Genomic DNA, 142678 nt, shown 5'->3' with positions numbered 1-142678 from the left:
TGAAAAGTCCCCACTGCCTATGGGGAAATCTAGAACTGAGATTTTAGCCTAGATGGGAATACCAGACCACCTGACCTGCCTCTTGAGAAATCTGTATGCAGGTCAGAAAGCAACAGTTAGAACTGGACATGGAACAACAGACTGGTTCCAAATAGGAAAAGGAGTACATCAAGGCTGTATATTGTCACCTTGCTTATTTAACTTCTATGCAGAGTACATCATGAGAAACGCTGGACTGGAAGAAACACAAGCTGGAATCAAGATTGCCGGGAGAAATATCAATAACCTCAGATATGCAGATGACACTACCCTTATGGCAGAAAGTGAAGAGGAACTAAAAAGCCTCTTGATGAAAGTGAAAGAGGAGAGTGAAAAAGTTAGCTTAAAGCTCAACATTCAAAAAACGAAGATCATGGCATCCAGTCCCATCACTTCATGGGAAATAGATGGGGAAACAGGGGAAACAGTGTCAGATTTTATTTTTTTGGGCTCCAAAATCACTGCAGAGGGTGAGTGAAGCCATGAAATTAAAAGACGCTTACTCCTTGAAAGAAAAGTTATGACCAACCTAGAGAGCATATTCAAAAGCAGAGACATTACTTTGCCGACTAAGGTCCGTCTAGTCAAGGCTATGGTTTTTCCAGTAGTCATACATGGATATGAGAGTTGGACTGTGAAGAAGGCTGAGCGCCGAAGAATTGATGCTTTTGAAGTGTGATGTTGGAGAAGACTCTTGAGAGTCCCTTGGACTGCAAGGAGATCCAACCAATCCATTCTGAAGGAGATCAGCCCTGGGATTTCTTTGGAAGGAATGATGCTAAAGCTGAAGCTCCAGTACTTTGGCCACCTCATGTGAAGAGTTGACTCATTGGAAAAGACTCTGATGCTGGGAGGGATTGGGGGCAGGAGGAGAAGGGGACGACAGAGGATGAGATGGCTGGATGGCATCACGGACTCGATGGACGTGAGTCTGGGTGAACTCCGGGAGCTGGTGATGGACAGGGAGGCCTGGCATGCTGCAATTCATGGGGTCGCAAAGAGTCGGACACGACTGAGCGACTGAACTGAACTGAACTGAATACATTCATCATGATGCAAAAATCAAAACTATAAAAAGATATACAGTGACTAAACTTCCTGATCCTTTCCCCACCTGCCTAACCCTCTGATTTATATTCACAGGTACCACTTTTTTCTTTTTTGAGTTTTTTTGATATCATCTCAGATTTTTTTCCCACACTAATATAAGAAAATTCTTGTAAAATTTTTTATTTTCTCTCTTTCTCACACAAAAGAAAACATGTTATACGTCTTGCTTTGCAGTTTGATTTTGTTATTAAATAATATTCTTTGAAGATATTTACATATCAGCATATAGAGAGTTTCCTCATCCTTTTAGTTTTTAAACACTTGCATAGTATTTTACTATGTAGATGAACCATAATTTGGCCAGCCTCCTGTTGATGGACATTTGAGTTGCTTATAGTCTTTACATGCACACATGTGTATACATATGCATATATATATTAAGCATATATATATATACACACACACACACAGGCTGCAGTCCATGGGGTCTCAAAGACTGAATGACTGGATAACAACAATATATACACATACACATGTATATATATTTATATATACCCTCCATAGGTTTGACATCAATTTTTGTTCTTACAGCAATGCATGTGTAGGCCTGTTTTCCTTAGTCTTATCTGTAGAATATGTGGTCAAACTTCCCGATTTTTGTTCAGTTCATTTTTACTTTCTTTTTTCTTTTTCGGCCATGTCACATGGCATGTGGGATCTTAGTTCCATGACCAGGGATTGAACCTGTTTCCCCTGCAATAGAAGTATGGAGTCTTAACAACTGGCCTGCCAGGTCCCTCATTTTTCACTTTCAGTGATTTATTTTTTACTTATAAACACTCGGTTTTATTCTGTTCCAGCTTTTGTGATAATGTTTTCCATTCCTTTAAAAAATTTTAAAAACATTCACACATACTCATTTAAAATTTTATGTCAAGTCATGCCAATACCTATCACCCTTGGTGCGTCAGCCTCTCTCTGTTGTTATGTCAGCTGAATCTCCCCTCTTAGTGGCTTGTATCTTTGAGTCTTTTGTTTGTAAATTGAGATTGTGTGATGCTTGACTGTCTTCACCTGGGTTGAAAAATTCCTCCAATTCGATTTGCATTTGGTTTTGTGAGGCACTTCCCAGTTTGACCAACCCAACTATCTGTATTTATTTTTTGGCTTGGCATATTCTGGTCCATACATGTGGCATAAATGTGAACCTCAAATGACGGGAGAGTAGATCTGTGGTTATGATGTTTTAGGAGAGATTGTGTTTTTCCACTCAGATTTGAGAGTGAAACAAACAAGTGTCTTTCTTGGCTCCCTTTCCCAGTAAATAAATTTCTTTTTCGAGTCTACCCTTTGATTTGCATTATTAGCTCTTTGAGCATATATTTAGGTCTTCTGTGAGATGATTTCAGCTTCTCTGCCTCCACACCCCTCCCCAAGACATGGCTGCCTTTTTCAGCTCTGGTCATTGTAACTTAAGCTCTGGTTTTCCTGGATAGACACATACCCTCAGGGCATCCACCGCTGGTCTCCCTGCCGCTGCTCCTGCTAAGTCGCTTCAGTCGTGTCCAACTCTGTGCGACCCCATGGACGGCAGCCCACCAGGCTCCACCGTCCCTGGGATTCTCCAGGCAAGAGCACTGTAGTTTTTTTCCTAATCATTACTTCTTTGGTTTTTGGCATCTTGGGATTTCTCTTACTTATTTTCAATTTCATCTGTGTTTTCTGATACATGTTACTATATTTACTCTGGCCTTTCTGGTGTTTTGCAGCAAGGGAAATTTTAAGGATAATTATTCTATAGTATTTGATCTCACAAATACTCATTTAATAAGTATTTATTCAAATGTTCGTATTTAAATAAAATAGCACCTACCATGTGCGAGGCTATTCTATTTTTTCTATTTTATTCCAAAAGATTAAAAAGATTATGCTTATTGGTATAGCAACCACCAGCTAATTCACACACTATTAAATTAATGGGAAATTCTTTCCTATTTTAACAAAGAGATCTAAGTATGGTGGATGCTGACATTTTCATGTGAAGTCAACTCAACTTGGATAGCACTAAGAGGGCATTTATAACACTCTTGTTTGAGGTTCATCCCACCACACTAATCTCTACTGATAAATCTGTATTAATAAAACAATGTTAATAAAACATTCTAGGAATCTGGAATGCTAACGTGTATATCACACAAATGAGTAGTAAAAAGTAGAATCTCCTTTAAAAATTCTTTTGTAATTTATTTTTTAATTTTTTGGCTCTACCATGTGGCATGTGGGGTCTTAGTTCCCTAACCAGAGATTTAGCCCCCCACCCCCTGCATTGGAAGTGCAGTCTTAAACACTGGACTGCTAGGGAAGTCCCTTAAAAAAAAATCACTGGAGATAATGAAGGTTGCTCTAAGGATATGTTTCTGCGGCAGTCTCTCAGAATGTTGAAACTATGAAGACGTCAGGCTCTTCCTCTCTCCTGTCCTTTCTGTATTTCTCTTTCAGACTCTGCACCTCTTTCATGCCCTCTTGTTTCTCTGCACCACTCTGCATGTTCATTAGGCGCCTCTTTGGCTCACTCAGCTGCTTCGGTGGTTCCATCGTGGCTATTTAAACATGGCGGCCGTGGGAGGCCTGGTGGGTCAGCCAGCAAACATGGCAGCCCAGCCTTCCCAGTTGGCTCCCAGGGCTCACCCTTTTGATCGTATAGCATGGATTTTATGTTTACAAAGACTGTCACATGCATTATTGAATCAATATCTAACAGTGTTGTGACATAAGCAGAATCTTGTTCTTCCTAATTATTTTATTAAATGAAAATTTGAAACCCAACGAGTAGTACTGGCCCCCCATTACACAGCCAACAATTGGCAGAGCAGGGACCAAACCCAGGTTTTCTGGCTCAAGACCGAGTCTTTCTCAGGAGCCCAGCTCACATACAGCTGCCTGGTAAGTCCACATCCAAATGAAATTCCAATGTCTGGAAAAATTGAATTTCTAACTCATCAGTGCGCTCCCAATTTTCTGAGATTTCTATTAAAGAACAGAAGGTCTGAGATTTCTTTGTGAGAATGGTGGCCTCAGATTATAGAGTTTAGAAAACCATTGTGGGTTTCTTGAATGTCTTGAGGGCTATGCTTGACCATATCGGGAGTTTTGCAGTGGGTTACTAGTGGCCAAGGGCTTGTGAAACTATACACGTCTCACTGAGCTTAAACCTGAATGGAAAAAAAAAAAAAAGAATTTCTGAGTAAGAGTCTGACTAATGGCTCTATGGAAGAAATTGAGCAGTGTCTGAGACTTTTCCATGTGCCTTTCAGCTAGAAAATTTTCATCTTAAAACTCTGTCCTGTGCACAGTCATCTATTGTAACTCAACGGTGAAGTCTTTACTGAACACCTACTATAAATTAGGTGCTGGCAGTAATAGAACCATAAGATAAGACTCTATCTTTAATGGAGACTATAGTCCAGAGAAGTTTTAGCACCCTAGTTGACTTTATAGTCTTGTGAACTGCCTGGTCAAAACCACTGCTCGATCCCAATTGACAATCAGCCTTGGATAAGTAATCTCTTTCAGCCTCAGTGTCCTCATATGTAAAATAAGGCCAGTGATTATTCCTACTCAGCTGTGCCTATAACTCAGAGGATTGCTGTGGAGATTAAAAGGTAACGTATGTAAAGGGCTTGGCACAGAGTGAAAGATCTAAACAAAAGGTAGGTTGTTGGCATAAAATCTTAAAGAGGGTTTTGGATGTATGGCTTAGAAAGGAGGAGCTAGAGTAGTCCAGAGTGGTGGCTTTAGATTCAGTTGTCCCACTGATGTCACCAGACTAAGATGCTCTTGAAGGATTGGCAGGTGGCAATGGTGCAGAGGTTTTCAGGGAGTGGAATAGCAGGAGCAATGGCAGAAAAGAGACTCACATCAAGGAAATAGCTTGTGTTTATGAGTAGGCCTAGTATGTAGGGGAAAGATAGGTAGGTATTAGTGATTATAAATATTATAAATATCACACATTTAATACTCACTGTCTGCCAGGCACCTTGAGAAGTGCTTTAAAGTTATGATGTAAATTAATCTTCCCAATACCACATGAACTATCCCCATGAAATGCTGAAACTTGCCAGCCAAATACCTCTTTTAGGAGAAAGCCTTACACTGAAGAGAAATGGTTAGGAGTGGAATCTGAACCAAATGGGACAGTGAAGAGTCAAGTGCTTTGGCCACCTGATGCGAAGAGCCAGCCCTGGAAAAGACCCTGATGCTGGGAAAGCTTGAAGGCAGAAGGAGAAGCGGGTGACAGAGGATGAGATGGCTGGATGGCATCACGGACTCGATGGACGTGAGTCTGAGTGAACTCCGGGAGTTGGTGATGGACAGGGAGGCCTGGCGTGCTGCGATTCATGGGGTCGCAAAGAGTCGGACAGACTGAAGGACTGAACAACAGGAAGCAATTCTTAAATTCCTGTCATGTTTTAAAGACATGTGTATACCAGACTTTTGGACTCAGAGGGAGAGGGAGAGGGTGGGATGATTTGGGAGAATGGGAATTCTAACATGTATACTGTCATGTAAGAATTGAATCGCCAGTCCATGTCTGACGTAGGGTGCAGCTTGCTTGGGGCTGGTGCATGGGGATGACCCAGAGAGATGTTGTGGGGAGGGAGGTGGGAGGGGGGTTCATGTTTGGGAACGCATGTAAGAATTAAAGATTTTAAAATTTAAAAAAAATAAAAAATTAAAATGAGTTAATCTGAAAAAAAAATATTAATGAATTACACACAAAAAGACCTGAATAAATAGAATTAAATGGTTCCAGGGGAAAAAAAAAAAAAAGACATTTTCCAGTACAACAGAAGGGGGAGCCCTAGAGTCACGAATCTTGGCCAAGAAATCTGCCGGTTCTTCCCATTCAGAACAGGGAAATCTACCCCACTCAAACGTGGGCAACAGGAAAGAGCTGAAGGGAGAAACTCAGGGTTCTTATAAGAAAGGGAACTGATGAGCATAATAACAGGCCAGCAGACAATTAGCTTCTCTAGAAAAGCATGCCTATAAAACAAATGAAAATTTTAATTTAATATTTCAAAATAAGTTAAAATTTTTTTTAAAATGACTAAAGGTATGAAATGAAAGCATAACACAGGATAATAAAAATTCATAAATGAGATGATGGAACAAAAAAAGACTTAAAAAGAGTTCGTGTAGAATTCAGTAAGGAAAAAGTGTTTTTCTCCTTTAAAAAGAAAAACCATCTCAGAAATGAAAGCATGTGAATACAGGAGGCAGTAAATAGCACAAATAATATCATAAGAGAAACAGAAGATAAAAAGGAGGAAAATTAAAAAGAAATGAAAATAAACTGGAGAATGGGGGAAAAAAGGATATGAGAGAAAATGATTGATATGGAAGAGAAGATCCAACCTGTGTATAAAAGAACCTGAGGAAAATTCAAGCAAAGAAATAGAAAAAGGAACAGAGTAAATACACAATCTCAGTGAAAGGCTTTAATTTACTTCTCTCTGTAACTAATTAAACAAATAGACAACAATAAAATCAGTAAAGATATAAAAGATTTGAAAAGCACAACTGGCAAGCTTGCTCCAATTAATATACATAGAATACTGCACTCATATACCGAAGAAATACATCTTTAAGTGTAAACTGAACATTGCTCTAAATCATCTCTCTGTTGGGCCATAAAATAAGTCTCAGAAATGGAATCAATTTCAATGGATTGAAATTTACAGATATTATTGTTATCTAATGGTTTTAGCTAGGAATCAATAATAAGAACAACAACAAAAAAGAAAATCCCAAGATGTTTGGAAATCAGCAAATAGACCCTAAGACAAAGAATAAATTAGACAATACTTTAAACTGAATGATAATAAAAATATAACATGCTAAAATATGTGGGATATGATGAAAATCATGCTTAGAGGGAAATTTGCGGTCATAAATGCATGTATCAGATAAGGAGAAAGATTTATTATCAGTAATTAAGGTATCTATTTCAAGATATATAAAAGGGTAGAAGATTAAATCCAGTGTAGAAAGGAAATAATAAAGAGAGGAAATTAATGAACTAGAAAGCAAATATACTATAAAGAAAAAGCAATAACTATAGTTGTTTTTTTTTAATGGCAAAAATCATTAACCTTTAGCAAGATATATAGAAAAAGAGAGAAAGAGAAGGCACAAATTGACAAGATCAGGATTGAAAACGATGATATCATTACAGGGCCTGTGAACATAAAAAGATCATAAGGTGATATTAGGAACAATTTCATGCCCGTAAATTTGACAATTTAGATAATTAATACTTTTCTTAAAACTGTAGCTTACTAAAGCTAACATGGAGAGAAATAAAAAACTGGAATAAGCTCATACCTAGAAAATAAATGTTTTTCCTTTTTATGATTAAGATGTGTGTTCCGCAAAATCACCCATTTAAAGTATAAAATTTAGTGGCATTAAGTACATGTGCAGTGTGGTATAACCATTACTGTGGTCAGTTCCAGAACACTTCCATTACCCTTGAAAAGAAACGCATATCCATTAGCAGTCACTCTCCAATTTCTCCTCCCCTCCCAGTGCCAGTCCCTGGCAACAACTGATCTACTTTCTCTCTCTATGGATTTGCCTATTCTAGGAATTCCTTATAAATATAATCATATGATGCATATATGTGGTCTTGTGTGTCTGGATGCTTTCACTTAGCATGAGCCTTCAAATTTTATCCATGTTGTAACATTTACCAGTGTTCTACATTTTTTATGTCTGAATATTATTCCATTGTATAGTTATAGGTACCACATTTTGGTTATCTAACTATCACGTGATAGATTGTTTCCACTTTTTCACTGTTATGAACAATGGGGCTATGAGCATTCACATACAAATTTTTGTGTGGACGTACTTTTTCATTTCTTTGGGACATATACCTAGGAGTGGAACTGCTGGGTCGTATTGTAACTCTAGGTTTAACTTTTCGAGAAATCACCAAACTATTTTTCCAAAGCAGCTGCACCATTTTACATCCCCACCAACAGTGTATGAGGGTTCCAGTTTCTCTACAGCTACTCAACACTTGTTGTTATCTGTTGTTTTGATTATAGCCATCCTAGTGCATGTGAAGTGGTGTTGAGTTGTTTGTCTTACCATTTAGTTGTAAATTTCTTTGGTGTATTCTGGATACTAGACTCTCTTCAGATGTATGATTTGCAAAACTCCACTCCCACTCTGTGGGTTGTCCTTTTCACTTTCTTGATAGTATTCTTTGAAGCACAAATGTTTTTAACTTTGATAAAGTTCAATTTATTTTTTTCTTTTGTTGCTTATGTTTTTGGTGTCAAGTTTAAGAAACAGTTGCCCAATACAAGGCAGGATTGCCTAATCCATGAGGACTTACAGTTGTATTTTATTCTACAAATTTTGTGATATCAGATTTTGCCTTTAGGTCTTTGATCCACTTTTTTTCAGGTGATAAATTAGTTTTGCTAAATATCCTAAGAAAATCTCCACTATTAGAAAAACATGATTACTATCAATGATAAACATTACCATGAAAAAGACAGTATGGATATGAAAAATCTAATCCTAAAGTATACAGTCTGGATGATGTAATGGTGGAATAAAGAGAATTCCTGCTTACTATCATTTTTCCCTTTCAATTTTGTTGAGATCCTGTGTAAGTTTAAGGTGTACGTACAGCATAATGACTTGACTTGCCTATGTTGTGAAATGATTACATTTCAAACAAACGAAGTTAACATCCTTTGATCCATTTTGAGTTAGCTTTATAAATGATGTGAGGTAAAGGTTCAGCTTCATTTTCCCCGCATATGTATAGCTAGTTGAGGCTTCCTTGTTGGCTCAATGGTAAAGAATCCACCTGCAAGGTAGGAGCTGCAGGAGACGTGCATTCGATCCCTGGGTGGGGAAGATCCCCTGGAGGACAAATGGCAACCTAATTCCAGTATTCTCACCTGGAGAGTTCCCATGGACAGTGGAGCCTGGTAGGGAACAGTCCACAGGGTCGCAGAAAGTCAGACGTGACAACACAAACACACACACACATAGCTAGTTGTTCCAGACCGTTTGTTGAAAAGACTAATTTTCCCCCATTGATTGATCTGGGCACACTTGTTGAAAATCAGTTGACTATAAAAGCATGTATTTAGAGATTTTCCTGGTGGTCTACTGGTTAAGACTCTGCACTTTCACTGCCAAGGGTGCAGGTTTGATCCCTGGTTGGGGAACTAAGATCCCACAAGTCGCACAGTATGGACCCCCCCAAAAAAAGAATGCATACATCAAACAGCAAGACCTCCAGTTACTAGGAGTGTTTTAATTCCATCATCAAGCTTCTCTTCTGACTGCGCGCACTGGCAGTGGAGTCAGCTTACCCTCTCCTGTGGCTTCTGTTGCTATCAGAGGCTGATGAGCCTCGCATTTCTCCACAGCCCAGGAAGCTGGGATGGGTTCCCTTGACTGAGTTCCAGAAGCCTCAAACCTTTGTCTCAGCCGACTCTTCCCTTTCACTTCTGAACTTCTCTTCCTCATTTCAGGGGATGACTCCCACCGGCTTCCAATCCCCAAGGCAAGAACCAATGGGATCATCTTCATTCGCTCCTCCTTTCGCCCCTCCAATCCATCGACAACAATGTATAGTCACTTACTTCTTCTGAGGTTTGCGTCCCTTTTGCTAGACCTAAAGACAATAAGATCAGGCCTCCAAATCTTGCCTGCGGCTTATTGCACAGCCCCTCATGTGCTCAGATCCACTCCTGGTGAATAGATTGCTCCCCTATCCAACCACCTTCCATGCCCCCTACCGCCTAAGGGATAAACATCCAACTTGGGAGGGGCACCTAATAGGAGCTAGGCATCTGGAGGCAAATCAGATGGAATCATGGAGGTAGAGGAGCTGGCAGTGAGGGAGGGTGCATACTGTGGATAGTGGAGGATTAAAGATCGAGTTAAAAAATATTGTTTTGAGCATCTATTGGGGCAGACTCTGTGTTAAGCCCTTAATGCGCATTATCTCATTTAATCTGTACATAAGGTCACATAGGAAGCAGCAGAGCTGGGTCTGAACCCAGACTGGGTGGGCTCAGTCCTGAACTGCACTTGACCACCAGAATGCTTCTGTGCAGGGTTGTGGGCAGCCAGTCCTGCACCACAGCAGTTGGGGTGAAATACCAGGGAGGAGAGTGATCCTTGCCTGCACAGTCGCTCATCCTCTTACCCCACGTTTTCTTGTCCTGCTTTTCGTTTTGCAGATGAGGAAAATAAGACTCAGAGGTCCCTCAGCCAGCAGAAAGTGGAGCTGGACTGACACTGACATCCGACCTCAGAGCTTCCTGGGAGGGGATCCAACGTGAGGACGGAAGCCCTGATTGAGGAGCAGGGAGGCCCAGCTTCCAGGCTGGTGCACTGATGTATGCATAACCTGGAGGTGATGGGAAAGTGTCACCTCTTCATCTATTCTCATGCCAGCCCTGTCTACTGCCAGGGCTATTGTGAGGCCCAAGGAGCTAGAGCTGGTCTAGTGCTCCAGGGAGCAGAAACACACTGTGTGTGAACACAGGCCGGTGAGCAAACATCAGAGGTCTTTACTGCTGTCCAGTGATGCTGAGGGAAGGGGGTGTCTGGGTGCCTGGAGAAAAGATGAGACCATTAGGGAGCAGGGCAGTCTTGAGGTTAAGGTGAGAAACGACTGTCTTAACAAGTCAGAATCATCCTGTTATGAAATGAGCATCCTTCAGAGGTAGTGAGTTCCCAACTCTGGGGAGAGGCAAGCAGCTGATGGAGAGTGTGCCCTGGGGGAGACAAGACATGAGTCATCTCAGTTCCAAGACCAGTTCATATTGAGATTCTAGCTTTCTGAGAGGCTGTGCTTCTCAACGCAAAAAGAGTTCTAGGGGTAGACCCTGCTACGTTTGAAAGCTTATTGTCAAGGAGTGAGGAAAATGCTATTTTAGGTTTACCAGCAGATTCTTTTAACTGAGGAATAGTTGATTTACAATGTTTCAGGTACACAGCAAAGTGATTTATTTATACATACTTCAGTTCAGTTCAGTTCAGTCGCTCAGTCGTGTCCGATTCTTTGCGACCCCATGAATCGCAGCACGCCAGGCCTCCCTGTCCATCACCAACTCCCGGAGTTCACCCAGACTCACGTCCATCGAGTCAGTGATGCCATCCAGCCATCTCATCCTCTGTCGTCCCCTTCTCCTCCTGCTCCCAATCCCTCCCAGCATCAGAGTCTTTTCCAATGACTCAACTCTTTGCATGAGGTGGCCAAAGTACTGGAGTTTCAGCTTTAACATCATTCCTTCCAAAGAAATCCCATGGCTGATCTCCTTCAGAATGGACTGGTTGGATCTCCTTGCAGTCCAAGGGACTCTCAAGAGTCTTCTCCAACACCACAGTTCAAAAGCATCAATTCTGTGCTCAGCTTTCTTCACAGTCCAACTCTCACATCCATACATGACCACAGGAAAAACATACTTACATGTATATATATTTCAGATTCCTTTACATTATGAGATATTGAACTTAGTTCCCTGTACAATAGAGGAGGTCCTTGTTCTTTATCTATTTTATAAATAGCAGTGTGTATATGTTAATCCCAGACTCCTAATTTATCTCCCCACTGCCCCTCTCCCCTTTGGTAACCATAAGTTTGTTTTCTGTGTCTGTGAGTTTTCTGTTTTGTAAATAAGTTCACTTGTATCATTTTTTTTAGAGTCCACATATAAGTGGTATCATGTTTTCCTTTCTCTTAGTTGGATCATCCATAGGTGTATCCATGTTGCTGTAAATGGCATTATTAGATTCTTTTTTACAAGTGAGTAATATTCCATTGTCTATTTAATATTTACCACATTTCTTTATTCACTCCTCTGCTGACGGACATTTAGGTTGCTTCCATATCTTGGCTATTATAAAATAGTGCTGCAATGAGATATATGCCCAGGAGTGGGACTGCAGGATCATATGCTAACTCTAGTTTTAGTTTTTAAGGGAACCTCCATGCTGTTTTCCATAGTGAATGTGCCAATTTATGTTCCCACCAACAGCGTAGGAGGGTTCCTTTTTCTCCACACCCTCTCCAGTACTTACTATTTCTAGACTTTTTGACGATGGCCATTCTGACTGGCAGATCTTTTACTGTTTTTGTTCTTCATTTGGTTTGGGAAAGAACTAAAAGACTGAATTTATCTTTGGCTTAAAGATGGAGCTTTGGTTAAAAAGAGAATCCACTTTAAAATGAGCCTTTGGAAAAGAGGAAGAGAATGGATCAGATTCTGAGGGGCCTTGGGATCAGGCCTCCAGGTCTGAGGTGTGCAGTGAGGGATGGAGTTGTCTTCCCTCTGCCTGAGACCCGCAGGAGGCTTCAGAGCCTGGCCCCTGGGGGTGGGGTGGGAAGTGTGATTGTCTCCAGTCCCACCCAGGGTGGGCAACACATGGCATGGCAGCAAGCAGAGGACATCTGAGGGACAGGAAGTCTGGAGCCTCCACAGAGGTGTCCAGCAGAATTCACAGGCTTCAGACCCAGGGTTGGTTTGAAAGTGGTCTTTGCTGCAGCATAAGGCCCTCTGAAGAGTTATAAAATGCTTTTGTTGAGCATCAGCAGCCCAGTGACTGGTACATCTCTTTCTTCTCCTTGAAAAGAATTTCCATCAAAAGAAATACACTCATGACAGGCATGTTTGTTGTTCCTTGGAATCTCAGAGCAACTTCTACTGATTTCAGAGGTATCTGAAACTTTCCCATGAATTGACCACCTGGGGCAGGTGATTAGCACTGAGTAGGGTGAGTAGGAGGCTAGGACAGCCCTGTTTGGTTCCCATTCCAGGATGAGGAGGATGGAAACAAGGCCCCTAAGTGGTCTGAGGAGATTTGGGACTAGAGCAAAGTCAAGTTCATTCTAGCCCCTTCACTCCCTGTGCAGCAAGGGGCTCTGAGCAGGACAGGTAGGGCCCGAGAGCCACCCAGAGCCCACATTACAGGGTCCATGTACTTAACAGCAGGTTGTCCTCATTCTCAGAGCCCAGCAGCATGGATCTCAGCGCCTGGTAGAGCATTGGAGGGGCCAGCTAAGGGTTGTATAATGATACATGAATTCATTGCACAGCCAGGGCACCTTCACAGAGCATCTGGTAAAATAAAAAGCAAGGGAGGTCATAACCCCTTCCCACCCCCTCCCGGTAGCTCTTGATCTGCCCCGTCAGCCACCTCTTAGCCTTCTCTTTCCTGGACAGAGGACCTCAGTGGAGCTTCCTGGGAACCAGGCATCGCTGGTTGCTCCTGGGGAAGGCATCAGGCCCAGCCTTTGGGTTGCATGGGATGAACCCTCCCCATAAACCCCACCACGATTCCTGGAAGCTCCCCCTAGACTTCCTGAGGGCTGGAGTGCAGGCACCCACTACTCTCAGGGGTGGGGCACCAGGAACCTCATGTACTAACTCCAGAGACCCTTCACTGAGGGAACAGGAGTCTTTGACCTCTGACTTCTGGGCAGTAAGTTTGAGGTCACAAGAGCCAAGGCAGGCATTGTCCCGGCCAGAGTCCTGCACCCTCGGTTCCCTCCACCCCGTGGCCAGGAGCACGTCCTCAAAGTCTAGCCGTGTTGTCCACCTGGGGTTGTTATTGTTTCACACTGTGATGGTTCTCTGCTCCTGGCGGCTGAAGAAGACCTTCAGATGGGCATCCGTGGCACTGAACCAGTCTCCCTGCAGACCTGTTGTCAGGAAGTTCATGACCTCCAACCACTCCAGCCCCTCTGCTGGGGACAGCAGTCCTGGTTGGTGGTCACCAAGCCATGGCACACACACTGGCAGAGGTCACTGGGGTTCTTCCACTGTCCCTCCAGGAGCCAGAAAAAACTTTGTGCAAGAGGCACTGGGTATGGATGAGCTCATAGCTTTGATTTTGTTTGATGTTTCCCTCTGACTATAAAAGCAATACTTACTCATGTTAAAAGTTTAGAAAGCATAGAAAAATTATTCAAACCACCATAGTCAATGCTCTCTCAGCAGAATTCTCCGCCTCTATCTCCAACCACATCACTGACTGCCCTCTTAGTAAGCTAGCACTGCGGGGTCAATCCTATCCCAGGAAGGCTCCTTTGAAACCTCCCAAGTGGCCTCTGCTCATCCCCCTCTCTGTCTCTATGCTTCTAGTTGCAGACGGAACATGGCTCTACTCCTTCCTTCCCAGCATTACATTCTCCTTGCCCGTTCCCCGGCCCAGCAGGCCTCACCTCTGCAAGAAGCGGCACTCCACCGAGTGTGTGCAGACGCTGTACTGGTCCTGGAACATCAGACAAACCCCGGGTCACTTTCTTGGGAGAGTGGGAGAGCTGGTTTTGGCCCTGGCCAGGTAATGCTGGGAGCTGGAGCCCGAGGTGGACCAGTGGGTGAGGGCCTGACACAGGTGTTGCAGGGTAGCCTGCTGCAGGACATCAGACCAGAGGGTGCAAGTGTCACTGGGCCACAAGAAGTGCTACATGTCCTCCAGGAAGGAGCCCACGTGTCAGAGGCTGGTCACATCCATGTGCTCCCCCACCAGCCACAAGCTGGGCCCAAGGGTCACAGCGGGAGGTGGGTGCCTGAAAGAGCTGTGGAGTCAGGGGCACTGGCTCACAGGGAGCTGAGCCCGAGAAGGAAATATAAGAGCAGGTCTCTGCACCTTCTCACCTCCCTCCCTCCTCAGCCTCTCCACGCACCACTGACTCAGTCACACCTACCCTCTTTCTAGCACCTCCACCTCCAGCACGGGTAGGTCTCCTTGGCAACAGCAGAGCAGAGTGTCAGGTGTGAAGCAGGAGCTGAGAGTGGCTCTGCTGAGTGTTCTCAGGGGCCCTCTGGAAGGAAACAGGCCCCATTCTGAAGCCAGTGAGTCTTGATCACTGTTGCTGAACTGAACTTGAGTCTGCTCGTCCGACAAGCAGTGAAGCCAGTCGCTGACATTAGGTTGCGGTGAAGGAAAATACAGCCTGAGTTGCAGGGTGCCAAGCAAGGAGAAGGGGCAGCTCACGCACAAAACAGCCAAATTGCCTGATGGCTTTCAGGCCAGGGTTTCCACAGGCACACTAAGGGTGAGGGTCGCGGGCTATGTTGATCAGCTCATGGACGTTCTTCTGATTGATTGATGGAGAGCTGACATGGTGTTGTTTCGGGAATCTCAATCATGGATTTTCTAGTTCCAACCAGTCTTGGGTCTGCGTTCTGACTGTCATCGTGCAGTTAACTTCCTCTGCCTGGCAAGAGGGTGGGGGTGAGTCTTAGGTTCTGCAAAACAACTCAAGGATATGTGTTAGGATGATATCTATAGCCCTTTAGGAGGAACGAAGTGTCCTTGACTTTGTTTTATGGCTAAGCTATTATTATCTTGCTTTGTTTGACTGCTTTCCTTTGTGCGCCTCTAATTATTAACTCATTACATTTGTTCTCTGGAACTTGGGGAATGCCTTTCTATAAGCAAGATGCAGGGGACAGGGGAGGTTTGTCCTGGGAAGGCACCACTGGTCTTGCTCAATTTCATGACCAACCATCCCAGTTTGCCCAACAGGATCTTTGATTCTGTGTCTGGGAAAGTCCTGGGCAAACCAGGAGGAGTTGTTTACCCTTGTCACCCACTGAGCCAACACTTGATCTGTGAGAAATAGGGCAAAGGCCCTCTAGACCCATGTGGCTCTGGCCCCACTGTGGTCACTACATCTTTGAGACCTTGGATGCTGTGCTGAATGGGTTCCAGTTCTGGCTCTGTGACTGTGGGCCAGAGCCTCTGTGATTTGCCCAGCAAATCACACTGGATCATTGTGGATGTGGAAGGACCTCGTGGGGACCTCTGATGAGTGGCTGCTGGCATTCTGGTTATCTTCACCCCTGTTCTCATTTCAGTGGGGAGAGCTTAGAAGACTCAGCCCAGCCTGCAGTCACCATGTCCGTACCCTGCTGCAGCTCTGTTCACTTGCTCTGCTTCCAGGCCTTTCTTATGGAAGCACGTTTGTGGGCCATTTAATCATTGCCTCTCTCACCTGTACAGCTTAGTACAATTTAAAGGGGCTTTCACATCCATGCTCAATTTTATTTGGTAATTTCTCAATTTTTCATTTATAGAGCACAGACTATACCAAAGCCCCCAGACCCACATATCTTGAGTATTTTGTCATCCTCATTTAGAGCAAGAATACTAAATGCAGTCAGAATAACTGCAGACACTTATCAAGTCCTTATGATGTGCCAGGCACTCTGCTAAGTACTTTGCATACAGTGACGGTCCAACAAATCAGCTCTGTGATTTTCCCACTTTAGATGAAAAAGCTGAAACATGCTAGGGTGATTGTTCAGGAAATATCCCCCAAGTCACAGAGCTGGTAAGTGGCAAGCCAGCATTGTTTATTTTCCTTAAGCCCTTCTGGATCCTGCATCTGACAGGGACAAACCAGTAACAGTCCATAGAATCCCCCCTGCCGCAGCATCTACTCCCTGAGTTGGGAGTACCAGGCTGCTGAGGTTGGAGAGAAGATGGAAAGAAGGAGGTGGAGGTGGTTGATAAGGTGCCTCCAGTTGGTGCAGGTGCCCTGGGCAGGATATGGGGGGAACCCAGGTTGGAATATTAGACTCATGTTCTCCTGAGGTATGACTTTGGTCAGTTCACCTCCACGTTCTGCCTTCAGGTTTCCCACCACAGAAACTGTTGGCATACTAGTAGTCATCGTTTGCAGCACTGTTACTTTGTGACAGCTTAGCATTTCCTGTGGGTTATCGGATTAATCTTTATACGATCCCTCATGAGTAAGTACCTTTTTACTTTTCATTTTACAGATAGGGGAAGTGAGACACTTCAGAGGTGAAGTGACCTGTGCTAGGTCACTTGGGTGATTGGTTAGTGGTGTCCTGAGCTTAAACCTGGGCCTGTTTGATTCCAGAGCCCAAAGCTTTAACCTCTGGGCTCAATGTGTGGAGGCCTCAGGTTCCTCCCAGTTGGATGAGATCTGGGTTCCTTTGGGGCTTTCTCTCTTGCTAGGGTCAGGGAAGTAATGTGAATCAAGCAGGAAAGAAGTCCCAGTGTAGGAGTCCTCTGTTGGCAGTCATATCTAAGTCAGGGGCTGCACTCCAGGGGGAGTTAGCAGCTTGATGTGGTCCAAGAAGTGCCCACTCCGTCCCTAGGCTCCTTCCCTCTCCTAGACTGCAGTCACCTGGCTCTACCACCGGCTGTCACCTGGAGTGTCTTGGATTCTGCTTCCAGATGCTCTCGTCCAAGGCAGAGCTCAGCCGAGGGAAGAAGAGGATGTGGCTCATGGCTTGCCCTTGTACTTATGAGGCAGGTAGGTGCTCTCGCTTAGCTTATAGTCTTATATAGCCCCCACAGTATCTTTAGGGAGATGCCTGTGGGTCTCTGTATGTGTGTGTGTGTGTGTGTGCAAAGTCACTTCGATTGTGTCCGACTCTTTGTGACGCTATGGACTGTAGCCCGCCAGGCTCCTCTGTCCATGGGATTCTCCAGGCAAGGATACTGGAGTGGGTTCCATGTCCTCTTCCAGGGGATCTTCCCGACTCAGGGATCAAACCCATGTCTCTCAAGTTCCCTGCATTGACAGGTGGATTCTTTACCACTTGCGCCACGTGGGAAGCCCTGAGTATCTGTATACTACTATCTTTGAGGATTTTTGTATAACAAGGCGAAGATATTATCTCTTCCCAGGGCAGAGGGCATGTTTGTCCGCTGTGCTGCTCTGCCCCCAGAGCAATGATGAGGCAAACTTTTTAGCAGCCCCTTATTGTAAGATTGGAATTTCCTAAACTCAGGGTTCCTCATTTGTGAACAATCCTCTGTGGGCCCAGTGTCCACCTAGGCCTGCCTCCAGCCTGGTGGGGCTTGGGGACGAGGCGACATGAAGCCCATGCTGCTAAGAATGCCATGAGCAATCAGGTTCGTGGTCTTCAATCCAGGAGTTTAGGGGCTTCCCAGGTGGTGCTAGTGGTAAAGAAGCCACCTGCCAATGCAGGAGGCATAAGAGATGTGGGTTTGAACCCTTGGTCTGGAAGATCCCCTGGAGGAGGGTGTGGAACCCAGGCCAGTATTCTTGCCTGGAGAATCCATGGACAGAGGAGCCTGGCGGGCTATGGTCCATGGGGTCACAAAGAGTTGGACATGACTGAAGTGACTTAGCATGCCACGAAACTGGGGACTAGCCTCCAAGAAGGGTGACATCTCAGACCCTTCATAGCTCTTCACAGGTTTGGTGATGAGGATGAGTAAAGATGGAGACGTGTCTTTCTCAAAGAGGAAACGCTAAGCACCTGATGGAGGCAGAGATGGGGATGTACCCCATGGATGTGGTAGCAGAGGCTCTCCAAGTGTTGGCAGCTGGTTGGGGAGTGAAGGTCCTTCACTGTCCTCCCTGTTGATGAGGCCATAGGGCTTGAGGGAGGAGGGAAGTGTGCTCTCTGCCTGTCACTTTGGCTGTTGTTCACACTCCTGCAGCCAGGAGGAAATGAGGCCCGAAGTCCCAGAGGCTGGCAGACAGTGCTGGCTGGATCCTATCTGAGCTCAGGCTGCTGCAGCGCTGCTGCAAACCCAGAGTGTGGGATGGACCGCAACTGTGGGCATCTCTTCCGGTGATGGCTCAATCCACCTGCTTCCCGGGCCATTTGCCGTATGACTGCAGTGCACCTTCCAAAAGCCACTCCCTTGGGACAGAGGGAGGGCTCTCCCCTCTGTGAGGCAGTTAGGGTGTGGCTGCCTCCAGAGAGGGCTCATTTCTCAGCTGTTCTCTGGACCATGGGGCTACAAGGATGTGTGGATGTATTCTGACCACTCGGTGGAGGTCAGTCACTTCCGAGTGGGAGAAGCCTCCTCTGGGCCAGCTGGAGCAGACTCAAGGAAGCACATGGCTCGGGAGCCCGGCTTTTGCAGTTTGGCCTGTACAATCTAGGGTCCACTTTCAGCCTATTCTGGATCTGGGTTTTCCCTCCGTACCTCAGTTCTTCCTGTGCTTTGCTCTCTCCACGACCTTGTCTCTGTGTCTCTACCCCTCCGCCCCAGGCACAGCTCCACTGACCCTAAGTAACCATGTGGTGACTGAGTCAGGGGCCCTGGGAGGGATTTCTGACCCGGTTCCCACCCCTACTAGCCTCCCACTTTCCCAGGCTGACTTGGCTAATTGATCTGGAGGCCTTGCCAAAAAACATATCCTGGAGGCTTGCAGAGTGGAAATGTGCATGGCTGGCTGCGGGGCTCACTGGCCTCAGCTGCTAGGAGTTATAAAAAGAACAGAAGTGCCGGTGGCGTTGGGGTGACTAATGGTGACCACTGGGGCTGTGGCCGTCAGCTGTGAGATGATGTGTATTCCGCCTCACTCAGTTCCCAAGGCCTCAGTGTCCCTGGAGGCTGATAGCCTTTCTCAACTTCTAGATGGGGTTGCTTAAGCCACTGAGAGCTTAATCAACACACAGAACTCAACCAGGCATAGAACTTAATCAGTGACCTGCAGAGCCACGGCCACTGAGAGCTGGCGTGGGTCCAGCCCTGCTCTAGGCGCCGTAGGAAGGCATGCACGAGGACGAGCCGCTGTGACCCTCACGATCTGGTGAGAAATGGTGGGCCTGCAGACTCCCCAGGAGCTTGGAGAGGGTGGACTGTGGAGTCTGAAGAGCTGACTCCAGGTCCCAAGACTGTTGCTTACTTCGGCTGGTTATTAACTTCTCTGGACCTCAACTTAAGTCTCATCTGGAAGTGGGACAGTCCCTGCCCAACGGGGATTACATGAATCAGGATAGTAAAATAAATTTTAACCTGACATTGGGTCCTATGGGAAGGAGATGTTATCCCTGGCTGGGTCACACTTAGAATATGCAGCCACCACCCCACCCCCAACCACAACGTCCCCCTGCCTGAAGGCCGAGTTGACCTAGCCCTGCCCTTAACAGCAGCCTGCGGTACCCGCAATTTGGGCCACCAATGTATCATTATCATTATTGTTTAGTAACCGGAGATAGGAGAGGCTCTCTCACTGGGGACTTTTTACTTAAGCCCAGGTCCATAAACCGTGGTGGTCATGGTCCTTTTGGGCACGCTGTAGAAGCTGGTTCATTTTCCTCTGCAGTTATCCACCCTGCCAACGGGAGCGTGGCCTGCAGCTGCCCACACTGGTGCCAGTGTGGATCTTTTCTATCCTAGTCTAATACGAATCCACATGCTCTTCATGGCAATGAGTTCATACGCTTAGAGAAATCACTGAGCCCTGTGGAGAGTGGAGCTCACCCAGTGTGGCGGGCCGAGGGGAGGGGACCTTGATGCTGGTCCATGAAACACACATCCATTGAGCATCTACTGGGTGCCAAGCCCTGCTGAGACAACACCTGAGCCAAGAATGGCTCCATCCTTAAGAACTTGATAAGAAATGATTCAATAAGAAATATGCGTCTCTTTCCAGACCACGACAGGAATCTCCTAACACCACACCAGACTTCAGAAAGCACTAATGACTAATTGATGCATTCATTCATTGATTCATCAGACATTTGCAAAGTATTTACCGTGTTTCAGACTATGTGCTAGGTAGTAAGTAAAGGTGGGATGAGACCTTTAGTTCATAGTTATTAAACTGATAAGTGCTTTCAGCATAGGGACTTTCCAAGATAAAATGTGGAGCAGAAGAGGGAGTGATTGGATGTTTTGCTAGCTGGGAGAGTGGGAGTAGTTTTGTGTCTGGGAGCATTTCATGGAGGAGGTGACTGCTGATACAGGATTTGAAGGAAGAGTCTTGGCCTGCGGGATGGAAGCATGGGCCAGAAGTCCCACCCCCGGCTGAGGAAATGGCCCATGCAAAGGCCTAGGGGCTGAATCACGGACAGTCGGGGCTCAGAGGCACCACAAAGACGACCTCATCCCCCCACTCCTGGTGCAGAAGCTTCACGGACTGCTCAGAGCCACCCAGCCAATCAGCAGCTGTGTTCTGAATCTGGGCTCCTAACTTTCTTGCCAAGTATTTCCTCTTGCTGAGCAAACACTAGGCTTTGTACAAAACATCATCTTCCTGACTTGAATCATGAGCGGGTATACACTCAGGTCATCTGAATTTAGTTCAAAGTTTGTAGAGCAGAACTAGAGGGGCTGACATTTACTGGGGTCTGGGCAGTGCTTTCCACGGTACCTTGTACAGAGGTGTTGTTCAGTCACTCAGTCACGTCTGACTTTTTGTGACCCCATAAACTGCGGTACACTAGGCTTCCCTGTCCACCATCTCCTGGAGTTTGTTCAAACTCTCGTTCATTGAGTCGATGATGCTATCCAACCTTCTCATCCTCTGTTGCCCCCTTCTCCGCTTGCCCTCAATTTTTTGGTTCAGAGTTGGCGCTCAGTAAATGTCTGCAGGCTTCTCCATGGCTAGATGGTGGGTGACAGCCTCTCCCTCTTTTGGAGGGCACACGATACCAGTTTTCAACTCATGATGGCTTGAAGCTAGGGCTTGGGAAAGCTCTGTGTGCTCGAAGGCAAGAATTTCACAGGCTAAGCGTGAGCACCTGAGCTGGTCTCAGTTTGAAAGGGGGCAGGTCATCCTGGAAATGAAAGAACATAGATGCACCTCCAGCTGCTCTGCCCTTTGAGTGCTGCAGGGAGTGAGGCCTTCTTAGTCACTCAGGGCTTTCAGTTTTAGGGCCTAAGAAGGAAGCAGAAGTGTCAATAATATTATGCTTTCGCTGTCCTTGTTCTTAAAGAGCTTTCAGACATGACTGGTGTGGTGTGTGTCCATTCTTATGGGAGATAGACATTTGTAGTCTCATTGTCCAGGTTTAGAAAACTGAAACTCAGAAGCGCTACAACCCTGGGTAAGCTATTGAAGCAAAGTTGGCCTTGGGTAAAGAGAGGGAAATCACCATTGCCTAAATTGTGTTTCAGACAATTTTACCATCAGACTGCTATTCCACTGTTTTAAAGTGAAAGTGAAGTCGCTCAATTGTGTCTGACTCTTTGCGACCCCATAGACTGTAGCCTACCAGGCTCCTCTGTCCATGGGATTTTCCAGGCAAGAGTACTGGAGTGGGTTGCCACGTCCTTCTCCAGGGGATCTTCCCAACTCAGGGCTCGAACCCGGGTCTCCCGCATTGTAGACAGACGCTTTACCGTCTGAGCCACCAGGGAAGTCCTATTCCACTGTTTTGATAACATATAAAAACTGACTCATATTCTGTTTCTGAAATGTATCAAATATACGAACCAAAGTGTATATCTTTATGTTATAGTTTATATTGTATGTTATAGTGTATATAATTATACAACACATAGTTATTAAATTATACATTAAATATAAGCTATGCATTTAATATCATAGCTTATGATATAATATTATAAATTTATATTTATATAAGGTGAAGGTGAAGGTGAAGTCGCTCAGTTGTGTCCGACTCTTTGTGACTCCGTGGACTGTAGCCTACCAGGCTTCTCCATCCATGGGATTCTCCAGGCAAGAATACTGGAGTGGGTTACCATTTCCTTCTCCAGGGGATCTTCCCAACCCAGGGATTGAACCCAGGTCTACTCGCATTGGAGGCAGACGCTTTAACCTCTGAGCCACCAGGGAAGTGCCATATTTATATAAGATATATAATATTTATTGTTGTTGTTCAGTCACTCAGTTGTGTCCAGTTCTTTGCGATCCCATGGACTGCAGCACACTAGGCTTCCCAGTCCTTCACCATCTCCCATTTTATAGTATATATTATATAAATTATATATTAAAATATAAACTATAACATAAAGATCTATACCTTAATATATATATCTGCTATATTTCAGAAAGAGATAAGCACCCCCTTCCACTGTATCTTAACGTTTTAATCCCTTTGGGCTCTAAACCCTCAAGTACTCAGTGCCACCATGTGAACGAGGAATTTGAGAGCAGTTTTTAAGTCTCACTAGCTTTCTAAATCCTAACACTGCCCCCTGTCCACTCATAAAAGCTTTCTAGTGGCCACTGAGAGCCCTCCGGATGGGCCAGATCCCTGAACACGACCTTTCAGGCCCCTCGAGGTCAGATCCACTCACCTCTCTCCCCCAGCCACAGGCACTTCCTCCTGGAAGCGTCTTCTAAAGGCTCACCTGTAGGTTTGGAGTCCCCGCTGTGTGCCCTCAAGCATTCGTGTCCACGCCCCTCTAAGTAGGTCACCTGCCCCCGACCTGGACTGCCCAGGTCACCTTGGGGTCACCCCTTGTCTGTCTGACCCTCACTCAACGGTGAGCACAAAACACCCAGACTGGTTTGCCACGGTCGCTTCTGGACCCCCGGTGCCCAGCACAGAGCTGGGATGTGGGCATGCCAGGGGGAGGTTAGATGCTGGCCACGAGTTGGAAGCTGCAGCAGCGAGAATCCACGTCCTGGGAGTGAGGGAGGTTGCCCTGAGCCACAGAGGGAGATGGGACCAGCTGTGGTACTTTGCTCAGCTGGCCCATTTTGGAAGGTTGGAATCATCCTGAGTCCTCCCCCTTAGTAACCATTCGCTCCCCTCCCTCCTTCTCATAGAAACCTGATTTGTCCATCTTCATCAGAGCAGCTGTGTCTTCCAAGGAGGGCCTTGGCCCTTGTTGGGGACTGGCTGAAGAACAGGCTTAGGGAAATTCTGGACCCTGAGGGCCAAGGGGGCCTCTGGAAGCCATTACCTTGTTCTTCAAAAGGGACACAAGAAAATGCAGAATTCTGCAGGACAAATGTGCTGGTTTCTTCAATTGAAAAAATGGAGAGGAAAAAAGGAGAAGGAAATTGTTTAGATAAGGGATATGCAAAACTTCTCTGGAAAGACCAAGTAATAAATATTTTAGTCTTTGTGGGTCATGCCGGCTCTGGAGAAACCAGTCCCCTCCACTTTTGTAGCTTGAAATGATCCCAAGAACATGTAAACAAGGGGAGGTGGCTGGGAGTGTTTACAAAACAGGCGGTGGTGGGGATTTGGCCACAGGTGTAGTTTGCCTGCCCCTGGTTGAGATGAAAAGACTCTTCTGTGATTCATCAGCCAAATGCCTTGTGTGGACTTTGTCTGGACCCTGATTTGAACAAACCAAGTCTTAAAAGTAAAACTAAACAAAACAAGAATTCTGTGACAGTTGGGGAAATTTGCACAATGATTGGATATAGGATGATTTTAAGGAATTGTGGTTGATTTTGTTAGGTGTGACAGAGACATGATGGTTTTTGTTGTTGACGTTGTTTTGTTTTTGTTTTTAAAGAAGAGAGTTGTTCCGTCACTAAGTCGAGTCCAACTCTTTGGGACCCCATGAACTGCAGAAGGCCAGGCTTCCCTGTCCTTTACTGTCTCCTGGGGCTTGCTCAGGCTTCTGTCCATTGAGTCAGTGATGCCATCCAGCCATCTCATCCTCTGTCGCCGCTTTCTCTTCTTGCCCTCAACCTTTCCCAGCACCAGGGTCTTTTCCAGCGAGCCGGCGGCTCTTTGTATAAGGTGGCCAAAGAATTGGAGCTTCAGCATCAGTCCTTCCAATGAATATTGAGGACTGATTTCCTTTAGGATTGACTGGTTTGATATCCTTACTGTCCAAGGGACTCCCAAGAGTCTTCTCCAGAACCACGATTTGAAAGCATCGGTTCTTCGGCATTCAGCCTTCTTTATGGTCCAACTCTCACATCCATACATGACTACTGGGAAGATCATAGCTTTGACTATATGGACCTTTGTTGGCAAAGTGATGTCTCTGCTTTTTAATATGCTGTCTAGGTTTGTCATAGCTTTTCTTCCAAGATGGGGAAAAAGTGGAAACAGTGTCAGACTTTATTTTCTTGGGCTCCAAAATCACTGCAGATGGTGACTGCACCCATGAAATTAAAGGATGCTTGCTCCTTGGAAGAAAAGAAGAGAGAGTGTTTATCACATTAACTACTGATACTAAATGGGAGATTATGCCTGAGTTCCAACCACCTTCTAGGGTGTGGAAGGGAGGGAGTAAAGAAAACAAGACCATCTATGTGCTGATAATGATTGAAGCTGGGTTATAGGTAATAGGGTGGGGATCTGCACACTATTTTATCTTCTTTGGCCTGTGTTTGAAAATTTGAGTAGTAAAATGTTTTAAAAGTTGGGACAAGAAAGAACTCGCTCTTCCATTGCCTCCGGTGATCATCGCATCTGGTGAGCATATGTTACCGGCGCTAATGCAGCTCTCTTGTGACTAAGAGGGAACAAGCCGGAGGACAAGATTAATGCCAGGCTTGGCAAAGTCAAAAAAGGAAGGAACTGGGTGCTGGATGGTTCTCTTGGGTTTCCAGATTAACCAGCCCAGAATGTGCCTGCTTCAGTATTCCGTATTATGTGGGATAATACATTAAACTATATTTAATTTTGTTGTTGTTTTTACATGTAACTCCACTGATCTAGAAAGGGGAACAGAATGGAGGCCTGGCCCCTCTCTGCTGCAGGATGCCACCATGGCATCTAAGGGGACACCAGGGATGTAAGAAAGGTTTGTGAGAAGTGGGTCCTTGCCAAAACTCTGAGTCCTTCTAGCAGATACAAGTGGCTCCAGGAAGTGGAAGCAGTCCCTGCTTGTGACCTGCCTCTCTTGAACCCCAAAGGGTCAATGTCAGGCTGCACTGGGCTTTGGCCTGAAGGATGGGATGCTAATATTGCAATCATAGACTGCCAGTGTTTGGAGAGGAAATGGCAGAAGCAGAGTTACCGAAGGACAGCTGGCCTTTCTGGCACCCTTCCCTACAAGGACAGAGCACTCTTCTCCCTGAACCCTCAACACACAGTAACCACAACCATACAACATCCACACACAGGGCACAAACAGCATTGTTTCTAACTGATCTCATGGTTCAGCTGGTCTCAAGGGTATCAGCTGCTCCATAATGTATGACAAATCACTGTGGTTAACTTAACCCATCCGGGTCTCCTAGATATGGTCATTAGACATTTGCCAAAAAATGTGCAGAGGGAATGCTGGGGGACGAAAGGAGAAGGTGATGTGGGGAAGGGCCGCAGGCCATGGTGTCTGGTTCCTCTGGATGCCCCGGAGCTCTGCCCAGGACTCAGAGGTCACATAAACTCAAGCCCAGGCTTTGGAGATGGGATGGGAGGTAAGGGGGGCAGCCTTCTATAAGGAACAGGTCCCAAATCCTCAGTGAGTCTGTTTTCAGTCCAAATTTGGCCCTGATTTTCAAGGCTTTGCTTACAACAGTGACTATAGGCTTCCTTGGTAGCTCAGCTGGTAAAGAATCTGCCTGCAATGCAGGAGACACCGGTTTGATCCCTGGGTTAGGAAGATCCCCTGGAGAAGGGATAGGTTACTCACTCCAGTATTCTTGCCTGGAGAATCCCCATGGACAGAGGAACCTGGCGGGCTACAGTCTATGGGGTTGCAAAGAGTCAGACATGACTGAGCGACTAAGCACACACACACACACACACACACACATCTTGTTGTTCAGTCACTCAGTTGTGTCCACCTCTTTGTGAGTCCATGAACTGTAGCAACCCTTTGAGATACCATGGACTGCAGCACGCCAGACTTCCCTGTCCCTCACCATCTCCCTAAGTTTGTCTAAGTTCATGTCCATTGAGTCAGTGATGCCATCCAACCATCTCATCCTCTGTCTCCCTCTTCTCCTGCCTTCAATCTTTACCATCATCAGGGTCTTTTCCAGTGAGATGGCTGTTTGCATCGGGTGGCTAAAGTGTTGGAGCTTCAGCTTCAGCATCAGTCCTTCCAGTGAATATTCAGGACTGATTTCCTTTTGGATTGACTGGTTGCAGCTCCTTGCTGTCTAAGGGACTCTCAAGAGTCTTCTCATGTGTGTGTGTGTGTGTATAATATTTATATATATGCATGTATTGGACAGTGCCAAGTCTTGGTTGCAGCACACAAGGTCTTTTAGCTGTAGCATTTGAAGTCTTATTTGTGGCATGTACCTGACCTGGGGTTGATCCAGGATTCCCTGCATTGGGAGTGTGGCATCTTAGCTACTGAAGCATCAGGGAATGCCCTCAACGGTGATTCTTAACTAGGATCATCAGAATCCCCTGAAGGACTTGTTAAAACACAGATTATCTGGGCCCACCCACCTTCTGAGCTTCTGATTGAACAGGCCCGGGGCCTGAGAATCTGCATTGATGATGGACTCTGAAGTGATGCCTTTTCTGTTGCTCTGAAGTGATGCCTGATTTGAGAACCACTGGCCTAGAACTTCTTGGCAGGACAGTGGATCTCAGGTATCAGGAAGAAGACAGTCAAACTTTTGTTTGTCGTCACTTTGGGCTGAGGTGGGAACCAATGATAAATGGCCAGAGAAGGCTCATCCAGGGTGGGAGGAGCCTAGAGTGGTGATGCTCTAAAATCATCTGACCAGGAACCGGGAATCTTGGAGTGTTATTTTGCTTCTGAGTCATTTCGCTGTGTGACTTGAAAAGATCATGTTTGCTCCCTGGGCCTCAGTTTAGTGCTTTATAAAATGAGAAGATGGCTCTTTTCTGTACGTGTTATAGTTTTCAAGGGGGTTGAGGATTTAGACTCCACGGCAGTTGTGAGAATGGAGGCAAGTATGCAAAGTGCCTGGTCAGTAAGTGGCAGCTGTGATGACTACTTTGTTATTTTTAATGTTTTCAAGGCTTGGGGGAGACACAAAGCAACTCTTCTCTCCCATCTCTTCCTGGAGCCTAGTGACGTTCATGTTGATGATAGAATCAGAACTTGCGAGTATATGTCTCAGGTTTTCCCCTGGAATGATTATTCTGGGAAATACTAAACCCTCCAAATTTTCTTTCTTTCTTTTTTAAAACAGCTTTATTGAGATACAATTCACACACCATAAAATTCATTCTTCCAAAGTGTACAATTCAGTGTTTTTATTATATTCACAGAATTGTGCAACCATCATTTCTATCTGAACTTAGATGGAAGCCCCAAATAGCCATTAGCAGTCACTCCCTATTCTTTTCCTCCTCAACCCCTGGCAGCAGATAACCTACTTAGTATCTCTATACAGATTTATCTGTTCTAGCCAGTTTTTATATGAAGTGAAGTGAAGTGAAGTCGCTCAGTCATGCCTGACTCTTTGCGACCCCATGGACAGTAGCCTGCACCAAGCTCCTCTGTCCATAGGATTTTCTAGGCAAGAGTACTGGTGTGGGTTGCCATTTCCTTATATCTCCCCAAATTTTCTATGAACTGTTCCTTCTCCAGCTCCCCTTCATTTGATTATTTAATATTTATTGAGGGTCCATTAGGTGCCAAACACAGGACAGACACTGAGGATGCAAGATGGAAAAAAATGCAGGCAAGCTCCCTGATCCCTGTGAAACTCATGATCTAGGGGGGAAGCAGATGTTATCTGTGAATCACACTGAATAGGTAAAACTTAACAGTGAGAAGTGCTGTGAAGGTCACATCACAACGGGATGTGACCTAGTTGGGAGCGTAGGACAGGCTTCAGACAGTGACGACAGGGATTGTCTGGGCAGAGGCAGGATAGAGCATCCAGGACAGAGGAGACAGCCTGTGCAAAGGCCCTGAGGCAAGACAAGCATGGTGCATACCTGGAGCTAGGCTGGAGGGCTGCGAATGTATGTCTCGGGTTTCTCCCTGGAATGATTATTCTGAGAAATACTAACCTCTCCAAATTTTCTTTCTTTTTAAAACAGATTTATTGAGATATAATTCACATGCCATAGAATTAATTCTCCCAAAGTGTACAGTTCAGCGTTTTTATTATATTAACAGAATTGTGCAACCATCATTTCTATCTGAATTTACAGGGGACATAGAGGCAGGAGGGTCAGCAGGACCACCCTGTGCAGAGCCTCAGAGGCTGTGTTAGGGTGTCTAGTCTTCATCCCCAGAGTAAGAGAACCTCTGGAGGTTTATAGCAGAGGCAGTTACATGACCTGTGGTGTGTTTTAAATATGTTCTCGGATGCAGGTGGAGTAGAGGTTTCAGGGGGCAGAGCTGGGGGGAGAAGGATCTGTTAGGGCAAACTTACAGCAGTGGCCACTGTAGGGCTGCTAGTGACCTACTGGGGTTGGCGGGAGCATTTGAGATGGAAGTGGCTGTATTTGGGGGTCCTTTGGAGTAGATTACACAGGGCTTGGAGTCGAGTTGGTGACTAGGGTGGCCTGGCAGTCGGGCTTCCTAACTGGGTGGATGATGGCGGCTCTCACTGAACTAGGGCAGGATTTCCTCTCTCCTCAACTGAGTGTGTCAGAGCCCAGTGGGTCACTGGTTACACCAGCAGTTATAAGAAAGGGATGCTGTGTGTGTGTTTCAGGGTAACATCTAAAGCACAGCAGCTGGCACTCAACAGCCGACAGCCACCTGCTGTGCCCCTGAACTGGGACAACACTGCACCACTGCTGTGTCTTGCTCATGTCCCCGTACCCACCCCCCTGTCTCAGGCTGAGACTCTTACTGCTTTAGGGAGCATCTGTGACTCCCCTGTGAGGGGAGATTTTTTTGTCTCAACTGCAGAGTACTTCCTCTTCCCTTTGGAAGGTGGAGCAGGGGAGGGAAAGAACCAGTGCCTGGAGGAGAGAGGCTGTGCTCCTGCTAGTGACTGAGCAAGTGCCTGGGTTCTGAAGCCGGGGTCCATTCTTGCTCTCGCTGGGTGGGTAGAGGCAGGTCCCCTCCCTCTCTAGAGGGCACCTGTGAAATGAAGGGTGGGGCACTGGCTTGGAGACTGTCTCTGGCCATCTCCGGCTCAAGTCTCTGGGGTTTTGCCTGTGCCCAGAGAACATGCTGCCTTCCTCCCCAGGGGGTGCTCACAGGGGATGCTGCTCCTTCATCCACAGACTGCTTCGCCATCCCCGTCTCCCCTAATCATCAGGCTTTCTCACACACCTGTCACATCTTCCAGGGGGTCGCTGACTGCAGTGCAAGCTGTTTGCATCTCCTCTTTCCCTACCAGGGCCTTGGATGGGAGGAGTGTTGAGCAAGTGTTGGAGGGCCCTGAGCACGAGAAACATCCAAGCCATTTCCCCACCCGTGTAGGATCTCAGGTGAGAGACTGGGGACCCAGAACTTGCCTTCCTTGGGGGGTGCCAGCAGATGCCTGTCGATTGCTTTGCTCTGGCTCTGATCTTCTCCAGAAACAGGGCCGGCCACCCAGCCACTTCCCCCACCTTCTGGCCCAGACTCTGCACCGTGCTCCCTTGTCCCCTCTTTCCAACAAAGGCGTCCTCACTAGAAAGGAGCTTGGACATACATTGTTTGCCAACACAAGCAACCATTGTAGCCCCGGGGAAGGGGGTTGGGGTAGAGAGCCAGGGTGAGGTTTTGCTCTCTGCTTGCCAAGACTGGCTCCAGGGAAGGCCCCAGCCCACAGCTCATGAGTCAGGCTGCTGGGGTCCCAGCTGTAGTCTCTCCCTCTTGATTTAACCAAGTCTAAGGCAGGAAGCAGGGGGTGGAGTCCAGGGAGGAGACTTGGGCCCCTGAGGTTTCTAGGCAAGCTTCTCTGGGATGGCCCCAAAGAGGAGGAAAATTATCAACCACATACTATGAATTTTCCCTTCTGTCACCACAGGGCCCCCCACTCTGCAGCTGGGAAAACTGATCCCCTGAGAAGGGAGGCAAGCCATTTTATCCTGAGCTCCCCTGCTGAGTTCATGGAGGGCCAAAATGGAGACAATTCACTGCCTCTCCTGCTGCTGCTGCTGCTGCTGCTAAGTCACTTCAGTCGTGTCCGACTCTGTGCAACCCCATAGACAGCAGCCCACCAGGCTCCCCCGTCCCTGGGATTCTCCAGGCAAGAACCCTGGAGTGCGTTGCTATTTCCTTCTCCAATGCATGAAAGGAAAAGTGAAAGTGAAGTCCCTCAGTCATGTCTGACTGTTAGCGACCCCATGGACTGCAGCCTACCAGGCTCCTCTGTCCATGGGATTTTCCAGGCAAGTTCCCGTTAACATATGGGTCCCCCTCACACTCTTGCTTCATCAGCCCTCGTACATAAAACCACACTGTGGCCCTTGACTTCACAGATCTTAAAGGACCAGAAAGAGGAGAAAGAGAACTCTATTCTTCCCAAACTTAATATAGATCAGTTTGGTAATGCCATTTCAAATAACTGGATGCTTTTATATTGCGTGGACTAGAACACACATTGCATTTCCACAGGACTTCAGAGTTTACGTCTGTGGCTCCCGGCATCTTCACTCTTTGACCTCACCTTTGACAGATGAGACAGTGCAATACAGAGAAAAATGACTTGCCCTTGGTCACTTTGTGTTGGGCAGAGTCTAGCCCAGAACAGTCTTCTGACCCCTACCCTTGTCTCTCTCTCCCACTCAGCACTAGATTCTGGGTTCTGATGCCAGCTCAGCTGCAAATGAGCTCAGCTCATTCAGCTCAGTTGTGTGACCTGAGACATGTCATTTCAGCTCTCTGAACCTGCTTCATAAATGTACTGGCTCTCCAAAATCCTGATGGCATTTCATTCATTCCACGAGTGCTGCCTCTGAGGAGGCCCTGAGTCAGGTCCTGGAGCTGTGAGGATGAGTTTTCTAGCTCTCTGCCCACAAGCAGGAACATATTCAGAGCCCAGGGTGGGTATAGACTAGGAAACCTCAAGTGGGGAGAAAACGGCAGGAACCCAAGTCCTCTTTCAGGGGACCCAGAAATTCCTAAGAGAAGTCAGCTCAGAGAATTTCCATCCACACATTGGCCTCCCTTTAAAAAAGCCCTATGACAAAATGTCTGAGCTCAGAAGCAGAAAGATTAGGGGTCTTTATACACTTTACAGAAAGATTTTTTTTAATTTGGCAATTCTTAAGAACAAAACAAAAAGACAAAACTGCTTTCTCCAATTCCCATCTCTGGATTTACAGTGCATTTACAAATTGTTAGGAGCACATTTATAGAGTAAAGCAGGAAAGAGCAGGAGTTGAGCCTTTTGCCTGACTACTGAATGGGTCTCAGCAACATTGCAAACCCAGCACCATCCTCATCTCTTAGACTCATTTTTTTTTTTCCCACGGAAGGCTGTTTGGCGGGTACATGGGTGGTACGTTTGGAAGCAGAGGATGGTTATCATTTACTGAAACCTAACTATGTGTTGTAATTAACACCCATTTCACAGATGAGGAAGCTGAGGTGCAGAGCTGGGATTGCAATCGGGGCTGTTTGACTGTAAAGGCCGGGCTGTCTGCCCGCCTTGCTCAGCCCTGCTCTGGACTAGGATACAGATCAGTCACTGCACTTGGGGGCAGGTGACTAGACTCCACAATGGATAGATTCAAACGGTGGAAGAATACTGGGGCCATCAAGGCCATTAGGAGAGAAAGGAGACCCTCTCGGGGCGGGGGGTGGGGGCGGGGTGTTCACTATCTCCCATCCAAAGGCAGTGGGACATCCCATCGGCCCATTGGCTCTGGAAACAAGTAAAGTAAGGGGGGCCGTCAAGTAAAGCGGGGCGGAGGAGCCTAGGAAAGTAAGGGCCGTCACTCCGGGGAAGCCAAAGAGGCTGAGGGGACAGGCTCCCAGGGCGCCCGGAGCCCCAGCTCTGGCTCCGCGTGGCACTTCCGATCCGCGCCCTGTGCCCCGCCCACGGGCGCTCTGCGCCCCCTGCTCCGACCCGCGCCCGGCCCCGCCCCGCCAGTGTGCCCACCCCCGGCCCGCCCCGTAGTCCCCTCGCCTGGCTCCCGGAGCGTCCCGGAGCGTCGAGGCGCTGGCGGACCGACCCGCCGGCAGTTGGCACTGGGGACGCTGGCGCGTCGGTCGCTTCGCTCTCCCGCCGGCAGCCTCGGGCGCCTGGAGCCAGCGGTCCAGGCGGCGGCGCCGCGCAGGGGGCCGGGATCGGGCGGCAGGAGGCTGCAAGGCGGGAGTCGGCGGCGGCGGAGGAGGCGGAGGCCGGCCGGAGCCCCGATCGCGCCCCAGCCTCGCTTGCAGCCCAGAGCTCGGGGCTCGGCGCCCGCCCGGCCCACAGCCACATGGCTCCTCTCTGCGCGCGGCTGTCCTGCCTGTTGCTCCTGCACTGTGCGCTCTGCGCCGCCGCGGGCAGCGGGACTGAAGGTGCGTGCGGGCTGGGTGCGCGGGGGCGCACTGGTTCGGTATCCTCGAGGGTCGGGATGCCCCGAGGTGCCCGAGGTGCCCGGCAGCGTTGAAGTGGGTGGGAGGCTGTGCGCACGCTCTGGCTGGGCTCTCTTTTCTTCTCCCCAGTGCCGCCGAAGCTGTCGGGGATTTCTCTCCTTTTCTGGTGCGAAACTCCGAAGAGAGCCCAGGAGAGGATTGGGGGATAGCCGCCTTTTCTGAGGGGCTGTGTATCTGTCTCTTCGTCTCAGTGTTTCTCACTCTCCTCTCTCTCCTCTTTCACTGCCTTCTCTGTCTCCAGCTTGTATGCATGTGTGTACAGATAAGTGCGTGTAGGTGTGTGTCAAGTGAACACCAGGCACTCACACTCCTGCACAAACACACATATATCTCTCTCCCCCAATATTGTCACCCTGTGCCTTGCAGACACACTGTCACAGACACCAGACACACTCCACCATCACCCGTGCAGTATGGGGTGCCCTTCTGGTGTCGCTGAGCATGGGGAGGGGGCTCTGGTCTTTCCCCGGCAGAGTGCCTGCTTGTCTAAGCTCTGCTCATGTAGGAAGCAGGATCCCTCTGGCTGAAGTCTTGGGGGTCTTCTGCTGGGCTGGATAGAACCAGAGGAGAGTTCGTTGTCCCCCACCCCTCATAACTGCCTTGGGCACAAGGGATTTTCAGGACACATCATTTTCTAGGTTTTTATCAGTGCCGTGAAGGGGGCTGGGAGGCAAGAGATAGAGCTGTGTGGAAATGAAAATTCCTCCCAAGCTCCTATCCATGAATCACTCGGCCTGGAAGCCAGGGAGCTGTCATTCCTGCCCAGCCTGGCTGGGCTTAGGGAGCGCTGTGTAAGGACGGGCTGCTGGCATGTAGCCTGGAGCATGGGGCCATGACCTCACACTTAATTCAGTTCGAGTGGGCAGGTCACCCGTGCGTCTCCTTTTATTTTTGAAGATCTATATTTACCCAGCTTGGAGCTGGGCCATGTAGAAATTTCGGCAGCCACTGTGCTGCTTAAAAAAGTTTCCTTTCTAAACTTGGAAAAACGTAGAACCTGTATTCCTTCCCTTCCCTCTCCAGCTCCTCTTTTCTCCCTGACGTGTGCCCAGGATGCCCTGAGTTTCCAGGTGTGTTTGTTTTGCCAGCTGTGTTCCAGGAGCTCAGCGAGGAGGGCCCTACCCCAGGCTGGGCTGGTGACTTCAGTTCCCTGGGGAGTTTGGGCACATCCTACCACCCCTCTCTTTGCCCAGGGGCTTTCGGGGAATTTCCTTTGTAGTGCCCAAAGTTGGAAGGTTTGTTGCTAGAGTGACAGGATTCTGTTTGGCCTCATTTATTTTCCTCTGCTAAGTGTAACAAAGACCTGGGGATTATTGCGAGCAATTTGTGTCTATCAGTTTATGAACTTGAACACCGATCATCTGAGTGCAGAGATCCAAGAGCTGAGGAAGCACTGGGTGAGAAATGGATGAATTTGGACTAAGGGGGTCCCTCCAAAGTGGCAGTCAAGGTTGCAGATCCTTTCCTGTCCCTGTGGGGTTTCCAGCTTTGCAACCCTATGGACTGTGCCTGCCAGGCTCCTCTGTCCATGGGATTTTTCAGGCAAGAATACTGGAGTAGGTAGCCATTCCCTTCTCCAGGGGATCTTCCTGACCAAGGGACTGAACCTGCATCTCCCGTGTCTTCTGCACTGCAGGCTGATTCTTTACCTGCCAAGCCATCCAGTAACTCTTTCTTTATTTCCAACAGAGCTGCGCTTCTCAAGAAAACTCAGTGACTATGGCGTGACAGTACCCTGCAGCACAGATTCTCAGGGACGCTTCCTCTCCCATGTGGTGTCCGGACCAGCGGCAGCCTCCGCAGGGAGTATGAAGGGGGACGGGCCGCCCTCACCACTGTCACACTCCAGTCGCCTGCGGGTGGCTCGAAGCCCACTGCGCCCTGAAGGCATGACCCTGCAGCCTGGCAGGGTGGGGCGCTCCTCCCTGTACTTCAATGTCACTGTGTTCGGGGAGGAACTGCACTTACACCTGCGGCCCAACCGGCGGCTGGTTGTGCCTGGAGCCTCAGTGGAGTGGCAGGAGGATTTTCAGGAGCTGTTCCGGCAGCCCTTGCAGAGAGAGTGTGTCTACACCGGGGGTGTCACGGGCATGCCAGGGGCAGCTGTCGCCATCAGCAACTGTGATGGATTGGTAAGGGACAAGCCTCTCATCAAGTTCCACTCCCCCATCCTCTCCTTTACTTCCCACTGTCCCCCCTGCCCTCCGCCCATGAGCCAGACCAATGTGGTTTTCTCCTTGGCACCTATGTGTTTGGGATTCCTGTGGGCACGGCCTGAAGTCTGGGCCAAGTCGGGGGCTGCGCTGCTTTCCAAGAGAACCCGACATGCCCCACTGGCCACAAGGTTGACACTCTGTTGGCTTTAAAGTGACCAAGATAGGATGGTACCTTATCCTATCCCCCACCATCTACTGACCCACTGGGACTGTAGCTCACCTGTCAGGGATCTGAGTACAGATGCATGCAGGTGTGAGGCAGGTGGGCTTTGCTGGGGTTGGGTCCTGGCTGTGCCACTCATGAGCCACAGTGCTTTGGATATGTTACTTGCCCTCCGGTGGTCCTTTCCCTTACATGTGGAGCAGTGTTTAATCTGCACATATTTACTGCACGTGCTCCTGTGTCCAGCCTGGTGGATATGGCACTGCCTAAGACAGACATGGCCCCTGCCCTCCCGGACCTGATGTGCTGGTGATGACAATATGACCGGCCTCACCAGGCAGCATGGCCAGTGGTTGGCACCTGCTTGGCACATCATCAAGGCTGTCGGTACCAGCTGCTCTTACTATCTTTACTACTGTGTCCTTTCTCATGCCCCACTGTCTCTGGCCCCGAAGCCAGCCTGCTCTTTCGTGGCTCTCTGCCCTGAGTTCCCTCTCTTAGGACTCCGTCCTCCCAGGCACAGGGAACCTCCTGCTAGTTGGTTCCATGTTGCAAACCAGAAAGCCACAGGTGGCTTCTGTCCTCCTCACACTCAACTCCTGCTGGATCCCATTTCCCTCGCTGCTCCATCTGCTGTGTGTCAGGCCCTCGTAAGCCTCCATAGCAGCCCCAGGGCCTGGATGGGGGCTGTTTTCATTGTCTCTGCTTTAACAAGCACAGGCTGATGTGTCCAGGAAAGGACCTGCTTGCCCCTCTGCCTTTCGGCTTTACGAGAGGGATGAATCAGATGGTGCAATTGTAAGGGGGGTTCTTTCCTCACTGGCAGGGCTGGGAGCACTTCTTGCCATTTTCCCGTTCTTAAGAAGCGTCTTCCTGCTCAATGTCATGGCTCCTTCATCTAGATCAGTGTTTCTCAATCTTTTTTTTATTATCATCCCCCGGAGGAGCCTTTTAGATACGTTTCCTCTAATTGCTCCCCGATGAAACCCTAAGACCATAACTATATTGAATATGTCTTTAAACTCTCTGTTTATCTATGTTTTATGTATGAGATGAGTGAATTTTTTTGCTTCCCAAAGAATCAGTTTTTGCTCATTGGAGACACCAGAGCCCCCCACTGAAAGGCATGGTCTAGGCAGCGGTTGTTTCTTAGAGTGGAGTGTATACCAGAATCACCTGGGATGTGAGGGTTCTGTGGAGCAGACTTGGAGGAACCCAGACGGGAAGGCCAGCTGGAGGAGGCTGAGACCTTGTCCTGCTGCCAGGGTGAGCCTTGGCTGCCAGCCCACCCTGGCTCAGCAGTCCAGGGATTCTCCTCAGCAGGAGCCCTCAGTCGGCCTTGGCTAGCGCTGTGCTGTGGCCACTGGTTTTGGTTGAAAATCCAGAGTGACATGGGAAGTCACCCAGAGATGCAGTGTCTTTATAGACAAAAAGCACCAGGGCATGTTGGTGGCTTGGGCTGAATGTCAAGGTTACCTGAAGTCATCAGTCACATGGGCTGTAAGCTATTTGGTGACAGAGATGGTCTCCTTGACCACCTCCATTAATGTCTATGGGGATCTGAACAAAGGCGTGAGTGGTGATCATTGCCAGTAACAGATAGCTACCCACCCTCTTTACACTCTGGAAACCTTGTCATTGAACCAGCTCAGCAGGCGTTGACAAGTGGGCACTGGATGCTTAGCTGACATTGATGACTCGTGGTGGCCTCTGAGTAAATGTTCTCATTGGCTGTGTGCCCTGGGCAGGCCACTCCCCCTCTCTGGGCTTATTCCTCTCTTTTGTCCAAAGAGGGGCTGCCCTCGCTGCTTGCTGGCAGATGGAAATCTATTCTGTTTGACATTTGCAGAAGTTGGATCCGGTGTCGGAGGCTATCCACAGATAGGCCTGTTCCACAGTAGAACTGAGGCTCCAGGAGTGGCTTGCCTGGTCCCCTCGCCTTTGGTGGGAGGAAGTGGATGTCATGGGCTGGGCCCCTGCTTGTACCCTCAGCTGTCCCCAGAGACCAGTTCCTAAGTCCAGCTCTTAGGAATCTCCCCGACCAGTTCCCTGACAGGGATCATGGTCCAGCACAGAAGCCCCCTGCCCAGGCAAGAATTTCCTCACTTCCAGTCCCCTCCAGAAAACTGCCCTGTGTCCCGTGAGATCAGATGCTCTTCACTCTCACCCAGCTGAGCCACCTTGGGGTTCAGAGTCCACAGTGCAGCCCATCTGATGATCAGATTTAACTCTCCATCTTTATGTGCCCTCTGGATTTTAACCCCATCTTCCTCCATATCTTAAATACTAAATACAGTCATTCATTCCGGAAAAATATGTAATGAGAGCTGGCCACAGGCAGGGTCCACAGGGAGACTGAAGAAAGTGCAAGGGACACAAATAAGAACAGTGACAGTCACGAGCCGCAGCCGTAGCCTAGGCCCAGCACACACACTGTCACGTGCCTTCGCTAAGCTCACCCGTTACGTAGGTGGGGACCCTGAGTCACGGGGAGGAGATACGGAGATAACACAGGTGGCTTCTGTTGGCGCAGGATTTCACAGTTTGTAAACCTTTCAGTTGTACGAGTTGTATGTGTATATAGTGTTGTTGCCCTGCCTTGCAGAGTTAGGTCCCTGCCCTTAGGGAACTTGGGGTACCCCACAAATAGCATCAACATTAACTTTTTGGTTTCCCATAACATAGTGGGGATGGGTACTTGGCAAGTAGGAGTGATTATTATTGTTGTCTTAGCAAAGATGATATTTGAACTGGGCCTTGAGGGATGAATAGAAGTCTGTTAGGGCCAGTGGGTGAGGAGGGCGTTCTGGGCAGAGGAAGGAGCTTGCCAGCATGCTGGTGGGGCCAGGGAGGGGATCCTGGAAGACACACTGGACAGGTGGGCCCTGCTCTGACCTTGAAGGAAGCACAGGAAGGGAGAGGGGGCCCAGGGCAGCGATGTGGCCATCTGTCATCTGAGAAGAGTCTGGGCCACGTGTTGGGAGACATGGCTGTGTGATCCCAGGCAAGCTACCACCCTCTGGGCTTCCCTTGCCTCCTGGGTGTATCCTGGATCCTGGACTGGATACGCTCAGAGCCCTTCCACCTCTGGCATTGGTACTTTGTGACACAGGGCAGGCCTTGCTGGAGAAGCTTGAAGCAAGGCTGCTGTAAGTCTACAGTTGACTGCCCCTTCCTGGCGGGGCCTGGGACCTGTTCTTACCAGGTCTTACGAGGGCAGCAGGTGTGAAGATGAAGGACATTAGTCCTGAGCTTGGCCTTCATGGCCGGGCAGACCTTCCAGTTGTAAATGGTCTGAACAAACCCTCCTTTGTGTGGACAGACTTGCAGCCGTTCGGACTTGAGCTGTTCTGGTAAGAAGCGCTGTGTCTAAATGGGTGACTCAATCCTCATTTCCAGCTGGAATCTGCAGTGGGAGGCAGTGACGTGACCTCTTCCACTTCTCCTGTCATCCCAGAGTCACTCACCATGGGCCCTGGGACAGACATAGGTGGCTTTTGTGCACTGCAGTTAAATTCGTACCTGAAACTGAGGAGCAGGCCCTTTAGCTTACTTCCTGCTGGCTTTGCTGGAAAACCTAGTGTGTCAGAGTCAGGGGGGCTCAGAGGAGGAACCCAAGAATGAGGAAGCTAGGATCCCTGCCCTGGATGAATCTGGAGGGTAATGGGACTCAGACATAAAAGCAGACAGACTGCAATCTTTTGTGAGGCAGCAGGGGGAAGACCCATTTGTTTTGATTAGGTCATCAAGGAAGACTCCTAGAGGAGGTGGCATTGGCTCAAGACTGTTCAGACATAAACACAAAAGAAAACGTCAAGCCCGTGGTCAGCAAGAGAGAACTGCTGATCCAGGGCATTCTTGAGGATGTGTAGGTGAGGGGAATAAGGGATGTGGCGAGGCCCAGTCGTACCTGTAGAAGGCTTTCTCTGGGGTTGGGGGCAGCTGTCAGACACTGGGGTCCCAGATTGGGAGTGGGCCCAGGTAGTGGCAGCAACCTGCAGGACCACTCTGCAGGGCTTCCCTTGGGGAGCCTGAGCAATCAAAGCGGCAGTCCCCTCAATACTCCTGTGACCCTAAACCTCAGGGTCTCTGGGCAGGGAGGACCTGGGTCATCTCAGGACCCCTGGCTGGGGGCCATGCAAAATAGACCCTCTGCTAGCAACTGTGGCTCTGAAGTCCTGGGAAGCACATGAAAGCCTGGGGTGGGGGCCACTTTGTGAGTCCTGGAGGGATTGTGGGTTGCAGGAATGGGGCCAGCAGAGTGGGGCCCCTGTGAACCATCTGGAACCCAGGCTGCCAGCCTCCTGAAGGCCACTTACCCCACTGCTGTCTCTGCCTCCTGGGGTTGAGCCTCGCCACCTCTGCACTGGGGTGATGGGGGCCAGACTGCCTCATGTCCTCCCTTTGCCCTCAGTGGTCCGTGAGTCACGGGCCTGGCGCGGAAGCAGCCGCACGTGGGAGGTTTGTCACCATCTGGCTCTGTTTTCCACCCTCTGTAGAACGTGCATTTTTAACGGGTTACAGAGGAGACAGACCCCTGGCAGGCAGTGTGGGGAGAGGGCAGGGGAGGCTGATGCCGGCTCTGCTTCCTGCCCCTGCCTAATGTGCAAATCCCAGCAGCATTCTGAACCTCAGTCCTTTGTCTTTAAAATGGAATCACAGTGCCTGGTGGAGGGAGTGTATATTGGGGATTGACAGTTTAAATGGTCCAGGGTTTCTTAATGAGGTGATGAGATGTCCTAAACTTGTGGTGGTGGTTGCACAACTTTATGCGGATACTAAAAACGATCACATTCTATACTTTAAATGGGTGAATTGTATGGTACATGAATTATGGTTCAATAAAGCTGTTACCAATAGTACTTGGCCTATAGAAAGCCCTGTAACAGGCATTTTTTAGTCATTAAGAGGAAAAAATGATTTTTAGTCATTAGGGTGGCAGAAATTGTGGGGTCGCTCTACTCTAGCGCAGATTAGCTGTGTGACCTTAAATAAATATCTAAATCTCTCTGTGCTTGGTATTCCTCATCTTTAAGGTGGCAAGGAGAACAGTCATCTGTAGGGTTGTTCAGAGGATTAAATAAGATAAGTAAAAAAGCGAAGTGTCTGATATATGGTGCAGCCTTAAAATATGGGGATTGTTAATAGTAACATTTATTGTTTTTATAGTAATTGCTACAATAATTACAGTTATCATTAATGATGAGAAATAACTGTAAATATTGTTAAAGTCCCTTGTACAACAACAGTATGTAGATTATCAGTGCTCTCTGATGTGAGCCCTAAGCTACCTCTGGTTCCCAGGTTGACCAAGCCCTGCCTCCCCTCTGCTACAGCTACTTTTTCTGCAGAATGAGTCAAATGGTGCTTGTTCAGTGCATGGGAGTATATAACGACTGGTCTGTAATAGCCCCTGGACAAATACTTTCCAGGGCAGGCGGATACTGGGAGGTGCCAAGCGAAGCATTCTGTTAACGATCTGCGGGCCCCTTCCCCCAGCCAGGTCCTTGACCAGGCTCTGGTGATGCAGGGTTGAAACTCACCCCTTTCTCCCTATGCTCCGGACCCACAATTTCAAGAGAAGACAAATATGCACAGCAGACAGCATAAAACAAGTTCTGCATAAGGTACTTGGTAGGTGTCCTGCAGGTGAGTACTAGAGAATGGTGCTCAGGGAAGGCTTCTTTACCAACTGAGCTGAGACCTGGGTTCGACCCCTGGGTCGGGAAGATCCCCTGGAGAAGGAAATGGCAAACCACTCCAGTATTCTTGCCAGGGAAATCCCATGGACAGAGGAGTCTTGTGAGCTGCTGTCCCTAGGGACGCAAAGAGTCGGGCACAACTGAGTGACTAACTCAACTCAGGGAAGGCTTCACAGTGGAGAGTACTTTTGGGCCAAGTATAAAGGCATAAAAGCATCAATAAGAGCTTTTAAAGCTAAGAGGTAGGAACTGTAGGCATTCATAGGGAGGGAAATCCTGTGTCTTCATAGGATTCAGGAAATGGTAAGTCTTCACAGCTCTCCATGGAAGAAGGGAGTGATGAAAATGTAGTTTAGAGAAGCTGTGCCTCAATGTGGAGCTTAGCCTTGCCCCTGTGCCCATAGGGAGTCATGGGAGGTTTGTAAGCAGAAGTCACATTTGTATTTGGGGACGATGCTAATCTTTCCAGCTGCATCCCAGCACAATGCCATTGTGGCAGGTTTGCCTGTGACTCATCGGTGTCTTTGTGTCAATATCCATCCTTGCCCTGGGTTTGCTCCTTGCTGGTTAGGGAGTAAGTGGGCTTTCCTGACAGCTCCTTGGGAAGCCCCTGGCCCTGACTTGCTGTCTGTGCCTGTCCTGGGATATGGAGTATGAGGCTTGGAGTTTCAGAGATGCCCTCATCCAACCGTCCAGCATGCCTGTCCCCATACATCTTGACCTGCGGGCTGCCTATCTCTACACGTCTGTGCCAACAGCCTTGGCAGGGGCAGAGGAAATCTGGCCCCACACTGACGCGGAGATTGTCTTCTTGCTCCATGTGCCCCTCCAGCCTTGGTGGTGGCACCTGCTCTGCAGACCCCCCGCCCTTCCTAGCCGGGCTGGTGTGTGGTCACCTCTCTTTGCAGACCCTGCCTCTGCTCATTCTGCTCACACCTCCGCCAGGGCCTTCCCCTTCCCTCTGCTGAGGCATCTGCCATCTTGGCCACCCGCTTCCCAGAAGTCAGGAACTGTCTGATTTCTCTGCATGCTGAGCACGGGGCTGGGCTCATGATACAAGGGAGGTCATGACTTCAGGAGCAGGGCATAACACTAGAAAGAGAGGAGGGCCAAGCGCTAGGGGAGAGGTGGGGCTGTGGCAAACTCCTGTTTGAAGGGAGTGGCAGTCTGGTATCACATTTGAGTATTTTAAGGGGAAATCAGAAATAGAGATCTTTAAGCAAAGTATTCTATGTTTTAAGACAGGGTGTGGGCCCAGTATAACAATATGGCAGGTTTCGGGGGGGGGGGGGGTTTGGCCAGTGAGCTGTACATGCAGGGGATGAGAGCATGACCCCTGCAACCAGACTGCCTTGGTTGAAATCCCAGCCTTACCTTTCTCCTGCTGTGTGGCCTTGGGCAGTTGCTGAGCCTCTCTATGCCTCCGTTTCCTCATCTGTAAAGTGAGGATGATATTAGTCACTCTGTAAGAGTTGTCATGTGTGCGAAGGGCTCTTTCAGCTCTTTTAGTACCTGATAGGTTTCAGCCCTTGCTATTGAATGATGTAGATGTATTGGTTGAGTCTACCAGTCTGAGGGATTGGGTGTGGGAAAGAAGAGGAGAGGAAGTCAAGAGCACCCGAGTTTTCTGTGTGACACCCCCAGGGGGGTCTCTGGGCCTTCATCTGGGAGGGCAGAGCCCATTGCTCCAGCCTTGCCCAGGCCTATTCATTTTTTCTCAGGCTGCAGCTTGCTCCTTGCCCCACTTTGCATTCTTCCCCTGGAACATTCGCATTAGTCTCCTGAAGGCCAGGGTCTGAGCCTAGTGATGGGTGTGTCTGTACGACCCCAGCACCTGCCACAGGACAGACCTTCAGTGGATGCTGTGTGAGCCGACGGATGGGTAGAGGGAACACGGACGTCTTGCTTTCCATGTTGGCATCTTCTCCCCCCTGCCGGAGAGGGAGGAACAGCGTGCCTAGGCTCAAGGACGGGGGTCATTGTGCACCCATCTTTGAAGCTGTTCTCCCATACAGACCCTAGGCAAGTGGGTTGATCTCTCTGAGCCTCAGTTTCTGTATCTGTAAAGTGGCTATCCCTACCTTGTAGTTTTGTTGATTAGAAATCAGGCACTTAAAAGTGGTGCCACAGTGCCCAGAACAGTAAGTGGTAGCATTTGCTACTATTATTGTGGGTCTCTTGGGATAAATACAGAAACTGTGGCAGGTTCCACAGTGGGTTTGTTTCCAGACCCCTGGATGCTCATTCTAGTGCTCTTGCTTCCCAGAAGGCCAGTGGGGTCTCTGTCTGAGTGGCCCAGGGCCTGGGTCTTGGGTGGTTTTCCACTCTTCAAGGCATCTGATCTTATAGTCTCACCTTTCTAGTCTCCCCATGGGTGTGCCTTGCTGTCTGCCCTGGGTTAATAATGTATGTAGGATATGGAGTAGAAGCCAGACATCAGCTCACTGCCGCTCCTTCTAAGCAGAGCCGGCCTCCCATTCTTAGGGAGGGTTGGTCTGGGGGGTGGTTTTATTTTTCTTCCCTGGCATCTTCAGGTTGGCTGGAGGGAGGGTGGCTTCTGGGCTGCTCTGTGGGCTGGTGGGTGTGGTGGGGGCTGCGCTTGCTTTCCATCTGCCTTCCAGCCTCAGTGTGGTCCAGGCCCAGGGGTGGGCTTTTGGTGAGGACTTGGGGAATTTCCGCATTCCCTGGACCCTGCAGTGGAAAGTTCCCAAACCATCTGCCAGGCCTGGCCTTCTGTCTTCAGCATGCAGGCCTTCCCCTGCCTTTAAAGCCTTAGAAACAACAAGAACAACAGCAAGAGGAAGAACAATGGTAATATTTGTGGACTGCCTCATCTCGGGCAGCTCCAAGGAGCTCCCTATCAGCACAAATGACCCTCATGTTATGAACACCTCCAGCTCAGCTTCATTGCCAGAGTTTACCCTAACTTTGGCCTGAGTGTGGGCAGCTGTAACTGGAAGAGACTTTGGGGGCCTCTCGGTCCCCTCCTCACTTTACAGACAAGGAAACTGAGGCTCAGGGAAGGGAGACTCCTCCACACAGTGGGTTACCATCAGGGCCAGTGGGGTTCAGGCCCTTGAGTCCCAGTCCAGTGCTCTCCACCCACCCCGCCACGATCCCGGGGGGCCTCTCCTGAGTTAGTGAATAGGAATTGCTCCTCAAGGTCAAACCCTGTAAGGCCAGGACTCGGTGGCCATGACGACTTCAGAACGCAGATGCTTAAGGGACTGGTCCATCAGTTGCCCGATGGGGGGCCGTCCTGGGAGTCCTTGTGCCTGGGTTCTGAGTGGGGGTGTTTGTAAGGCTCCCACTGTAAATGTGAGTGGCTCAACTTCTTCAAGTCGTTGTCCTGAAGACTGGGAAGCCCCTTAAGGGAAAAAAAAAAAGCCAGCCTCCCTGTGAGCAGGATTTGAAGAATGATGAAACCTCCTGGTGCTTGTCAGCTCCCAGTGGCCTTTGCCACTGCTGTGTCCGTTTTCATAATTTTGGAGGGCAGTGGGCTGCTGTTCTGCACACACTGCTTGTCGTGGAACATGAAAACCCTTTCGGTCTCCTTTTCTTCTGCTTTCCATAACATGGTGGAGAGGTCAGTACAACAGGCCCTTTTAGAGAAGCGTCTCGTGCTTGCGAGGGCACGGTCATTCTGAATGCAAACCTTATTTCCAACAGGTTACTTAAAGCCCTTTGTCAGTTTTTGCTTTTAAGCCAGCCAAATATTTGTACCTTTGATCTGTCCAGAAGACACTTGTACCCCCAGGCTGCCCCGCCCCGCAGCAGCAGTTCATTTCCGTCCCTTGAGGTTGGCAGGAACCCACACTGAATTAGCTCCTCCAGCCCAGAGAAACCTCGTTGAGCCCTTGATGTTTCGTCACCTCATAATTCACAGTCCCGAGGCTGTCCCCGGAGCCACAACCACATTTTGTGAGAGAGGTCTCTCTCATTAAGGGCCTAAGAGGGTTCATTTTGGAAACTTGGATTCGAGGATGTCTGCTGAAGGTGATTTTGTTCCGAAGTTGGTCCTGTGTGGTGGCTCATTATTTGTCCCCCTGTGGAGAAGCTCACATCTAGAAGAGGGATAGACAGACTTACCTGGGAGGGATAGAGCATCTGCCAGGAACCACTGGAGGGGGCAGTGATGGGTACATTTGAGCTGGGCCGGAAGGGATCCACAGAGCTGTCTGCAGGGCACAGGCATGAGACCAGCGTGGACAGGCATGGACAAAACAGGCCCTGTTGGGCTTCAGCAGGGAGGATTTTTGTCTCTAATAATCCCCAAAGGGAAACAAACAGGGCTTGACAAGAATAACAAGTGGTGGGGTGGTCCAAGGGTGATGGCAGTGTCCTCCCTAATGGCGCTCCCCACTTCCATCCATGCCCCTGGCCATCTCTTTACCATCAGCAGCCTGGGCAGCCTCCCTCCTTCCAGGCTGCCTGCGACACCCCTGCCATCCCTCCACGGCCCCCTCCACTCTCCTCCCTCCCCAGATGCTGCATGCGCCCACCCCTCATCTCACCCGTTGGTTGTCCTCCAGGGTCCCCTCTTAGTGACATCTTCCCTGACTCCCTTATTTAAAATTTCAAACTCCAGTTCTCTGCTCTGCTTCCTGTTTCTCCACTGGTGTCCCATGTTCTTATGGATCACCTAGTCTTACCTCTGGTGTAGGTCGGCCCCAGGTGAGGAGAGATTTTTGTCTGTGTCCCCTGCATACCTGGAATGGGGTCTGCTCAGCAATCATCTGAGGAATGAATGAGTAGTATTACAGACAGAGGTTTAGGAGAAGTAAACTGCAGAGATGTAAGTAAGTGAACATGTAGAGCGAGTGGGGAACCTGGTGAGTGGCCTGCGTGACTGGAACATGGGCATTTGAACTGCTAGTAATAGGGGTTAACACAAACAAGCTCTGGGGAAGTGTCAGAGTTCTAAAAAATTTGGAAAACATGCTAATGGTGCCAGGACCTGGGCAGGGTTAAAGATAACAATAGGCCTCATTTGATGGTGCTTTCTAGCTAACGTGGTTTTGTCCACTTGTCCTCTCTATAGAGGAAGGCTGCTGCTGCTAAGTCGCTTCAGTCGTGTCTGACCCTGTGCGACCCCATAGGCAGCAGCCCACCAGGCTCCCCCGTCCCTGGGATTCTCCAGGCAAGAACACTGGAGTGGGTTGCTATTTCCTTCTCCGGTGCATCAAAGTGAAAAGTGAAAGTGACGTCGCTCAGTTGTATCCAACTCTTTGTGACCCCGTGGACTGCAGCCTACCAGGCTTCTCCGTCCATGGGATTTTTCCAGGCAAGAGTACCAGAGTGGGTTGCCATTGCCTTCTCCGGTAGAGGAAGTCACTGATGCCTAAATGTTGTCAGGAGCCTGTCAAGAGTTCAGGCATCTAGGTCCACTCATCTTTCCATTATCCTGTGCTCTCATGCCTTCTGTAGGGCCCTCTGGAGTAGGCTGATGTCAGGGTGGATCAGGGGGGAGCCCTGGCTGGGACAAGTGACCTGCTGGGCCCCAGCCCTTAGCTGCAGCCACACCTTTTCCTGGCGCCACCCTGCCAGCCTCTGGCTTGCCTCTGAGCTGTAGGGTTCAGGCCTTGATGCGGGGAACCATTCCCCAGTTCAGGGCCTGGCAGCCACACTGCCTCCTGGCATTTGAGGGCTGGTTCCTGTCTCCTCGTCTTGAAGCCCCCACCACTGCCAGGACTCTGGGCCAACCAGGGGGCCAGGCAGAGCTCCCAACCCAAGCTTGGTGGGCTGTCCATGGTGGTGATAGAAGGGTAAGCCTCAGAGCCACGTGGCTCCTGGGCATGGGGAATGGAAACTGGTGGCGGCTGCCAACCTGGCAAGGTCTGCCCTGGACCCTGGCTGGGCTCCAGGGTGGGGGTTTGCCGCACAAGGGGACTCTCTGAGCACCTGCAGGTGAGGCCCTGCCCTGCCGCTGGGCCAGGACCCCTGCTGCTGGGAGGAGGGGCATCATAAAAAGCGAGCGCCCTCCCTTTAAGCACATTTGCCAAGCTGGAAGAAGTTGCAAGAAGATCTAAGCAACTCTGTTCTCCACGGGGCCAGACGACAGAATCACTCACTGCTTTCAGCAGCAGCAGCATCATAGAAAAGATATTGTTACTAATTGTCCTCACTCTCTGCACCGTGGGCTCCTAGCCGGGGGGTTGTGACATCATTGGCCACTGGCCACACCAGCAGGTCACAGATTCCCTCCCTGCTTCCCGGACACACTCAGCTCAGGGACTCTTCACTCACAGTGGAGTGGCACCTTGAGGGGAGAGGGTGGTGAGGGTCTGAGACAGCACCTAAGGCAAAAATCACATGTGGTCCAGGTCATCCTTGGCCATGCTCAGCCCAGGGAGATGCTCACAGTGTAACAGGCGTGTAGTCACCCGGCCTGTCTGGACTTCCCTTCCCTGCATCCCATTCGGTCAGGGCGTGTACTCATCATCCTTTGTCCCCTCTCTGTCTTTCTTGCCCATTTCCTGTATAATGGCAAACTAATTCTGGTCAAACACTCCCTGCTGCTACTGCTCTCTTTGTGAAACATGGATGATCACTTAAATATCCATTTCATACCATTACACCATTTGGAAGCTTCCAGAATTGAGGCCAGGGGTTCCGAGCCCTGGCTGCACATTAGAATCACCAGTGCAGGTTTGAGACACTACTGATGCTTGCTTCCCCGACCCCACCACAGATGTAATTCATTTGTCTGGGGTGTGGCCTGGGCATCGGGCGTTCTGCAGATTCCGCAGGTGATACCAATGGGCATCAAGGGGTCAGACCCACTGCAATAGCGTTCTGGGAAAGTCTGCTTTGTGTTTGATGGAAAAGATGGGGAATCAGGAGAGCCAGGCTGAAGAAGGGAGGGAAGGGAAAGGCTGCCTTGCCTGCTGTTAGGTTGGGCCTCAGGAGGGGACATTTCCCCCTCATTACGTCATTCCCTTTAGTTTCAGGAGTGGATACTGAGGCTTGGAAAGCATCACCCAGCAGCTTGAGTTGGAGCAAACTCTGGGAGATAGTTAAGGACAGGGAAGCTTGGTGTGCTGCAGTCCGTGGGGTCTCAGAGAGTCAGACCCGACCTAGCGACTGAACACCAACCACCCAGCTGGGAAGGGTGCTGGCTGGGTCCCAGCCACGGGTGCTTCACTTCCAGGTGTAGCTGCTACCCCCTTTACAAGGAGGTTGGGTGATAGAAGACAGGGGTGACACTGGGTTTATTTCCTTTTACACTTTGTTTTAAAATCATTGTCATGTAATTTTTAGCTGCTCACTGTAGCATTCTGTGCGGAATCAGCTTTCCTGTTTAGACAGGGGAATCAGAAAAGTTAGAAGACACCTAAACATTTATAGAGAAGGAAATTGCCTACAACTTCACACTTAGGTGGTGCATTTCCACTAACCTTTTGTCAGCCTGTGTTCCTTTTAAAAATTTCTTTTTGGAGTGTAGTTGCCTAGCAATGGTGTGTTAGTTTCTGCTGCACAGCAGAGTGAATCTGATCTACTATACGTATATCCACTCTTTTTTAGGTTTCCTTCCCATGTAGATCACCGCAGAGCACTGAGCCCCCTGTGCTGTATAGTAGGCCCTCATTATTTATCTATTTTATATGTTCCCAATCTCCCAGTCCATCCCACCCTCTACTCCCCACCCTGGTAACCGTAAGTTTGTTCTCTCCATCTGTGACTCTATTTGTCTGCCCATGTTCTCTCTCACGTTTACAATTCCTGTGAACCAGCCTCTTCTTAGTAAGGACTCTTTCCTTAAGGATGCTTAACCACTGGTATTTTTTCTCAGGGATTTCTTCCCGTGTGCAGACAGGGGATCTGAGCAGGTCAAAGCCAGGGTGCCGTGGAGCCAGGACGTAGGGGTGAACCATCGGTAGTTCCAGAATGTTGCTTCCTTCATGAGCCACTGGTACTCCCAGGCTCACTTTGAATCTCAGTCGTGCTGATCACAGCAGCAAACTCTAACACTTAGACAGCTGTGCTGCTGGCTCGGACCGTTCTAGATTTTCCATGTGTGTTTCTCCAAGCAGCTCATAAGATCAGTATCCTTATAGTCGTGAAGCACAGGGATGTTTGGTAACTTGTCCAAGACTCCATGGTCTGAACCATGACAGGCCCCAGGGATCCTGGCTCTAGGGTCCCTGCGTTGACCCAGCACACCCACCACATTGCTTCTCCTTGAGAAGGATCTTTGCTGCCAAAGGCCTGGGCCCACCCCAGCTTCCCTAGCCTTTCACCCGGCAGCTCCCATGGTATGGGGCCTGCAGAGGTCATGACCCTGGGAGTGGGCCGAGCCCGCAAGCGTTCATCCCAGATAACTGCCTCCAGCGGGTGGAGGCTCTCTGCTTCCTGTGTCTCTTCCGAGCCTCCGGCGGTTCTGGGAGCTCTGATGCCACCCGTGTTGGGTGTGTGTTGCTCTTTGGGGCCAAGCCTGGTGGCTCCCTGCTCCATCCTCCGAGGGTGCCTTCCTCCGGCCTGTCCCCAGGGCTGCAGCTCGGCGTGAATCAGCTTTCAGACTCTCCTTGGCTTGGGCCCAGGCCTTGGCAGCCCAGCGTCCAGCAGAGCTCCTGCGGCTTGGGGCTTCACATCAGGTTTGAATTATGTGGAATCTCGGCGTCCGCAGGCTTTCATCCTGGCTGTGCTGAGTCACGCTTCCGTGGTAGCAGGCAGCCTGCATGCCTCCTGCGTGTGAGTCGGCTGAGGGCGTGCGTGTTGTTCGCCTGCTCGTGTGTTGTGTCTCTGGGTGTATTGTCGCTTTCTGTGCTCTGGGTGCTGCGTGCCCCTTGTTTCCGTGTGTATATGTCATTTCTCTGCCTGTCTCGTATCTGTGTATACCGGCCTTATTAACGGCTTTATTGAGATACAATCTACACACCATGCAAATCACCTGTTTAATGTGTACAGTTCAGTGGATTTTTATTAAACGCACAGAGCCATGTAACTATCGTGTATGTGCGTTCAGTCTTGTCTGACTCTGCGACCCCATGGACTGTAGCCCACCAGGCTCCTCTCTCTATGGGATTTTCCAGGCAAGAGTACTGGGGTGGGTTGCCATTTCCTCCTCCAGGGGATCTTTCTGACCCAGGGATCGAACCTGCGTCTCCTGAATCTCCTGCATTGGCAAACAGATTCTTTACCGCTGCACCACCTGGGAAGCCCATGTAATTATTACCGTGTTCGATTTTAGAACATTTTCACTATCTCAAAAAGAAGCTCTGTGTCTTTTATCAGCACCCATCACCCCAAGTTCATTACCTCAGCCTCAAGCAGCCACTAATCTATTTTCTGTCTCTCTACATTTCCCTGTTTTAGGCTTTTACATGAATGGAATTGTATAATACGTGACTTTTTGTGACTGACGACTTTCACTTTGAAGAAGGAAATGGCAACCCACTCCAGTACTCTTGCCTAGAAAATCCTACGGATGGAGGAGCCTGGTGCAGGCTACTGTCCATGGGGTCGCAAAGAGTCGGACACGACTGAGCGGCTTCACTTCCACTTTCTTTCACTTAGCATAATGTTTTCAAGATTCATCCCTGTTGTCGAATTTTTCAGCATTTCTTTCTTTTTTATGGCTGAGTAACATTCCATTGTACAGATACACCACATTTTGCTTATCCATTCATCTGCTGATGGGCATTTGGGTTGTTTCACATCTTGGCTGCAGTGGACGTTTGCATAAAGGTTTTTGTAGACTTATGTTTTCATTTCTCTTGAGTTTATACTGAGTAGAAGTGCTGGCTCATGTGGAAGCTCTGTTTAATATTTTGTGAACTGCCGGACTGTTTTCCAAAGCGGCTGCATCATTTTACATTCTCACCAACAATGTGTGGGGGTTACAGTTTCTCCACATCCTGTCAATACTTGTTAGCGTCTGACTTTTTGATTCTAGCCATCCTTGTGGGTGTGTAGTATCTCATGGTGCTTATGATGTGTATTTCCATAATGACTAATGATGCTGAGCATCTTTTCATGTGCTTACTGGCCATTTGTATATCTTCCTTAGAGAAATGCTCAGATTCTTTCCCCATTTTAATTTCTTTTTTTTTTTTTTTGTTTTCTAAACTTACTTATTTATTAATTTATTTATTTGACTGTGCTGGGTCTTAGTTGCAGCAAGCAGGAATTCAGTATGGCTTGTGGGATTGAACCTGGGCCCCCTCCATTGGGAGCATGGCGTCTTAGCCACTGGACCACCAGTAAGGTCCCTCTATCCCCATTTTTAAATTGGGCTGTCTTTTTATTATTGAGCAGTAAGTGTTCTTTATAAATGTTAGATATCTCACTCATAAGGAGAGCTGAGGCTGGTTTCTTATGTTTTTGTACCCCACCATCAAGCCCAGCATGCAGTAGATGCTTCATGAAAATGTGAGGACCTATTGAGGGAGGAAAGGATGGCCTCAGGGTGTAGGGGTTTGTGGGTAGGGCTGCCCCCCATCACTTGATGAATCAGAGACAATGGCCCAGGATGATCTTTCAGGGGGGCTTGTCCCTGCAGGCTATGTTGGATGCATCTTTCATCCAACTGACTTAACAAAACCATGAGGGAGGTTGGAAGACTTACAAACACCTAATCCCTGGGTCCACCTGTCCTCTTGATTTTTGACTTGAGCAACTAGGGAAAAGAGTGTCATTTGCTGAGATGGGGAAGGCAAGGGGAGGAATAGATCTGCTTTAAAGGTTGAGGTGCCCAGTGGAAGCCCAGGGTCTCTATCAAGGGGGCTGCTGGACATTCCTCCGTGGACTTCTGGAAGGGGTCAGGGCTGAGGATGTAATTTGGGAGGTATCTGCAAATACATGGTATGTAAAGCTATGGGATCAGGGGAAGTCCCTAGGGAGCATGTGTGTGGCTGGAGGAGCTGAGAGAGACCAGGACAAAGAAATGATGTCTGGCTCTGAACACTTGAGATCTCAGGTGACTCATGAGGGCAGTTTCCAGGAAGTAGTGGTTCTAGAAGCCCCTGTGGGGTGGAGGGAGGAGAGGTACAAGGCACAGAAGTGGAGGCAGTGAGAAGTGTGGACAGCTGTGCTGTGGTGGGAAAAAGAGACCCTGGCCATAGCTGGGCAGGGCTGGGAGGGAATTTCACAGAGATCAAGTGCATTCATGTGTCAGCAAAATGATCCAGGAGACAGAGAGGGCCTGGTGATGCTGTAAAGAGGGATGCTAATTGCAGGAGTTAAGATGGGGCTGGTCCTAAGCTCAGGGTTTGGTGGGAGGAGAGGGAGGGCACGGCTATGGGAGTTCATGCTGTGATGGGAAAGCGTGCTTGATGATGCCTGTTCTTTCCTTGAAAACAGGAGGGGAGGGGAGGGTGGATGCTAGATGTCCAAGCCCAAGGGAAAGTGAGAACACCAGTGTAACTGGGCGGTGCTGCGGATTCCCCAGTCAGCATCAGGTTCACCTGAGAGCTCTGGCCCCTGATTTCAAGGAGACCCGTGGGAACCATGAGCATTTCCTCTGTCAGTGTGCAGACATGGAGTGGGTGGAGACAGGTCGAACCAGGACAGAGGCTTCTCTGGGAGAGCAGGATGGAGGGAAGGGCGGGAGAGAGTTATGAGTGTCTGCAGAACTATTACGTATCATGATGGAGAAGTCCAAGGTAGAGGGGGGTAAGGACTTGGAGGGGAGATTGACAGCGGTGGAATGGTGGGGTCATGTGTTGGAAGTCTTAGTGAATTTCAATGGTAGCTGGAGCCAGCACGTTGAAGTTCCTGAGGGAGAGAAGGAGATACCCACAGTCAAAGTTCCTGAGGTTGTAGCAGGTGGGTGTGGTCTTGCGGGGAGCCTGGTGGGCAGTGGCTGGGGATAGAAGCAGGTGGCTATACTGGGGGAGAATCTGGTGGAAGCCGTTTCTGATTCTCACGCCACTCCTAGTTGTGTGCATCGCCCCAGCCTCCACTTGCTGGGTTATCTTTTGTCTCCTCCAGTGGCATAGTTTCAGGTTAAATTTGCTGGAAGCCTAGAACCTAAGACAGCACAGCTGGCAGTAAAAGCCTCGTGATGGAATTTCCAGGACAAGTTCAAGCCTGAGAACACACTCTGCTTGGGAGGTGGCAGGATGCTTGGGTTGGGGGTGGCCTGCACTGCTTGATTCCCTTCTGGGGAGGCCCCACAGAGACTGCCTTTGGAAGGAGAAGGAAGGGGAGACTGGCCCACTACTCCATCTTGAAATGGGCCCTCCTTCTGGGCATTTGACACATGTTAGCCAATCTGAGGGTGCAGCAAGGGACCTCAGGATTCCCTTTTCCCAGAGGACCTGCAGCTGTCCTCTCAGAGCCAAGTCACTGGCTCTGTCTGGACCCAAGCTGACCCTTGCTCACTGTCTCTGCACCTGACTCAGCACAGATGGACCCTTGCCCTTGTCCAGGGCATCCCTTGGAAATCTCTTTCTGTGGCCTCCCTAGAGATCTGTCTGTTGGCTCATTGTACCCTGCCCTCCCAGTTTACATGCTAATAGGTGCAGTTTTAGAATAAACATGTTATTCTAATATGTACATACTAATTTCAAAATAATGTGACTTCAGTTATCTGCTAAAATATCTGGGACCTCACCCTGATGACAGATAGCTGCTGGTAACCAAGTGAACTTTTTTATGACCCACAGTAGTCACCTACCCAGTCATCAGCTGTCTCCTTCAGATGACCTGGAATTATGCTTTGTACCTGGGTTTTTTTCTGAGGGGAAACCGGACCGGAAAACCACAGTTAGCATGACCTGAAGGCCTCTGGATGAAGGATTGCAGCAGCAGGTGTCACCTTTGCAACCAAAAACAATGTCACAGCCATATTAGAAAATTCAAACCGGCCCCTCCATCAGCCATGCACCTTCCAGGAAAGGGCCCTCAGAAGCAGCTGTGTTGAAGGGTCCCGACCAGGGCAGAGGGGGCCAGGCCTGCCCACTGGTGGGTTTCTGTTTGGAGAAATTGCCTGAGGGCCTGTACAATGTGTGGCCCAACTGGATAGAATCAGCTATTTGTTGTTGTTGTTTTTATTGCATAAAGAGCCTTTCCAGTATATATTTCCTGCTTACTGTTTCCAGAAGAATAAGTTATGGGTGAAAACAGATATGGCTGACATTTATTTTCCAGTCTCCCAGGATTTATTTTCTCCCTGATTCTTGATTTCTTATACAGAAATTTGATTTGATTTTAGTGTCTTAAAATTAGCTACCACTTTTCAGAAATATAAACATCTCATAAATTGAGAGACAGGAGTAATTTGGAGAGGAGGAGGAGAGCCAGAGAGTTCCTGTTGCCAGTCTGTCTGCCCTGAGTGGTGCCTGGTTTCCTGGCCAGGGCACTGCTGAAGGGGAGGGTGGGCCAAACCTCTCCTGGTGCAGACAGGGAAACCGAGGGCCTTTGGAAGGGACCAGCCCAGGCTGCCTCCTGATCTGGTGGCTGGGCCTGCCTTCCCATCCCTTCTCCAGGAGGAGGGTCTTAGACACTATGAGAGAGCCCAGACCTGGATTGGAACTGCTTGTCAAGACCTGGGCGTGATGCCCAAAATACATGAAGATGATCGCTAGGGAGGTCCTGCCTTCAGTGCCAGGGAGGGCTGATGAGATCCTCAGTTACAAAGAGGTTTGAAGCTCATTTTTCCAGGTTGCATGTCAGGGCCTTGGGTCTTTTCCCTAAACAGTTCACTGGGGTGGGAGAATAAGGATTCTTCTAGCTATTCCCTGGGGAGAGGCCCGAGGACGTGCTGGGGGGCTAGGCTAGTCCCAGGAATCCATGGGCTTCCTTGTCTGCTGGAGCAGAGTGCTGTGTGAGGTGGGAGCCCTTTCAGGGGAGAAGCCACCTGGGCAGTGGGTGGGGTTGGCTCCCTTTAGGGCTGAATGCTGAAGCTTTTGCTCATCCTCACGGCAGTGGTAGAAGGTGGACTGGTTTTCATCGAGTGTTTTTGCCCAGAGGTGGGAAGTGAACAACCTGCTTGCTCTGCAAGGTCAGAACCAGAGGCCCAGGGACCTGCAGATGGGCCTATGAGAGGAACGTCTCTTTGCTCCAAATGGGCCCCCAGGTCAGGAGCGGCCCCGGGATGGCCCGAGGTAATGGAGCATGAAGAGCCACCCGGAGCTGAGCTCTGCTCTAGTGCTGTCCTTGACTTGACGAGTGACTCTGGGCAAGTTATTTAACCATTCCGTACCTCTGTCTCCTCATCCATGAGATGGGTCTAATATCAGTGCCGACCTCATAGGGTTGTTGTAAAGACGAATTAAGATGTGTAAATGTGAGCGGCAGACACTCTTAGTGTTGTTATTGAGTCGATAAGTCATGTCCGACTCTGCGACCCCATGGACTGTAGCACACCAGGCTCCTCCGTCCTTCACTGTCTCCCGGAGTTTGCTCAGATTCGTGTCTGTTGAGTCAGTGATGCTATCTAACTTATTACTAGCGATGGTAATAAGACTTCACAAAGGGCAGAATGCAGGGAAGTGTGTTCAGCTCAGTAAGACAGTAAGAGTGTCCCTGCAGAGACCTGGTTACATCTTGAGAGGGGGAGCTCTCTGTCAGTAGAGGCATCCAAGCAAATATCAGAGGTCCGCTGACTAGGGTATTGAAGCCTGAGACTGGGGCAGACATGGTGATCTTGGAAGGGGGGGCGTGAGCTGGAAGGGAGTGCCTTGTAGCCCAGCCCATTCTGCTCGCATCTTTCTGTGCCCTGCAACCCTCATGTGAGGCCGTGAGGTCTGGTGGCCATGGTGGCTCAGTGGGTGGTGGGGCACAGGGAATGCCAGATTCTGAAGGATCCTCTGGGGCAGTGGGTTAACCAAGTTCCAGAACAGGGGAGGCTACGGTGAAGTGACCCAGTGTGTGTGTGTGTTTGCGTGGGGTCGCTGAATGGAGTCTTCTGCCCCTTGGTCTAGAGAACTCTTCTCTGCTAGAGGAGAGGTGTGATGGGCAGAGAGAGAGCAGCTGCAACCCTCGGTGAGCCTGGGCTTGTGTGGGTTTGGCCTGGATGAAGCACAGGTCATCTGACTTCTGCTATAAGGGTCTCTTGCTTTGCTTGGTCCAGGGGGCCTTCAGTGGGGTGGGAGCACTGACCTTGGGGATTAGACAGGTGTACAGAGGTGGGATGGGGTGGATGGGCAGGGGCCTTGGTGGAGAGTGTCTCTTGGCAGCTGAGCTACAGTAGCTTTGGGTGGAAAGCCCTGAGCCCTGTTGCCCTGTGTACCCGGAAGACTGGCTTCCTTCAGGGGCTGTGCATATCCTCAGTGGCAGAGGCTCTTCGACTTGGCCATCACTTACGCAGGGCTTCCCTGGTGGCTCAGATGATAAAGAGTCCACCTGCAGTGCAGGAGACCCAGGTTTGATTCCTGGGTCGGGAAGATCCCTTGGAGAAGGAATGGCTACCCAGTCCAGTATTCTTGCCTGGAGAATTCCATGGACACAGGAGCTGGGCAGGCTACTGCCCATGGGGTCGCACACACTTTCTGTGCAGGTTTGGCATAGCCTCTGCCCATGAGCCTGAATGCCTCCCCAACCCCACATGGGCCCTCCTGCTCCTTCATCTGCATCCAGGTCCCTTACCCGCTGTGTCCTTTCCAGCTCCTGTGGGTTTCTTTTGCCACCCTGTCAGTTTCTCCCTTCTTTCACTATAATAATTACCCTCCTGCTGGTCATGGGGATCGAGCAAGAACTACCAATCCCTGGGTGACCGTGTGAGTCAGGCCAGACTGACCACAGGTCTCCTGGGCTGTATCAGATGGGACTATGCAAGGAAAGCCTTCTTGTCTCTGGTGTCGGAGCAGAGATGTAGCTGGAGAACATACCTTGTCTGGGAGAGTGAAGCTGATGCAGAGGGCCCATGAGGAGGGTGCGGAGAGAGCCAAGGCATTGGGCCCCTCATTTCCAGCGCCTGCACCTGCCATGGTTTATCCAGCGACCTGTATGCTCCCCTTTGGTCCAAGAGGGTGCAAGCTGAATTTCTGCCCCTGGCAACAATGAGCCTGATGGATCCCTGCCCATCAGGTACACCTGCCAGAGCAGGTGTTTGGCCATCTTCTTCTTCTCTGTGGTCTCCTCCCTTCAGATGATGAACAACTCACAGCCGAAGTCTGGGCCTCATTATCTGTTTTGCACTGCCCTGGGCACGTGGCAGGTGCAGAAGTTAAAAAGAGAAAGCACTTTAAAAGAAAGGATGCCTGCTTAATATAGAGTTTGACGTTGACATTTTAATAAGCAGACTGGAGCTTTTGCAGACAGTTGAGCGTCCCCTGATAAAATGGTTACCCTGAGGAGCTCCAGACTTACTCCGGTAATGCTGCTAATTTCCCTAGAAGACTTTTTGGCCTCCTGATTGGTGCAGAAGGCAGCTATCTTGGTTTTGATCCAAGATGGTGTTGGCAGTTTGATGAAGAGACATAGCTGGGAAGGACAGGAGGAAGATGGGCTGCTCCGGGAGGTTCGATGTCATTTGTGCAGGGAGCCTTCAAGAGAGTTCCCTAAGAAGCAAGCTCAAAACGGGCTGAGGTGGGAAAACTGGTGGAATTTAGTTGCGTAAAGTAATGACTGCTTTAAAAAGAGGCAGCTCCTATTCAAACAGGAAGGCCCAATCGATTTATAAAAATAGTTTCCTTCATTCCCTGTTTTGTGTTCACAGCTGCATTCCCAGTGTCTGGCACAGGGCTGGGATGTAGTAGGCACTCCATAGGTGTTTGTGGAATGAGTGAAGGAATTCAACAAGCAAGTATTTATTAAGCATTGCCTCCTATTTTCCAGGCACCATGGCGGGTGTCCCTCACTGCTTTATAGAGCTGACGTGTGCGTGGGGGCGGGAGGCTATATAGCTACACATGTATTCACACACATTTCATTATATGTTTCATTTACCCCTGTGAATATTGCCTTCATTTGGGACCTAATAACATGTTGGCTGAGCTCGGCCAAGGTTATATTTTTATGTTTTTTTTGTTTCCAAAGCCAGCAGTTGATATTTTTAAGGAACTCTTTTGATGCAGGTGAAAAATCAGATGAAAACATGGAGCACACACTCCTGGGGCACTGTCCTCGCTCGTTTATTGTCAGCAAACACAAGCTGCACACACACACATGCTTTAAATCTGAAATAGCAGCACTCTTTGCTGGAATTGGGGACCAGTGCCCACCTTAGGGGGACTTCCCAGGTGGCACCGATGGTAAAGAACCCGCCTTCCAATACAGGAGACGTAAGAGATGCAGGTTCAGTCCCTGGGTCGGGAAGGTCCCCTGGAGCAGGGCATGGCAACCCACTCCAGTATTCTTGCCTGGAGAATCCCATGGACAGAGGAGCCTGGCAGGCTACAGTCTATGGGGTTGCAAAGAGTTGGACGTGACTGAAGCGACTTAGCATGCATGCACCTTTGTTTAGAGGAAATGCGACGTGGAACCCCATGAGTGCACAGCACAGTGAAAGTGGATCTGTTATGGACACGATGGGAGGGTGGGAGAGGGGGAAGGAGAGAGTGGGATGAATGGAGAGAGTAGCGTGGAAACATCTACGCTCCCTTATGTAAAGTAGATAGCCAGTGGAAATTTGCTATATGACTCAGGGGACTCAAGCCAGGGCTCTGTGACAACCTAGAGGGGTGAGATGGGGAGGGAGGTGGGCGGGAGGTTCAAGAGGGAGGGGGCATATGTATACGTATGGCTGATTCATGTTGATGTATGGCAGAAACCAGCACAATATTATAAGGCAATTATCCTTCAATTAGAAATAAAGAAAAAGAAAAGTGGCTCTGCTTTGCTTGTGATGGGCATGCGGGCCCTTGCTTGGCCGCCTAACACCCTCTTCCCACTTCCCTGCTGGCATCCAAGCCCCTAGAGGAAGAGCCTGCTCTCGCGTGGTTACACTCATCTGCACACACATGCACACCTGTCCTGCTGTGTGTTCACACCTCTGCTCTCTCCCCCTCCCCCCCTGCTCTCCACATCCCTGGTTCAGGCCGGCCTCATCCGTACGGACAGCACCGACTACTTCATCGAGCCCTTCGAGCGCGGGCAGCGGGAGATGGAGGCCGGCGGGAGGAAGCATGTGGTGTACCGGCGGGAAGTCGTCAGGCAGCCACGGACAGAGCCGCTCGAGGACCTTCACAATGAAGGTAGGCTGTGATCGGGGTGCCAGGCCTACCTCCCTCCACATCTCAGGGATGTTTCAAGTTAACTTCTGGCCTGCGCTTTTCAACTTCAGGCCTCAGTCTTCTCATTGGTGTAATGAATGGCTCTGGGCCGTATAGATCTACTGCACCCGCAGGGAAACTGCTCTCTGTTTTAGGGGCTGTGATAGCAGGCTGGAGTGGGGGCCAGAGGAGCTACCTGAGTCCCCTGAACAGAGGTCTTTGAGTCTTGGAGCGGCTCAGCGTTGCTTTGCAAGGCTATTCTTCTGCCAGGACAGAAGGTGGAATGACTGCAGTTAGCTTCTCCCCCTGGAAATCATCTCCACCTCTGGGAACCACAGGAAGGAGGTTTTTAGGGCACTCGTAGGGAGACTGCCTGGGGTCAGGCCATCAGAGTCAGCTCTGTGTCCAAAAGACCATTTAAAAATCCTACCTCCAGGGACTTCCCTGTGGTCCAGCGGTTGAGAATCTGCCTGCCAGTACAGGGGTCACGGATTCAATTGTTGGTCCAGGAAGATTCCACATGCCAGGGGGCAACTAAGCCCGTGTGCCCCAACTACTAAAGCCTGCACGCCCTAGAGGCTGAGCTCTCCAACAAGAGAAGGCACTGCAATGAGAAGCCCGTGCGCCACAACTAGATAGTAGCCCCCACCTGCTGCAACGAGAGGAAAGACCATGAGCAGCAACAAAGACCCAGTGCAGCCAAAAATAAATGGATCAATATTTTTTTTTAAAAAGCCTAAATGTGAAAAAAAAAAGAAGATATCCTACCTCCAATATTGTTTACTATGTGACCTTAAGCAAGTTACTTAACATCTCTGAACCTGTTTTTCTAATCTGTAAAGTGGGATGGTCATTGCTAACTCTGAGGTTTTATGTGTTATAATGTTATAAATGTTGTAATGTGTATAGAACTCTCAGCATGGAGCTTGGCGCGTGGTAGATGTTTGATGAATGGTTGCTCTTGTTAAGGCTTTGTTACTAAGGTAACTGCTGCCATGTTGGGGTGAGAATCTCTGAGAGGGGCCTCTGTGTAGCCAGTGAGCAGCACCAGAGCCTGCCCACCAGCAGTACGCAGGACCCATGGTTGAGCCAGTGAAGTGGTGAATGTGTTGTGTGCTGGTCCTAGGCCTGTGCCAACTTCATAGTCCAGCTGAGCTTTGTCTCAAAGCCCCTTTGGCCATGAGGACGTGCGTGGATTCCACCCTCATTCCACACTCATGGAGTCTGGCCATGAGTGACACCCTCTCCTGCCTGGGCCCTGGCAGAGTTGGGCCCAGCGTGAAGGAATGCCTGGAAACCAGTAGTCCCCATGTACAATGCGTCCTTTGAAGCCTCAGCTGCTCTCCCCGTGTTGCTCTTAAGTGACGCCACACTTATGACGGTGGAGGGCTCTGCAGTTATGTTATGATGGGAGGGGTTGGGCAGAGCCTCAGGTGGCTGGGCAGGGTTTCAGGAGCTCAATGGTGACCCAAACTGTTACCTCCACCACTGCTGGAGGGAATGACGAGTCTCCCTTGGGGTCTGTTTTATCTGAGGCCAGCTCTGAATCAAAAGACCACAAATCCTCCCTTTTGAGAGAGACCTTGGGGAAGTTCTCCAGGGCTGTGAGCCTGGAACCAGCCCTAGTCGGCCACCGTGATCAACGACGGGGAGGCTGAGACCACTGAGCTCTGGGTGGGGTTCACGCCTTGAATGCTGCCCTGTCTCCCCCTCGTCAGGTTGCCTGGCTGTTCCTCCTGTGGGGGGTGTTGTACCCTGGGCCCATCTGGGTTCTTCCTTAGGAAGACAAGGGTGATAGGGGACTTTCTTGGAAACCTGTGACTCACTCTGTTATTTTAAGGCGAGCAGCGGGTCTGAGCCTGGTATGTGAAGTTCTTTTGGGTGTGCCTATCTCCACTTAACATTCTTGGTTAAGATGAAAGGTTTGACCTCGAAGGCTGTGCCTTGCACGTTCCCATGCTCCTAATGTCCTGTCCCCCCTCAACCCATAGTCCTGCTCTGTAGCCCTCTTCCCGCCATCTAGGTCACTGCAACCTGGATGCTTGTGTGCCCGTGGCCAGAATTCTGGCTCCTTGGCTGGGGTTTGGGGCTACCAAACACCAGGGCAGTTCATCCCCTCAAGGGCAGCCAGCCAGCCTGGGGCTTAAGGCTGCCGTTGCTGCCTTTTTTCAATTGAGAGAAAATCCACTTAAATGTATACAATTCAGTTTTTTTTTAAACTATATTCACAGTTTTGTGGGATCACCATTATTGTGCTCACCATCACAATTACATCCCACATTAATGGATCACCATCACCATTATCTAGTCCTAGAACATTTCCATCACTCCCATAAAAATACCGCATGCCCATGAATCAGCTGTCACTCCCGTTTTCCCCTTCTCAGCTCCCTGGCAGCCACTAATCGACCTTCTCTCTCTACAGCTTTGTCTCTTTCGGACGTCCCCTATAGACAGAATCATACAGTCTATGGCCTTTTGAGACGGGCTTTCTGTCACTTAGTGTGCAAGTCAATCTCTGCTGGTGCGTGTTGCAGTACTTCACTCCTTTTCATGGCAGAGTAATATTCCACCCCGTGGAGAAACTACATTTCGTCTATCTGTTCATCTGTTGGTGGACATTTGGGTTTTTCCCATTTGGTGGCTATTATGATAATGCTGCCGTGAACATTCATGCACAAGTTTTCATGTAAACATATGTTTTCCATTGTTTTCAGTGTATATGTAAGATGCTATAAAGATGTAGGTCCTATGGAAATACTGTGTTTAACTTTTGGGGGAACTGCCAAACTGTTTTCCAAAGCAGCTGCACCATTTTACATTTTCTCGGGGCTTCTTGGGTGGGCTCACTGAAAGTTTCTGGTGACCTGCTGCCCTCACCCTTCCCTATATGCTTTGAGAATTTCCTATATGTGGCCTGAAGGATGAGAGACACATAGAAGGGGGTGTGAATGGATCCTCTCCAAGGTCTGTGGCTGATGTCAGCAGGCCCTCCGCAATGCCTCTCACTGTTTTTTGAGAGAGAAATCTGGGTGGGCCCTGTTAGGGTGTGATAATGGGGAGTGGCAGGCCTGGGTTTACATTCTGGATGTTTACCATGAACTTGCTGTGTGACCTGCGATGAGTCAGGTGACCTCTCTGAGCCTCCCTTTGATAGACCTGGCAAGGAGAGCTGTGAAGAGTCAGTTCCCCTTTTCCCTTGCTGTGCTGAAACCTCCAGGCACTGCTCCTGTGTTGGGAGTGGCTATTATCATTCAACTCACTCCATGGAGAGAGCCTTTGACCTTCCTCCTCCCCTGCTGGGGGTCTCTTCCCCTCTCCGCCAGGAGTTTGTCTCTGGGCTGCTGTGCTCACTGTTGGGCTCAGATAGCAGGGCCGCCAGGAGCTCTGTGCAGTGTCACCTGCAAAGCGAGAGGCATGGCCTCAGGGGCAGTGAGGGCGGACCCCGGCCTAAGCCCTGCTCGCCAGCCTGTGCATTGCTCAGAGGGCCAGCTGCCCATTTCTGGGCTCTCCTCTAGGCACAGTGGCCATGCATTCCCCAACTCTTAAATCTAGGGCATGGTAGATTCCTTTGCATGGCAGTGCCACTAACCAAAGGGGAAATAGAAACAGCATGGAGCACTGTGATTTCCTTGCTCCGCACTCAGCCTTCAATCCCTGGAGTTCCCATGTGCATGGAGACTTAGAGGCAGAACTTGGGTGCTCATCGAGTCTTCCCTGAGGGTTACCACACTGTGGACGGTAGCTCCTTACCCTCAGTTACAGTGGGTCTTGCGGTCCCCATGCTCCAGCAGGTCTCCTGCCCCCCCTCCGGCCGGCTCAGGTGTGCCCTCCTCCAGAAGCCTCTCCAGCTCCCCCGTCCCAGTTTGGGTCTCGGTGTGGAAGCCGGCCCTAGTCGGTGCTACTGGCTGGTACCTGATGGTACTCTATTGTTACTGCCCAGTCTCTTACCTGCCACCTGCATTAGGCAGGGCAGCTCAAGGACAGGGTCCTGCCTTCATCACCCACCACCGTCCACCGTGCTAGTAGGGTGGGGCCCCTTCTGCAGCCACACCTCTGGAGGTGTGCTGGGACTGTAGTGGTGGCATCTTTAGAGCCTCAGCCCCATCTTGCAGGCGGAGGGGTTTTGAAATAACTGTGGATAAATGAATATTCTTAGAAATCAGTGCACAAGAATCAGAGCTTCAGGGTGGGATGGCAGGAGAGTCATTAAGACATTTGAAGCTTTCTTGAGAGACCCTTGCCTCCTGTCCTGCTTCCTATGGTGTCCTCATGTACTCCTCACTCCGCTGCCCCAACAAGTGTTGCTCCGGTCCTTATTTGGGCTATGGTGTAATTGACTGATAACTGCTTGAGATGGTACCTTTCTAAATAGCCATATGTTTCAAAGCATGACCTTTTGATTCAGACAGACCTGGACATGCTACTTTGAAGCTTAGCTTGTTTACTTGTATAATAGAGTCAGTATTCTGACAGAGTTGTCTTTAAGGATTGGATTGGATTCGATTAGGAGTCAGCCAACTAAGGTGCATGAGCTAAATGAGGCCTACCACTTGTTTTTGTAAATAAAGTTTTATTGAAACCCAGAGACACTCATTTGTTTATATATTATCTGTAGCTGCTTTTATATTTCAGTAGTCAAATTGAAGAGCTGAGATGGACCAGATGAACCACAAACCCTAAAGTGTTTACCATCTGATCCTTTACAGAAAAGGGCCTAGATTACGTTATACAAGTTAATAAATGCTGGTTAAATAAATAACCTTAGCTAAAAGGTCAAAGCTGTGATGGGGAACTTTGGAGTTGCTGGCAATGATTGAGAGGGATTTGAGGGGCATGGGGCATCCTCCAGGGTTCCCTAAAATGCTCTCCATAGGCCACGGTAATACCACAAAACATTTTTTCCTGTATGATGATGTTTCTACCCACTGCCATCTTTGATTTTTACAGCACGCATGTCTGGCAGGATATCAAGGATTATTCCTTCCCACATCACAGGATGGGAGGGGAGCCCAGAGAGGTGGAGGGGCTCGGGCTGGGATGTGACAGGGAGGTAGAACTGAGCAGGAACTGGAGCCTGCGCCGGTTCTCACCTCTTGGCTCCTCACTGCCTCAGAGATTTGACACACCCTCACGTCAGGGAGAGGGCTCATGCCCACCCATTACCTGGCCTGGCACAAACCCTCTTGCTGTCCGAGGCAGGGGAAGGGGTGCACGTGATGGGGGCAGGGGTCGATCAGCGGGTGGCATCATGGTGACAGTTCCTTACGTGGATTTGAACTTCCGTCTCTTCTCGTCCTGGTTCCAGCTTTTGGCCTGGGTGACCTTCCTAATCTGCTGGGCCTGGTGGGGGACCGGCTAGGAGAAGCAGAGCGGAAGCGGCGACACGCCACTCCGGGCAGCTACAGCATCGAGGTGCTGCTGGCGGTGGACGACTCGGTGGTGCGCTTCCACGGCAAGGAGCACGTGCAGAACTACGTCCTTACCCTCATGAATATCGTGAGTGTGCACAGGGCCTGGGGCTGGGTGCCGGGGCTGGGCTGGGGGGCCCTGGCGCTCGTCTGATGGTTTGGTGGCGCTGGTTTTCCGGGTGGGCGCAGGGAAGTCACTGCCTGCTCCTGTGTCCAGCTGAACGGTTTCCATGTTGAGATGAGCCTGAGCAGGCCTGGCGTCCATCCTGGGCCTTGGCCTGTATCAGCAGCATGTGACTGTGCTGAGGTATCTACAGGCAAACTGGAGCTTGTGGTCAGTGGTTTCTGGGCTTGGACATATTCAGAGCCTGGGTCAGGTGAGGCTAGGGGTCCCACTTGTTTTAGAGTTGAAGGGGTTTCCCTGAGATTCATCATCTGGGGAAAAAGCCCAGTCCTAGGCTAGAGAGACTGGCCACTGGGCTGTCATGTTAGCAGAGATCCCAGCCCCCCAGTGCGTGGCCCTGAGATTGGACAGGCAGGGAAAATGAGGGTTCTGGGTACATTTTGAGACAGGTGAAGCTGTGAGTGGTTACTGCTCACTTGTTGCCAGAACTGCTCATGCAGAGATGTACGGCTCTTGTCATGGATAGGCCAGTGTTTTGTTTTTTTTTTAAAGAAAAGTCAGAAATGCAGAGAGGTTTTTTTTTTAACTTTTTATATGGAAAATTTAAATTGTGATATCTAAGTGAAACTCCTAATTTTTAAAATGCTAAAATAAAAACGCTGTGAATGCTGAATAAAACCTATCTACATGTCACATTTGGCCTCTGGGCTACAGATGGGCAGCTCTGACCTAAAGGCGCAGAGATGAGGGAGACCAGAAGGGAAGGGAGGTGGAAAACATCAGAGGTGGGCTCTGCACCGGTTCTCTTCTGACAAGAGGCCTTTGTCGGAAGTGCCTGTGGCTGCGGCTCTGGGAGGACGGGGACCAGTCTAGGTGCAAGTGGGGCCAACCGTGGACGTTGATGATAATGTGACCTTCATGACGAGAGTGGTAGCGCATTTCTGGGAATGGAACTGCTGACGAGCAAAAGTGCCAACCCCACGTCATGCCAACCCCCCGGCAACATTTATAGCAAAGTAAAATAGCATGACGCTGCCTGTGCTGTCTGGTGTCCATAATCCAGCTGCACGGGAGGTGAGGTAGCTGCTGGGAGGGCATGCGGCCAGCCCCTTGTTAGCTGTGTGACCTCAGGCAAGGGACCTGTATTCTTCCGGCTCTGTAACTTGCAAATGATGGAAAACAAACTCGAACTAGATTCAGGAAAACAGGGCTAAAAATATGGGCCAGGTTGTGGGAGAACAAGGTGGAACTGTTTTAAGTGTAATCGGTACTAGAGGCTGACATGGACTCTTCAAGTCCTCTTCACATTCTGATTCTCTTGACCAACTTCTCAAAAAGACGGATTCTGGCTATGAGCATTATGAAGCTGAATTTTTTTTTCCCCTCCAATTTTTAAAAATTGTGGTTAATTTGCAATGTTGTGTTAATTTCTGTTGTATGGCAAAGTGATTCCATTATACATGTATATATACACACACATTATTTTTTAAATATTCTTTTCCATTATGGTTTATCAGAATATTGAACATAGTTCTCTGTGCTGTACTGTAGGCCTCGTTGTTTGTCCATTCTGTATATGAACGCTTGCATCTGCTAACCCCAGCCTCCCACTCCATCTTGCCCTCAATTCTCTACCCTTTGGCAACCCCTCGTCTGTCCTCTCTGTCTGTGATTCTCTTTCTGTTTCAGAGATAGCTTCGCTTGTGTCATATTTTACATTCTACATACGAATCAGTATCATATTTTACATTCCATATATACGTGATATCATGACATTTGTCTTTCTCTTTCTGACAGTATGGTAATCTCTAGTTGCATGTTGCTGCAAAGCCCTTCTGGAGAAGGTGATGGCACCACACTCCAGTACTCTTGCCTGGAAAATCCCATGGATGGAGGAGCCTGGTGGGTTGCAGTCCATGGGGTCGCTGAGAGTTGGACACGACTGAGCGACTTCACTTTCACTTTTCACTTTCATGCATTGGAGAAAGAAATGGCAACCCACTCCAGTGTTCTTGCCTGGAGAATCCCAGGGACGGCAGAGCCTGGTGGGCTGCCGTCTATGGGGTCACACAGAGTCGGACACAACTGAAGCAAGTTAGCAGCAGCAGCAAAGGCAGTCTGTCTTTCTTTTTTATGGCTGAGTTATATTCCATTGTCTGTATTTACCACCTCATCTTTATCCCTTCATCCGTTGATGAATATTGAGGTTGTCTTCACGTCTTGGCTCTTGTGAATAGTGCTGCTATGAACATAGAGGCATATGTATCTTTTAAAATTATATAGATAGTATTGTCTGGGTATATGCCCAGGAGTGAGATTGCTGGATCATATGGTAATTCTGTTTTTAGTTTACCGAGGAACCTCCCTACTGTTCTCCACAGTGGCTGCACCAACTTACATTCCCACCAGCAGTGTAGGAGGGTTTCCTTTCCTCCATACCCTTCCCAGCATTTGTCATTTGCTGACTTTTTAATGATGGCCATTCTGACTGGTGTGAGGTGGTACCTCACTGTAGTTTTGATTTGCTTTTCTCTAATAATTAGCAATGTTGACGATCTTTTCAGTGAAGCTGATTCTTACTGTGATAGCTCCCTGACCAGAGACAAAAGAAGTTTCCCCTTGAGTTCCCAGGCAAAAGTTCCTGGAGCAGGACTCTAAAATTTGAGTCACACGACCACTCTTTGGACCAATCACTATATGTTGGAGAAGGACAGAGTTTCCCAAAGGACAAGAGGGACTGGACACAGGCATGGGCCCTGCAGAAATTGTTCTGAGCTCGCCAGGCACCCCAATCTGTGTCTGTTATAATAATATTGAATCCCTGAAAGCCTCCATTTTTCATAATATTGTCTGCTTGTGGGTTGAAGGTGTACGAGGTCTTTAGCGCACACCTGGCGCTTAGGGAATGCTCAAGCAGTGTGTTCTGCATTCTTATAGCTGTGTTGTCTCTGTGTATTTGTGTGGTTCTTTGTCTGAGTCTCTGAAGGTGGAGTCCTTGAGGATGAGAACTTTGACTTAGACTTTTTTTGAACCCCCCAAGAGCACACTGGATATTTAGTGCAACACCTGATAGGTGATCAGTAAATGTAGAAGTGAATGGTGTCAATGGGAGAAGCAGGGAGCCAGCATGGGAAAAGGGGGAAACAGTATACATCTGTCTGCAATGCCACTGTGAAGAAAAGGGCAGGGGTAGAGATCCGCTCCAATTACAGGAGCCCCAGGGAGGGGAGGAGTGCCAGGAAGCCTGCGCCTTGCCACTTCTTTGTTTGAATACTAATTCTGCTATTCTTGGGGACTGGGATTCGATCCCTGGATTCCCTGGAGAAGGGAATGGCTACCCGCTCCAGTATTCTTACCTGGAGAATCCCACGGCCTGAGGAGCCTGGCGGCTACAGTTCATAGGGCCTCAAAAGACGGATATGACTGAGCAAATAACACACACACACACACACACAGCCTGTGGTTTGCAACTCAGAGAGCAAAGGCTACCACTTGCTGCCATTTGAGAAAGAGAGGGAGGGTAACTATGTGTACGAACACACCCACCTCACTGGAGCACTTGACCACCCATCCAGACTCTGTAAATTGCTAGTCTGACCTAAGACCACACAGCTGAATACTAATCCCATTAGTCAGAGAGCCAAGTTGGCCCCTGGAGCCAGCAGGTGGAGAACAGGAACGGGGTGGAGGAGGGGGGGGAGGGAGTGGGGAAGGGGCCAGGGGAGCCCTTAGGAAGCCCTAAGTGTTAGGACCCTTGGTCCTGGATCGTGAAGACCCCAGGAGTATGAATGGGCTCTATTCACAGCCCCAGATTTTGCTAAAAAGATAATTTTCAGAAAAAAAAGCAAAATCATGACTTTCATACAAAAATAAAAACAGGTGTTGTGTGAAAGATTTTCAGTTCAGTTCAGTCACTCAGTCATGTCTGACTCTTTGTGACCCCATGGACTGCAGCACACCAGGCTTCCCTGTCCATCACTAACTCCCAGAGCTTGCTCAAACCCATACCCATTGAGTCAGTGATGCCATCCAACCATCTCATCCTCTGTCATCCCCTTCTCTTCCCACCTTCAATCATTCCCAGCATCAGGATCTTTTCAAATGAGTCAGTTCTTTGCTAAAGTGTTGGTGGCCAAAGTATTGGAGTTTCAGCTTCAGCATCGGTCCTTCCAATGAATATTCAGGACTAATTTCTTTTAGGATAGACTGGTTGGATCTCCTTGCAGTCCAAGGGACTCTCAAGAGTCTTCTCCAACACCACAGTTGAAAAGCATCAATTCTTCAGCACTCAGCTTTCTTTGCAGTCCAACTCTCACATCCATACATGACTATTGGAAAAACCATAGCTTTGACTAGACGGACTTTTGTCGGCAAAGTAATGTCTCTGCTTTTTAATATGGCTTGTCATAGCTTTTCTTCCAAGGAGCAAACATCTTTTAATTTCAGGGCTGCAGTCACCATCTGCTGTGATTTTGGAGTCCCCCAAAATAAAGTCTGTCACTGTTTCCATTATTTCCCCATCTATTTGCCATGAAGTGATGGGACCGGATGCCATGATCTCCATTTTCTGAATGTTGAGTTTTAAGCTAACTTTTTCACTCTCCTTCACTTTCATCAAGAGGCTCTTTAGTTCTTCACTTTCTGCCATAAAGGTGGTGTCATCTGCATATCTGAGGTTGTTGATATTTCTCCCGGCAATCTTGATTCCAGCTTGTACTTCATCTAGCCTGGCATTTCGCATGGTGTACTCTGGTGGCTCAGACGGTAAAGCATCTGCCTGCAAGGTGGAAGACCTGGGTTCAGTCCCTGGGTCAGAAAGATCCCCTGGAGAAGGAAATGGCAACCCACTCCAGTACTCTTGCCTGGAAAATCCCATGGACAGAGGAGCCTGGTAGGCTACAGTCCATGGTGTCGCAAAGAGTTGGACACGACTGAGCAAATTCACTTTCACTTTCACTCTACATATAAGTTAAATAAGCAGGGTGACAATATACAGCCTTGAGGTACTCCTTTCCCAATTTGGAAGGAGTCCAACCAGTCAATCCTAAAGGAAATCAGTTCTGAATATTCATTGGAAGGACCAATGCTGAAGCTGAAACTCCAATACTTTGGCCACCAAGACTTTGGCAGAGAACTGACTCATTTGAAAAGACCCTAATGCTGGGAAAGATTGAAGGCGGAAGGAGAAGGGGACAACAGAGGATGAGATGGTTGGATGGCATCACTGACTCAATGGACATGAGTTTGAGCAAGCTCCGGGAGTTGGTGTTGGACAGGGAAGCCTGGTGTGCTGCAGTCCATGGGGTTTCAAAGAGTCAGACACAACTGAGTGACTGAACTGAACTGATGTTTAACTTAATGAAGGAAAGAGAGGGGAGAAGAGGCTCCATGGGAAGGGCAGATAGGTTTCTTTAGGAAAGACAAGTGGACTTTAGGAGAACAAGTAGGAAATAAGAAAGTTTGTGATGATACATGTTTATTCAGGTGCAAGTGGTCTTTCTTTTTTTTTTTTAATGGCCATGAAATTCCCCTGGGGAGAGGATTTATAGCAGCTCATTTTCTCGGGAGTTGCTGCTTTGTCAAAGGAGGGAATTTCTTTTATATATATATATAATTTATTTTTTTAATTGAAGGATAATTGCTTTACAGAATTTTGTTGTTTTCTGTTAAACCTCATCATGAATTAGCCATAGGTATACATATATCCCCTCCCTTTTGAAACTCCCTCCTGGGAATTTGTGAGATGCTTTATTTCTGCATCTGTTGAATCTCAAGTGTCTTCAGCTTAAAATAATATTTATACCAACTCTGAGTTCTGAGTGGGTCCCCACTCAGGCCAGGAGTGGGACCCTGGGAGTGACCCCAGGAAGTGAGTGAGTGGATGCGTGCGTGTCCTGGAGGGACCATGGCCAGTTTGTGAGATCCCTGCTTGGGGTGGAAACTCATGTGTTATAGGTTTTGCACCACTGTGTGCCCTTGGGAAGGCCCCCACCAGATACACGGGCACTGAAGACCCTGCAGGGGGGGCCTGCTGTGGAGCCTGTTTCCATAGTCTCGGTTCTGTGTCTTCTTAGAGGTTCTGGAGTGCTGTTGGAGGCTGGTTCCTTGCTCACTGCTGCCTTGCCCTTGTGGGTGTGGGAACAGAGGGGTTCAGCTTCCCACAAGGGCTCCTTCCTCTTGGGAGAAAGGCTTAGGGCACTGAGATGGACCTCGCTTAAGGAGCTGCTGCCTTGCAGACCTCCAGCTGCCACAGGGGGAAAGTGAGGTTTGGGGTTCTGACTTTCCTGGGGGACAGCAGCCAGCCAGCCAGAATCCCACCTGTGACCATGAGTGGAGGGGCCCAGACAACCTGTCCCTCCCCGGAGACCAGCAGCTCATCCTATCCATTGTGTGGAAACCTGTATTTGGCTGGGATGCTTGAAGCCCCGCTTCCCTTTGGGATCTCATGAAGCCAGGAAAAAGGGTGCCCCTTTGCTCTTCCCTCACGGCACCTGCCTGCCTGTGACCATTTCTGATCCTGGTTTCTGGGGCCAGGGGTGGCCTGGCGGGATCAGAGAGAAGAGATACGGTTCCCAGGGTGGATGGGAGGGGCAGAGCCCTTTGTGGAACTCAGAATGATCTGATCAGGTCCCAGTCACTGCGGCTCTCAGGGGCTTCTTGCTTCTCACTTTTCTTTTGTGTTAACCTGGGGATGTACCATAAATATTCATAGAGCTTCAGATGTTGGGCAACAACTCCTCAGCCTTCCCTCACATTCTGCTGTGCCCTGGATGGACTTGGCTTTCTCTGTGCCTCGGTTTACCCATCTGTGTAGAGGATGTTTCCTTAAGGCTTCTTAAATCTCAGGACAAGGGATCATGTTTAAAACATTTTATTAGAATATAGTTGATTTACAATGTTGTGTTAGTTTTAGGTGTCGGCATAGTGACTCAGTTATCCGTTGTTGTTCCGTCACTGAGTTCCGTCCGACTCTTTTGTGACCGCATGGATTGTAGTCTCCCAGGCTCCTCTGTCCATGGGATTTCTCAGGCAAGAGTACTGGAGAGGGTTGCCATTTCCTTCTCCGGGGGTTCTTCCTGACCCAAGGATCAAACCCTCGTCTCCTGCATTGGCAGGTGGATTCTTTACCACTGAGCCACTTGGGACGCTCCCAATATATTCACTCTTCTTCAGGTTCTTTTCCTATATAGATTACTACAGAATATTGAGTAGAGTTCCATGTGCTATACAGTAGGTCCTTGTTGGTTATCTCTTTTGTTATATAGTAAAGTATGTTTGTTTAATTCCAAGTTCCTAATTTATCCCACCCTAGCCCCCGATGTTTCCCCTTTGGTAACCATAAATTTGTTTTCAAAATCTGTGAGTCTGTTCCTATTTTGTGAATAAGTTCGTGTATATCATTTTTAATTAGATTTGATGTATGAGTGATATCAGGTGATATTTTCTCTATATTTTCCTTTTCTGTCTGACCTAGTATGATAATCCCTAGGTCCATCCATGTTGCTGCAAATAGCATTATTTCATTCTTTTTTGTGACCGAGTAACATTCCTTTGTATATAGTTACCACATCTTCATCCATTTCTCTGTTGATGGATGTCTAGGTTGCTTCCATGTCTTGGCTATTGTAGATGGTGCTGCAATGAACATTGAGGTGCATGTATCTTTTTGAATTATGGTTTTCTCTGGATATACACCCAAGAGTGGGATGGCTGGATCATACGATAGTTCTATTTTTAATTGTTTAGGGAACCTCCACACTGTTCTCCATAGTGGTTATATAAAATTACATTCCTACCCTCTCCAGCCTTTATTGTTTATAGACTTTTTGATGATGGCCATTCTGACCTGTGTGAGGTGATAACACCTTGTAGTTTTGGTTTGTATTTCTCTGATAATTAGTGATGGTGTGACATCTTTTCATGTGGTTTTTTGGCGATCTTTATGTCTTCCTTGGAGAAATATCTGCTTATATATTTTGGCCACACCACAGGGCTTGTGGGATCTTAATTCTCTAACCAGGGAGGGAGCCCATGTCCCTTGAGTGGAAGCATGTAGTCCTAACTACTGAGCTGCCAGGGAATTCCTTTCTTGTTGTTTAGTCACTTGGTCATGTCTGACTCTTTGCGACCCCATGGACCGCAGCATGCCAGGTTCCCTATCCTACTCTCTCGGAGTTTGCTCAGCCTCATGTCTGTTGAGTCGGTGATGCCATTCAACCATCTTGTCCTCTGTTGTCCCTTTCTCCTTCTGTCTTCAGTCTTTCCCAGCATCAGGATCTTTTCCAATCAGCTCTTCGCATCAGGTGGCCAAAGTGTTGGAGCTTCAGCTTCAGCATCAGTCCTTCCAAAGAATATTCAGAGTTGATTTCCTTTAGGATGGACTGGTTTGATGTCCTTGCAGTCCAAGGGACTCTCAAGAGTCTTCTCCAGCACCACCATTCAGAAACATCTATTCTTTGGTGCTCAGCCTTCTTTATGGTCCAACTCTCACATCCGTACATGACTCCTGGAAAAACCCTAGCTTTGACCATGTGGATCTTTGTCAACAAAGTGATGTCTCTGCTTCTCCTGAGAGATGTCTGTTTAGATCTTCTCCCCATTAGAGCTGCCCACATGGAGCTGCATGTGCTGTTTGTGTATTTTGGAGATTAATCTCTTGTCAGTTGGTGTGTTTGCAAATATTTTCTCCCATTCTGGGTGTTGTCTTTTTACTTTGTTTATGTTTTCCTTTGTTGTGCAAAAGCTTTTAAATTTAATTAGGTCCCATTTGTTTATTTTTACTTTCACTTCTGTAGAAGGTGGATCAAAAAGATATTGATGTAATTTATGTCAAAGAGTGTTTTCCTCTTAAGAGGTTTATAGTGTCTGGCCTTACATTTAGGTCTTTGATCCATTTTGAATTTATATGTATGGTGCTAGAGAATGTTCTAATTTTATTCTTTTACATGTATCTGTCTGGTTTTCCCAACACTGCTTATTGGATAGACTATCTTTTCTCCATTGTGTATTCTTGCCTCCTTAATTGACCACAAATGCGTGGGTTTTCTAGCCTGTTCCATTGATCTATATTTCTCTTTTTGTGCCAGTACCATACTGTTTTGATTACTGTAGCTTTGTAGTATAGTCTGAAGTCAAGGAGCCTGATTTCTTTCAGCTCTGTTTTTCTTTCTTAGGATTTGTTTGACCAAGGGAACCACTTGAAATGTAAGGGGCAGTTTTCAGCATTTAGTGAGTGTCTGGTGTGTACATAGTATTACATATGGACTCGTGTCCTAGGGGACCTTTGAGGGCAGTGCAGAAGTAGATGGTGTCCCTGTGGACTTCTGGAAACAGGAAGGCTATCTGGAGGCATTTGGTGCTGAGCCCGCCTTGGCAGGGAGAGGTCTGGTAAGATGAAGAGTGTGCAGGCCAAGAATGGTGGCAGCAGTGTGAAGGGGAGGTGGCAAATGCCTGCAGAGAACTCTCGGGAGGGTAGCTCTGGCAGGATGGTCCATCAGGCAGTAGCATGGACTCTCAGATGGAGAGAATGCATGAAGAATAGTGCCTGATGGCGGCACACAGGTGGATATATGACAGGGACAGATGGATGCCAGAGGCCAGCTGAGGCTGTGATGGGGCAGCAGAAAGAACCAGGACTCCAGGACTCCAGGCTATTGCAAGTATCTCAAATATCACAGTGTCATTCCGGTTCCTACCGCATGTCAGACGCAGGGCTGAGGACTTGACGGGCAGGCTCCTCGCCTCCTCACTGATGCCTTGTGCAAGTGATGTTCTGCAGGTCTCAGAAGCTGAGTGACAAATGGCAACACTGGGATTCAGACTCTTCACTGTCTGATTCCAAAGTTAGCTCTTTTGTCCCACTGCTGCTGAGGCAGGACTTGAGGTGGGAGGGTTGCTGGGCTCCCAGCTCTGGAGGTGGGAAGCACGCTGCCCCTGTGCAGAAGGAGCCGCTTCCTGAGATGGGTCTCCCTGGCAGGGTCAGGATCATGAGCTTCACTGTGAGACATTCTTGATCTTGACTCCTGGCTGTGGCTGGACTGGCTGGTGCAGTCAGGTACCCTCTCATTGCCTGGGGTGATGCACCAAATCCTCTCTGGGATGAAGAATCATGTGGATATGAGTTTCAGAGATACTCCTCAGGCCTGGAGCCAGAGCAGAGGGAGGTGAGAAGGCAGAGAGGCCCTTTCATCAGTCCTCCCCAAGCCAGTCTGTGGCCGGACCCCTCTTGGCATCCCCCCTGTCTGGGTGAGAGGCCCCCTGCCCACCTCGATCCCTACCTGCCCCACTCGGCTCTTACTACAAAGATGCAGAGCACCAAGGCCTCTCAGATGCCCTGCTTGGAGAAGCTTGGCACCCCTTCTAGATCCTGGAGGTTTGGCTCTCAGACCTAGATCTAGGTGCCTCACCCAGGAGCATGGCTTTCTGTTGTCCCTAACTGTATTAGATATTCATCATACCAGCTGGTTCAGAACAATACAAAGACCTCTTTCCTGCTGACAGAGTGTTGCTCTACCAGACCTCTTCCCTTCAAGGGTATGTGAGCAGCTCAACCTCCCTGCTCACTGGGAGGATGCAAATCCCCCTCCTCCCTCGCTTTATGTCCTTCCCCTTCTTTTGTCTCTCCCCGAGGAGCTTCCCAGTGCTTGGACAGCACTCGGAGACCACTTCCCCACAAAGCAAAAATTCATTCACTTTAAGATAGTGGTTCTTGACTGGAGGCAATTTTGCATCCCAGGGGACACTTGGGAGGGTTTGGAGAAATGTTTTGAATGTCACAGCTGGAGCAGGTGGGGTGTTCCTGGCATCTGATGGGAGGGGCTCGGGGATGCTGCCAAACACCCTCCAGTGCACAGGATGCCCCACAAGAGAGAATCGTCAGCATCAGAGTGACCTTAGTGACCACGTGTGACCCCCTCCCCTCCGCCCCCCCCCCACCAGCCTTACAGTATAAATCTGGAGTTCCCTGGTGGTCCAGTGGTTTAGGGCTTACACTTTCACTGCCGAGGACCTGGGTTCGATCTCTGGTCAGGGAGCTAAGGTCCCATAAGCCACGTGGTGCAAGCGAAAAAAAAAAAGGGGGGGGTTATTATGATCTCTAGTTGCCCCACACAAGAAGTCCACTGGGTAAACAGCGCCCGCCAGAGGCCCAGTGCTGTAATTTCTGGCAGGCATTCCTGGCAGGAGAGACGTGGTAATGAAGAGGACTGCTCCTGTGTGAAGAGAGCCTGACAGCTCACCAAGGGCTCTCATCGTGTCCAGCTTCTCCTTTGCAAGTATGGGACACTCTGGAGGCCAGACTCCTGAAATCCTGATTCTGGGGTGATCTCCTAGGCCGCTTCTCAGCCCCCAAAGTGGGAGGTAGCCATTTTAAACTAAGTAGCAGATGCTGTTGCTTGAGCCCATGCTGTGCACCAGGCGCTGTTCCAAACACTTGACTCCTGCCTCACCTTCCGTCCTCAGGCCTCCACACACCCAGAGTGTAGCTCTTTCCAGGACCCCTCACGGCCCCTCTTCACTCACAGGCAGGCCAACCAAGGCCAAAATGGAGATAAGGCATTTTGGAGATAAGTCATGGGAGAGGAATGCTGAGTATTGTGGACTCATAACAGGGCCTCTGTTGGGCTGGGAGGCCAGGCTCTAGGCACTCTGGAATCAGTCTGCACAAACAGCTTAGGCATGAAGTGGCCTGAATGGCTGGGTCCAGGAGGCACTGGGAACCCCAGGGATAGCTGCACCTGAAGAGGTGTGCTGGTTAGACGGTAGCTTAAAGTGCAGGCTTGTTGTAGTCCATATGAGCCCGTGATCATGAACTTGTGGGGTGGGGATAGAGCAGCTGAGAAAGGAACAGGAGATTAAGCACCCTCCTCCCACCTTCCACCTCTGAGATCTCACTGGTGACCTCGAAGGCAGGGCCTGCCAACATGGCATATGAGTCAGCGTGACTCCCCTGTGAGGTCTCAGTGCTAGCCCAGGGCACAGCAGGGCCCAGCTCTGGCTCCTGCCTGAGTGAGTCAGTGTCTGAGGGCTGGGGGAGAACAGGGACCTCAGGCTGTGGGCAGCAGTGTATCACTGGCATACATACACGTGTATGCATGCAGGCACGTGTACAGTACAAGTGTTTACACACGTGCATATACATGTGCCCACGTCTATGTGTGTGACATGGATGCATGCACATGTGCACACACAGATGAGTTTAGACATCTGTGTAAACACATCCCTATTACCATATTTGATGAAATCAAAGACCCCATCAATTGTCAGGTCGTCTGTTATTTTATGAACTTGAGGAAGAGGGAAAATACTACTAATTAAATTCTGATATAATGCTTTCTTGGGTTTCCTGGGTGGCTCAGATGGTAAAGAGTCTGCCTGCAATGCGGAAGACTTGGGTTCGATCCCTGGCTTGGGAAGATCCCCTGGAGAAGGGCATGGAAACCTACTCCAATATTATTGTCTGGAGATTTCCATGGACAGAGGAGCCTGGTGGGCTACAGTCCATGGGGTCACAAAGTCGGACATGACTGAGCAACTAACACACGATACACAGACACAATGCTTTCTTATCACTTGGCATTTGTATTTGTACTTATTGGAAGAGCTCTTTACCCTTATTTAGCCGTAGGTTTTGATCATATGTTACTCATTTTTTAATAATTTGAGTATTTACCTGGCTGTACTGTGTCCTCATTGTGGCACTGAGATCGTCTGTCTTCATATGGCACGTGGGATCTTGTGGCCTACGGTATGGGAGCTCTTAGTTGCAGCATGTGGAATCTACTTCCCTGACCAGAGATTGAACCTGACCCCCTATATTGGGATCACGGAGTCTTAGCCACTGGACCACCAGGGAAGTCCCCTTGATCATACATTACTCTTGTACGTACATAGATGTGACAATATGGGGAAGTCAAGTATTCCCATAACTTCCTCACATTTAGAGTATTACTTGTCCAAGTCACTTTCAGTGTACGGTCATCAAAATCTGTGCTTTTCAGCACAGTATCGTCCCCTGGGCCGTCAGGAGCACTGCTGATGAGGGAGAAGCACTCCACTCTTCCTCTGCGATGTCATCCAAGGCACCAACACCCGTTCTTCAAGCTTCAAGTGTGTTTTTTAAAAATTTAAATTATTTATTTAAATTGGAAGCTAATTACTTTAAAATATTGTAGTGGCTTTTGCCATACATCGACACTAATCAGCCATGAGTGTACATGTCTCCACCTATCCTGAACCCCCCTTCCACCTCCCTCTCCATCCCATCCCATCCCTCAGGGTCGACTCAGTGTACCAGCCCTGAGTGCCCTGTCTCATGCATCGAACCTGGACTGGCAATCTATTTCACATATGGTAATATACATGTTTCAATGCTATTCTCTCAAATTATCCTACCCTCACCTTCTCCCACAGAGTCCAAAAGTCTGTTCTTTATCTCTGTATCTCTTTTGCTGTCTCGCATATAAGGTCATTGTTACCATCTTTCTAAATTCCATATATATGCATTAATATACTGTATTGGTGTTTTTCTTTCTGACTTACTTCACTCTGTATAAAAGGTTCCAGTTTCATCCACCTCATTAGAACTGATTCAAATGTATTCTTTTTAATGGCTGAGTAATACTCTATTGTGTATATGTACCACAGCTTTCTTATCCATTCGTCTGCTGATGGACATCTAGGTTGCTTCCATGTCCTGGCTATTATAAACGGTGCTGTGATGAACATTGGGATACATGTGTCTGTTTCAATTCTGCTTTCCTTGGTGTGTATGCCCAGCAGTGGGATTGCTGGGTCATATGGCAGTTATATTTCCAGTTTTTTAAGGAATCTCCACACTGTGGTTGTACTAGTTTGCATTCCCACCAACAGTGTAGGAGGGTTCCCTTTTCTCCACACCCTCTCCAGCATTTATTGCTTGTAGATTTTTGGATAGCAGCCATTTTGACTGGTGTGAAATGGTACCTCATTGTGGTTTTGATTTGAATTTCTCTGATAATGAGTGATGTTGAGCGTCTTTTCATGTGTTTGTTAACCATCTGTATATCTTCTTTGGAGAAATCTCTGTTTAGATCTTTGGCCCATTTTTTGATTGGGTCGTTTATTTTTCTGGTATCGAGCTGCATGAGCTGCTTGTATATTTTTGAGATTAGTTCTTTGTCAGTTACTTCATTTGCTATTATTTTCTCCCATTCTGAAGGCTGTCTTTTCACCTTGCTTATAGTTTTCTTCATTGTGCAAAAGCTTTTAAGTTTAATTAGGTGCCATTTGTTTATTTTTGCTTTTACTTCCATTACTCTGTGAGGTGGGTCATAGAGGATCATGCAGAGATTTATGTCAGAGAGTGTTTTGCCTATTGTAGGAGTTTTATAGTTTCTGGTCTTACGTTTAGATCTTTAATCCATTTTAAGTTTATTTTTGTGTATGGTGTTAGAAAGTGTTCTAGTTTCATTCTTTTACAAGTGGTTGACCAGTTTTCCCAGCACCACTTGTTAAAGAGATTGTTTTTTTCTCCAATGTATATTCTTGCCTCCTTTGTCAAAGATAAGGTGTCTATAGGTACGTGAATTTATCTGGGTTCACAGATGAATTCTACCAAAAACTTAGAGAAGAGCTAACACCTATCCTACTCAAACTTCCAGGAAATTGCAGAGGAAGGTAAACTGCCAAACTCATTCTATGAGGCTGCCATCACCCTAATACCAAAACCAGACAAAGATGCTACAGAAAGAGAAAACTATAGGGCAGTATCACTGATGAACATAGATGCAGAAATCCTCAACAAACTTCTAGCAAACAGAATCCAACAACATACTACAAAGATCATACATCATGACCAAGTGGGCTTTATCCCAGGGATGCAGGATTCTTCAATATTCGCAAATCAATCAATGTGATTTGTTAATGTGATACACCACATTATCAAATTGAAAGATAAAAATCATATGATTATCTCAATAGATGCAGAGAAAGCCTTTGACACAATTCAACATCCATTTATGATAAAAACCCTCCAGAATGCAGGCATAGAAGGAATATACTTCAACATAATAAAAGCCATATATGCTAAACCCACAGCAAACATTATCCTCAGTGGTGAAAAATTGAAAGCATTTCCCCTAAAGTCAGGAACAAGACAAGGGTGCCCACTCTCACCACTACTATTCAGCATAGTTTTGGAACTTTTAGCCACAGCAATTAGAGAAGAAAAAGAAATAAAAGGAATCCAGATTGGAAAAGAAGTAAAACTCTCACTGTTTGCAGATGACATGATCCTCTACATAGAAAACCCTAAAGACACCACCAGAAAATTACTAGAGCTGATCAATCAATATAGTAAAGTTGCAGGATATAAAATTAACACACAGAAATCCCTTGCATTCCTATACACTAAAAATGAGAAAACAGAGAAATTAAGGAAACAATTCCATTCACCATTGCAACAAAAAGAATAAAACTTGGGAATATATCTACCTAAAGAAACAAAAGACCTATATATAGAAAACTATAAAACACTGATGAAAGAAATCAGAGATGACACAAATAGATGGAGAAATATACCATACTCATGGATTGGAAGATTCAATACAGTGAAAATGAGTATACTACCCAAAGCAATCTATAGATTCAATGCAATCCCTATCAAGCTACCAACGGTATTTTTCATAGAACTAGAACAAATAGTCTAACAATTTGTATGGATAAACAAAAAACCTCGAATAGCCAAAGCAATCTTGAGAAAGAAGAATGGAACTGGAGGAATCAACCTGCCTGACTTCAGGCTCTACTACAAAGCCACAGTCATCAAGACAGTATGGTACTGGCACAAAGACAGAAATATAGATCAATGGAACAAAATAGAAAGCCCAGAGATGAATCCACATGGTGTTTTCTTGATCCTACCGGAAGGTGGCAAAGCAAGTTTTCAGACAACTATGGTTCACATACCTTCCTCAGATAGTCTCTGAATAGTTCATTATCTGAAATGTTGATGGATTGCAGTATCCTATGAAGCCACCAGGAATAACAAGAGACTCTTGCTAGAACAGGCAGTAGCAATACACCAGAACTGCCATTTGGCCTTCTACTGCCATAAACAGGGCGGACAAGCATCCTAGCCTCATGCAAGTTACCACATGCCCTTTTGCTAGAAAGGTTAGAGCTTGAGGGACAGTAGGGCTGGCCCCAGGGCCCAGGATTGAGAAAGGGCCAGAAGTGTTACTGTCACTATTCCCCTGCCTTTAAGCAATGCTGCTTGCGTTTCTTCAGGTTCAGAGGCACTGAGGGGCCTGGGTAGGCACATGAGCGGGGGCTGGCCTTGAATTTCAACTGTGGTTGCTACAGTTGTGTGTTGTCTACGGTTGCTGCCCATAGACAAGTGCCTCCATCACTTTGGGCTTGCTTTTCTGGCCATGAGAACATGGATAACATACCTTGTTCCTTGGAGCACCTTGGAGGAATGGCTGACTCTAGAATTAGGGCAGAGAATACCCAAGATGAGCATCTTGTAATACCAGAAAGTAAGGAAGTACCCCTCAAGACCCCCAAGCCAAAAATGATGGGCATGTGTTAAAAGGACAGGAGCCAAGAGAAAGAGCTCCTGATGGCTAAAGCTAGGACAATTCCAGCAATAAAATAAGCAATGAGGTGTTGAATTACAACCCAGAGTATAAAATAAATATCCACAAGTCCATACTGATAAATGAATGATTGAATATATAAATAAATGGAGAAGAAGAAACAAATCTCTGCAGAGGAATTTCAAATAACTGGCATAGATCCTCTGCCCTCGAGGAGGTGGATTTTAACTCCCTGCTCCTCAAGTGTGGATGGTGCATAGTGACTTCCTTCTGAAGAGCAGAGTATGGAAGCCGGACTGAGTGGCGGGGGAGGTAGTGACTCTGCAAAGCAGGCAAGCAGCTTCTCTGCAGATGGTCAAGGTCCACATCCACAGTGATGTCATGTTTGTAGTACACATTCTTTTTTTTTTTTTTTTTGCCATGCCACGTGGCATGTGGTATATCTTAGTTCCCCCACCAGGACTGAACCTGTGCCCCCTGCAGTGGAAGCACGGAGTCTTAACCCCTGGACCACCAGGCAGGTCCCATTGCGTGTACTTGTGACATAATGTGACGAGGGCGCTCACCTCTGTGGTCTTCTTTCCTGAATCCATATCCTCAGTCTAACCACGAAAAGAACATCATACATACCCAAATTGAAGGAGTGGCTGTCAAATAGTTAACCAATATTCCTAGAAACCATTTAGGCCATCAAAAACCAGGAAAGTCTGAGGGACATCCGAAAGGAGAAACAGCCTGGAGCAGCCAAAGAAGATGTTAATTGTCGTTGTTCAGTGGCCAAATCACGTCCAGCTCTGCCACCCCATGGACCGCAGTATGCCAGGTTTCCCTGTCTGTCACCATCTCCCAGAGTTTGCCCAAACTCATGTCTATTGAGTTGGTGATGCCATCCAGCCATCTCATCCTCTGTCATCCCCTTCTCCTCTTGCCTTCAATCTTTCCCAGCATCAGGGTCTTTTCCAATGAGTTGACTCTTCCCATCTGGTGGCCAAAGTATTGGAACGTCAGCATCAGTCCTTCCAATGAATATTCAGGGTTGGTTTCCTTTAGGATTGACTGGTTTGATCTCCTTGCTGTCCGAGAAGGAGCTAAAATGACTAAATGCAATGTGCTGACCTGGATGGGATCCTGGAGCCCAAAAAAGGGACAACACCCCTAAATTAGGAACATTGAAAAAAATATGGATGTTAGTAAGTAATTCCCTGGTAGCTCAGGCGGTAAAGAATCTGCCTGCAATGTAGGAGACCTGGGTTCGATCCCTGGGTTAGAAAGATCCACTGGAGAAGAGAATGGCAACCCACTCCAGTATTCTTGCTTGGAAAATCCCATGGACAGAGGAGCCTGGTGGAGTACAGTCCATGGGGTCACAAAGAGTTGGACACGACTGAACGACTATCGCACACACACACAGAGTGTGTCAGTATTGGTTCGTGCATTGTGACAAATGTGTCTTAGTCATGGCGGATATTAATCACAGGGAACTCTGAACTCTCCATGCTGCTTTTCTGAAAATCTGAAGCTGTTCTAAAGTTTGAAGTATATTGATTTAAAAGGAAAGAAGGGTTATGACTTCTTTCCAGGCAGGTTACTGGGAGGGTTTGTGGAGATGATGCTGGGAAGTATGGGCTGTGTCAGCCCTTGGGTGGCAGTGTGTGCCCTCTTCTGTTTGAGCACAGGGCGGCCCTGAGACTCTAGGGACTGGCTTTTTCCACATTGCCCCTCCCTGTGGAGCCCTGCTGGACCTAGCTGCCCGGCAGTAGGTGGGCACTGTGCTCTGTAGCCCCTCAGAAGCAATGGTCCCTAGGAGTGAGGTTGGCCAGGAACCGTCTCTGCTGGAAGGAAGAAGGAGAAGCCCATCTTAGCTTGGTCCAGAAGGGAAGGCTGCCAGCTGCCAGCTTGATCCAGAAGGGAAGGCCTACTCACATGGGCTCCCCAGGGCTTAGCTCACCCCATCCAACCGTGGGCTGAAACATGGGCATTTCTGCCATAGGCACCCTGAGTCTGACCCTGCCTTCAGGCAGAGCTCCCATCCAATAGACCCTCCTTCCCTTCTTCCTGCTCCCTGGGCTTGACTACAAGGCCCTTGGGAGGCCTGGCCATGCAGGGTTAACAGGAGAGCAGAGAAAGGGTTTTTATAACAATCTCTGACTGTTCACTGGACATAGAAACCCCCTCCCTTCATCTTCACCACCACCCCAGCCAGCCTGCCACTGAAACTGGTTCTGGATAGCCACTGTGTATAGTGGCTAAGAGCCACAAAGATTTGATCCCAGCCCTCCCACTTTCTAGCTGGGTGACCTTGGGCAAGTTACTTACTTAACCTCTTGGAGCCTTGGATTTCTCACACGTGAAACAAGAATAATTCCTGCCCCTGGAAGAGTGCCCTCAGCATGATGCCTGATACATTGTATGTGTTGAGTGACCAGAGTTGCCCTCCAACCCTAGTGCTCTCTAGCCATTGTCTCCCTCCTGTGGTTTTGTCTCCCCTTGATCAGAAAGAGTCTTGACCTTTCCTTGTTTTTCTGGTACACAACCAATGGCCATCCCAGACCAATATGTTATGTGGAACTCTAACCTGGGAGAGTCTTGGCAGAAGACCTTGAATTTGGCCCAGGTGTGGGGAGCAGGGAGACCAGGTACAGTGTTGTTTTCTGCTCCATGGGTGTGTCTTGGAGCAATCATGCTTGTGTATACAACCACGGGAAGCAATTCCTGATCTCCCCTGAGCTGGCTCGTTGGCCTCACCTCTGGCATTTGAGAAGCAGTCGTGAGGGGCAGAGGCTGACAGAGCCAGGCCTTGAGTGCACAGCCAGGCCAGAGCCTGCTGGGGAGCAGCCCTGTGTGTGTGCCAGAAGGCTGGGTCCTGGGCCACTCAGGCAGCCTCACCCTCTCTCTGGGGCTCCAGCACCAGCTCAGGGCTGTGGGTGGAACCCATGTGCCTGGCAGCCTCTGCAGTTCTGCTGAGCGTGGCAGTCATGTCCAGCCACCTCCTTATCCTGTGCAGAGTGTCAGCGTAGCTCCAGCTGAATCAAAGCCATTGAGGTCCCACTCAAGGGCCAAGAGGGATGTGTATAGATGAGCCAGAGCCCCAGAGACAGTTGGACTGGGGGACCTGAAATGGCAAGGCCAACCCTACTTTTGGAAGGGGGGATAAGAGAGAAAATTTAGCTGCTTTCTTTTCATTATCCTTACTTAATCTAAGAAATGATCAGACTGTCTCTCATTGCTGAACCATGCACCTATCACAGCCTCAGAACTCTTCATCCAGTCTTGTACTTACGCTGTCTTCGGAGACGGGGTTCATTTTCCATCGTCCTTTCCTATGGATCCTTTAGTGGGGTCCATGAGCCTGTCTCAGTTTTCTTTTACTTGCTAATGTCTTCATTTCATCATGGTTCTTAGAAGATGGTTTGCTGGGTCCAGGATCCTAGGTTGATGGTTTCTTGGTGCTTTGATGGTGTTACTTCAGGGTCTCCCTTGTTACTGTTGAAAACCTACTCCCAACACAGTGGTCCTTCCTTGGTGAGTGACTTGTCTTCTTTCTCTCTTGCTGCCTGTAAGACATTCTCTTTGACTGATGTGAGCTTGGAGGGAAATTCCTGAGAGACTGTGGTCACTGTCTGTCCCCAGGAGTGGAGCCGATGCACTCAAGAGGGAGACTTGAGGCCAGTGGGGGAGGTGCCGGGAAGACTGAGTGGGTCTCATGGCACGGGGAACTTTCTAAGGGCCAAGAGTGCCTTGACGGGCTAGGAAGAAACCCCGTCATGTGGAGGTGGCCTCAGTTACCTTGATTGCCAATAACTTCGGGACTCACGGTGGCTTCATGCAGTTCCTGACTTCCCTGCCCCTACATCAAGCCTCTGCCCATCTCCTGTGAAGAGTTGATGACCTTCTCAGTCAAGGATCATTCTGGCTCCTACGGTAAGACCTGTCTGACCTCTCCTTCCCACACTCACTGTCTTCCTCTCTCCTGACCCCTGGGGAGGATGATGAGGGGTCTGCGCCAAGGATTTGGTACACCTGTCTGTCCCTTTAGTGTCCAGATTATTCCAGAGCACTGAGGGGGTCTCTCCAGATGGCATGTCCCTTCCTGCTTGCTCTGTGTTTGCATTTAGGACAGTAACCTGGGACTGGGAGTTTGTGTCAGCAAGTGCCATTCAACCTCCCACCTGTATCAAACACTTGGCTCTCATTCTCCCTCCTGCACAGAGAACAGCAGCCCCCTCTCTCTCAGCGTGCCAGCCTGGAGATGCAGTGTTAGAGCAGGGCTCACTGCAGCCTTTGATCTGTGAGCTTGGCCTGCTGAGTGAGGGACACAAATGAGTCACGTGGCACGATTCTGGCAGCACTCTGCCTGGTCCACTTTGGAGAGAGAGGAGGGCAGGAAGGTAGTGGCCTGGGTACTCTAGTTTTCTTTTCCTTTGGCCATGATGCATGAAGCATGCGGGATCTTAGTTGCTCTTTCCCTGTCCTGGGGTCACTGGTGGATTTACATGTGTATACAAGGTGTGCAGATGTGGTTGTGTGGAGCGTGCGTTGCTTATCACCCCATCCTTGGCTGTATTCTTACAGCGCACATCAGTGGGGTCTGAGACACCAGCCATGCCCTTGTGTGGTGGGAAGGCCCTGTAGCAGTGTTGGAGGGGCTGAAATGTTGGGGTTCTTTGTATCATCCTACTGCTACTTGAATATCATTTCAGTGAGTCATCAGAGTCCTCAGGTTGGAATCCTGTGAGGTAGAATACATGTTCATGGTCTCCTAGGATGAGTCATGGGCAGGCAGTGGAAAAGAATGTCATCTGTTTGTTTATGCATTTGAGCACTTGGCTCCCATGATGTCTCTGCTCCTGCCAGAGAAGGGAGGAGGGTGGAGGGAGGTCCCCCCGCCCATCGCACTGTCCACTGTTATGTGTGCTGGGGGTTGGGGGGCTTGCTGTCCTGCAGCAGGCCCTATCTCTGGTCCTAATTGGGTCCCGACATGGGTGCCAGGCAGGCGGGAAGCCTGATGCTGGCCCCTCTGGAGTCCACGCATTTATGGTTGGGAGAGTGGGCTGGGGCTCCGTGGTGCCTGGGCTTCTGCGCTGCAGCTCTGTGCTCACAGGCTCTGTCCTTCCTGGCCCAGGAGGGGTGCGTCAGTGCAGGAACAGATCTCTGGTCCCCGCCCGGACCTTCCCATCCCCGTGGGACTCTCATGTGTAGGGTTGGCCATGCCTTTACTCCTCCATCTGCTGGACAGCAATCCCTTTGTGGATTTTAGGCTGGTTCCTTTGCTCATGAGCTGAAGGGCATGGTGGGGTAAAGTGGTGAGAACAGGGTCAGGCACAAATCTCCGTCCTCACTCCCAGGAAGCCGTGCTGGCAAGAGTCAGAGGCTAGGTTCCACTTCTGCTCCATCACTGACCATACCCATAGGCCTCTCTGCCTGTGGTGCTCACTCATCATCCCCAGAGATTGAGTTGGCATGAGCATCCACATGCCAGCCCCATGACAGCCATTATGGTCCCCATTCTACAGAAAGAGAGATTCTTACTTTGCCAACAAAGGTCCATCTAGTCAAGGCTATGGTTTTTCCTGTGGTCATGTATGGATGTGAGAGTTGGACTGATAAAGAAAGCTGAGCACTGAAGAACTGATGCTTTTGAACTGTGGTGTTGGAGAAGACTCTTGAGAGTCGCTTGGACTGCAAGGAGATCCAACCAGTACATCCTAAAGGAGATCAGTCCTGGGTGTTCATTGGAAGGACTGATGTTAAAGCTGAAACTCCAATACTTTGGCCACCCCATGTGAAGAGTTGACTCATTGGAAAAGACCCTGATGCTAGGAGAGATTGGAGGCAGGAGGATAAGGGGACAACAGAGGATGAGGTAGCTGGATGGCATCACCGACTTGATGGACATGAGTTTGAGTGAACTCCGGGAGTTTGTGATGGATAGGGAGGCCTGGCATGCTGCGATTCATGGCGTTGCAAAGAGTCAGACACGACTGAGCAACTGAGGTGAACTGAAGGAGTCACCTGACATGCCCCAGGCCACCCAGCTGCTAAGGGGCAGTGCTGGGGATTAAACCCAGGACTCTGACTCCTGGTAGCTGCACTGCTGGGTACTGACACTGACTCAGTGAACACATCATTTCTCCTCCTGGATAAGCCGCTTCTTCTAGGGAGTAGTTACATAAGTGATGGCTCATCACATGTAGGCATTAGAGGTAGTGCTTTTACATCCACAGAATGATGTTTTGTGAAATAAGAAAATTGCAAGAAGTATATTCAGTACTATTCTAATTTTGTAAAGACATACATGCATACCCATGTGTGGCAGGAAGCTGTGTTAATGGTACTTCTTATATATTTGGTTGATATTAATAGACTTAACTATTTTTTCTTATTTTTTATAACTTGGGAGCTTCTTTTTTTAATTGAAGTATAGTTGATTTACAGTGTTGTATTTCTGCTGTATGGCAAAGTGGTTCAGTTATACACACACACACAAATATATATATATATATTCTTCTTTAAAATATTCTCTATTATGATTTATCATAGGATATTAAATATATTTCTCTGTGCTATACAGTAGGATCTTGTCTATCATTCCATATATAATAGCTTATATCTACAAGCCATCATGGTCAACAAAAGAGTCCAAAATGCAGTACTTGGATGCAATCTCAAAAACGACAGAATGATCTCTGTTCGTTTCCAAGGCAAACCATTCAATATCACAGTAATCCAAATCTAGGCCCCAACGAGTAATGCTGAAGAAGCTGAAGTTGAACGGTTCTATGAAGACCTACAAGACCTTTTAGAACTAACACCCAAAAAAGATGTCCTTTTCATTATAGGGGACTGGAATGCAAAAGTAGGAAGTCAAGAAACACCTGGAGTAACAGGCAAATTTGGCCTTGGAATGCAGAATGAAGCAGGGCAAAGACTAATAGAGTTTTGCCAAGAAAATGCACTGGTCACAGCAAACACCCTCTTCCAACAACAAAGAGAAGACTCTACACATGGACATCACCAGATGGTCAACACCGAAATCAGATTGACTATATTCTTTGCAGCCAAAGATGGAGAAGCTCTAGACAGTCAACAAAAACAAGACCAGGGGCTGACTGTGGCTCAGATCACGAACTCCTTATTGCCAAATTCAGACTGAAATTGAAGAAAGTAGGGAAAACCGCTAGACCATTCAGGTATGACCTAAATCAAATCCCTTATGATTATACAGTGGAAGTGAGAAATAGATTTAAGGGCCTAGATCTGATAGATAGAGTGCCTGATGAACTATGGAATGAGGTTCGTGACCTTGTACAGGAGAACAGGGATCAAGACCATCCCCATGGAAAGGAAATGCAAAAAAGCAAGATGGCTGTCTGGGGAGGCCTTACAAATAGCTGTGAAAAGAAGAGAAGCGAAAAGCAAAGGAGAAAAGGAAAGATATAAGCGTCTGAATGCAGAGTTCCAAAGAATAGCAAGAAGAGATAAGAAAGCCTTCTTCAGCAATCAATGCAAAGAAATAGAGGAAAACAACAGAATGGGAAAGACTAGAGATCTCTTCAAGAAAATTAGAGATACCAAGGGAACATTTCATGCAAAGATGGGCTCGATAAAGGACAGAAATGGTATGGACCTAACAGAAGCAGAAGATATTAAGAAGAGGTGGCAAGAATACACAGAAGAACTAGACAAAAAATATCTTCACAATCCAGATAATCACGATGGTGTGATTACTCATCTAGAGCCAGACATCCTGGAATGTGAAGTCAAGTGGGCCTTAGAAAGCATCACTATGAACAAAGCTAGTGGAGGTGATGGAATTCAAGTTGAGCTATTTCAAATCCTGAAAGATGATGCTGTGATAGTGCTGCATTCAATATGCCAGCAAATTTGGAAAACTCAGCAGTGGCCACAGGACTGGAAAAGGTCAGTTTTCATTCCAATCCCAAAGAAAGGCAATGCCAAAGAATGCTCAAACTACTGCACAATCACACTCATCTCACATGCTAGTAAAGTAATGCTCAAAATTCTCCAAGCCAGGCTTCAGCAATACGTGAACCGCGAACTTCCTGATGTTCAAGCTGGTTTTAGAAAAAGCAGAGGAACCAGAGATCTAATTGCCAATATCCGCTGGATCATGGAAAAACCAAGAGAATTCCAGAAAAACATCTATTTCTGCTTTATTGACTATGCCAAAGCCTTTGACTGTGTGGATCACAATAAACTGGAAAATTCTGAAAGAGATGGGAATACCAGACCACCTGACCTGCCTCTTGAGAAATCTGTATGCAGGTCAGGAAGCAACAGTTAGAACTGGACATGGAACAACAGACTTGTTCCGAATAGGAAAAGGAGTACATCAAGGCTGTATATTTAACTTATATGCAGAGTACATCATGAGAAATGCTGGACTGGAAGAAACACAAGCTGGAATCAAGATTGCCGGGAGAAATATCAATAACCTCAGATATGCAGATGACACCACCCTTATGGCAGAAAGTGAAGAGGAACTAAAAAGCCTCTTGATGAAAGTGAAAGAGGAGAGTGAAAAAGTTGGCTTCAAGCTCAACATTCAGAAAACGAAGATCATGGCATCCAGTCCCATCACTTCATGGGAAATAGATGGGGAAACAGTGGAAACAGTGTCAGACTTTATTTTTTGGGGCTCCAAAATCACTGCAGATGGTGATTGCAGCCATGAAGTTAAAAGACGCTTACTCCTTGGAAGAAAAGTTATGACCAACCTAGAGAGCATATTCAAAAGCAGAGACATTACTTTGCTGACTAAGGTCCGTCTAGTCAAGGCTATGGTTTTTCCAGTGGTCATGTATGGATGTGAGAGTTGGACTGTGAAGAAGGCTGAGCAATGAAGAATTGATGCTTTTGAAGTGTGGTGTTGGAGAAGACTCTTGAGAGTCCCTTGGACTGCAAGGAGATCCAACCAATCCATTCTGAAGGAGATCAGCCCTGGGATTTCTTTGGAAGGAATGATGTTAAAGCTGATACTCCAGTACTTTGGCCACCTCATGCGAAGAGTTGACTCATTGGAAAAGACTCTGATGCTGGGAGGGATTGGGGGCAGGAGGAGAAGGGGACGACCGAGGATGAGATGGCTGGATGGCATCACTGACTCGATGGACGTGAATCTGAGTGAACTCCGGGAGATGGTGATGGACAGGGAGGCCTGGCGTGCTCCGATTCATGGGGTCTCACAGAGTTGGACACGACTGAGCGACTGAACTGAACTGAACTATATCTACTAACACCAACCTACCAGTTCTTTAAGTGTCTGAGTCTGTTTCTGTTTCATAGATTAGTTCATATGTGTTATATTTTAGACTCCACATGTAAGTGATATCATATGGTATTTGTCATTGTCTGACTTAATTTAAAATGATAATCTCCAGATCCATCCATGTTGCTGCACATGGCATTATTTCATTTTTAATGGCTGAGTAGTATTCCATTATGTGTGTGCACGCGCGCACGTGTGTGTGTGTGTGTGTGTGTGTGTACCACATCTTCTTTATCCATTCATCTGTTGATGGACATTTAGATTGTTTCTATGTCTTGGCTATTGCGATTAGTGTTGCTATGGACATAGTGTGGTGCATGTATCTTTGGGATTATAGTTTTGTCCAGATATATGCCCAGGAGTGAAATGATTGCTGTATCATGTGGTCATTCTATTTTTAGTTTTCTGGAAGACCTCCATGCTGTTTTCATAGTGGCTGTACCAACTTACATTCCAACCAACAGTGTAGGAGGGTTCCCTTTTCACCACATCCTCTCCACCATGTGTTATTTGTAGACTTTTTATTGATGGGCATTTTGACTATTGTGAGGTGGTACCTCGTTGTAGTTTTGATTTGCATTTCTCTAATAATTAGCAGTGTTGAGCATCTTTTCATGTGTGTGTTATTTGTATTTTTTCTTTGGAGAAATGTCTGTTTAGGTCTTCTGTCCATTTTTTTAAAATAGTTTTTTTGTTGAGTTGTATAAGTTGTTTGTATATTTTGAAAATTAAGCCTTTGTCAATCTCATTGTTTACAAATATTTTCTCCTATTCTGTGGGTTGTCTTTTCTTTTCTTTTTTTAATAGTATACTTTGCTGTGAAAAAGCTTGTAAGCTTGATTAGGACCCTCCTTTGTTATTAATTGACAGGAGGTATGTGGGTTTGTTTCTGGGATCTCAATTCTGTTTCACTGATCTGTGTGTCTCTTTTGTGCCAATACCATGCTGTTTTGATTACTATAGATCTATAGTATTATCTGATGTCTGGGAGGGTTTTGTCTCCTGTTTTGCTCTTTATCTTTTGGATTACTTTGGCAATTTCGGGTCTTTTATGGTTCCATGTAAGTTTAATTTGGATTATTTGTTCTAGTTCTATGAAAAATGTCATAGGTAGTTTAATAAGGATTGCATGGAATCTGTAGTTTGCATTGGGTAGTGTGGCCATTTTAACAATATTAATTACTTCAATCCAAGAGTATTTTGTATCTTCCCATTTCTTTGAATCATCTTCAGTTTCCTTTGTTAATGATTTAGAGTTCTCAGCATATAATTATTTCACCTCCTTGGTCAGATTTATTCCTAAATATTTTATTTTGGGGGGGTGTGATTTTGGAAGTCATTGGGTTTTTTTTACATTCCCTTTCTGATATTTAATTATTAATGTAAAGAAATGCAGCCAGTTTCTGTATGTTAATCTTGTCTCTTGCTACCTTACTGAATTCAGTTATCAATTTTAGTAGCTTTTGTGTGGAGTCTTAAGAGTATATAGAATCATGTCATCTGCATGTAATGACAGTTTTACCTCTTGCCTTCCAATTTGGATATCTTTTATTTATTTTTCTTTTCTTGTAAATGTGGATAGGACTTCTAATACTATGTTGAGTGGAAGAGGTGAGAGTGGGCATCCTTACCTTGTTCCAAATTTTAGTAGAAAGAGTATCAGCTTTTCACTGGGGGTTCATCATAAATAGTTTTTTCTATGTAGAGAGATTCCCTCTGTACCCATTTTGGTAAGGATGTTTATCATGAGTGGTTTGTCTAGTGCTTTTTCTGTGTTTATTGAGATGATCATGTGGTTTTTGTCTATTGTTTAAGTGGTATAACACATTGATTAATATGTATATATGGAACCATCCTTGTGAACTTGGGATGATGAATCCCGCTTGCTTGTAGTATATGATTTTTTTTGTGTTGCTGGATTCAGCATATTAATATTTTGTTGAGAATTTTTGCATCTATATTCATCAATGATACCGGCCCATAATTTAATTCTGTGGTGGTGTCTTTTGTGGTTTTGATATCATAGCGGTGGTTGCTTCATAGAATGTTTTTGGGAGTTTTCTCTCCTCCTCAACTTTTTGGGAAGAGTTTGAGAAGGATCAGTATAGATTTTTCTTTGAATGTTTGGTATAATTTGCCTTGAAGCCATCTGGTCCTGGACTTTTGTTTGTAGAGAGTTTTAAAATTCTATTTCACCTCTAGTGATTGGTCTTTTAAAATTATGTATTTCTTCTTGATTCAATTTTGGTGGGCTGTATGTTTCTAGATACTTGTCCATTTCTTCTGGGTTATTGAATTTGTTGACATATAATTGTGTATAGTATTCTCATATGGTTTTTTGTGTGTTTCTGCAAGATTGGTTGTTAGTTTCCTGTTTCATTTCTTTTTTGTTTATTTGAGTTCTCTCTTTTCTTCTTGATGAGTCTGGTCAGAGGTTTGTCAATCTTGTTTATCCTTTCAAAGAACTGCCTCTTGGTTTGATTGTTTTCCTTTCTCTCTGTTTCCTCTCTGACCTTTATTACTCCTCCTTTCTCCTGACTTCAGGGTTCGTTTGTTCTGCTTTTTCTAATTCTTATAAGTGGTAGATTAGCTTGTTTATTTGAGGTTTTTCTCGTTCTTTTGAGGAAAGCTTATATCACTATGAACTTCCATCTAGAACTGCTTTCGCTGCATACCACAGATTTTGTGTGGTTGTGTTTTCCTTGTTCTTTGTCTCAAGATATTTTAAAATTTCCTCCTTGACTTCATCGTTGACCCATTGTTTTTTTTAGTAGCATATTGTTTAGTCTCCATATAATTGTTTTTTCCTCACTTTTTTTTTCTGTGATTGATTTCTAGTTTCATGCCATTGTGGTCAGAAGAGATGCCTGAGATAACTTCTATATCCTTAAATTTGTTGAGGCTTGTTTTGTGTCCTTTTATATGGTCAATCCTAGAGATTGTTCCATATGCACTTGAAAAGAATCTGTATTCTGTGCTTTTTTTGGAATGTAATATCCTGAAAATATCCATTAAGTGTGTTTTATTGTATCATTTAGGACATGTGCTGTCTTACTGATTTTTTGTCTAGAAGATCTGTCCATTGATGTGAATGGGGTGTTAGAGTCTCCTACTGTTTTTGTATTCTTGTCTTTTTTTTCCATTTATGCCTGTTAGTATTTGTTTCACACATTTGGCCATTTAGGTCTGTTTCTATTTGTTTTACACATTTACAAGCTTGGATGTTAAGTGCGTATATGTTGACCAGTGTAAGATCCTCTCCTTGTATTGATTCTTTTATTATTATATACTGCCCTTCTTTATAGTCTGTGCTTTAGAGTCTATTTTGTCTGATATGACTATTGTGACCCCCACTTTCTTTTATTTTCTGTTTGCAAAAAATACGTTTTTCTATCCCTTCACTTTCAATCTATGTGTGTCCTTTGCCCTGAGTGAGGTCTCTTGTGGGTAGCATATTGTAGCGCTTGTTTTTTTATCCAGTCTGTCAGTCTGTATTTTTTGACTGGAGCATTTAGTCCATTGACATTTGAATTAATAGATATGTATTTATTGCCATTTAAGTCTTGTTTTCCTGTTGATTTTATATTTCTTGTCTATCCCTTTGTTTGTTTGTTTTTCCTTTTGTGGGTTGTTGATTTTCTTTTGTATTATACTTATGTTCTCTTCCTTTTAGTTTTTGTGAGTCTATTGCATGTTTTTTATTTGTGGTTACCCTTTTCTTATATAAACTCCATCCTATGTCTACTTGCCTGAGACTGCTAATCTTATAGGCTTAAACACATTCTAAGAAATGAAAAAAATCAACATTTCTAACTCTCCTCCCCCACATTTTATGATTTTGATGACCTTTTTTACATCTTCATGTTCATCCTTTTGCTGTTAATTGTGGTTATCATTGCTTCCACAGAAATTTTTTTCTTTTTTAAATCTGTGTACTGTCTTATTTAGGTGATTTGCCTTCCAATTGTGATTTTCTCTTTCCTATATATTCTTTTTTAAAAAAAGAAATATTTATTTACTTATTTATTTGGCTGCACTGGGACTTAGTTGCAGCATATGGGATCTAGTTCCCTGACAAGGGATTGAACCCAGGTTCCCTGCTTTGGGAACATGGAGTCTTAGCCACTGGACCACCAGGGAAGTCCCATCTTTCCTGTATATTCTTACTTCTTTTCTATTTAGAGAAGACTTATTAATATTTCCTTTGGAATAAGTTTAGTGTTGCTATATTCTTTTAGTTTTTGCTTATCTGAGAAAAATTTTCTCCTATTCTAAATGATAATATTGTTGGGTAGAGTATTATAGATTGCAGATTTTTTTCCCTTTCAGGACTTTGCATATATCTTGCCTCTCCCTTCTGGTCTGCAATATTTCTGTAGAAAAATCAAGCGATAGCTTTGTGGGAATTCCCTTGTAATTAACTCTATGCTTTTCTCTTGCTGCATTTAGAATCCTCTTTGACTTTCTCCGTTTTTATTATATCTTTGTATGGGTATGTTTGGGTTTACCTTATTTGGGACCCTCTGTGCTTCCTATACCTGGATATCTGTTTCTGTCTTTTGGTTTGCAGGTTTTCAGCCATAATTTCTTCAAGCACATTTTTAATCCCCTTTTGTCTTTCTTACCCTTTTAGAATCCAAATTATGTATCAGTTGGCATGTTTTATTTTATCTCATAGTTGTTTTATATTGCTTTCATTTTTTTTCATTTTGCTTTCTGTCTACTGTCCTTATTGGGTGATTTCCATCATTCTGTCTTCTAGCTCAGTTATTTGTTATTCTGCATTATTTATTCTGCTACTCATTGCCTTTAGTTCACTTTCATCTCAGCAAATGAGCTTTATTTTTCTTGGTTCCTCTCTGTAGTTTCTAGTTCCTATTTACAGTACTCTGAATTTCTGTCAGTAGCCTTTCTTAATTCATTCAGTATCTCCTTTTTTGAAATCAATGTTTATTAGACTCAAGAGATCTGTTTTATTGTTTGTTCTTTCAGGGGAATTATCTTGGTCTAGCTGGGAATGGTTCTTCTGCGTCTTCATCTTGCTTATATTTCTCTTATTCTGCAAGTTTAGGAGAAACAATTATCTACTGTGGTCTTAGAGGGGCGTTTATATGTGGGAACATCCCTGTGTAGCTTGTGTGGGTTTACTGTTTTTGGTGCAAGGGTTGTTTTTAGTAGGGATGCCTGTCGCCTCTTTCCTCAGTGTGCGCTGGCCATTATCTCCTTGATGGGGATGTGCAGATGTAGCAGTTGGTGCCTGGTCATGGGGTTCTCTGTGGCAGTGGCGGCTCACATGCACCCCTGGAGCACGCCATGGGAGCAGAGGGAGTCTGTGACCACTTCTGGAGCCTGGAGGATGAAAGCAGTAGCTCGAGACAGCTCCTGAAGCCTGGGGCAAGGTGTTGGGTAGGATGGTAGAGGCATGTGACTGTACCTGAAGTCTAGGAGTGGAGGGGAGCAATAATGGCAGCTCACACGCACGCCTGGAGCTCCTGTAGGTAATGTCCTGCCATCTGAGAGCGCATGTAGGGAAAAAGGCTATAATGGTGAGTGTTGCCCCTCTTCTTGTGCACTGCCCATACAGTGGCACCTGGTCTCTAAGGCAGCCCAGGCCTCCTCTGCATAAACCCTCAGATGGGTTCACACCAAACTCTAGCCCCTTTGCTCATAGTCCACCTCAGGCCCCTCCCCAGGTCCGATCTCCAAAGCCTAAGCTTCTGCACCCAGGCCCTGTCCACACTGGTGGCCACGTATCTCAGGCTGGGGAGTGCAGAGTGATGGTACTGACCGTATGTACAGGTTTCTTTCCATTCTAGCTGCTTCAAACCAGTTGCTACATTCTCTTCCAAGGCTCCAAAGCTTCCCCTCTGTCCCAGCTGACTTCCCTGCTGGTGAGGGGACTTCCCAGGTGCAGGAAACTTCCCTCTTTAATAGCTTCCTCCAGGGGGCACAGGTCCAGTTCTGCTTCCTTCCTCAGTTTTTTGTTTTTTTTTTCTTTCTTTTTTGTCCTGCCCAGTTCCATGAGACTGTCTTGCTCTTCAGAGGCTGGGAATCTTCTGCCAACGTTGGTAGATATTCTGTGAGGATCGTTCCACATGTAGATGTATTTTTGATGTACATGGGAGGAGGTGACCTTCACGTTACTATTCCATCTCTGATCACCTCTGACTTTTTGCTTTTCCTTTTTTTTTTAGGGGGAGGGTAGTTGCTTTTCAAAGCTTTTAGAGTGAAATATTTTATATCCAGGAATAAAAGTTATTTAAAACAAAAAAGCTGGAGTGGTCTAGTGGGACCACTCAGGAGATGGACAAATTTAGGAGCGGGTGAGCTGCCTGTCCTTGAAGATGGACAAGCTGAGGTGGTGTCCATCTGTCATGGACATGGTTCCAGGACTTCCTGAACAGGCGAGTGGATGGGGGCTGTGTTCTTTGATGAACTGTGCCAGGACTGCCCCACAGGTCCCTGAGCCTGTGGGATAAGGGAGTAATCCAATGCACTGCTTCTCTTCTCACACTTGACAATGCCTGAAAATCAGTGATTCCCCTGAGAATCACTGGGGAGCTCGTTCCAGCTCTGACTCTGATTCAGAAGGTGGGCCCAAGATTGCATTTTTAATGAGCTCCAAGTGATGCTAAAGCTTCTGGTCCAAGGCCCTGGAGCACTTTCCCTCTGGATTTGCTCTAGAGGAGTGCCCAGGTATTTCAGAGCAAACAGATGATGCCAGGGGTCACGAGAAAGGTAAACAAGGCTGTGAGGATGAGTGACCTGAGCTAAGTGGCATTTCTGAAAGGACTCTTCAGAGATATAAAAAGATGAGAGTCTGAGTTGCTGGGTTTGAGAACAGGTCACTTCCCACTTTGGCTTTATGGAGAGAGCTCAGTGTTAGAATACAGCCAGCCAGGATTTGAATCCCAGCTCTGCAGCTCATTAGCTGTGTGTCCTTGGGCGGCTACTCTTGCCTCCCTCTGCTTCAGTTTCTTCATCTGAGGGTGGAAATGCCTGCTGGATAAGGCCATGATCAGGATGAAGTAGTATAACATGTCAGGTACCTGGCATTCAGTGGGCCTTTAACAAACACTGGCTTTTCCCAACACCATACACTCATCTCTTCTTGCAGGTGGATGAGATTTACCACGATGAGTCCCTGGGGGTCCACATAAACATCGCCCTTGTCCGCTTGATCATGGTTGGCTACCGACAGGTAAACTTCTTTGTCAGCAGGCAGAATTGGGAGGGAGATGGAGTGTGAGGCAAGAGCATCAGACAGGCTAGGGTGTTGGGAAGGGGGAGCAGTGTCTAGGAAACATTTTATTTCCAGAATCAGAGCCCAGAGACCATGAGGTCTCAGTGGCAGAGGCATCTGGGGTTGATAAGTGGGACTTACAATTTCCCTCCAGTGAGATAAATGGACAATCCTTGGTCCCTATACCTGGAGGTCCCACTCCTTGAATCGATGGGGAAAGTGGGGCTTGGAGAGGCGACAGTGACCAAGATAAGCCCTGCGAGGGTTGGGCCCCAGGCTCTGTTGCTTGTTCTCCTGCATTTGGGAGTAAAAACAGTTTTCCTCTAAAGGCTACTGTGAAAATTAAGTGACAATGAATGTAGGGAGGAAAGGCTCAGAACAGCACCTGACTGTCGAGGGATTAGAGACCATCAGTTCTCAGCAGATAGGGGTCCTGACACGGGCTTGGCACAAGGAACGTTCCCCAAAGCAGGGTGGGACTATGTGCCTGCGGCAGCCAGAATCAGTGACCGTGGGGAAGGCACTGCTATCAGTCTGGCCTCGGTGTCCCCTGCTGATGGGAGCCTCGTTGTGGTCTGTGGGATCTGACCAACCATCCTGCTCTCTGGCCCCACAGTCGCTGAGCCTGATCGAGCGTGGGAACCCCTCTCGCAGCCTGGAGCAGGTGTGTCGCTGGGCCCACTCTCAGCAGCGCCAGGACCCTGGCCATGCAGAGCACCACGATCACGTCGTCTTCCTCACTCGGCAGGACTTCGGACCCTCAGGTATGCAAGGTACTGTATTTGCCATGGCCAGGTGTGTGCAGCTGCAGGGCAGGGGCCGAGGCTGTCTCTGGGGCCACCCTAGGAGGACTGGAGGGGTTTGTTTCAACAAAAAGATCCTTGGGACTTGGGAGCAGGATCTGGCGGGACAGGTGGGCAAGCTTTGCAGTGGTTTCTTAGGGACCAGGGAGAGTGAAGGGGTCCTGCTCTGGTCCCTGCTGCTTTGGTTGAAACTGCAGTTGGCTGGGCATCAGGCTCTGGCCCTGTGCTCACCATCCTGGGACCTGGCTGCTTGAGGGTCTCAGTGACCTTCAAGGTGCTCCTGCCCACACTGTATCCTTCCGTCTTCAGAAGCTGGCCGTGGGGAACCTGCAACAGGGCCAGTTTGGACTTCTGGAAGGAAGGCCCTGCTCTCTCTGCTGATCCATGAGTCCGCAGCCCAGTGAGCTGAGCTTACTCATCCCCAGAACTCTCCCCACTGTGGAGTGGAGGAAATAGGAGTATACTTGCTGTCCTCTGTTCCCAGGCTGCTAAAAGGCCTGAGGGATGCATGCAGTATCTGTGATGGAGGCTGGCTGAGTGCCCTCTGCAAACTCAGGAAGCTTGGATCACCACCCCCGCCCCTAGCTTTTTGTAAGGGGAAACCGAGGCCCAGAGTGGCAACAAGGTTTGCCCAGGCCCCACTGCAGAGAGGGGACAGAGCTGAAACTCAGATTGGATCTCCAGGTACCGAGTTGAAGGCTTCTTAGTGTTTTCTGGTCTGGTGCTAGAAGAGGGTCAGCCTGTACCCAAAGGGCTGTTTATCTGAATCCCTGGAATCCCCAAGGTGAGCTTATACACACACAGATTGACACACACATGTACAGACAAATGTGCACTTCTGCCCAGACACATGTGCACACTGACACCCACGCGTGTGTACTCGTGTGTGCTGTTGAGCACATCCAAACCTCCAGGACAGACAGGACCCCAGAAACCTCTATACCCGCAGGACCATCTCAGGAAAGGGTTTTGGCAGTTCTGAAGACAGAGGATAGCTGTCTGGTCCTGGCTGGCTGAAAGCCCAGGGAATGGAGTGTTCTCTACCATTGCCCCCTCTTCAGAGGTCTTCCCCAGCCCAGGCTGCCCTCCCAGACGATTACAGGCTGGGGAGGCGGGCACGAAGCCCCCTGGATCATAAGCCTCTCACACAGAGCCGCTCAGCCAGTGCTGGCCTCGCCGTGGCTGCGGTGCGCTGGCCCCCTGCACTGCCCGTGTCTCCTGAGGCCTGCACAGTCGTGTCTTCACTCTGCCCATGTCCTCCGCTCCACGTGTCCACCTCCACCTCCCCAGAGTCTCTCACCTCTCCCCCAGCCCCAGCTCTAGGCCCCTCATAAGCCATTCCCTGGTCCCCTCAACCCCTTCCATTAGACCCATTCCCTGGAGGACTCCCAGTCATCCCCACACATCCCTCTGAGCTCCTGGAACTCCAGCCCTCCAGGCCCACCCCTAAGTAACCTCCTGACCCTGGTCTGCCTGCGAAAGTGTCTGCCCCTCACGGGTGTGGATGTGCTGTAGGAAGGGGGTGTGGGCTGGCACCTGATTCCTCTGTTCTCCCCATAGTGTCTAACACACTGCCAGCTGTCACACTGCTCAGATGTGTGGAGCTTGTCAACTGACCGGCTGGCTGGCTGCAGCTTAGAAGTTGGGTGTGCGCAGGCTTGGGCACGCTGCCTTGTTTAGAGGAGGGGCTGACAGGCGCAGGCAGCCGCAGGCCAGGAGGGAAGGATGCGGGGGCAGCTTGGCCCAGGTGCCATGCTGCAGCTGCATACATACAGGGCAAGACGTTGCAAGAATCCTTCTTCCTCCTGGGACCGTCTGGCAGTGATCCGATCCAGACGTGCCTGCAGTGGCTGGCTCGGCACAGACCTCTCTGCGTCCTGCCTCACCTGCGTGTGACCTCTCTCTGCCCTCTCTCCCCATCCCCGGCAGGGTACGCGCCTGTCACCGGCATGTGCCACCCCCTGAGAAGCTGTGCCCTCAACCACGAAGACGGTTTCTCCTCGGCCTTCGTGGTGGCCCATGAGACTGGCCACGTGTAAGTGGCCCCGGGAGGGTGGACTGTGCCTTGAGCTCCAAGGAGGTCTGTGGGAATGGGAGGTTTTGTCCTAGTTCTGAGTCCCATCCCAGGCTCCTGGGAGATGCCAGAGGAGCTGCCCTGAGGGGGAGGGAGCCCCAGGGCCCAGAGAGCAATTCTGGGTCTGCCTTGGGCCCAGCCCCCAAATCCCAGGGCTGTGGGAGACCAGACGGGGCCCTGCCTTTGGCAGCTCAGTGGCAGTGTCCCCTCAGAGGCAGCACTGTGCTCTCTGGGGGGCCTCTGTCCCTCCATCCAGTCACCCCTCGAGGCCCTCCCTGATGCTCACGTGTGGAGGGCTGGCCAGAGTCCATCTTAAACAGGTGCGTGTAGATCCAGGACTCGGGCCAGGCTGGTGGCTGGCTTACGTGATCCTCGGACCTGGATTTGGTTTAGAGTGTATTCATTCATTCAGTCAACCAGTATATCTTGAACACCTGTTGTGTGCCAGGCCCTGTTCTAGAAATAGGGCTTCCGTGGAGAACGGGACGCAAAAGCATGCAAGACGCTATGTGCTGGGAGAAAACAATTAATCCACCATCCAGTGTCCAGCAATGACACACAGCTGTCATGGTCACACCCCCTGGCCTTGTCTGGCCACAGGGCAGAGCTAAGGGACGCGCCCCCAGCTTGCCTGTTCCTAGCCAAGGCATAGAGGAAGGGCCATTTTTTGCAGCTGGAAGGACATGGGAAGGAGTGGGCCAGCTGCGAGGGCAAGCCTGCTGCCCACAGTCAGCCGTGCCCTTCTCCGCATCTGCCTACCCCTGCAGTTTCACCCCAGCCCTGCCCTTCGCCGAGCGGGTGGCACCTCCTCTCTGGGGCCTTCATTTCCTCAGCTGCAGCACAGAGGCTGGCACTGGGGAAATCTCCGAGGGCCCTTCCTGCCCTGGCAGCCAATACTTCCACCTATTCTAGAGCCAGGAGTTTGTCTTCCTGTATGCAGGGGGCACTCCTCACTCACAGAGCCGCTGCCTACAGAGAGACAAGGTCAAGTTCAGAGGCCCACGTGTCTGTCTAGTGGTCAAGGCCAGATGCAGACGTCTGGGAACGTGTAAGAATGTAGAAGCTTTGGGCTTCGTGTTACATACTAACTCTAAAGGGCTTCCCAGATGGTGCTAGTGGTAAAGAACGCACCTGCCTGTGCAGGAGATGTAAGCGAGGCGGGTTCGATCCCTGGGTTGGGAAGATCCCCTGGAGGAAGGCACAGCAACCCACTCCAGTATTCTTGCCTGGAGCATCCTTTGGGCAGAGGAGCCTGGCGGGCTTCAGTCCATGGGGTCATGAAGAATCAGACATGACTGATGCGACTTAGCATGCACACTAACTATAAAGAGCAAACGTTTACATTTAAACTATCTTTATGGCAGGTGGGTACCACACACGTAGCTCTGTAAGGCCAGGTCTAGAAGAAGCTAAAGAGGCTGGTACACAGGGAGGGCGCTGTAAGCCAAGTCATACTGAACAGAATGAAACTGGTCCTTGCGCACGAGGCCCCAGGTTTGGAGGGAAGACAGTGCATGGTGTGAAAGTTGTTAACCACGGTGCAGGAGGCCCCGCTGTGGGCAGACAGCCCCTGGGCAGGGTGGCCAGGAAGGGTGTCCCAGGGCCAGAGTGGGGCTTGAGCTGGTTTCAGACACCGTGAGGACGTTAGGGAGGGTTTGAGGAGGGGGCTGGAAGGCAGAATGAGCTCAGCCCGATTGAGGGGCAATGTGGGACCTCAGCTTCCATCCAGTGGCGTGGCTCTCCCCACTGCACAGTGGGGAAACTGAGGCCAAAAGGCGCAGTCTGAAGCCTGGTGAGGGCAGTCTCCAGCCCACCTGCTCGTCTTCCCAGGGGTGGGCTCCCGGGTGTGACTCAGGACTGCCCTCTCTGCTCCCCCACCTCCAGGCTCGGCATGGAGCATGACGGCCAGGCCAACGGCTGTGCGGATGAGACCAGCCTGGGCAGTGTCATGGCGCCCCTGGTGCAGGCCGCCTTCCACCGCTTCCACTGGTCTCGCTGCAGCAAGCTGGAGCTCAGCCGCTACCTCCCGTAGGTCACCTCCGCCCTCTGCCTCTGCGCCTCCCCCATCATCTCCCCTCAGAGCACCATCCCGCCCCTGACGCACGCTCCAGTCCAGCTTTGCTGGTCAGTTCCTGGGCCTCCGGGGGCGTGGAGGCCCAAGACGAGTGTTGGATTTGGGAGCTCAAGGCAGAGTGGATTTGGGTTGGGTGGGTGCCGGCAGAGATACTGTCACTAAACTCTGCAGCGATTGGCTGGGGCCCAGCGTATGTCCCACACGGTGGGCTGATTTGTCTTCGTCTCTCAGTGCAGTGAGCACTCAAGCTGTCTGGGAGCCAGCCCTTATTCTGGGCCATGGCGTGAACTCTGTGATGTGGGTGAATGGGCCCTCTAAGAAAGCCACAGGCTGCATGCCTAAGGCTGGTCCTGGTGGCCTTGCCTCGGAGCCCAGACATGGTTGTGAGTGGAAGCAGGGCCACCTGTGGGGTGGTCCACTTTCCCTGGAGAGCGCAGCAACCAGCGCAGAGCAGCAGGCGCACCCCTGCAGGCCTTCCTAGCTTGGTTCCCACACCCTCCTCTGTGAAGGGAGAGATGGGGCCTTCCTGCCCTACCCGGCTCACTCCCTGCCTCTGCCCGCAGCTCCTACGACTGTCTCCTTGACGATCCCTTTGCGCCTGCCTGGCCTCAGCCCCCGGAGCTGCCTGGCATTGACTACTCAATGGATGAGCAGTGTCGCTTCGACTTTGGCACCGGGTACCACACCTGCTCGGCGGTGAGTTCCTATGGCCTCTGCCAGCCAGGATGCCAGACCAGCCTCCTGGGTCCCAGGCTGGTCATTCACGGAGCCACCGTAGGGGGATACAGGATGACCAGGGTCTAGGCCCTGCCACCTTCTGCTATGTCCCCACTGCACCCAGTCCCATGGAGGGGTGGGGAGAAACTGTGTGAGGGGGCTAGAAAATGCCTGGAAGGATGGGGACAGGGTGGGGCACCGATGGGGTCCTGGCAGGCCAGGCTGGTCACTGGGGGCATTTATCTGCCAGGTGGCCTGTGTGTCAGATCAGGTACTAGCTCTGGGCTGGTAGAGAAATAGTTGCCACCCTCTGCTGTCTGGCGGAGAAGGCGATGGCACCCCACTCCAGTACTCTTGCCTGGAAAATCTCATGGATGGAGAAGCCTGGTAGGCTGCAGTCCATGGGGTCGCTGAGGGTCGGACACGACTGAGTGACTTCACTTTCACTTTTCACTTTTCTGCATTGGAGAAGGAAATGGCAACCCACTCCAGTGTTCTTGCCTGCAGAATCCCAGGGACGGGGGAGCCTGGTAGGCTGCCGTCTACGGGGTCACACAGAGTCGGACATGACTGAAGTGACTTAGCAGTAGCAGCAGCAGCTGTCTGGATGTTTGGCAGGATGTTTGGGGCAGACTTCCCACCCTGGTGAAGTTCTCCTCTGTCCCACGTAATCTCTCTCCAGGGGGTCAGTTGCATACTCCCTCCATTCTCTGCCCTGTGCCTGAGATGATAGATAAAAGGGAGCAGAGCCCTGTCCTCCCCTGCAGAACAAGGCAGGGAGAGCCTGGAGCCTGGCAATCAGCTGAGCCCCCCAGGGGAGAATCAAAGAGCCACTGAGCAGGGCCCAGGCAGAGGCTCAGAGAAGGGGACATCCCAGGGCAAGGGGGATGTCCCAAGGGGTCAGGCCTTGGTGCCTTGAGTCCGTCATACCTCCCGCATGCAGGAACGCAGCCCCCTCCTCAGCTCTGCAGGACCTGAAGGCCCTGTGTGTGGCAATCTTGTGCATGGCCCAGGCCACACTGGGACACCTGGTCTCCTCTTTGAGGGTGGAGAAGCATCTGGGAAATGGGGTTTCAATGCCCAGAGGCTGTGTTTGTAGGACATGAGTCTGGCTGGCAGGGGATGATAGAGAAAAGGAGATTGAGGCTTACCTAGACAATGTGAAATATAAGGTTACCAGCCTTATATGAGGAAGTGGCAACCTCCTCCAGTATTCCTGCCTGGGAAATCCCGTGGACAAAGGAGTCTGGCAGGCTATAGTCCATGGGATCGCAAGAATTGGACATGACTTAGCGACTAAACCACCACCCAACCTTATATGAGAGGGAGATGGGAGTCCTGACCTTGTCTGGGTGCTGCAGGATCTGGGCTAGACTGCCAGCTCCCTCCAAGCCCCCCACAGGCACAGAGCTCAGGGGGCATCAGTAGACTCAGCCTCCCCACAGCCTCAAACCCTGGTCCCTGCTCGGTGACAGACTGGCCTCTTCGAGGCAAGGAGGGAGGTCTTGGAGGGGAGAGCAGAGGCGTGTGGGCTGGGGCTGGTGCCTTCTTCTCTGTGGGGTTGCTGGAGGCCACTGGCACTTGGGGTGGAGTTGAGCTGGCGGACGTGCGGGGCTCTGGTTGGATGGGCCCCTCCTGCCTCCCTGGCAGTGTGGCCTCCGCGCCCATCCACACCCTGCCCCCTCTCTGTCACCGTTGGTTCCCCTGGACAACTTGCCAGAGCTGGAGGGCCAGTCCAGCCCGGTGACCCTGTCCCCCTTGCCGCGCAGTTCAGGACCTTCGAGGCCTGCAAGCAGCTGTGGTGCAGCCACCCCGACAACCCATACTTCTGCAAGACCAAGAAGGGGCCCCCGCTGGACGGGACTGAGTGCGCACCAGGCAAGGTAGCTGTGGGCTGGGGCTGCAGGCAGAGTGCCTTCCTGGGTGCCGGCCCCCAGGGGGACCTGTCCCTCCACCCAGTGTGGATGTGAATGCATGGTGGCCAGGGCGGCGTGGGAGTGTGGGACAAGGGTGAGCCTTGCATGCAGGCAGATGGGTGTGGAGCCCTCACATGAACTCACACACACCCCCTCTCCTCCCTGGCACCAGAGTCTTTAGCTGCTACAGAGACCAAGTTTGGCCTTGTCTCATAGTGCATCAGCAGGCATGCTTACTCCCATTTTACAGATGAGGAGAGTGAGGCTGAGGCTGATTAGGGAACTTGTGGAGCTCAAACAGAGGGTGATTAGCGGGGGGGGGGGGGCAGTTGTTCAGGGGGTCCCCAGGTCTGAGAGTCTTGAGCTGAGGTCTGAAACCCCACCTCTGCTCTTGCTGGCCCTGCTTCTCCCCGCAGCTCTGTGTGGTTATCTTGGGCCATCCTCTAACCAAGCACATCCCTCTCCTAGGCTTCTTGTGAAGTTTGGAGTCCTGTCAAAGCAAATGAGGGCACTGGGAAGAAGCAGGGTGCTGCCCCCACTGGCCTGTCCTCTGCCCTTCACCCTTGGCCCTCAGCAGACTCGCATCTGTAAATGGTCTGCCCCTTCACAGATGGGTGGAGCTTCTTTTAAAAATCTCTATCCCTACAGAGTCTGACTCAGTCTGGGGGTGAAGCTGAGACATCCGGAGTTTTAAAAGTTCCCCTAGTGACTCTGAGGCTGAGAAACACTGAGTTCTCTCTTGCAAATGGCCTGGACGGCTTTACTGTATTTCTTACCTATGGCCCAACAAGAAGAGGGACGGGAGTTAACCTGTGTTGAGCTCTCCTTTGCACCTGGCCTTGTGCTGACGCCTTTGTGAGTGTGGTTGCCTTCAGTTCTGAGAACAGTCCCATTTACCAGGCAAGTACACTGAGGTTCAGCAAGGTGAAGCTCTGCCAAAGCCACACACAGCTAGTAATGGCCAAGCCGGGATTCAAACCCGGGCTTCTTGAACTTGAGGCATACCCCCTCCGCTGTGTGGCTGGACCTCCTGGGTAGCTGGCTTCCCTCCTATGAACATACCTGCTTGGGGTCCCAGATGGTGATTTCGAGGTCCAGAGCCAAGACCAACTCTAGATTGTGTGGGAAGATTATGTCTTCTCTTCCTTATCAGCTCTTTGTGCCTCTGGGGGTGGTAAACCAAATAATTGCAGCTCCTGTCATCATTGTTATATCACCTGCTGTTAGTGGAGGGCCGTGTGTGAGTGCTCACGGCAGCCCTGGGGGCGAGTGCTGTTATCCCCATTGTCCCGCTGAGGAGTGGGCTCTGAAAGGGATATTCTTTGCTAAGGGTCATTCAGCGCACAGTAGGCGTTGGATTCCGTGTAACCCCGAGGCTGGTGCTCTTAGCATCCCTTTCTCTGGGCTCACCCACAATACCCAGTTAGGCACTTTCTATGGCAGTGGCTCCCGGGTGACCTCACACCCTCTGCTCCATCCCAGTGGTGCTTCAAAGGTCACTGCATCTGGAAGTCGCCGGAGCAGACTTATGGCCAGGATGGAGGCTGGAGCTCCTGGACCAAGTTCGGGTCGTGTTCACGGTCCTGTGGGGGCGGGGTTCGATCCCGTAGCCGGAGCTGTGACAATCCCCCGTGAGTGCACTTGGCTGAGGTGGGCAGGGCAGGGGCCTGAGGGGCTTGGAGGGGTGGGGCACTGGGGGGCAGGGCCCAAGAAGAGGTCCCCTGCAGGTGGCTACATATTCTGGTAGATGAGGACCCAAAATTGTTGCAGGCACCAAATCACTTCCACCTCAGTCAGACATCTCCCATTGGGTCTGACATCTGAGAGTGGGTCTGAGCTGGTGATTCTCAGTATCTCATGTGCAGAGAGTCTGGGTGGGCCCAAGGCTTGGTCAGTTTAACAAGCCCTTCTGTGACCCTGATCCTCTAGCTAAACTTTGAAAAAACACTGTTCACTAGCCATGCTTTAGGAGAATAAATTCCCCGAGTCTGTTTCCTTCTACATGAGGCAAAACTTCTTCAATTTTTCTTATCTCTTTCTAATGTCAAATCCTCTCCTTACCTCCCCCCCTCCATTTTTCAGCATCCTGGGGGAGCAATCTATTTCTCCCTTTTATCCTCTCCATGGGGTTCCCCTCCAGTGGTTTCGGTACCTCTGAGCACCAGCTCTTTATGGCCTCCATCTCCCAAGCTGATGCAGCCTGCTTAGAACAGCTTCGTGGGAGCTGAGGGCTGCCCAGTCTGGCCCTGTGGGTCTGCTGGTCCCAGGAACCAGGGATACAGAACCTGCGTGTGGCAGGGCCAGCCTAGCCCTCACAGCAATGAGTGATGTGATGGCGACCTCAGAACGGCAGGGTCCTAGGATCACAGAGGCTCAGTGGTGGTCATTTTCTCTCCAGCATCTTCAGGAGTAGTCCTTCCTACTCTGCTGTGTGTATACCTCCAGGGATGGGACTCTCAGTGCCTCCTGGAGCAGCCTGTTCCCATGGCAGATGGCTGTACTGACCCTTTACAAGTAGGAGCCAAAGAGAACAGCCTTGTAACTTCAGGCTGTTGGGGGTATGAAAGCTAGGTTAGAGAAAGGGCCAGCGGTGCCCACTCTGGATAAACCATCTCCCGGTCATGGCACATAGTTACTCCCTTGATTGAAGCTCCTGTTTATTAAACTGCTCTGAAATAACTATTTTTATTTTATGAGGCTTAAATGAAATATTATGTGTACTCTCCCCAGCACAGTCTAAGCACTAATGAAGGATGGCCTCTGTTCTAATTATTCCAGGGTATGGACCGCTTTCTCTGTGCCAGGTGGGGTGCTCAGCACTCCTGTGCATAAACCCACATAACCCTCCCTGCACCTCTGTACAGAGTTCCAGTAACCCCGTTTACTTGAATACTTTGTGCCCGTAATCTTACCGAATCCTTTTAATTAAATGGGGACGAGAGTACAGATTGCTTAAGGATACCTTTTTAAAATTTATTCTTCACAGACACACCAGGAGGTAGATAAAATAAGAGGTGTTATGGTCCCTCCTTGAAAGGGGAAATTAAGGCATAGCAGGACTTGGGTGTAGATTCAGCTAGATCTTTTGACTCCAAACCCAAGTCTCCTTTACCACTCCTTAGTTTATGGTGGTATTAAATGGAAGTGGATGCAAATGAGAGCAGTTGAGTCGTGTGTTGGGGGCCTACTGTGTGTCAGGCCTGTGTAACGGGTGAAAGAATATGCGCAGATGAGGAAGACTGATTTCTCTTCCAGGCCAGCTGGAGCGGTCAGTCTTTCCCTCTTGTCTTCCTCCTCTCCACCCCATCTCTTGCCCCATTTCTTTCTTTCATTCTCTCTTCTTCTGATCACACAAACACACAAATGGGTGGCATATGCCTGAAGGGACCAAAAGACTCTGAGCTCAGCAGCCCTCACAGTGCGGTTCCCCCCTAATTTCCAAGTTAGTGGGGCCCCTTTTTATGCTCCTCTAAAGGGCTGAGCCACCCAGGTGGCTATGGGAAAGCCTGCCACCCGTCCAGCCTTTCCAGCCAGCACAGTCTCTTTATGCCTGTCCCAGCCCAGCTTACGGAGGCCGCATGTGCTCAGGGCCCATGTTCCAGTACCAGATCTGCAACAGCGAGGAGTGTCCGGGGCCCTATGAGGACTTCCGGGCCCAGCAGTGTGCCAAGCGCAACTCCTACTATGTCCACGAGAACGCCAAGCACAGCTGGATCCCCTATGAGCCGGACGATGGTGAGTGGGGCCCTGTTCCCTCCACCTCCCGCCCCGTGGCCTTGGGCATCTGCTGGGTCCTTATCTTCCCAGGCAGGGCCTGCTATGCCTGGCCCACCAATAGAGATGGAGGGACAGTGGCGGCACCCAAAGGGGCATTGCAGTTGCCAGGTTTGCCCCATGCCTTTGTGCAGACCTTTGCACTGTATACATTGTGGGCCCGCCATCGTCATGAAAATCATCCTGGATTTGAATTCTTATGCTGTTTCTTGGCTGATGCGAGGGCAATGTCTTGAGCAGGGGTCACTTGGCCCAGAAGTACCATTGAGGCTGGAGGCAGTGCTGGTGGCGGGGTGGGTGCTTTCAAACATGTCCTGCCGTGTGCGGAAGGCCCTATACAGGTGCAGGCATTCCTCGCCTTGCATCACCAGTGTCCGGAGAAGCTCAGTGCTATTACTGACCATGTTTTTAGGTTTTTACTGATTGTACTGCTGTTTCAGGCGTTAATGAAAATGATTGGAAAGTCAGGTCAATGGGACCTGTGAGCCCCTCCAAACTGCCCTGGACACAGGCCGTGGGACTCATGCAGGGGGTCAGAACTTTGGGGCTAAGCCAGTGCCTATCTATTTTGGAGCTTTTTTAGTGATGTCTCTTGTAGTGGCAGAGGATGAGGTGGTTAGATAGCATCACTGACTCAATGGGCGTGAATTTGAGCAAACTGAGAGAGTGAAGGACAGGGAAGCCTGGTGTGCTGCAGTCCACGGAATCTCAAAGAATTGGACATGACTTAGTGTTTGAACAACAGTAACTCGTGGCGGCAGAGAGAAGCCAGTGAAGGGTTGGGACTCACGCCAGCTTAGTGCCTTCAGGCTGGAAGGACCTTCAGCTGTCCTCTGAATCTCCCTTGCTTGGCCAGCCTCTCCATGATCCTTCCACGACCTGATGCTCACTCCCTACCAGCCAGCCCTCGGCCTCAGGCAGTACTGATCAGAATGGCCTTTGCTCTCCTGAGCCCAGGGCCTCCTCCTCGTAGCCCTGGTTTCCAAGTGTCCATTGCAAGACCCTCCCTCCTTCAGCTCTCATTTAGAATGAGGGTCTTCAAGTTGGAAGGGACCTCAGAGGGCCTGTGTGTTGCCTGCCAGCGCGCAGACTCCTCCAGGACATGCTTGCAGGGAGTGTCTCCTCCCTGCTTAGACTCCCCCTAGTCTGGGGAGCTTCCCACCTCCATGCCACTGCTGGCTGGCTTTCGGGGCTGCCTGGAAACCCCCTTGCTTGAGGTGTACTGGTCAGGGTCTTGCCTTTGGGAGGGTGAAAGCTCCCTACCCCTCGGCCCCTGGCCCAGGTCCCACTGGAAGTATGGCTGCTCCTGTGTGAGATCCAAAATGATACTGGATGTTAGGACTCTAGACTCAAGTCCTGAGTGTTGGGACGTGATGTCACTGCGCAACAGGGACCTTAGGGTTGAGGAGCCAGGAGCCAGATGGTTCCTGACAAATTTTGCTTTGGAAGCTTTGCAGATCCATCCAGAACCCACACAGGCTGCTGTAACACGGGGTGGAGAAGGGCTGCAAGGTCAATGGGACGGTTGGACTTTGGGTTTTCCCAGGACTTTTACACAAATTCCAGGAAGTTAGCTAAACCCCAATCTCCCTTTTTCTAAGAAACACAGCAAATGTTTATATGTTCTCCGGAACCTACTTTTATGGGACATTAATAGCCTAGACAGAGAACATTTGATTGTTAAAACTAGAAAGGAGCTCCGGAAGGGACCTACTTCTCTCCGTCGCTGCTGCTCCATTTTGTAAGCCCAAGCCCAGACCACTGTTCACAGACATGTTGAGATTCACTATCATATGTGTGACTGGTGATGTGTATGTAGAGATCAGAGCAGAGTCTGGCCCAAACCAGACAGCCTGGGTTAGAATCCTGGCTCTGCCACTTCCTGGCTGGCTGAATGGCCATGAGCAAATTCCTTAACCTCTTTGGTCCTTGGTTTCCTCCTCTGTAATGCTAGAACATACTTCCTGGGGAGTATTGAGAGGTTTAAATTAGCTAATTCCCAAAAGCATTTAAAGTTGTACGTCAAGAGTGTATAAAGATTTTCGAAGTCTGGCACATAGTAAGCTTTCATTAAGTGTTGGCTAATTGTTGTTATTGTTTTATCACTTGCTGTTTCTTAACAGCGTGATGTGGCATTTTACTGATGGGGGTAATAAATAAGGAACTGAGATTCAGAGAGGTCAGATAAGTTACCCAAAGTCACATGGCTCCTAAGTGCCAGAGCAGGATTTTATGCCCAGCTCCACACCTAGTTCCCCCTGCGTTGCCCAGAGCTGGCCCCTGGGACTTCCTGTTCCGGCCACGCGCTAGTGTCGGCCTAGGCCAGCCCACTTTCTGGGAGCCCCGCCGGCTCAGTGTGTTCCGTTTCCCCACAGACGCCCAGAAGTGTGAACTGATCTGCCAGTCAGAGGACACAGGGGACGTGGTCTTCATGAACCAGGTGGTCCATGATGGGACTCGCTGCAGCTACCGGGACCTGTACAGTGTCTGTGCCCGCGGCGAGTGTGTGGTAGGTGGCCCCCTCTGGACCACCCACCGTCTGCCTGCCCCAGGAGACTGGAGGGCTGCCGTGCCTCCTCCTCCTTCTGTTCCCTGGGAAGACAGGCATCACCTCACCTTCTCCACCCATGACACGTCTCGTCCTCAGCGTAACTCTGGGATGCTGCTGGAAAGGGTCACTGCCCAGCCTCATTCAAGGAGAGAGGCGCGGCTAGGTTTCAGAGCTTGACTGTGTCACATAGCATGTTTGTGGCAGAGTCCCATCCAGGAATGCCTCTCAGTCTACGGTCCTTACATGTCTGGGGACTGGAGGGGGGGCCAGGGGCTGCCAACCCGCACGCAGCAGTGCGGATGTGGAAGCCTCCTTTTGCTGACCCCATCTCTGATTTCAGCCTGTCGGCTGTGACAAGGAAGTGGGGTCCATGAAGGCCGATGACAAGTGTGGGGTCTGTGGTGGCGACAACTCCCACTGCAGGACTGTGAAGGGGACACTGGGCAAGGCCTCCAAGCAGGCAGGTGAGCAGGTGGGGGTGGCGGATGACCAGGAGCAGTGGGGTTCTGGTCCAGCCAGGGCCCTAGAGAATGAGCCGTCCCTAGTTGAGCCCTTCCTTGCTTGAGCCAGGCCACAGTTCAGGCAGGGAGAGGGGGCCCTGGAGCCTCTGCCCTGACTGTGGTCCCTCACCATCCAGGTGGGCTGTGCCTCTTCTGGGCTCAGGAGCTCGGAAGCATTTCCTGCTCGGCACTGTGGGTCATAGGGACTCAGCTTGGCCTGGACCTGTTGGTGGGAGTGAGGGTGAGATAGGTCTAAAGATGAGGCCCAGGCTGGACTAGCAATTTTCCTTTGTAGCCTCATCTTTTCCTTGTTTTTTCGTTTGTGGTTGTTGTTTTTTAACGGAAGTGCTTCCTGCTTTGAACTCCTGGTCCTTTAAGCTCCTTGACTTCTCTCCATACCTCTGTTGAAAAGGGCCAGATATTAGTCCTTTACACTTTAGTTTGAATTAGATTCATTTCCCCTTTGGGAGTGCTTCAGCTTTGCCTTGTCTCTCCTTGTTGGGGGAAAGTTGATGGTTCTGAGAAATGTTAGTTTTCAGGCATTGGATCGGGAGGATCATGGGGACCCCCTAATGCTGGGTCTTCACAGCTTGTTTCATCTAAATCCCCTACAGTGGCTTTAAGTATGAGAAGAAAGGGGAGAGGGGAACCTCAGGAGAGAAGAGGAGGGTCAAGACAGTGGGAAATAGTAGCAAGTGACACACACACTGAATCCATAGTTTTTATAGAGCATTTTAAGCTACGTAAACTGTGATCCTCTCAGCACTTTGTAAAGAAGGGCTCATTCCTATTTATAGATAAGGAAACTGAGCTTCCTGGGTACCTATGAGGAGCGGGGGTGATGGGAGATGCTGGGTGTGATGCTCCCAGTTCAGGATGCTCATGATTTTTCTGGAACTTCTTCTGTGGCAGGGGCTCTCAAGCTGGTGCAGATCCCAGCAGGTGCCAGGCACATCCAGATTGAGGAGCTGGAGAAGGTCCCCCACCACATTGGTGAGTACAGGGTGCCAAGTGATGGGCAGCCAGCCCCTGGGACCTGTCCTCGGGTGTAGGGGAGCTGGGAGAATGGAAGAGAAGATTCTGATGTAGGGGAGACATTTCCTGAATTTGAATAATGTGAGAGAATGCTTTTTTGTTGATTGATTGATTTTTCGTTTGTGTTGAATTGGAAAAAGGCCCCATGCTTCAGATTTCAGAAGGTATGAAAGGGGATCCAGAGGAGATTCCTTCCACCCTCTACCTCAGGAGCACTTTCCTTCCCCAGGGGCAACCACTGTTCATTTCTTGTGCACATAGGTACCTTTTAAAGGTAACCCATTTTCATAGAATGTATTAGTTAATGTCTGCTGTATAATATATCATCCCCAAACTTAGCAGCTTCCTGCAGCAAGTGTTTATTAGCATCAGTTCCGTGGATCCCCAGTTTGGGCTGGGCTCAGCTGGTTGCTTCTTCTAACTCATCCTCCTGGAGACTCACTCACCCAAGTGCAGTCAGCTGGTGGGTGTGTAGGGACCTGGCTGGTACTGGCTGTCAGCTGGGGTTACAGGGGTGACAGGGTCATGTCCCCAGCTGGCTAGCCTGGGATTATGCACGTGGGATCTGTTGCATGGTCCTCAGGAGTGGCAAGAGCAGGCAAACCCCGGTGTGCAAGCCCATTTCAGGTCTCTGCTTGCGTCCTGCTTTCTCATGGCCGAGTGGTCTAAACAAGGCCCATGGCCAAACCCAGGCTCAAGAGGCAGAAGCAGAGTATCTCCTAACAGGAGATGTGTACCTCACAGTGCAAAGAGGTGAACCCACAGGAATAGGAGGCATCTGTGGCTGTTTTTGCAGTCTACCAGAGGGACCCTTCAATTATCCTTATTATAATGATGCTTAAACACATAATCTCTAAGCTAGATGCCTACCCGTTATGCGTACAGCAGTCATACAGCTATAAAACCAAGACATTAAAAATGACAGTCTCCCCCAAATCAATCAGTAGAATCAAAATTAAGCCCATGAATGTAAGAAGGGGAGGTTTTTGTGTGTTTCTGTGCTTCATTCTGTTTTTGCTGAAACTAAAATTGGCATCAAAAAATGAGCATGCACAGAATAGGCAAATCCATAGAGACAGGAAGTATGGTAATGGTTGTCAGGGGCTGGAGAGAGGGAGGAATGGTGAGTGACTATAAATGGGTCTCAGATTACTTTCAGGGTGATGAAACGTTCTGGAATTAGATAGTGGTGATGATTACACAGTCACAGAATCACACCAATGTAAATTTTTTCTCAATTGAAAGCACATTAGTATGGTTTGGAGCAGGCTCCTGGTGAGCAGGTGGGCAGAAGGCTGCTGTCCACACGCTGGGCACTGCTGGATTCCCCACACTTGTCTATGTTCAGACTCCTTACGGAGGGTGCATGGTTGTGATCCCTGGGCCACGGCGTGTCCCAGAGCCCTCTTACTTACTACAGCCACCAAGTCGCACTGCTTGTTACCAGCTCATCATGAACACAAACACAAAATGTAGCATCTCTGGGAAAGTTCATATATTACAAAAATACCAACATTCATATTTTTAGGTTATGATTAAAATAATAGAAAACATTTCAAAAGTCTCCCGGAGAACTTGCGCTCCCTGTGCGTCTACATTAGCCCAGCTGTAGAAATTCCTCGCCTGCTCTGGGGGCACCTGAATGGAGTTGAAGTAGGCAGAAGGGAAACTGAGGCCCTAAGTGGGTTGTGGGCGATTTGTGCACCCTCATTCACCTGCAGGATGAGCCAGTCTGGACCCTGGTGTCCGATCTCCCAGCTGCGTGCCCCTGCCAGCCACACCTCTGGCTGTGAGATGGGACAGCTTTGGCTGGGCCATCTCCCTGCACACCTGCCTGCCTGGCTCTGGGGAATTGTGCCAGCACAGGGGCTGGGGAGGGACAGGGGCAGGGAGAGAAGGTCGTTTACCCTTGAAAGAAGGTGGTTACAAATGCTTCTCTTACTGCAGCCCTACGGATGATCCCATACTGTCAGCAGCCCCTTGGGCTGCCTGCCTAGCTCCTCCCATCCATCCCTACCGTGTGCGGATGTCTAGCCTTCCCAGGGAGCTAGCTCGATGGGCTTGTAGGTAGCAGATGCGCTTCTGTGGAGGTTGGGGTGCAGGCTCCTGGCATCCAGGGCAGGCTCACTATGTGTTTGTGGGGTGAGTCCCTGAGGGTTAGAGCTCTCCAGGAGCTTGGGTGGGAAGGAAGCAGAACTGAGACCTGTCGTTGGCCCAGATTGTGTGACTATTGTGTGTGTGAGATCCGCAGTGACCCTGGCAAAAACGTGCAGAATATATATGTGTGAGTGTGTGCGCATGTGCCCGTGTGTGCACATGTGTGCTGACAGGGTGTGTGCTCTCTGGAGAAGCCTGGGACAGGTGGCCGCCTTGGCAGTGAAGGCCAAGGCCCTGTCCAAACACGTTTGGCACTCCTGGAATTTAGGGGCATGGTCTCTGAAAGGAAGTGAAGGGAGAGAAGCCGGGCTGGTAACACCCACTGTGTGCGGGGCCTGAAGCTGGCACTCTTCGTTTGTTGGAGCCTCGTGCCAACCTTCTTGTTACCCCGTTTTGCAGTTGAGGAAACTGAGGCCCTGAGAGGTTGAGAGAATTGCTGGAAATATGGAGCAGGTCAGTCGCAGGGCCTGGGCTCAGAGCTGGTAGGACCTGGATGGTGGAGAGTCCAGCCCACCACCCCCTGGCAGGTGGGGTGGACAGCCAGGGGCTGGGGGACAGCAGTAGCCATGAGCTATGGTGACAGACAAGGGCCCTGCCTAAGGCAATGCTTGGCACTAGCCCGGAGGGTCTGGCCATTCTGGAGCTGGGTGAGATGAGGTTGTAGGGGGTAGGGGCATCTCTCCTCCTGCTCACCAAAGAGGCTGGCCCTCCTGAGAGCTGGACCAGCAGCCTCTGCCCATCTTGGAGCCTCTGATTCCCCATCTGGATTAATAACAGCACCAACCTCAGAATGCATGTGAGGATTGCACTTTGGCAGTGAGCAGAGTGACCAGCCTGTGGTTGGTGCCCTGCATCCCTGGCTCTTATGTTATAATTACACCAGGTGGGGACACCCCAGGGCTCCAGAGCCTTTGTCCTCCCTACCTGGCTGGGGGGTCGGGTCCCAAGGTGCAGCCTTTCTCTGACCCCTGGTGTTTCCAGGGTGAATAAGGCTGTGAACCGGGGCCTTTGCTGGGGTGTCTGCAGCCTACACACCTCCTGCCTGCCAGCCAGTTCCGGTTATAGGTTATGAGTTACTCACTGGCTGGGACTGTAAGGGGTAGATATTTGCAGATACATATATTTTTTATCCACCCACTCTATGCTCAGCCCTGTTCTGGGCCAGGGACACCAGGTAGAGGAGATATCCTGACAGGCTGTGGGAGAGACAGGATGTCTGTAATGGCAACTGTAACTCAGACGCCGCTTTGATGACAGTAGTAGTGCCTACCATTTATTATGTGCCAACTGCATGCCATGCACTCTGTCTCGTTCTTTACATATATGAACTTTAATTGTCCCAAGAGCCCCTTGGCAGGGTAGGTGAGCATGGGATACTGTGATTATCCTCAAAGGGCATTCACAATTTATAGGTGGTGAAACTGAGGCAGCGCAAGGACTCTAAGTAACTTTCCCAGATCAGTCTGACTCCAGAGCCTATACTCTTAGCCTTTATGCTCTGCTGTAGAGATTGTTTGGAGAAGGAAATGGCAACCCACTCCAGTGTTCTTGCCTGGAGAATCCCAGGGACAGAGGAGCCTGGTGGGCTGCCGTCTATGGGGTTGCACAGAGTCGGACACGACTGAAGCGTTGCAGCAGCAGCAGCAGCAGCATAGAGGTTGTTACGGTGCTGAACCTTAAATGTGGGTGGAGATCTGTCAGCAGGAAGAAGGGGAGGCCAGGTGAGAGGTATGGTGTGCACCAGGGTCCAAAGGCAGGGGTGCTGCCTGGGGGCAGTGGACGACCCATCTGAGTGGGGAAAGGCTCAGATGGGGGCGGAGTGACAGGTAGGCAGAGAGCCCCAAGGGGCCCACGGGGACGGCCTTGAAGCCCCGAGGTGTGGCTTGTGCTCCTGTGGAGGGGAATAGAAATCTGTGTGACCCTCTCCCCATGGCCAGCGGTGAAGAACCAGGTCACAGGCAGCTTCATCCTCAACCCCAAGGGCAAGGAAGCCACGAGCCGGACCTTCACCGCAATGGGCCTGGAGTGGGAGTACGCGGTGGAGGATGCCAAGGAGAGCCTCAAGACCAGCGGGCCCCTGCCCGAAGCCGTCACTGTCCTGGTGAGCCCTCGCCCTGTGCAGTGGCCCCTGCCCACTCCCCTTGCTGCCCCAGCCCAGTCCCCTAACCCACCGTCTCTGCTGCTGAGCCAACACTCCTGTCCCTGTTCAGGTGTCTTTGGGAGCCTGGGCAAGGCCAAGGTGCCCTCTGTATTTCCAGGCTGGTAGAATGGGAAGTGAGAAGGGAAAAAGAAACTGTTGTCTCACTGTCCGATCAGAGGCACCCGCTTCAGGGAGCCTGTCCTCCATAATGCAGGCTCAGAGATAGGGCCCAGGAGGAGCTGGAGGACCTGGGTTGGTTCCCCCTGTTATTCTGCCGTCTTCTGGTGTCCACTTGCATTGTGACTTTGCCAGGAAGTGCGTCCAGTGGCCTGTGGCTCACGGGTGCTGTCTGACACTGCCAGCTACTGTCCCAGCTGGGACCCACCTCTGCCCATACCTCCTCTTCCTAGACCATAAGCCAGAGCTTGTGGATCAGGGATCGTTAACTTAGGAGAGCAGGTCAGGAGAGCCTCTGTTGTCACTGACTGGAGACCCTGGACATGCTTTGTTTCTGGTGAGACACTCGCTAGTCGGGGAGGTCCGAGAGGACAGGGTCGGAAGCCAATCGGTGTCAGTATATCGGTTCAATCCAACATGGGCTTCCTGTTCACCCTGTGTTTACTGCCCACGCATACACCTATGGCCAGTTGATTTCCAGCAAGAATACCAAGAACATTCGATGGGGAAAGAAGAATCTCTGCAACTAATGATGCTGGCATAATGGGATATCCACAGGCAGAAGCATGAAGTCGAACCCCGGCCTCACACCATATACCCAAATCAGCTCAAGATAGGTCGAAGCCCCAAGATCAAGAGCTAAGGCCATAGAACCCTTGGAGAAGATAGAGGGATAGATCATGATTAGAGATTCATGATTGGATTCCTAGATACGATACCAGAAGCATGAGCAATGAAAGAAAAAAAAAAGAGAGAGAGATAACCTGGTCCTCATGGAAACTGAAAGCTTTCGTACATGGAAAGACATTTTCAGGAACGTGAGAAGATAACCTGAACAGAATGGGGGAAAGTATTCGCAGTCATATATCTGATAAGAGTCTCTGTCATAGACCATCTTCTGGAGACAGGCAGTGTGAGTGCTCTTGTGAGCAGGACAGACCAGCAGACATGGTTTCTGCCCTTGCTGGAACTTAGGTGTGTGGGAGGGAGAATCACCAATGGGCACACAGCCTGTTCAGGCCAGGCACACAGTAGGTGCTTGGCCTGAGTTTTCCTGCGGCTACGGGTCGGAAAGTCCTCCCCAGGCCCTACTCGGTGCTGCCCCCTCCTGGCTTCCACTGGTTCTGCTTCTGACCCCACATCCTCCCTGGTGACGCCTCCTCTCTGGTCTCTCTATGCTGGCCTTGCTTCCCCACCTCCAGTCCTGTGCCACCTCCTCCGTCTCCCCTCAGGTGCTCCCCCCAGCTGAAAGCGGCCCCCGCAGCAGTCTGGCCTACAAGTACATCATCCACGAGGACCTGCTGCCCCTCATCGGGAGCAACAACGTGCTCCTGGAGGAGACAGACACCTACGAGTGGGCACTCAAGAGCTGGGCGCCCTGCACCAAGGCCTGCGGAGGAGGTACTAGCCTGCCTGACTGTGGGGCAACCCAGGGCCTCTCGGGAGAGGAGCGGGAGGGGTCAGGGGCCTGAAACTGTCTCCACTTACCGTGTCCCCAGCTCATGCCTCAGTTTCTCCATAAAGGTCTCTGGGGTGTGACAGCCTGCCTGGGCAGGGCCTTGGGGCTGGGCTGGGAGTGCTAGAGACAAACCTGGGGCGGGGTCTCTGCCCGGCAAGGGCTCTGCCTCTGTGCGGAGAGGCTGTGGTGCAGAGCCATGTCCCCACCTGCACCGTGGCAGGGACACCTGAGATGGGCTGGTCAGGGGGCTTCCTTAGAAAGTGACTTGGGGAGGAGATGTTGCAAAGGCCCAGAGGGAGGTGGGACTCAGAGCTCACAGTCCCTGAGGCTCTGGGCCAGGATAGTGGGGGGCCTGGCAGAACCGAGCCCCCACAGCTGGCTGCCCTCCTTCCAGGGATCCAGTTCACCAAATACGGCTGCCGGCGCCGACGAGATCACCACATGGTCCAGCGGCACCTGTGCGACCACAGGAAGAGGCCCAAGCCGATCCGCCGGCGCTGCAACCAGCACCCGTGCGCCCAGCCAGGGTGAGTGCTTCCAGGGGAGGGACGAGGAGGCTGAACACAAACGTCCCGCAGCCCAGACCTCAGGATGAGGGGTGCTTCTCCAGTGCTGGAGCGTGGGGGTGCACAGACCCTGCAGCCGGGACTCTGAGCAGAGAGCACCCACACACCAGACTCCGCCCATGGCCAGCACTGCCCTCCTTGCCTAGCCATCCCCTCTGAGGTTTCTAGATTAGCTTTCACTCCCACAAAGAGGAAGATGCCGCCTTTGTTCTGTCCCTCCCAGCATCCTTTTACAGGTGGGGAGGCTGAGGCCCGATCTGTGGACCCAACTTTCTCTCCATGATCCACGGGGTCCATGGAGGTGAAGAGGAGCTCAGTGCTTCCAGGGCCTAGGCTGGGGCACGTCCACCAGTTCCTCTGGCCAGTCATCTGGGGCCCAGGGCCGCGGCCTGGCCTGCCAGCTCCCAGCCCTGGTCTAGCCCCTGGTTGGGATTCCCTGGCTCTTTTGAGCACAGGGTCATGTTCTTGGGGGTATTTGGAGAAAAGAGAGGCTTTTTTTCTCTTCTCTTGGGGCTTAGGGGAGAAAAGAGCCGTGATTGGTGTAGGATCGAGATCTGGCCTCTGAGCCTATTGCCCAGCACCCCCTCAGCCCCTAGCAGGCTTCTCTAGGGACCCTCAGGCAGGGCCGAGGGTAGTGGGCCAGCAGGAAATCACAGAGAACCAAGTCCGCCCTGCTGCCTCCCTGGAGTCCTCTCAGGGTTAGGAAGGGGATTCTGATTCATCCTTGCTGACCCATGGCAGCTCTGCCCCTGTAGGGTGGAGGGGCCTGGAGCCAGGGTGGGAGCTGGTGGCCGGTGCTCGAGCCTGCCATGGCCTCTCTGTGTCCAGCCCCAGGCCATGGTCCCCAGCCTCTAGCCCTCCATGATTTTCTTTGGCGCATCACTTTTTATTCCAGCCACTTTCCCCATAGACCCTGGTGGTCACAGAGTATGTGGGGCTAATGCCTTCGTGACCCTCAGCAGGTCACCCGCCAGAAACATGGCTTGTCTCTTCATGTGTTAAATGCCAAGTGAAGTTTGAGGGCTTTTTGTGTAGTTTTCTAAAGGAAAGGGTTGGCTGAAACGATGCCTCAGGAAACAGAGAGGTGGCATTTGGGGGCTGCCCTCCCTCCATCCTGCCACAGGGGTCTTGCATTTTCTCTTTCTAGACAAGAGCAGTTTTGCTTTGGTCTAACTCTTCCAGTGGGCATCTGCTTAAGATGCCACTGGGAAGTTGCTCTGTGGCTAAAGCTAAAAGATGCTTGGAGACCACCAGCTTGGCTGATCAGCCAAAGCTCTGCCGGCGCTGGCAGTGACGGTGGCAGTGCCTGCGTCTATGACACATGTGCCATGCGCTCTGCCACGTGCTGTACGTACACGTGTCCTCTGACTGTCCCGAGAGCCCCCTGGGGGCTGGGGTACTTCTGCTTCTGTTGTGGCACACGGACTCTCTAGCTGCAGTGTGGGCTCCAGAGCTCATGAGCTCTGTGGTTAGCAGCACACGGGCTTAGTTGCCCTGCAGCATGCGGGATCTTAGTCCCCCAACTAAAGATTGAACCCGTGTCCCCTGCATTGGAAGGCAAAGTCTTAACCACTGGGCCACCAGGAAAATCCAGAGTGTTGAAAGAATCCTGATGTAAAGGTGGGCTGACTGTGGCTTACAGCGGTCAAGAGCTTGCAGGGTGTAAGGACACGCAGGGTGGCAGGATTTAAATAGGCATTATACCCGTTTTTTCAGAGAAGGCAATGGCATCCCACTCCAGTACTCTTGCCTAGAAAATCCCATGGACAGAGGAGCCTGGTAGGCTGCAGTCCATGGGGCTGCAAAGAGTCGGACACGACTGGGCAACTTCACTTTCACTTTTCACTTTCATGCATTGGAGAAGGAAATGGCAACCCAATCCAGTGTTCTTGCTTAGAGGACCCCAGGGATGGGGGAGCCTTGTGAGCTGCCGTCTATGGGGTCACACAGAGTCGGACATGACTGAAGTGACTTAGCAGCAGCAGCAGCAGCATACCCGTTTTTTAGACGAGGAAACTGAGGAGGGAATAAGTGACCTCCCTAAGGCCGCACACCTGGTGGCTGCAGAGTCAGGTGGATGGCTTGGCCCCCAAGCATTCTGAAGCCCAGACCTTCTCTCTGGCTCCTGCCGCCTGTGGTTCAGAGGGTGGGAGCATCTCTGGGAGAAAGTATGCCACAGTCCTGCCTTCCCTCTAGCTTTCTCCCTGTCTGTCTCCAGGTGGGTGACGGAGGAGTGGGGCACCTGCAGCCGGAGCTGTGGGAAGCTCGGGGTGCAGACTCGGGGGGTGCAGTGCCTGCTGCCCCTCACCAACGGTACTCACAAGGCCATGCCGGCCAAGGCCTGCCCCGGGGAGCGGCCTGAGGCCCGTCGGCCCTGCCTCCGCGTGCCCTGTCCACTCCATTGGAGGACAGGAGCCTGGTCCCAGGTGAGCTGTTCTCAGAGGGTGCAAGGGGCTGGGCTAATAGGTGCTTACCCTGGAAAGTCCAGAAAGAGGTGGGTCTGGGAGGGGGAGCTGCCGAGAGTTCTGGTTGTCCATGCAGGCAGAGTTTCTGGTTGAATTTCTCTCCCCACATCTGATTTGATTTTTCTCAAAACAAAGTCCAACAGCTCCCATGTATGCTGGAACATGGGTTTGCTCTTGGCCTCTATATTATTCAGTATCTGCTTTGACCTTCACTGAGAGCTAGGAGGCCTGGGCTAATATCCCTGTGTTTTAGATACGCGGATTGAAGCACATTCTTTTTAGTATTTATGTGTATTTGGCTGTGCTGGGTCTCACCAGGATCCTCCATCTTTACTGTGGCATGTGGGATCTAGTTCCCTGACCAGGGATGGAAGCTGGGCCCCCTGCATTGGGAGAACAGAATCTTAGCCACTGGACCTCTAGGGAAGTCCCTGAAGCACATTCTTGCATTCAGGGAATATTTCCTGAGCGCCAACTACATTCCAGGCACACTGTGCTAAGAATGCCTAGAACCCATTTCCAACAGACCTGATTCTTGTCCTTGTGGTGCTTCCAGTCCAGTGAAGGAGACATGAGACAAGTACCAGAAACAAAAGCGTGTACAAGTTGCAGTTGGGTCTGAGCAGAAGTAAACAGAATAACATATCAGGGAGGGCCTCTTTGAGGCGGTGACATCAGAGCTATGACATGAGGCGTGAGCTATAGGAAGACCCTGAGGCAGGAACAACCTTGTTGCATTCCAGAAACAGAAAGGGACTAGAGCTGAATGGGAGGGGCAGAGGTTGTAGGGTGGCTTTGGAGAGGTGGGCAGGGGTCAGATGCTGCAGGGCTTTATGAGGAGTTAGTTGTTCTAAAAAAATTTTTTTAATATACCCAGAGGCTATTTTCGGAGAAGTCAATGGCACCCCACTCCAGTACTCTTGCCTGGAAAATCCCATGGATGGAGGAGCCTGGTAGGCTGCAGTCCATGCTAAGGGTCGGACACGACTGAGCGACTTCCCTTTCACTTTTAACTTTCATGCATTGGAGAAGGAAATGGCAACCCACTCCAGTGTTCTTGCCTGGAGAATCCCAGGGATGGTGGAGCCTGGTGGGCTGCCATCTATGGGGTCGCACAGAGTTGGACATGACTGAAGCGACTTAGCAGTTATTCTAAGAGCAGTGGGAACCTTGAAAGGTTTTGACATGTATCACGAGCTCTGATTTCAGGTTTAAAGATCACTCTGGCAGCTCTGTAGCAAGTTTATTGTTGGCAGGTCAGCGAAAGAAAAGGGAGACAATAAGAAGGCTGGGGAAGGGTCCAGGGACCACAGGGTCTTGTGTTTTCTTGAAAATTCATCGGGTTTGAGCTTTGAAGACATGACTTAAAGTGAAATAAGCCAGACACAAAATGATGAATACTGTATGATTACTTAACGTGAAGTACCTGTAACAGTGAAATCCATAGAGACAGAGAGTAGAAGGGTGATTGCTAGGGAGCTGGGGGAGAGGGGCTGGGAAGTTAATGTTTGATGGGCGCAGAGTGTCAGCTTGGGAAGAAGAATCAGTTCTGGAGCTGGGTGGTGAGAGTTTCACAATAGTGTAAATACACTCAATGCCACTGAACCATGCACTTAAAAATGGTCACAATGTAAATTGTAAGGTCTGTATATTTGACTATAATTTTTGAAACCTCAACTGATCACAGAGATAAGCACAATAATGCTTATTATAATAGAAAAATACCAGGAAATATTACATATATATATATCCATCCATAGGAAATTATACCAAAAAACTCCCCATGGTCTGTTCACGTAATAAAATACTATACAGCAAGAAAAATAAATAAGCTTGAACTGTGCTTATCAACATAGATAAACCTCAGAAAAATAGGTGAGAAAAAGCACTGACGTATGAAGGACAAAAAGACTTCCAACAGGGCTACTATTTATGTACAGTTTAAAAAGACACAGCACAATATTTGAAAATATGCCAGAATGCTGATTTATTAACTTTGCTAGTGGGCTGTTTGAACAGGCGTTCATGACCAGCTTCCTCATACCTTTCTGTAGACTTGAAGTAGGGCACAATACAGAGTATTTGGTTTTTCTTGTTATTAATTTTGGGGGCTTGCACTGGGTGTTCGCTGGAGAATCCCAGGAATGGGGGGACCTGGTAGGCTGCCGTCTATGGGCTCACACAGAGCCGGACACGACTGAAGTGATTTAGCAGCAGGCTTTCTCTAGTTGTTGTGAGGGGGGGCTTCTCATTGCGATGGCTTCTCTCGTTGCAGAGCGCAGGCTCCAGGGCACGAGGGCTCAGTAGCTGCAGCTGTCAGGCTCTAGAGCTCAGTGTCAGTAGCTGTGGCCCACGGGCTCAGCTGCTCCAAGGCATGTGGGATCTTCCCGGACCAGGGATCAAACCCGTGTCTCTTGCATTGGCAGGTGGATTCCTATCCACTGCACCACCAGAGAAGTCCAAAACAGAGTGTCTTAAATAACTAAAAATCCCCACACAACCCATGCAGATTTTACATTCTTCTCCATAACATATAGCTTTGTTTGAATATAAAACAGACAGATTGCTGGTCCATAAGGGACCCCTTACAGAAAACAGGTGACAGCTGGTGGAAGATCATTGCCCCTGTAAGACTGGTGGAAACATTCCAGAGCTATTGTGTTGTAACTCTTCATCCTGGGAAGATGAGCTGTCTTTGTCCCGTGGTTCTGTGTGGTATGTGACCCCTGTGTCTCCCTGGGTTGTCACCTGCCCCCGTATGCGAAGTGGGCCTTTGCAAGTCCCTCCCATCCCACTAGGAGAGGCTGTGGTCAGTGCTCGCAAAACCCAGTGACCTCAGGGGGCATGGGTTTGATCCCTGGTTGGGGGAGTTCTGCATGCCGTGTGCAGTGGCCAAAAGAAAGCCCAAAACAAACAAGCCCAGTGGCCTGGTCACATGGGGCCCCCTCCCTTGCTTTTCCTGAAGTGACCCTACCCATCTATTAGAGCATGGGGATGGGTCCTGGAGATGGTGTGTGTGTGGTGGTCCTCACCAATGGCCTTTTGCTCCTAGCACCCATGCTAGGATACTTTTGAGCATGTCTCTGCATGCTGAGTTTTGGAAAGCAAAGTCAATGAATGTCAGAGATAGAGGGGTCCGTGGGGACCCTGACATCTAGCTCTCTTGGCTTAGCTGGTGTTACAGTCTGGGTTCCTGCATCCCCTTGACAAGGTATCATCAAGTGCATAGACCTGCCCCAGGTCCCTTGGACTGGCGGATGGCAACAGGGAGTGTGCCAGGGTGATACACAAATTATTTGAGGACCCAGGCACAAACTAGACACAGTGGACATAAACAGTAGTGCCGAAAGGGGGTCCCATAGGCCCCTCCAGGAGGTGGGGAGGTTCGGGGGTTCTGAGATCAGGACAGTGGCTCTTTCCCACCTAGCTGAGGAATATTTGGGCTTCCCTGGTGGCTCAGATGGTAAAGAGTCTACCTGCAATGTGGGAGACCCGGGTTCAATCCCTGGGTCAGGAAGATCCCCTGGAGGAGGTCATGGCAACCCACTCCAGTATTCTTGCCTGGAGAATTCCATGGACAGAGGAGCCTGGCAGACTACAGTCCACAGGGTCACAAAGAGTCGGACACGACTGAGTGACTAAGCAGCAGCAGCGGGGTATTTGAAGTTGCTGCACTGACCTGGAGAGGCTGTTGAGTGCCGTCCTTGTGCATCCTGGTCAAGGATCAAGTCAAGCAGAGGCTTGGCACCCTCCTCTGTACCCTTTCTGTCCTGCACATTGGCTGGAGCTCACCGCCTCCTTCCTCTGTCTCTCTGCCCACCCTGGCCTGCCCGCCCCACCTTGCCCCCCCTCCACCCCACCCTGGCCTGCCCGCCCCCCATGACAGTGCTCTGTCACCTGCGGAGAGGGCATCCAGCAGCGGCAGGTGGTGTGCCGGACCAACGCCAACAGTCTGGGGCAGTGTGAGGGGGCCAAGCCGGATACGATCCAGGCCTGCAGCCTGCCTGCCTGCGGAGGTGAGCCAGGTAGGATGGGGGTTGGCCAGCTTCTCTGGCCTAGACCTGAGGCCCAGCCTGACTGGCTTCCCAGCCCACTGGTACCCCCCAGTACTAGAGCTTCTTCCCTGCCCCTCCCAGGAAATCTCCAGAACTCCACAGTGAAGGCTGATGTCCGGGAACTTGTGACCCCAGAGGGGCAGTGGGTGCCACAGTCTGGGCCTCTGGATCCCATCAACAAGATATCATCCAGTAAGTATATCTCTGGACCCTATCCCTTTCCCAGCCTCCCAGTGTCTGGCATCACGAGCATGGGCCGTGCAGTGGAGCAGACCCAGCTTCCAGTCTGTTCGTGTGACCTTAGCCTCCTGAGGTGACTGTCACCACCTCGCAGCCTTGGATTCCTCAGCTGTGAGCGGGGGTGATGCTTGTAATGGTCCATGGTTCCTTATCTGCTATTCCAAAGTAACTGAAGGCTGCAAATGTCTACCTGAATCTGGTGCAGACTCATTGGGCAGCAAAATCGGAACTGAACTAACAAGAGATTAGTTATTCTTTTGTTGCAGAAACATTGCCATATTGGGTTACAAGGTAACCTCTCAGGCCCACCGGGGATGTTATATAATATGAATATGGTGAAGATTACTTTTCTAACTTCCAAAGTTCTGAACTGTGAATCATATCTGGTTCCAAGGTTTGGGGATGGCAGTGGTAGTTCTGAGCTGTCTTTATAGGGCTTTTGAGAGAATTAAATGAGATAATGTATGCACTCCTGCCTAGCTGTCAGCTAACAGCAACAAAAACAGTAGCAGTCATTTCTCTCTGCTTCATGATCCTGAGCCCATCAGATCACCCTCTCACCTTTCCATCTATCTGCCCACCCATCCATCTATCTGCCTATCTATCTGTTAATAAACATTGACCAAGAACCTACCAGGCTTTAGGTTCTGTGCTCCTTCCTAGGTTTCTTCTCTGTTTCCCTTTCTCACTGTCCCAAGGACCAGGGTCTGTCAAGATGAGTAGCAGGAAGATCCCAGACCCTGACTCCTAGTGAGAGGACCAGTTGGTTGGCTGTGTGACCTCGTGCACATCTGTGAACCTCTCTGAGCGCAGCAACCTAATCTGTAAAACAAAGGGGTCTGATTAAATGTCTTCAGGTTACCTCCTGGCTCTAGTCTTGCTGCTGCTTCTGCTCCTGTGCTGAGGCTCAAGTGGTGCAAGAGTCTGGTTTCCTTTCCTTTCTCTTGGGAACAAAGGGGACCTCTTACTCTGGTCCTAGAACTCTGGCGCCATCTAGAGGCCACTTGTTTTCCATTTTCTCTAATCTTCCTCGTTCCCCTTAGCCTGCACCCTACCTTTTCTCTCCTTGCTTTTTCTCCTTCCCCCTCCCCTCTTCTTCCTGTCCCTTCCCTCTCTCCTTCCTTCTCCTCCTTTTCTCTTTCCCTGGCAAAAATTAGTAGAAAGCTAAGCTCCCAACTTCACATTGTCTGGAAAGACCTACCTGAAGTTATCACAGAAATGCAAAAACGTTTTTAGATGACATTTAAGCCAAAGCAAACAAAACTAATATAGTGAGCACCCCTCTATGCTGGAAACTTTTTAAATGCTATTTTCAATAATAATTATCATTCGGTAAATGTCAGCATTAACTCCAATTTTACAGAAGAAACTGAGGGTTGAAGAGTTTAAGGCCTCGCAGCTTTTAAGTGGTAGAGCCTTGAATGGAACCTAGATTTGCTAGATTCCACAGTTAGTGGTAAGGGGGCTTCGTGTTTTACATGCGTGCTGACTGCTGGCAGGACATTTAGGCTGCTTGTCACACTGCGTTCCCAGCTGCCTGGTCCTGGCCGGAGCGGATCAGATTCCTCCGGGTTGACTGGGAGATGGTGAGGGTGGGAGATGAGGGACTGAGTAGGCGGTGGGGCCTGGCGGATGGGCACCTCCAGCATCAGTCCTGTGCTGTGTGTGCAGCGGAGCTCTGCGTGCGGGACAGGTCCATCTTCTGCCGGACCGAAGAGCTCGATCGCTACTGCTCCATCCCCGGCTTCCACCGGCTGTGCTGCGAGTCCTGCACCAAGAAGGCCTTGAGCCTAGACCCTGGCCTGGCCTCACCACCACCCTTCTCCACTCCTGGGAGCCCCTTCTCAGCACCCGTGGCCCCTCCAGATGCTGTGGAGCCCTCTGTGGGGCCAACGGGATCAGACCACCATCAGCGAGACCAACCCACGCTGCTCCCAGGACCTCTGGGCACAAGCGCCCCCGTGACCCGAAGCTACTTTGCTCCCCAGAAACCAACCCCTACGACATTCCGGGGCACTTCCCCGAGTGCCCCCTGGGGCTGGACCGGGGCCCCTACCCCAGCCTCTGAAAACAAAGGGCTGCTCAGGGAAGACCCGAAGCACCCAGGCACCAGCCTTCCCTCCACAGCCCCAGTGACATGAGCCCCGCCTCGCCCTTCCCACCAGTCAAGTTTACAATCTCTGTGCTGCCCCGAGACCCCTGGCTCAGAGGACACACAGCGGGGTGGGGGCCTGCACGGACTGCCTTTTAAATTATTTGCCTTCTTGTCGTTCTAGTTTGGGGCTGTGACACTTTTCACCCTGTGAAATGGGTGTATGAGGAAGAAAAAGATCAGGGAAAGTCCTAACCGGAGATACCTCAGCAAGCAGCCCAGGTGACCGCACCGAACCTCTCAGGGGCTCCTGTCTGTCTCTCCTGCAGGGACTGAGGGCCTGCTACCACCCCTTGCTCACCCCCGGCCACCGGGCCCCACACTGGATCTGTTTGCCAGGACTTATGAGGACCCCGGTGGAGGCCCTGTCTGCTGGGCCCCTCTGCCCAGAGAGGCAAAGGTGGAGGGAACACTCGCAGGTGGTCTGAGAGGAAGCGGGCTGGGGGAATTCAGCTACAGGCCTAGCATGCAAGTTCATCTCGGACTCAGCTCTTTGTAGCAAGAGCTCCACACAGCTCCTCCGGCCAAGGCCAAGGAGCAGAGTCCAGCTTGAGTGTGCTGGTGGGAGGACAGTGTCGGGGGCCACCTCTGGACCTGCAGGAGGCATGTCCTGTGACTTCTGGTGCCTCCAGGTTACAGGTGGGCTCCTAACCTCACCCCAGCCCCCACCCCCGAGAAGTGAGCTCTGGACAGCCTCGAGTATGTGTCCTCACCATCCAGGGGATTCCCAACTGGTGCTAGACCCCTGGCTGGACCAGGAATGGCAACTGTGGTCATCGCTTTGGTGCATGAAGGGAGCGCGGCCTGGAAGGTGACTTGGTGGGGCATGCAGAGACGTGAGTTCTCAGGCTGAGCCCCATCCGCTGTTGCCCTCTATCAAAGACCACTCCTGCTGGAGTCAGGGTCTTCTCTCACCTGGCTTAAGCTGGGCCAGAGGTGTATTTGTGGTGCTGGGTAGGGGTAGGAGGGTGACCAGACTCCAAGGCTGAGGACCAGAGTCCACCCATAGCCAGACTCTGGGGTTGACAAGGGCCAGGTGCCCCAGGGCAGGACGTGAGCCTCTGCCTCATGGAGACACTGGCCCACTGTGCTGTAGGGCCTCAGCTGTACCCGCCCCCCATGTTACCTCCAATGGCAGGTAACTTCCCTGGACCCTCTGGCTCTCTGGAAGCCACCCAGTTCCCAGGACCTTTCCCAAGGGTCCTCACTCTGAGGCATGTACTCTGAGGACCCCCAGACCCCTCAGCAGGCCGTAAGGTGCTGGCCAGTTCTTATGTTCCCAGGGCAAAGGGGCCATTCTGAGCCAGGCTAGAGGAATAGGGACAGTGGGCCCCAGCCTGAAACCCCCTGGAGAATGGAGGCCCTAGAGGGGCTCCCCAGGTGCCCTCTCCACCTGCTGCCTACCCCCTCCCAGGGAAGCTGGGACACACACTGAACCATTCCTGTGCGACCCAGCCCACCTGTATCAAGTGCCTTTGAGATCGAGATCTTTAAATTTTTATGTATTTATTAACATTGTCCTTGGTGTTTGTTTTGGACTCGAGAAAGTTGTGGTGTGTTTTTCTTTTTCTCTCCGTTTTAGCAAAAAAGGGACAGCAAAGCCAGAGCTCTACTGTCCTGGGCTGATAAGATGATTGAGGTGTGGGTGGACAGGGAGGGGTCAGAGCCACAGGAAGACTTGGCCCCCAGCCTCCTCACCTTGGTCACACTTATTCTGGGGTTCCTCTGGACATCACCTTGGTGGAGAGGCAAGAGCAGGACTGGGGGTCCCACTTAGGCTGTTCCACCAAGTAGCTGTGTGGTCTTAGGCAAGTCACTGTTCAGAATTTGGTCCAAAGGGTGGAAGCACCTGGCAGGACTTTGGGGGTGTGCATATGGAGGACATGCTCATGAGCAGAGCTGTTCAAACACACAGAGGGTGGCTTCTTTGCAAGGTGGTGAGCACTCTTTCTCTGGAAAAGTCCACGCGGGACATGGATGTCGGACAGGAGGTGGAAGGAACATGATGGGTCTTATTGGGCGGGGAGAGCTGATGTGGAAGTTGCTGTATAATTTAAAACTGTGGATCCACGCCTTACTCCTTGCCCATGACAGACATCACTAATCCATTACCACACCCTTTCAATGAGTGTACCACAGGCCCCTCCCTGACAGTTGTGGGGCCCAGGGCAAGGGCACAGAGGCCCCCTCCAGGGACCTCACATGCCCACGTGTGTCTAGCTTTCAAGTCCAAGCTCCATTTATATCCCTGTGCAAACAGCTTCCCCTTGGAAACTAGCCCTTCTAAACACTCTGTCACTTGGACCTAGGGGTGCATACATGGTGACCCAGTCACACGTAGCGGGGTACCTAGGGAGATGCCACCACAGGCCCCAGAACTGCACTCAGGACTGTTGGGGTAAGGAATACTGCAGGCCAGTGTGCTCTGAGTGTAGCCTGCAGGAGGGGACTCATGGGCCTTGGGGGAGGGTACCTGACCTTGGTGCAAGCCGCCTTCCCGTGGTGGGTAGTATGGGTGGAGTGGGGCGCTCTAAGGTCTCCAACACCCCAGCTCTAACAGCGGTACTGGCGCATTTCGTGGGGCAGGGATAGCCCATGGAAACATGCCAACGCTGCCCTGCCTTGTGCCCATGGCGGATATTGCCAATCCATCACTGCACTCTTCCCCACTGAGCCCAGACTCCCCCCGGAGGCCTTCACATAGTGCTCCAGGTACCGACCTCTGGTCAGTTGCCACGGCCAGGACAAGAAACAGCGATGTTAGGCTGGGTCAGTGAATTTAAACTTTTACACCACTGGGAACCTTTGTTCGGGCTCAGCATCTCAAAGCAGGACTGCAGTGGCCCAAGTGGAGGAAGAGGGACCAAGAAACCAGCCCCGAGGACCCTCTGGCCTCGAGGACCCCGCAGAGTCCTGTGTGTGGACGAGACAGCTCTAGGGAGCCTGTGGGCTCTAAGGTTCTGTGGGACCCTCAGCCCTTCTGCTCATCTGAAGGAATGTCAGTGAAAGCATTTGCCTTGCTCACCTGTGAAAACAGTGTGACCAGAAAATGCAAGAGATGGTGGATGAGGGGTCTCCTGGGCGTGGCGTTGGTCCCTGGGTTATTCCTGGAATGGGGCTGGAGGGACCAGTCAGCGTGGAGGGTGGATGAACTGTCGCTGTGCCACAGGAGGAGACCAGAGTCAGGGCTTGGGCTCCTCGAAGTCCCCAGCCTCCCCCTGTGGAATCCTGCCCCTTTCCCAGTCTCCCTGAAGCCCTTTCATCCCTGTGGGGACTGTTGCTCTTGGAAACCCAGGCCACGGCCCCGACCAAAAGTTACCCACACCCTGCTTAGGATGTAGAAAGCTGTAGGACATCAGTCCTACCTTTACAATAAGAAGAAGCCGATAAGCTGCAGTGTCATGCCTCTTTCAGCCTGTTACGGGGCTGAGTTTTCAAGGTAAGCAGGTGGGTTAAATTTCAGAGGGTGACAAGTCCCTCTGGGGAGAGAGAGGCTCCACGTGCTCATCTACCTCAGGCAGAGCATGGAAGGAAGTGGTCAACAGAGAAGCAGATAAAATGCAACTGAAATTTTAACACACTTTTAAAGGTTAGGGTGACAGTTTGGAATCTTTGGGAGCTCCGTGCACAAGGCGAGCCTGCACCTACTCATCCACTCTTGTCCACGGTCCTCAGCTGGATGCACACGAGGAAGATCTGGGGCAGGACAGGTGAGCCTCGAGAGCACCCTCTGGGGCTCTGACCAAGTCTGAGAGTGCAGATTAAGAAAGCAATTCCGATTCACAGTGCATCAGGATGCAGGCTACTTGTACACGGGAAATTAGAAAGCCTCGCTCAGAGCAGTGTAAGAATAGCTAAAGGAAGTCTCAGTATGGTCAAGTTCTCAAAAAGATCTATAAATGTAATGCTATTCACTCAATTCCAGCAGGCTGGGTGTTCTTTGGAAATTGCAAACTGATCATCAAATTTTTATGGAAGTAAAGGGGACCTAGGATATCCAAAACAATTCTGAAAAAGAACAAAGTGGGAGAATTTATTCTACCTGATTTCTAGACTGACTGAAGCTACATTAACTAAGATGGTTTGGCATTGGTGTAATAGATACACAAAACAATGGAACAGAATAGAAAAATCCAGAAATAGACCCCCACAACCATAAGTTCTTAACAAGATGCCAAAGTAATTGAGTCCGGATATGATAGTCTTTCCAATAAATGATGTTAGAAAAGTGGAAGCTCTGCATAGAAAGAAACCTCAACTTTTCACCTCATATCATATGTGAAAACTGACTCAGCAAAATGGGTGATCAGCTTAAAGGTAAGAGCTGAAACCAAAACCCTACAGAGGAAAAACATTTGTAAAAAATCTTTGTGATCTTGGGTTAGACCAAGATGGCACTAAATGCACAAACCATACAATAAAATGTTGACAAATTGAACTGGATTGAAACTAAAACTTCTACTTTTCAAAAAACAGTGGTAAGAAAATGAAAAGGCAAAAAAATAAGCAAGAAACAAAAAGCAAACAAAAAAACCCCAAAAACAACAATGGAAAAAACCAACCAACAATGCAAGCTGGGAGAAGATATTTTCACATAATATATCTGATACTGGACTTGTATCCAAAATGTATAAAGAGTTCTTAAACAATGCCCTTCCCGCCCCCCACACACACAAAATGGGCAAAAGATTTGGACACTTTACTGAAAATGTACAATGACAAATAGGTACAGGAAAAGATATGCAACATCACTGATTGTTAGGGAAAGGGGAATTTAAATGGCAAAGAGTTTCTATTTCATAACCATTAGAATAGCTAAGCGCTTCCCTGGTGGCTCAGATGGTAAACAATCTGCCTGCAATGTGGGAGACCTGGGTTTGATCCTTGGGTTGGGAAGATCCCTGGGGGAGGACATGGCTACCCACTCCAGTATTCTTGCCTGGAGAACCCCCATGGACAAAGGAACCTGACAGGCTATGGTCCATGGGGTGGCAAAGAGTCAGACACAATTGAGCAACTAAGCACATCACAGAACAGCTACAATTAACAAGAATGGCCACATCAAGGGTTGGGAGGATGTTGGGCATCTGGAACTCTCATTCTTTTAGGTAGGAATGCAAAGTGGTACATCCACTTAGGAGAACATTCAGATGCTTCCTATAAAGTTGAACATATATTTACCTACAACTCAGTGATGACTGCCTTATGTATTTACATGAGGGAAATGAAACATTTGTCCACAAAACAATTTGCATGCAAATGTCCCTTAGCAACTTTATTCAAAATAGACCTTGACTGGAAACAACCCAAATATTTACCAAATAGTGGATGGATAGATAAACTGTGACGTATCCATACAAGGGAATACTACTCAAGAACAAAAAGGTGTGAACCGCTCATATGGACGTGCACACATCAACGTGCACAGATCTGCAGAGTGTTCTGCTGAGGGAAGAAGGCAGGCCCCAAAGACTACACACCAGGTGAGTCCCTTCATAGGAGACTTTGGAAGAGATAAAACAGACCACTGGTTGCCAGCGCTGGGAGTGGGAGGGAGGACTGTGAGTGGGCATGGGAGGACTTTGTGGAAGACTAGACACGCAGAGGTGCCTGGATTGCGGTGGTCCCACTCATTTTAAAGTGAACTCTCCTATATGCAAATTATGTGTCAGTAGAAAATATTAAATCACATAATGAAGGTAATGGGAGACATCTCACCCAAGATCTCTGCAAATACACTGTACTGTTTTCCTGCAGAAAACATCTGCTCCCCTCTCCCATTTGATTCCAGCATCACTATTTATCACCTGGATGGAACTGGAAAGGTTATTTTACCTTTCTGAGCCTTAGATTCTCATCTGTAAAATGAGCATACTTCTTTCTATCAGGATTGCTCATCATTGTTTGAGGTGCTGAGTGCTGGGTCTCTGCTTACCTAGGAGGTAGGCTGCTGGAGGAGAGGAACGCTTCTTTTCTTATTTGTGTCCTCCCTTCACCCTCTGTCTCCCAACAGGCCTCAATAGAGGCCTCTGGGACTCCTGGCTGCATGATGCTGCAAGAAATTTGTAAGGACAGCCAGAGGCACCCAGGCCAAGTCCTCAGCTCCTAGGCAAAGGACCTGTTCCTGCTGCTAGGACTCCCTGGGAGCAGGTGACCACCCAGGGCTGGCAGCGCCTCATCCCAGAGAAGTGGCAGCAAGAGGGCACCCGCCTCAGCTCAGAGGCCCAGGACAAGCTCAGGCTCCACACCAGCACTTGGCTTCACGTGCAGGCTGCCCAGTCACCACCCACCTTCCAGCCTCAGCTCCCTTATTTGCAAAAAGGGAATATGAAATGACTCACAGGTTGGTTTAGAGCAAAGGAGACAGTGTCTATGAAAGTGTTTAGCAAGTGAGGGATTATGGTTACTCCTAAAATTCTGGTGATGGATAGTAACATAAAAGAGACCTGCAGGGAGCCGGGAGTTGGGCTGGGGCCTGGTTCAGTTCTGCCTCACAGAGGCCCCCACTAAAGCCATTTGGTGGCTCTCGTCGCCCTTAGGGAGGAGACCAAAGTCCTTCCTCTGGCTGCTGAGGCCCTGGTGGTCTTCCTCAGGGAATGTTTCTCCACCTCTGCTTTAGAAAACTTGGTGCACTTATGCGTTGATCTCTGTGGTGACTGAATAAGGCCTGTCCTCCCCCTAGACCATAAGCCCGTGACAGTGGGACTTGCTTTTAATAAATGCAGTATTTGCAGGATAAGGAAACAGGGGATGCACAGAGGTGGTGGGTTCTCTGCCTCCCTGCAGGGCCCCACAGGGCTCCCGAGCTTCTCCCTAGGAGCCAGGCCCTGGAAACCAAGAGGCAGCTGGAAGCCAGGGGTGGGGGTGGGGAGCCTACTGGGTCTTGCAGCTGGAGGTTATGTCTCCTTGGAGGAGACTGTCACTGGCTGGATCAGTGAGAGGAAGATTAGGCCTTCCATGTATATAGGATTATCAGCAGGAGACAGTGTACAGATGTCTGATCCACCTATACAAATGTGTAAACTGAGGCCCAGAGAGAGCAAATGGCTATTCCCAAACCACGCCAGGTGGCAGGGTCCAGGCCAAGAGTCAAGCTTTGCCTATGGTCAAGCAGTATGTTCCTGACAGATCTCAAGTCTCTTGGGCTGGTGGTTTCCCACCCTTTGTCCCATCAAAGGTCTAAGTGCTGTCTGAGGCAGAGCATAGGCCTGGGGAGGTGATAGAGGTGTGGCCTCAGGAGTCTCCTGTGGAAAAGAGCAGAGACCAGATTACTAGGTTCTTTGTTTTTTAAACAGAGACATCACTGTGATTACCTCTTTAAAAACATTTTTTTTAATGTGGGCCTTTTTAAAGTCTTTATTGAATTTGTTACAATATTGTTCTATTGTTTATGTTTTGTTTTTTTGGCTGTGAGTCATGTGGAATCTTAGTTTCTGGACCAAGGATGAAACCCACACCTCCAGCACTGGAAGCATGAGTCTTAACCACTGGACCACCAGAAAAGTCCCTGGGTTCTAGTTCCGACTCCGTCACTCATTGTGTGACCTTTGGCGAGTTATTTAAGCTTTCTGAGCCTCAGTTTCTTCATCTATAAAACGGGGATAATAATACATATTTCACAGGGGTTGCTGCTGTTGCTGCTAAGTCGCTTCAGTCGTGTCCGACTCAGTGCGACCCCATAGATGGCAGCCCACCAGGCTCCCCCATCCCTGGGATTCTCTAGGCAAGAACACTGGAGTGGGTTGCCATTTCCTTCTCCAATGCATGAAAGTGAAAGTGAAGTCGGTCAGTCGTGTCCGACTCTTAGCAACCCCATGGACTGTAGCCTACCAGGTTCCTCCGTCCATGGGATTTTCCAGGCGAGAGTACTGGAGTGGGGTGCCACTGCCTTCTCCGTTCACAGGGTTGGAGTGAGGATTAAATGGCTTATTTTTGCCTGCGTTGCATACATACTTGTGGTCCATGCAAAGCCCTTAGGACACTGTTTGCACACGGTAAGTGCTGTGTGAGTGTTAGATGCCATTTTCAACCTCACTCCCCCTGCCCCAGCCTCCTGAGGGGAGAGTGGTGGTGAGGGTCCCATGCTGCAGATTCAGGGGGTCTGGGGATGGCCGGGGGCACAGGAACATCCGTCTCCAGCAGGCTATCCTGCTGCGGGCTGCTGACATCCAGGAACTTCCTGTGTGGCCAGGGTGACCCTGAGCAGAGGTAGCTTAAGAAGGGGTGGGGGTGTGCACGGGCCAGGCCACACTGTGGGGGCTGAGAAGGTGGAAGGAGGCACAGGTGAAAGAGGCTTTCAGCCACACAGGGATGCTGGTTGGGGTCCCCTCCTGGGCAGAGGGAACTGGGGGGAGTGGTTCGTCTATTTCTGGGCAGTTAGGTGGAGGGAGGTGCCTTTCAGGGAGAGCCCTTGGTAACATCCATTGGGAGGATGCTGATTCAAGGGAAGGATCCCCTAGCATGAAGACTGCTGAAGGCTGGGAATGATGGTTTGTAAGTGAAGGTATTATCTGGGGGCTTCTGGCAATGGGAGAAGAGAGATGAGGGGGGTGCCTAGTGGTAAAATGCCAGGGGCTAACAGCAGAGCTCTTCCCTAGGACCCGCAAAACTGCAAAATCTCCAGAAATCCCCAATGCTCATTATGACTGGATTCCTCCCGGTGATTTGTACAGGAGCCAAATTCTGCTTCTGGGTTGATATGAAGGGGCAGAGCTGAGGTCAAAGGCAGCAAGCCCCCCAAGTCTCTATGTCTCCAGGAGCCCCAGAAATCTTTAGACAATGGTAACAGAGACAGTTCAAGGATTTCTCACCTAGAAGCCATAGGCAGGGGGAGAGGGTCCCAGAGTCCCAAGGACTAAATACTGAGCAGGAGACTGAGCCAGGAGCTGGGATGACCCTTTGCTGATGCTGTGCTTGGGTCTGACGCTGGCAGAGGGCCAGTTTGTAAGGTGCTTTCTCTAAGTAACCTCTTTGTTTGCTTCTGCTTTACAGACGTGGACACAGATGCGCTGAGTCAAGAGACCTGCCCAAGGAAGGCATCCAGAGCTGGAATGTGAGCCCAGGTGGGGATTCTGCCCTGGAGCATCTGGACCATACCCCCAGGAGGCCGGTGAGTGAAGGGACGGGACCAAGTCTCCTGGGTCAGGCCGAGACAGGTGAGGGGCATTTGCTGGGTAAGCAGTGAGGAGAGGGGGCCCCTCCAGTTCCGCAGGCTCCTGAACAGAGGAGCCACCTGGCAGCCTCTGCTGGGGTGGGGAGGGGGTGTGCTGGAACTGCGGCAGGGAGAAGAGGGGTGCTGGAGGCAGCCTCGCACCCAAGTTTGGGAGGGCTGGGGCTTCAGGGTGTACTGGGCTCGGCTCACTGTCCTGGGGTAGATTATTCCTCCTGTGGCCTCTCGACCTTCCCACCCATGCTGGGCACTGCCAGGCTGGCATGAGGCTTCCATCAGGTTGCAGGTTAATAAATCTCACTCTTCCCTGAGGCCCAAATTGCAGGATTGCGCTTTATCTCAGTGTGGTGCTGCAGGAAAGGAAAAACTCTTTGGAATTCAAATGTATGAAAATCTCATGCTGTTCTAAATGTAGCTAGGGGAGCTCACTAAGGAAATCTTGAGAGGCTTTGATAAAGCGATCACCACTGACCAAAAGAAGAGAACAAGGTCCTGAAAGCAAATGACTGCAACAACTTTTGCCTTCTAAGGGAGCAGCAGAATTTATATCACAGAGTAAGTAGCTCTGTGCTGCTGGGGGCGCTGGGGAAAGTGAGGCTGGAGAAGGGGCCCTTTGTAACCATGGGGAGCACCCTTAATGGGGAGAAAAAATGGTTGTAGAGAAGGGGTGGGGGAACCACAGACCGAGATGGCAGCGGGGACAGGGAGGAATGGCTGGGTGGGGACTTTGGGGGATACAGTTTTGCTTAATGGGTCTAATAGTTTATTTTTTGGCATTGTCCCCTCAATCCTTGGAGAATGTCCACCCCCACATTGAGGACTTTGCAGGAGTCAGGATTTGTGTTTATTTTGGTAGAAACTGAGAAAAATGAAACGATGCACAGTTGAAGATAAAATAGTGAGCATAGCCCTGGAAAGCAGGAGTGGGGCAGGGCAGAGACTGAGGTGCTGAGCAGGCTGCCCCTCACCCCCCACACACTCCAGGAAGTCACAGAAATTCTGAGGAGTGCCCCAAACTGCGCAGAGATTCTGGGCGGTGAGGAGCTCAAGGAGCGGGAACCACACTCTGACACCTGAGTTGCAGTAGAGAAGTCACCTCTGCTTTAGCAGCTTTGTTGACGAGGCAAGTATTTGTGCTGAGATAGTTGGAGTAGGGCTTCCCTGCAAGCAGATCCCACTCCTGTCCCATGGAGCCAGGGCAAGCATTTGTGTACTTGGAGGGAGACTGAAAATTGTCTGGACCCTCAACTTTGCAGATGGGGTGATGGGCCCAGGGAGGAGGTATGTACACTCTCAGGAGTCATCCAGTGGCAGAGCTGGGTGGCTCCTAACCCAGAGTGAGGAATAGGCTGGAGTGGCAGGGACAGGAAAGATAGACTAGGGGTGGGAAGGCGGCGGGGCCTCTCGTGCCTGGCTGGTGGTGGCGGTAGGGGAGAGCTGCCCAATTGCTGCCAGGGCTTCCTGCATGCTCTGCCTGGAGGAGCCTGACTGAGCTGGCCACAGACAAAGAGACAAGCTCTGGGTGTTGCCTGGACAGAGAACAGCAGAGAGAAGGCACCCACAGTCCCCCAGCCCCAGCTCTACCACCCTAACTGTTAGCAGAGGATGACATGCTTTCATGGGGCGGTGGGTCACAGCCTGCAGAGCCCCCTCCTCCACCGCCAGTCCTCTGAACCCCACCTCGGGAAGGCCCAATTGCTGAGCTCCTGGGTGAGTCCTCTCAGTCTGCCCAGAGCCCCTGCCCCGCCAGCCTAATCTAGACCTTTGCTTCTGGTGGGCAGCACCCACCTGGAGGTGTCTAGCTCCCACGGGTGAGTGAAGGAAAGAGTGTGGTCCTCCTGAGCCAGCACTTCACGGGTCAGGCTCTGCCAAGGCCTTGGTGGCTGAGGCGTCAGAGCAGCTGGCACCCCCAGCACTTTATGAGAGGCAAACACAAGAGCCCCACCCTCAGTGAGTTGTGGGGAAGGGTGCAGAGGAGGCAGGGGCCCTTAAAGGGATGGTGTGGGCATGGACGAGATGCTTAGACAACCTGACCAGGTCCTTGGGAGCTGTGAGGATGGGATGACCCTTTCTCTACCCCTTCTGCCCAAGTGGAAGCTCACAAGGGCATGAAAAGAGGACTCTGGTCTCCCTGAAGCCAGGGAATCTTAAGATTGTGAAATCTTAGGGTGTTTGAATCATAGAATCCCAGAAATACTTGGTACTGGGATTCTGGAAATAACTGGAGTGTAAGATTTTAAAACACATTTTAATCCATGATGCTCTTTTATTTACCGTTATGACTTAGAGAATGAAAAAAGACATTAAAAATACACTACTACTTTTCTTTAGTGTTTTGACTCTATTTTTACTTTTCCCAGTTTTCTCTGTTTTCCAAATATTTGCAATGAGCGTGGGTTATTTTGAAAATGAAAAATAGCAACATGTAAAGATAGCACTCTGCCTCTTATCACCAGAGGCAGTACACGCTTGCAACTTGAGTGGAGGCTAGTGATGTCCTCTTGTTAGGGGCAGCCCTTTTCCCCCCTGATATGCAAAAATACTGAAGCATAAGATTTTTGAATCAGTTGCCAAAACATAAAAGTCTGGCACTTGTAGAATCTTAGGAAAAAGAAACCAACCTTCCCAGAGAGGTGAAGCAGCCTAGAACTTTTAGCTCAGGAGAGCCTAGCACTTTTGAGAACAGGAGCTCTCAGAGGACTTCAAAATCATCTGGCCCAGCTCCTCCATTTATATCTGAGGACTCTCGTGAGAGGGCAGAGTGTGTGAGGTTACCTTCTTCTGTGGCTCCCATCTCTGCCAAGGGCGGCAGAGCATCTCCTGGGCAGCAGGCAGGCAGGGGGCCATGTGGTGTCGCTGACCTCTCCTGACCCTTGCCCCAGTGCTGTCTCAGACTAGAGCTGCATCTGATGGAGACTATCCGCATCCGGAGTCTGGGGGCTGCCGGCTTTGTCTGCATATAGTGTATCCACCTGGTCAGGGGGGAAAAGCAGAGAAGTCCTTGAGAACAGATGGTCACAGGAAGTACCTGGTGTAGGAGAGAAACTAAGACAGTGTGTTTTGAATAAATGTATGTATGAATGATGGAGAAGGCAATGGCACCCCACTCCAGTACTCTTGCCTGGAAAATCCCATGGATGGAGGAGCCCGGTGGGCTGCAGTCCATGGGGTCACCAAGAGTCGGACACGACTGAGCAACTTCACTGTCACTTTTCACTTTCATGCACTGGAGAAGGAAATGGCAACCCACTCCAGTGTTCTTGCCTGGAGAATCCCAGGGATGGTGGAGCCTGGTGGGCTGCCATCTATGGGGTCGCACAGAGTCGGACACGACTGAAGCAACTTAGCAGCAGCAGCAGCATGTATGAATGAATCAGTGAGTGATTGTGATGGTCTTAGTGAATAAGAGCCTGCAGTAGGTCATACCTGGGACCTGAGTCTTGGCTGTGCCGCTGAAGCCAACACACCTCCCAGGGACACTGTACCCACTGTACGCTTATGTTCTTAGCATTGTCCACAACAGCCAAAAGGCAAAAGGACCCAAATGCTCATCAATGGATGGATCAATAAACACAATGGAGTATTACATACAATGAAATATTATTCAACCTAAAAAAGGAAGGAAATTCTGGGACTTGCTACAGCATGGATGAATCTTGAGGACACTATGGTAAGTGAAGTAAGCTAGTCACAAGATGCCAAATACCGCATGGTTCTACTTATACGAGATACCTAGAACAGTCAGATACATAGAGACCAAAAGTAGAAGGGAGGTTGCCAGGGTCTCAGGGAGGAGGGAATGGGGACTTATGATTTAATGGGTATAGAGTTTCAGTTTTGCAAGATGAAAAGGGATCTATGGGTGGTTGGTGATGATGGTGACCCAACAATATGCATGTCTTTAATATCACTTCCCAGATGGCTCGGTGGTAAAGAAACCCGCCAATTCAGGAGACGCAGGAGTTGCAAATTTGATCCCTGGAGAAAGAAATGGGAGGTCGCTTCAGTACCCTTGCCTGGAAAATCCCATGGACAGAGAAGCCTGGTGGGCTGTAGTCCACAGGGTTGCAGAGTCAGACGCTGAGTCACTGAGCATGAGCGATATTACTGCACTGTATCTTATAAATGGTTAAAATGGTAAGTTTCTATTAAAAGTACGTAACAGAGACACATGTACCCCAATGTTCATTGCAGCACTGTTTATAATAGCCAGGACATGGAAACAACCTAGATGTCCATCAGCAGACGAATGGATAAGAAAGCTGTGGTACATATACACAATGGAGTATTAGTCAGCCATTAAAAAGAATACATTTGAATCAGTTCTGATGAGATGGATGAAACTGGAGCCAATTATACAGAGTGAAGTAAGCCAGAAAGAAAAACACCAATACAGTATATTAACACATACATATGGAATTTAGAAAGATGGCAATGATGACCCTGTATGCAAGACAGCAAAAAAGACACAGATGTGTATAGTGGACTTTTGGACTCAGACGGAGAGGGAGAGGGTGGGATGATTTGGGAGAATGGCATTGAAACATGTATACTATCATGTAAGAATTGAATCGCCAGTCTATGTCCAATGCAGGATACAGCATGCTTGGGGCTGGTGCACGGGGATGACCCAGAGGGATGT

The 142678-nt window shown here is 49.6% G+C and overlaps 1 protein-coding gene across 4 annotated transcripts; it reads left to right on the top strand.

The window, feature by feature from the left end:
* ADAMTS14 (ADAM metallopeptidase with thrombospondin type 1 motif 14) lies at window positions 32771–130410 on the top strand. Of its 4 annotated transcripts, none has more exons than XM_018042583.1 (22): window positions 32771–33111; window positions 34879–35321; window positions 59194–59350; window positions 64677–64867; window positions 97887–97970; window positions 98629–98776; window positions 100745–100850; window positions 102774–102917; window positions 103527–103659; window positions 105450–105563; window positions 107079–107227; window positions 109156–109331; window positions 111746–111879; window positions 112262–112385; window positions 113334–113414; window positions 117551–117714; window positions 119163–119331; window positions 119784–119916; window positions 122174–122381; window positions 126307–126436; window positions 126557–126667; window positions 128387–130410. In XM_018042583.1, exons 1-22 carry the CDS (start codon window positions 33030–33032, stop codon window positions 128854–128856), a joined length of 3651 nt encoding a protein of 1216 aa, XP_017898072.1. In that variant the 5' UTR covers window positions 32771–33029; the 3' UTR covers window positions 128857–130410. The 4 variants fall into 4 exon arrangements, with proteins under 4 accessions (XP_017898072.1, XP_017898070.1, XP_017898071.1 ...); XM_018042581.1 differs by having other exon boundaries at window positions 98629–98785; XM_018042582.1 differs by having other exon boundaries at window positions 32928–33111; window positions 126307–126445.

The sequence above is a fragment of the Capra hircus genome, chromosome 28 (assembly GCF_001704415.2).
Source record: "Capra hircus breed San Clemente chromosome 28, ASM170441v1, whole genome shotgun sequence".
Lineage (NCBI taxonomy): Eukaryota > Metazoa > Chordata > Mammalia > Artiodactyla > Bovidae > Capra > Capra hircus.
This window is presented reverse-complemented; position numbering and strand designations above follow the sequence as displayed.

Excerpts from the sequence above, each read along its gene's own strand:
- ADAMTS14 (XM_018042580.1), top strand. The coding sequence starts at position 33,030 with ATGGCTCCTCTCTGCGCGCGGCTGTCCTGCCTGTTGCTCCTGCACTGT. Across the intron at positions 97,971-98,628 it reads TCATGGTTGGCTACCGACAG|TCGCTGAGCCTGATCGAGCG; the intron begins GTAAACTTCTTT and ends CTGGCCCCACAG. Across the intron at positions 100,851-102,773 it reads GCCCATGAGACTGGCCACGT|GCTCGGCATGGAGCATGACG; the intron begins GTAAGTGGCCCC and ends CCCCACCTCCAG.